The 144,179-nt window shown below is 41.6% G+C and overlaps 4 protein-coding genes across 4 annotated transcripts; 1 reads left to right on the forward strand and 3 right to left on the reverse strand.

Moving 5' to 3' along the window:
* The first annotated feature begins 10,218 nt into the window (after window positions 1–10,218).
* On the forward strand, window positions 10,219–15,260 carry C8H10orf71 (chromosome 8 C10orf71 homolog). Its single transcript, XM_036386207.1, has one exon. The coding sequence runs from the start codon at window positions 10,392–10,394 to the stop codon at window positions 14,991–14,993; it is 4,602 nt and encodes a 1,533-aa protein (XP_036242100.1). The 5' UTR covers window positions 10,219–10,391; the 3' UTR covers window positions 14,994–15,260.
* A 16,082-nt stretch (window positions 15,261–31,342) lies between these two features.
* DRGX (dorsal root ganglia homeobox) lies at window positions 31,343–47,542 on the reverse strand. The gene is made up of 6 exons (XM_036386115.1): window positions 47,509–47,542; window positions 44,804–44,901; window positions 44,437–44,538; window positions 41,764–41,936; window positions 41,341–41,453; window positions 31,343–31,608 (listed from the first exon to the last, which is right to left on the reverse strand). The coding sequence occupies exons 1-6, from the start codon at window positions 47,540–47,542 to the stop codon at window positions 31,343–31,345; spliced, it is 786 nt and encodes a 261-aa protein (XP_036242008.1).
* Window positions 47,543–56,887: 9,345 nt separating this feature from the next.
* On the reverse strand, window positions 56,888–62,086 carry LOC118688215 (bone morphogenetic protein 2-like). Its single transcript, XM_036385648.2, has 5 exons — window positions 61,798–62,086; window positions 61,558–61,697; window positions 60,716–60,832; window positions 59,342–59,543; window positions 56,888–57,728 (listed from the first exon to the last, which is right to left on the reverse strand). The coding sequence occupies exons 1-5, from the start codon at window positions 62,084–62,086 to the stop codon at window positions 57,277–57,279; spliced, it is 1,200 nt and encodes a 399-aa protein (XP_036241541.2). The 3' UTR covers window positions 56,888–57,276.
* Window positions 62,087–67,089: 5,003 nt separating this feature from the next.
* ERCC6 (ERCC excision repair 6, chromatin remodeling factor) lies at window positions 67,090–110,702 on the reverse strand. Its single transcript, XM_036385760.1, is given in 22 exon segments — window positions 67,090–70,002; window positions 70,420–70,498; window positions 70,819–71,020; window positions 71,627–72,008; window positions 72,010–72,323; window positions 72,410–72,555; window positions 74,129–74,223; window positions 75,234–75,353; window positions 75,792–75,902; window positions 76,620–76,838; window positions 78,612–78,707; window positions 80,117–80,233; window positions 81,611–81,787; window positions 82,232–82,402; window positions 87,849–87,984; window positions 91,927–92,085; window positions 95,802–95,927; window positions 102,407–103,133; window positions 104,777–104,885; window positions 106,815–106,935; window positions 109,409–109,842; window positions 110,582–110,702. Coding segments are annotated over 21 exon segments (4,467 nt in total). The 5' UTR covers window positions 109,840–109,842; window positions 110,582–110,702; the 3' UTR covers window positions 67,090–69,573.
* Between the last annotated feature and the right edge of the window lie 33,477 nt (window positions 110,703–144,179).

A 144,179-nucleotide genomic window follows, 5' to 3' on the forward strand; every position in this document is an offset into this window, starting at 1 on the left:
TGCTTGCAAATAATGATATACAAGAAGGCAGTAGCTAGTAATGATTAATCTAAATCATCTGGTAACAGTCAGGCCCATCTTTTTATGAGCCAAGAAGGTCAAATAAGGATGCATCTTTATTTTCAGCCTCTCACATAGCTACATCCCATTAGTTTCAAGGATGCTTCCCTGTTACCTACACATTGTGTCAAAGGCTGTTTTGGGGACTGTGGGAAGGCCATGATAGTCAGGTACATGAAGGCCACCTATTTCATACTTTCCACTTGCAATTTTTTGGAAGAGTCTCTCAAAGAAATGTATGTGGTTAACATTTGGCTACACCTTAAAGTGCAAAGTCAGCAAACAGTAGTCTCTGGCAGTTTGCAGCTCCTGCAGATCCTCAGTCTCAGATGTGCCTCTGTCTATCAACTTTACCTGGGTCAGACATAAGCTGTCATACCTCAAGGCCAGCTTGGCTTGCCTGTCTGCTTCATTATAGATCCATGTACAATTTTGCACTCTTCTGATGGCTTTTGTTTTGTTGAGGTGTATTTCATGTGTCCCAGTCTCTGTCCTTTGCATATATCAAAGCATGGGGCTTCATTGTTCAGAAATTGGGATAAGTGCCCAGGACTGCCCAGGATGCTGGTGCAGAAACAGCATCATACTAGGGGGAACTGACCCCTGCAAGCTGTGTCAGGGTTTGTGCTGGGGCAGCACTCCTTATCATTCTATTATTCACTGAGACTCTTTATTTTGACTGATCTGCTTTGAAGTAGTGATACTGGGACTTGGTCTGTCTCTCCAAAACTGAGACATCAGTCTTTGACGAGGCTTGTGAATTGAATGAAGCCACAGACAAGTAGCTAGAGTTGTCTAGCACATACAAGCATTTGGAATTCTCTTCTCTGTGGTGTGTGGGAGAATTGAGGAGAAGGGGTGGGAAAGGAGAGTTGCTGGTGACAGCACTAGGCTGACTAGGCTGGTGCTGTTGTTTGTCTGCGGGCTTCTTCAGAGGGTCTAGGGGAGCCTCATGCTGACAGCATCACTGCAGCTGCTGAGGGACTGACTCTACCAGGGTCATCAGAGTCTGTCTCTTGAGGAACAAGTGTGGATTCTCCTTAAAACTCTTGATGTTTCCTTTTCTGTCTTTTGCATATATCCTTTACAGAGTGATCACAAGAAACACCATAGCAAGTGCATTAACTGTGAAAGAATGAGGGATTGGCTTGGGGACACACCATTAAATCATAACAATTAATCAATCTCTGAATAGGGAATCTGCAGGGCAAAACCAAAGCATCTCCTGTGCATAATGCAGAAAGAGGCAGCTGGAAGGAACTGTCATCTTCTTTGGGGTGGGATTTTTCCTCTGGCTTTTGCTCCTTGAAAGGAGGAAAGTAGTATGGCCTCCAGAGATACCTGGGGCAAGGGAGAGGGGGCTCTCCCCTGCCCTCCCAGAGGCCTCCCATAGGTGTGTGGCTGTCCCATGCCAAGCTCCAGATAGCAGGCAGAAGCCAAGCCACAGCTTTTGTCCTTCAACTGGCATGGCTCTGTTATAATCACAAATGGTTGAGGCGCAGTTTGTCACTGGAGGAGAGATGTTATGTGAAAGGATGGCTGTGTGCTTGGATCATGTGCTCTGGCATGCATTGAGTATCACCCTCCCTGCCACACTGCGTGCTCAGGAGCAGAGCTCTTTTGGCTGCATTTGAAACCTAGAGCAAGGTGTAAGTGAGAAATAGCTCTGTTCCTGAAACCTGAACCAGAATATTTTGAAAACCAAAGCCTCCACCTTCTCCCCCACCTCTGATACATACATCTTTTTGTCTTTGGTATTTTGGTGTATTGCCTGTCTGTAAATCCTGTGGAATTCAGTGGGTGATAAAAATGCTTAGAAGTTGGGACAATTTTGAACCTAGCACATACAAGCGTTTTGAATTTTCTTCTTAATAGAAAACAGATTCAGCAAAGTCTTTGTCCAAATCTTGAAAATATCCAGAAGTTATAAAGAAAAAGAGCAGATGAAACTACCAGTAAAAGAATAATCCTTTTTTTTCTGCAAGCCTATTATTTCCTGAGATTGTATCCTGTCTGGTGGGTGTGGGTCAGACTCTCCTTGTCAAGAAGCTTAAATGGTTTAAGTGCAAACTTGACAATGCTGATGGTATCAGTGTGTTGGGGCTGATGAGCAGAGGGCAGTGTAAGTGGGGGATGGTTTCAGATTCCCCAGCCTGGAAAGAGAAGTGAGGCAGGGCTTGTTGCTAGCTGCAGATTTCCTCGTGTAGGTCACAGAGGAGAATACACCTGTCTCCCATTTGTGTCTAACATACTTGCTGATATGGTTACAATTTTCCCATGACAGGGACTGGGACTCTGGTGTGCTCTTGATTACAAGGCATCCAAAACATTATATTTGTTTTCTTGACCATATTTTATTATATATATATATATATTATAAAATTATAAATATATCACTATAAAATTATATATTTTTATATATTTTATATATCTTTTCTTATATTTTTATATATTTTATATATCTTTTCTTTCCCTTCCCCCTTTGTCATCTTCCACCTGTAGCCATTGCAATGCTGTGATACTCCACAGCTTTCCCTCTGCTGTGGGAAAATCTCATTTCTCTTATTCAGGAAGGGAAAACTCAGAAGCTTTCACTCTTTCTTGAGAATGGAAAGAGATGAATACCTGTCTCATCTGCCAAAATCCTTCCAGTGCTCAGTGAGGGCGCCGTACCATTGTAATGTCAGCTGTCACTACTGGCTGGTGAGGAAGGCTTGAGTTTTAACAATCTTAGCAAGATTTAGGTATCAAGCACCTGAGATGAAGCAGAGATGTTTGCAGTCGGCCATCTCCAAATCTGGCTGGTTTTCACTATACAATGTAATGCCAAGCTACAGCACCATACTCAGCTGCAAGGAGGCTGGGGTGGGCTCCCAGAGATTAAAGTACCATGAGTTATGAAGGGCAGTGGGAAGGCAAAAGCCTTACCTAAGGTTAAGCTCTTCTTGTGCAATTCAGAAAACACAGATTTGGTTCCCTGCCCTGCCACAAATGCCCTCCTTGATCTTGGGCAGATCAGCCAGTTGAAGGCAAAGTCTAAGGCAAATCAGCCTTAGCTGCTGACCTGTAGATGAGACACAGATCCTGCTCGCAGTGGGAGAGTTTGCAAAGATAAATAGCCATGAGGTGTTCATATACCATATTGCTGGGGAGCTGCATAAATATCTTGGTGTACAGTGACTGACCTAGTTACAGACAGTGGCCTTTTCCAGGCAGACATTTAATGCCAAGAAACGCACTGTTTGGGTTCAGTTGCTTAAATGTCACTTGTCTGTGCTGACTGCAGGTCATAGGAGGAGCACCATCCCTTCTGCCTTGTGTTTCTCATAGACTCGTGCTGTTTGTCAAATGCTGTACCTGCCCTTGGCCTGTGTCAGTCATGTGCTCTGTGCCTTTGACTTCCCCTGTCACGTCTGCATGCTCCTGGCTCTTCAAAGGCAGTGAATCAGGAGATGGAAAGGATGAACAGGAGTTGCAAGAAAGCCTCAGTCCAGATACAACCCTTTCTGAGAGACATCTCCTTCTTCCAGACATAACAGGCCTGTTGGCAGGATGGGGCATTTGGAGGACATTGGGAAAGGCAGTCTGGAGACCGGCTGGAAATAACTGCTGGGTCTTTACCACTGAACCAGAAAGGGAAAGGTAGAGACACTTGCGGTCTCTGTTCCTCCCATTTTTCTTCATGTGAGGTCTTCATCTTCCAGTGTTTGAAGCTTTGTGGTCTGAGCTGGAAAGGTAAGTGTTTCAGCTGGGGCTGCAAGAGGTTCAGCTCCTTTGAGGAAAGGACACAGCAGGATACAGAACACACAGTCATTAACTAGGTGCATTTCTTCCTTGTCTTCATACTTCCACCAGCCTACACTGACCTTCCTTGAACTGATGAGTCCCTGATTCCATCTTGCATTGGAACAAATGAAGTAGCTTCAGTAGAGCTCAGTGGAAGAAAAAGACTTCAGTCCTTTTTCAGAAAAAAAATGAGAAGAGGTTTGATTAAACAAATAAAATCACAATCATATTCATTTTAATGACATTTCCCCTAGAAAGATAATTCAAAATTTATGGGCTTTATAATTTGAAATATTTACTGAGGGAAATTTCAAAACGAGATCACACTCTCTGTTGCAGTACCATCAGAGTATTGTTTGACAGAAAATAAAATGAAAGATTTCAGTTAATGCTAAATAGCATATACCCTCTTTGATTTAAGGACACTAATAACATACTATTATAACTATTATAGTATGTATACATATTATTTCTCACAGGCTTTTTTCACTGAAAATGGTGAAATAATCTAAAATTTTTAAAAGGCTTTAATTCTAAATGAAATTTTTAAATTCCCAATTTAATTTCTCTTCAGAATCTTTATTCCATGTGAAATTTCAAAAACTATCTAAATGAGAACAACCTCCCCTAACACATGCACAAACATATTTCCAAAAGTTGATATTGTCCACATGATGGCAATTCAGTCTGGCAGCCAGCTCTGCTGGTGCAGTCTGGACCTATACCATGCCTACCCCACCACTCTTAGGTCTATGTATTCTAGTGAGTATTGCAGAAAAGAGCAACATTATTTTATCCCAAATGTACTGCTGTTTGCAGTGATGAGCAATACAGGTGAGAAAATCAGAATTGTCCAGAGGGCACAATTTGGTGTCATAACAATTTGGTATTGGTTCTAACCTCTTTCCTTTGCATGTTGGTCTGAATACCTCACGGGAGTGAGGTTTGGCTCTTCTCAGATGAATTTCACTTTACTGTGGTTACAGTTGCATGTGTAGCTTCTGGATAGTGCACAGTGCTGGCTGAGGAAGTAGATGTATTCAGTCACCAATTCTGTTCTCAGTTATTCTACTGACGTCTGTAAAATGACTCTAGATTTATACCAGTGTAACTGAGAACAGAAGCTGGCCCAAAGTCAAGAACAGTCTCTCCTCTTCTCTGGCCCAGAACAAGCCGTTCGAGCCATAATTGCCAGACCAAACCCTCAAGGGGAATGGACCCATTTCCTACACTGGTTTGGTTCAGACACATGGTTTCTTTGCCTTGCTTTCCAGTGCAATGATCAAAGACCTGATGCTAGAATAGCTGAGGTCACCTTGTTCCATGCAAATCATTTCTGCCAGTGTTTGGGATTTTCACCCTAAACTGGAAAGATCCACTTCTTCATCTTCCATCTGCTGTGGTGGGTATTTGTATTTGAGTAAAGTGGTTTCCCTTTCCCCAAGCAAGAGAATTCACTTTGGTTTCCCTTTATGACTACAAAGAATTGGTGAAAGTGATCTTGTTGGATGAGGGAAACAGAGGCTGTGCTAATAGATTTAATTTTATGTCCACCTCAATTTTGAAATTGCCTTTCTTGACAGTTCAGGGAAATGTGACTTGAGCACTACTGCCTCTCTTGGAGGCAGCTCCCCTGCTTGTTGAGGGTGCTGTGATCCTACCCTGGGTCCACAAGTTAACTGCCTGACACCTTTTTGTTTGTTTTCCTAAATGAATCCATCAGTGCTGTGATCACTGAGCAGCAGCAGCTCCATACTCATTCGTGTGCTGATCCCTGCTGCCATGGAGGATTTTCAGCAATATCCAAGGGACCTCACTGAGGCCTCACTCGGGCCAGGGAGGAGCTGCCATGGCTGGGAGTGCTGCCTCAGCTTGATGACACAAAGCTGAAGAGACCTTTTTCCATCCAGAGCTCTCATCTGGTTATGAACTCCTGTGTGTGCCATGAACAAATATGAACCAATGAAACAAAGTCATGAATTAATTAGGGATTCTCCTATTTCCCATGGCAAGGAGCATTAACTATTCATTGTCATTATGAGCCCCTGGAAACTTAAAGAAGTAGCATGTGTGTAAGTAGAGCATGCTGCTGAATAAACATCAGCCAGCAGTCACCACAGGGCTCTGAGTTTTGAGCTGGAGCCATGGATGGATAGAGAGTGCCACATGAAGAAACCAGCTCACAAAGACTAAAAAAAAAATCTTTCCTTCTCTTCTCATTCTCATGGGTAAAGCTGTGCTGCTGACTTCAGACTGCTATGCAACTCCCAGAGGGTGCTGCCAAAATGCCACTGTGATGTCTCATGGCATAACCCTTCAGCCAAATACCAGCCCAAGGGGTGGGGGAACCAACTGGCCCTTTATATATTGCAGCAGCAGTGATGTCATACGCTCCAGCCAAGTTTGCTGGTTTGCCCAGCTCCTGTCTAGTGAAAAAAAAAGCTGACATTCAGTCTGTGCCAAGCCAGGAATAGTATCTGTAATTTAACCTCCTCATCACAACTTGCTGGGCACTTAAGAGAAACACTGAAAAAAGCCACCTATTTAAAAGAGAGAGGAGGTTGATTTCTGGATTAAACTGCTTGAAATCTGTGTTCTTGCAAACTTTTTCAGTAGCTCATACCAGATGATGCCTACCGCTAACACCTCACACATTTCTTAGCATTTCCAAGCGGTTTCAGATGCCCAGGATTGCCTTCCTTTTTCTTTAACATAGACTAAATTCAGACATCCTTAAATGTTTGAACCAGCTGAATCCTGACCTAAGCTCAAATACTGCACCTTGTTTGTTAGCAGCTGTATTTGTCCAAAAAGATAAAGAAATGGGACCTTACCAGGTTATTAAACCAGTCAGGAACAGCTTCTTTACCTAAGAAGTTGATACAAGGAATTTATATAATATATAAGAATAATAAGAAGTTGTACACAAGGAATAACTACATCAGTACAATGCTGCTGTTTCCATCCAGTCCCAGGAATGGTCTGCACCTTGAACACTTGGTGCAGATGCAGCTTTTCCAGCTTGAAACATTAGACTTTACAAGCACTCACATTATGTCCAGACAAGACAAGGATTGTCACAAGGGTTTCAGGGACACTGGCAGTCACTATTCTTTCCTTCATCAGTGGCGCCGAGTTGTTTTTGTAACTGTGACTCTATCTAGGAAAATAATTGCTGAGATTACATCATGATCTCCATGCTTATAGTTACTCTACTCACTTTTCAGCAAAAGTTCTCAGTTTACAGGGGACAATATATTTCTCCAGAACTCTGTCCTTGAGATCTGAAAGCCAAGATTCCTCCTAGTTCAAGCTTCACCACCACTAAGCACTGATAAACATTGTGCTACTGGAAAGTAGTCAGCAGCCCTGTTAATGAGTGAGACAGAACTTAATCACCATCTCCCATGTCTGTGTTGGCTTTGCACTGTTAAGAGTACCACAGAAGCAGTAAAACTGTAATTTAACCTCTGAGCAAAGAGAGAACTGACTGTACATCTCTGGAGTGAGGATACCCTTTTACATCTGGCTGTAACCAGACGTAGCACTGTTTGTTGTTTGCTTGCTTTTCCTTTAGTTTAACTTTTTTTTTACCCACACATCTTACAACAAAAAACTGTAATTGGTGCAGGCTTATCCCTAAACAGAGAACTGCCATTCCTCAGGTGAGGTGCAGGACACAATCTCAGTGGGTGACTGCCACTTTTGCCAGTAGGTTTTGAATATCACAAGTTGACTCAAAAGTTTCCTTTGAGAAGACTGTACTATCTGCATTACCTCGGGGCCAGACAGTTCTCCTTGTAGGAAATTGATATTTTCTTGCAAAGATTAGGCAAACTGGTCTGAACTTTGGGGGTTTCCACAGAAGAATGGCAGCAATTCATGTTCACCATGGCTGAGCTTTCCTTTAGCATCTCCAGCCTCTTGTTCATGCATGGAAGCAAAAAGATATTTTGTTTACTGCCCCTTACCATGTCAGCTGTTCACCTTTCATCTCCTTTACCACAGGGATGGTGAAAACCAAGGACTTTCAAACCTCAGCTGCTTTAGTTCCAAGTTGACCAGATTGACATCTGTATTTGTTGACAGTAGAAATCCATATACAGGTGGAGTGGAGGCATGTATTTTCCTCTCAGTCCCTCTGAAAGGGTGGCACAACAGGGAAGAATTCTTCTTTTTAGCCTGGAGTCGTCATCCAGCCTTTGCGAAGGGCAGAATGCCAGGAAATCATTGCTCACTCAGCTGCCAGTCCCTGCTGGGACTACCAGAGTGTGCTGGAGATTGTGACAGTTGTTTGCTAGGAACCTGACTGTTCTCCACAAAACCCAGCAGGTATTTGGTTATTGTCACTCTGGGATGGACAGCTGTCTCTTTTTGTAAGAAATCCTGTAAATCAGCCCTAAAATGGTTGTAAAATGGAAGTGAATAAATGAACAAAACAATCCTCAGATCATGCAAACAAATACCTTTGTTTTCAAATTGCAGAGTTCACTTAGGATCAAAAAAATGCTGAAGGCCAGAGACATCCTGGGACATTGCTTCTGTGGAATCTACATCACTGGACTATTTCTACCTCCTCACTAAAGATGGTCAGAAAAGAAGCCAAATACAAGTATGAGAGTGAGTTCTAAAAACAAGAAGCAAAATTATAAGGCAGGTATGTACTTTATTTCTAATTTATATAACAGTTAAGAATCAAAACCAGGAGCAGGATGACCTTTCATTTGTCTTCTCTTTTTTCTTGCTGCATTGTACACAAGGATGTATGTCTGTGAGGGGAGTGAAACTCATGTTTGAAAAATCTTTGTACAAAGTAAGATGGAGAAGCTCTGTTAGGCTTATTTTATTTGTGGTGTAAATCTATTGTAGTTATGCATAAGTCATTGGAATTGCATGGCTGGAAGGATAGGATCTAAATTCACTGTGATACTTGGAGTCTAAAAATAGGTTGGCTGAGAGTCTTTTATTTAGAAAAGGAAGGTGAGGAGTGTTTTCATTTGAAGAAACAACTGAGCCAGAGTAATTTAGCTGATTAAACTTAGTTCCTCTTACCTTTCATACTTTGACCAGCACTGGTTCATCATAGAGAAAAACAGGTCCTTTCCAAGAGTTTCACTGAGATGGACCAAGGTGGAATCAGAGATTTGGACACCTGGAGAGGCTGGAATCTAGATCTGAATTTCATTGCTCAGTTCTACAAGCTGAATCAGTGGATTCAAGCCTGAGATGTAGATGTCTTCTACTGTAGACGTGAACTGTGGTGTTTCAGCTCATCACAAGTTCATAATGCCACTGTAAGGAGGAAATGGAGACACAAACCGGACTTGCGTTAAAGTTTTAGCCAGTTCTGGGGTATGCTTTTAAACTGAGTCTCCCTGCAGTTAGTCAAAACTCTGCTCAAGTCCTCAAATGTGAGAATGAACATCTAAAAAATTTACAGAGAAACTGTGAGAAATTTTAGCATAGAGATTTCAAGTACAGCCAAAGGGTCTGTGTTTGTTTTTACTTGTTCAATTAAAAGATTCCCCCATCCTGTGTTCAGACGGGAGATACACAAAAACCTCAGTACTGTGGGCCCTGACTGTGTGTCATAATCAGCCTGTGGTATCTTATAATTGTGTTGAATGGGTTACCTTTATCTCTCAGCAGTGCTGGAGATGAAATCAAATGTTCCCTGTGCTACTGTAGTGGGCCTGCTGCAGTCCCCGGGGCACTCCTGCCTTCTGCTGGCTAAGCTGATGTTGGCAGCCTCTGTGGTCCAACAGACCAACACAACCCAACTGTATCCTGCTATGAATGCCTAAATTGTACCCCTGCACTCTTTGTCTGGAACATGCACAGTAATCCTTTTTACCTGTAGTGCCATTCTGTTTTCTAAGACAAGGGTTGTGTTCATGGCAATTATCATGACAAAGCTGTGACAATTTTAAGTTTTACTGACTTTTCTTTCATTTTGGACTTTGTGTGCAATGATGTACTCAGTGACAAATTTTTTTAAGCAACTTTTGTTGCTAATTCTTCCTGGCCAAAAATGGCTAGCCTCCTTTTCTAAATGGATGCACAGCATTAAGAAGTGTTTATGGTTGGAGGTATGGAAAGGGAAGTACTTGAAATTTGTTTCTTATGACCTTGTTTAAGAGCTCAAAAAACTATATAAGATGAAAGCACTTTTTTTAATGGCTCTTTCCAGAAATTAAACTATCTACCATGAGCAACTTGAATTTATCAAAATAACAGTGATTTTTTTAATGTTTTTCGTTGTGTTGCTACCATCACAAAATTAGTCAGTGACTGATAAATCTGGAAAATGCTCTCTGTCTAATTGTGTTAATATAGAAAAATGGTAATTTGTAATTTTTGGCTTTACAGAGAAGTAAGTTTCCTTCAGCTATTCTGTAAGATGAGTCAATGTGCAGCAGCACCACCTGGAAGAATGGCTTTGTGCTTGTGAATTGCAAACAGCTGGATCTGCCTCACAAAGTCACCTGCCTATTCAACATCTGAAATTAATCCTTTGGATACTTCACCCATGACTCTCATGAACAATGCAGGGAAATAAGAAACATACAGAAGGACACAGTGATTCCTCAAGTATTGGGAGTCTCCTGGATGACACAGACAGAGAAGTGAGCAGCCTCACAGCTCGGGCTTTCAAAAGTTTGTGTGTAGCAGAACTTGAAGACCCTTACAATGAACCAGAACTTTCCATTTCACCTGACTTTGCCCTCCAGTTGTCTGCTAAAATTCACTCAGGGGCGTTAAACCATGACATCAAGAAAAGCAATGTCTGTGACAAGTTAACAGCAAGAAACAATGAACATACAATATGGGCTTCTACATTCCAGCAGTTACCTAGGTGTGCTTCAGAAGAGAAGAGGATTGCTAAAAACAACACCTTTGCCATGGAAAGGAAATTGGGCTTGCCAGTCCCTGGTTCAAGGAACAATAAGCATGTTTCAAAAGTGTCCTCATTGATTAAGACATTTGACAAGACTGCAGACCAAGGGTCAGGAAGTTCTCTGATAACAAATAAGCAGCCCATTAAGAATAGCTTTCAAAAATACAAAATAAATCAGGGCAATGATACTGCTTCCTGGGATGATACAGACATTTTAAGCATCCACAAGGAACTTTCTGAATTTTCTGAGGCTACTCAAAGTAGCCACTGCCTCAGTGGCAAACATGAGCCACAGAGAAGACCTAATAAAATAGACCTGAGTTATGGGGACTCTGATGGTTATTATCCTGTGCTGATTGAGATGTCAAAAGTAGCCAAGTCAAATTTTTCCCATTCTTCTAAGAAGGCTTTAAAAAACAGAAACTTGAAAGTTAGTGAGCCAGCAAAAAAAGGTAGTTTTCTTCACAGTGAGAATAGTGCTTTTGAATCATGGAATGTTCATCATAAAAAAATGACAGAAAAAGAGGAATTTGTTGACATAAAAATGGAAAAGGAAGGTCTTGCATACCTGGAAGAATCACCATTTGTTAAAGGATCCCACACAGGTGAACATAAATTGTCACCTGCCACAACCACTGTTGCTAAGAAGAAAGAGAAAGATTTTCAGATGAAGCCAACTCTACAAGAAGCTTCTTTCTCTCTCCGAGTCGTACCTCAGGGTCCCCACCCTTTAGAAACCAAATTCCCTGTTGTTTTCCCTCCCACCCCTCCCCCTAGGAACCATGTACCCCAGGGTCCCCCTCGGCCACCCCCTGCCCCACCAGCTCCTCCTCTCCCACCCCCCTGCCATCCCCCAGCACCCCCTAGCCCTGAAGCCCCTCCTGTGCCACCACCCCCAGTGCCAGCTCGACTGTCCCCCACTGCCTTGTCCCAAGCCTCTGTGTCACCCCAGTCTGTGTCCTATAGCATGGTTTCACCCTCACTCAGGTTTGAGACACCCAGTCCTCCTCCACCAAAACCCCAGGCCACCTTAGCTGAGGAGGAATCCCAGAGCCCCCAGCTGGGCAATGCCTGCCCACCCTGGAGGAGACAGAGGGCTACAGAAAGGGCAGCAGGGAAGAGACAGGCTCCAAAGGAGAAGGTCACAGACAGCCACAGGACCTCATTGTCTGAAAAGGTGACTGGTGCTGACCCTGGTCTGCATGTGGCTCCTCTGGCTAAGCAGGCAAACTCCCCTGGATCCATCAGCCCCTCTTTCAACATCAGCGAACTCCTAACACCTGTCATACCACCAAAACAGGAGGGGGACACTGCTGAAAGGGAGCTGATCCCACTGACACCTCCTCCCACAGAGAGCACGGCCTCAAGAGACAATGAGGAGAGCACCTTGGATGATTACAGGTCCTGGGATAGTTGCAGGTTGACAGCATCGAGTCTGTTATTTAACTTAAAGGATGTGCGCAAACGTGTTAAAAGCATTTATACCCCTTCTCCCCTGTTAAGGGCCTTGGAGGAGAAAAATAAAACCAGGGAAAATATGCAGGAGAGTACAAAAATGGATGCCTCATTCTCAATTTCACCTGAAAAAAGCGAGAAAAATATTACAGAGAAAGATGAATTGAGTGATATAGCTTATGTATTGTCTAGCAGTGTTCATGAAAATGACAATAAAACCGATTTAACTGGACACTTCACAGGCAATTATCTGACTTTGAGTTCACCCCAGACAACAGAGGCCCTTCCATTTTACCAAACTGGAGACAGCATGAAGCAAGACAATTCAAAACACCAAGATCTGGTTAAAAACATAGAGGATGATGAAAATTTCCCCTCATTCAGACATGAATCAAATGAACTTGACTTAGGAAAACATCAGCAGTATACAGCACAGAGACCATTCAGCAGAGACAGTGTAGATAAGAAAGCTGGGCAGCCCATGCAAAATCACAATGTTCAGGGTGAGGAAAATGAAAGACAAGCTGCTATTCAGAATGAAAATTTTGCCTTCAAAACACTCCTGAACCAACTCCCACCAGTAGAAGATGAGCCTTACAGTGGCACCCGAACCAACATTGTGGTACCTGGCCATGAAGCACGAGGCAAAAGAAGCACTAGTTCCTCAGAGCAATCCTTCGTCTCCACAGTGGAGCAGCCACTTCAGGAAGAGCCATTTCTGCCAGTGCCCCTGATGGAGCAGACGTGCCTCCAAGAAAGCCAGAGGACTGACAGTGAAACGGGTTCAGGAAGTAAGAAAATACACAAGGAGAGAGGGAAAGAGGTTGGGGAAGATGAACTGCAATATTGTGCTTGTATCAGCCCTGGTACTGGTGCAGCAGAGAAGAGGGAGGGAAGTGTTACTGAGAATGAACAGAGGAGCTTGATGAAAGAGAAGCTAGGGAGAGAGAAAAGGGAAGAGGCCGACAGCACAAATTCTGCATCCGACAGTATTAGAGACATGTCCATCCCCAGGTCTGAGGAACCACAAACACCATCGTCTTCAAGCTCAACCAAACCCAGTCTGTTTATGATTAAAGATAACACATTCAGGTCGCCTCAGGTGATAAGGGCTGTCAAGCTGCCCCTACTCCGGTCATTCTCCCTGGATGACTCAGTGAGCAGCAGTTATAGGGAAATGGAACGTAGGTTTATGTCCCCAGCAGTTTACAACAGGCGGCACCGAAACATGTTGCATGCCCAGGAGGTCGGCTGGTGGGCATCGAGACACAGAGGGCAGCAGAATGTGAGAGATGGAGCAACTGACAAAGAAAAAGAAGCCAGTGAGTCTGTATCTACTTCAGTAACAGTGGATCCCAGTCTTCTGGAAAATACAGAGAGCTTTTCATTTGGAAAACTGACAGAAGAAGATGAAAAGATTTATGTGTTGTTAAATAAATTTGGGAAAATGGATGAGGAAAGTGTCTGTAGAAGTGAAAAGAAGCCTACAAAGGCAAGACACAGCTTAGAACAGCCAATTATAGGTCTGGAAAATGACCAAGCACAAAACAACCGCAGCTATCCTGCAGAAAAAAAGAAAAATTACTTCAAGAATCATCATTTATCTAACCGCAAAGGGGGCTCTTGCGCTAAAAAAATAATCACTAGGCAGACAATTTCCCCTGTGACTGGCTCCATGTTAGAGGACCACACATGTTCTTCCGTATCCAATGACACTTTAGAGGATATCCTGCATACAGAAGGTGCACCTTTGTTAGACAATCTTTCATGCCCTGCTGTTAGAAGCCCCAGGTCAGGAAACATGATGCACTCTCTTGCTGCTAGTTCATTGTCAGATAAACCAACTATTTCTGGCCTTAGAGAGACAGGGGATGTTACAAATCCTGCCTTGTTGAACATGGCACTAGAGAGGCAAGCTTATATGCCTGCAGAAGAGATAATCAATTCTGCACAGAGCAATCTACTTTTGGATGTCACAGGGGAAGATGGGAGACTGGAGTCCAGGGGACTTGGTGGGAGACCAGCAGGCAAGCCACCCACTGTGCCACCAAAAACAGAAAAGGCTCTGCGTCGGGCTAAAAAGCTGGCAAACAAGAGGAAAAAGGTGCAAGAGCAGCAGAAAAACCATCAGACTGAACATGCAGATTCTGTAGGGAGAAAGTCTACTCATTCTGGAGAGACAACAGCATCTGCTTCATCCTTAGTATATTCTCCCCTTCATCCTCCCCTTCACTCAACTTTTACTCCCACAGAAACCACTCCTGGGAAATCTAGACTTGCACCAGCAGCAAGCTCTTCACCCTCTTCAACCCAGCGTAAACTCCTCCAGGACCCTGACTCTGGTCAATACTACGTAGTTGATTTACCAGCTGAAGTTAATGTAAAGACATTTTATGACCCAGAAACAGGCAAATATGTTCAAGTCTCAGTCCCTTCCTTGGAACAGAACTTACACCAGTCCATCTCTTCAGAAATGAAGAGTTCTCCCTATGCCTCCTACCCTAGAGTGCTGCCTTTACCAGCCTCATCGGTAGCTGTGCTGAAATCACCTTCTCAACTCTCTGAACCTGCCTGGTCAGTGCCTGCTGCACCAGAACCAGCTGAACTACCTGAAGATGGCCAGCAGGACTACAGATACCCTGAGTCTGTGGATACTGAACCAGCCTCCTACTCCTACCATCAAGATGCTGGAGAAACTCAAGTTCACTTAGGCAAGGATGTGAGCCCAACCCAAAATACTAGCATTGTCACCCTCACCAATTTAGATGATTTTGCTGCTGAAGGAGTATCTTGAAAACTGAAGTGACAAAACATGCCAGCTAGTGTTTTTTAAGAACTGTTTGGACAGACACATGCACACAAAAGCACATGCAGATTTGATATTTGTACAACACTTTATCTGAATCTCATTGTGGTTTGGGTGGGAAAGGAAAAGAAAGCTGTTCATGTTGAAAGATGCAAGAAGAGAAATTGAGTAAGCACCAAATTATCAGTGAGATGAAGGGGCAATGCCAGCTAGACAAATACATTTGACAATGTAAAGCCACTGCTTGCTGCTGCTGCTGCTGCTTTGTCATTAAGAAGGCTGGGATAGCCAAAGCAAGTGTCCTGTTGCCCAGATGTGTTGCATGATACATGACACTAAATAAAATCTTTGAGACCATCCTATGCATCCTATGAGAGCTAGAACTGATGCTGCATCTACTGAACTTTCCTCACTCACTGCCTTTGAACTATATTGACAGGTAGAAAGTCTGTGGCTACAAATATGCCATATATGCAAGATCCATTTTTTGCACACTTTGATTGCCCCGATGTCATTGACAAGAAGATGGTATACTGGATGCACAATATAACAGCCATGTCAAAAAAAACCCTTTTAAACAACCAGAATACAGTTGCAGCTGCTCTAGATTTCCCATATACTTTTGCAGTGCCCACTAATATGCTGCTGAATTCTTTATATTTCTTGATAATATCCAAATAGGTTCCCCCAGAGTCAGGGTTTATTTATAATGCAATTTAAAACTTCAGGTTATCTTGATACTTGGCCTAATATTTTGGTGAGCGGCAAGGTTGAATGAAATCCCACAACAGTATTTAATTGTTCCTTAGGACAAGAAATTCTTAGCTATCGTAAATGAAATGTGTTTTGTTTTCAGGCTCCCACTGAAACATGAAACTAACTTTTAAAACCTGAAAAACGTACCTAAGTTTGATCTTGTGAATCCTGTGATTTAATACAAACAAACAACATATTCAGAACGTCCAAAGTATTAATTTCTAGAAAAGTGCTTCTTTGAATTATCACTTTTCTTTGAAAATATGTATGAAAATATCATTCATCCTTGCATAAGCTCTTTCTTATCATCATAGTTAATGAGGAAACCTACGTGAAAAGATGGAAAAATTGAATGTATTGTGCCTGCTTGTAAATATCTGTATTTGGAGTATTGGCTTAGTTTTTTCTGTCTCATTTTCATACTGTTTTCCCCAGTTATAACTGATGTGCAGAAGCTCTAAGGAAGAATTATGCCAGTGACTTTCAGCCTGATGGACATCTTAGGCAATTTTTACAGGATTTTTTTTTTTAGTGAAGCAGTTCTTGCCTTCCTGAAAAGAAAGGGATGAATCAGGCCTTTTGTTAATGAATACAGTGTGGAGACAGGACACAGGCACTGCTCCACTCTCCCAGTGTTAATATTTATGACAGTTTTCCTTCAGAAAATTTCCCAGGACTGAAGCCTCTCCTGGGACACAGACCCACTTTGTGGTTTTTCTCCTTCCTTAACCTGAATTCAGCTCTCAGCCTTCCTCCATCCCTGACAAGAGCCACGTGTTCATAACCTGTCCTGGTCCCACCAGACAGTTCCTTTCCTCAGTGCCACTTACTGAGACATTTCTCTTAGACAAACACTAAGGGCATCACTTCACTGATTACAGTGGGGTTTGGATTAATGACTTTAATGATTTTCTATGGTTACTTTCACCTGTTACACATTCTGTGATTTGGTAGGTTTGATTGCAGCAGAGGTGTGGGTTGGAAATGAAGAAGCTTGTGTTGGTATGTTTGAGTTTTAAGCATATTCAGCCAAATGCCCATATTTGAATAAACATTTATTGTTCAGTTTTCCACCCAGGAAAGTTTTCAACACCTGACTGAATAAAGCTCTGAACAACCTGGGGTGTCCTCAGAGCTGACCCTCCTTGACCACAAGTTCACCCAGAAATCTCCTGAGATCTTTTGCAGCCTGAATTATCCCGTGATCCCGTTCTGAAAACATTAAAATTTAAATTAACTTTGACTTGGAATTCAGCAAATGCAGTCTCTCCTGAAAAAAGGCTCATTTTGAAAGAAAGTTTTTTAAAAAAACATGAAAATCAAGAGTGTTTCCAGAAGAAGAATTCATTTTCAAGTTGTTAAATTGAGGGAAGTGGCTCTTACTATAAATACTTTTTTTAGTCACCAATATTTTGTAAACTGATGGTGCTATTCATGTTGCACTTCTCTGTTGCTGTCACTCTATACAGCATAATGTCTATCCAGTACAGAGCAGCATCTCGTCCACATGTTAAAATATAGATAAATAAATCCATTAGAGTTTTCCACGGTGCATTTAGACAAAACCTATGAAATCTTAAAGCGTATCAGAGTGCACAAACCCTTTTTTTATTTTTGTGAGTGTGTGTGTGTGTGTGTGTGTGTGTGTGTGTGTGTGTGTGTGTGTGTATGGTAATACGAATTTTAATGCCCTTAAGGGCCACAAGTCAAGAAGTAGGCTCTCAGAGGACAGGATAAAAGCTTCCTTTCCAAGGGAAGACTATGGATATGAAGTATCTGTGCACAGATTAAAAAATGAAAGGTAATTTGATGACAAAAAAGTATACATGTATTCAAAAAGTTCCCTTTTACTTCTTTAACTGTCATTTATTTTGTAGACATGCACACTTCAGAACCCTTTTGTCAAGGGTCTCCTAAAACTCTTATTGTGGAGAATGGGATGCACCATTATACTGCTGCCAGGTATGTGAGGAAAGCAGGGTGTATTTTTCCCTCTGCTGTTAAGGTGAACTGAAACATGGGCATTTAAAGAGGAGACAGTCCCAACTGGATGCCAAACACATTTCAAGTAGGATTTCTTCATTTCCATCAGCCTTTTCTGCCAGCTTCAGGGAGCTGCATTCACAGTGGGCTGTGTCTCTGAACCCCCCCCCCGAGGGAGTTTTGACCTGGAGAATTTGTAAGTAAATTGTTGTGGCAAGGTGAGGGTCTTCTCCAAAGTAACAAGTGACAGCACCTGAGGAAATTACCTGAGAGGTAATTTCCATGGAGGTTTAGATGAGACATTAGGAAACATTTCTTCACTGTAAGGGTGCTCAGTCACTGGAATAAGCTGCCCAGGGAAGCAGTGGAATCACCATCCTTGGAAGTGTTCAAGAGGTGTGAATATTTGGTGCTAAGTTAACTGCTGCTCACAATTATTTTAGAGGCCTTTTCCAACCTTAATGATTCTATGATTCTCTGAAATTAAACAGGGGTTTTGAGAATAGATAACCTAGTGGTTTTTGTCTTGTATCCACAGCTTTCTGCACTTTGCCACAGGGCATGAATGATATTAGAAATGTATTGCTCCAGGTCCCAGCCTGGTATTGAGCAGGAACCCATCAGCAAAGCTGTCTCTGGCCTAGCCCATGCTGCTGGCCAACTTCTTGCAAGGCTGTGGGAGTGTGTGTGAGCAAACACACCCATGCATCCATGTAAACAGCCCTACATATATATATAATATACCTGTAAAACTGCCATTTGCATATCAGTATAAGAAAGCAGTAATGCCTGTGGTGGTGAACACAAAATGTTTGTGTGTTAAAGGAAGACAAATGACACTTTCCAAATAACAAATACTTCCCGTTCCTTGCCCTATTGTGCTCGTGCTTGTTGGGGGGATGCTTCCCCTTGCTGCTGTGGGAAACAGGGCTGAAGAGGTCAGTACCAGGCAGAATGAGAGCTGTAAATTGACCCTTTTTGGGGGGGAGGGGTGCTATGGGAAACGTGCAATAGTCCTGAAAGCAGTTGTAGGAAAGCAGTGTTTTGTGACAGTGACATTAAGTTGTTGGTGAAAGAGGTGTTGAGGCAAACCAAGCCAAGTTCTGCCCTGCCAGCAGGCTGTGGTTAGGACTAAAGAACACAGGTATGCATGGAAGCACAATAGGCTGAAGGGAACATTGCTTTCACTGTTTCCTTCTCCTGCACGTGGCCTTTGTGCATGTTGCATTTCTTGGTGCCCTGATTCTCCTTCACAGTGGTGATTCTTCCTTGGCAGGTGTGACTGAGGCCAAGCCTGACTTAGCTAGTCCTTCATTCTAGGGCCAGAACTGCCTCCCTCTGAATCGCCTTCTCCTTGTGGGGTGACTGCAATGCCAACAGTCCAGCTGTCACATGGCAGACTTGGACTGCCATCCCACAGCCATGGCTCTGTCCCAGGGGCTTGAATTTCCTCATGGAAAATGCTGGATTTGTTTTAGAGAGTTTAGTTTAATTGAAATGGCCTACATGAATGGACTTTTGTCAGCTCCTCCTTGGGAGTTCAGTGCCTTCCTAAGTCATCTGTCCAAGAAGATATATGTTCCATCAATGCAACTGTATTTGCAAATAAGTAATTATTTATTAATTAATAAACAAAATAAACGGGACTTGTTTTATAATACTGGAATGGCTTCTAGCCAGCTTTTTCATTATAATTATGTGTCATTGTAATTCTCTCTCCAGTTATGCTGGCAGAGAAAGGAAGAGTGTGTGTCTGTGTGTGGTACACAATTAAAAGATCTAGGAGATGACTGGATGCAGGGCTTGATCCCCCTTCCTCCCCTTCCTAAAGAGAGGGAGCAGGACACTGGGCAGAAGCACCTTTAGCCCATGACTCCTGCAATCATTCCCACCCTCCCTGTTATGCAAGGGCAGTGGTCTGTCTGGCCAGAGGACCATGGAGATATGTGCCAGCACCCAGTCCAAAAGCACTGGGAGATGATCACCTTCTTGCACCACCCAGAGGACATCAGGGCCTTTGTACTCCCTGTGTCCCTTCCACCTGGGGGAAGTTACCAGGTATGTAACTTGTCTTTTTTCATATTTCTCCTTATTTTCTCCTATTGTATGTTGTGTTATGAAACACAATGGAGACTCTTCTCAGAGTGATTTTGGCTCAGTCCCTGTCCAGACTGGCAATTTTATTTAGGTTTGCTCTGCTTTTATCCCTGAGTAGCCAAGGAGTCCTTGCTGACAGTGAAAGTGCTACTGTAATATGAATATAACAACCATAAAGAGAATAGTTGGCTGGTTATGTTTTTACCAGAAATAGACTGACAGGTTTGCACATCTGTATTTGGGGGATATGCTCTGTTTCATTTCTGTGTAAATAAAAACTCTAAGTTTTATCCCTTCTCTCAGTGAAAAACTGCATCAGAAGCTGGTGATATTGCACATGATGGGTTACATGGGCTCTAGTGAATACATATAAATGTGTAATTTGGAGCAACTGGTGTACATCAGTCATTTTTATTAAAGAAACTCTGCTTCAGAGCCTTATAGGAGATAAAGAACATGGAACATTTGAGTAAATTGGACTTCAATGTGTTTGGGGTTTTTTTGTGAAATCCTCATTATAACAGCAGAGGTCAGAGATTAATTTATTTTGTGTTTAGGATGATTATTCTGGTCTTATGATGATCTCACATTTAACACTGTCCCATGATACAAAATATAATATTGTAATTATGGGGTTTAAATGGATAGGGAATGGCTGAAAATGACCTGTGGTCTTCCCTTGCTTCTTTTTGATATTCTCAAAGTTTTCATGATGTTGATTTCTCACATTAGATAGTCAGATCTTTGGTACTATATGGCCAATTAGAGACTTGCTTCTAATATGCTATTGAACATAGAAAGCAGCATTCCAATAGTGCAGAAGAGAAATCATTTCTGTCCCAATTGACTAAAGCTCTGTGTTTTTATTAAAGCAGATTTAACTCAAGCCTTGGGGGAAGCAGCTTGCAGTGGTAAAAGATAAACACTTTCCTGTGCCCAAGTCCATATTGAATAAATTGAGGCCTGGGGTACTTTGAAAGAAGGAGAGAGGGAAAGACTCTGTGAGAAGCAGGGACAATATTTGAAATCCTTCTAACAAGGGAAAGAAGTGGGACTCTGGCAAAAAGTAGAAAATGTTCAAAGCTGGAGCTGCACTTTGCAAAGCCAAGGCTTGTCAAAGGCAAGGTGCCTGACAGGCTGATTCTGGCTTGGACTCCCTTGCCATGGAGCTCCCCAGTGTGTTCACACTCCTGCTTAAAGCTGGCATGGGGAATGGCAGCATTCAGAGCATACAGAAATGGAATTATTGCTGTGCCAGCATTGTCAGTGATGTCTCCAACATGAAGCATTTCAGGTGAGCTGAGGTGGCCTTCTTCAGGACCATTCTTCCATTGACAGGGCAGAGATGACAGACTGAGATAAACACTGATCTTTCTATTCCTAACACTGATAAGCTGCAGGGGATGAGAACTGGATTTGGTCCAAGAGAAACTCTCTCTGCTTGCCCTGAGATTCCTGAAAGTCTGTTGTAAGAATCAGTTTCTGCTGGTGAACACTGACGGCCTGGAACAGGTGCCCTGAAACTGCATCCCTTCCCAAGGAATGTGGGTGAAAACATTACAGAATTATTCTATGCCAAGATCGTCTGTGATATTTGAAATTTCTAAAAGGAAAAGTTAGAAAAATAATGAAAACAGAATTTCCTAACACTTTACACTAAGACAATGTTATTGTCGATAGTGCACCCATACCTGTGTAGAGATGCATCTAGGAGTGTTTACATGTCTATATAAGCTTATAGGTACAGCCTTCATTTACTTCTGGAGTGTCTGGACATGGTCTAAACAGTGCCCTCAATGTCCTTTCCAGCTCCCACTTGTCTGTGCACATGTCCTGTTACTTGCAGCTCCACCGGGGAGCTCCATTTTCCCCTGGGATTCCCGTGTTCCACTAACCCAGGGAGATGAATGTTTGCTTCTTTCCACATTCGTGCCAGGACTAGGATTGTACCTGGGATGCCCCCACACCTCCATCTCTCTGCTGAAGGGGGGGTGGTCACCCACAGATTGTCCCCTCTTGCTAAAGGTGGTGCAGTTGGGGAGTCTGGGGCCAGGTGGGACTGGAAAGCTGGAGGGAGATGCCTTTTCCTTACTGTGTCCCTTCCTGAACCCCCTGCATTATCAGCCCCAGACACAAACACTCCTCCTGGCAACAGGATCAACCCCAACAGTTCAACCCAGCAGCAGAACTGGCCCTAGCACTGATACTGCTGCCATAAACTCCTTTCCTTAGCAACCAGATGAGCCCTAACATAAAACAAGCAGGATCAAATACCACCTGGAGTACTGGACCAAAAACCTACTGACACAGCCAAGTCACATGATTGCACCTTAGCAGGAATTTTCCAATAAAACAGCTTCATTGCTGAAAAAGACACTGCTTTGACAGCACTGAAATTGCTAGGAAAAAAACTACATATTTGGACTGTTAATTTTTTTTCATCTGCTATCTTCTCGGATGGGAAATTTGCTCCAAAAATTATTGAGAAGTCCTTGTTCGGATGTCCAAGTAACCAGTCCTGGATCTTTTCTTTTGGACTAAAAGTACTTTTTAAAGAAGTCATTAATTTAAAAACATGTATTATGAATTTGATGGTAAAGAAAAGGGTTTCAAATATCACAAAACGGTTTTTGGTTAATTTCTTTGGAGTTTGTCGAGCTGAATATTGATTTGACCTTTTTTCCAGTGTCTGGTTGGTTTGTTTGTTTGTTTTGCTGTTGGTAGTGGTGGTTTAGAGGGGTTTTTTTTGTGCATTTTGGAATGAAGAAGAGATGTTACCGTCACGAAAATGGCTATGTGAGGGGAACAGTCTCTGATGCGGTCACCGACGCGCTCCCAGCGCCGGCTGTCACTTTGAGCCACAGCGCAGCTCCCTCTTGTGCCGGACTGTCCGTGGCTCTGGATGCAGCTGCCGTGTGAGCAGCTCCAGGCTGGCAACCTTCTATCAACACTGCAGGGGCCTGCTCTCGCTGCGGGCTAACTGTGCTTTCCAGGGGTACAGAAAGCTGCTTGTAGATTTATGTCCTTCTGGGCATCCCAGGCATGTTTAATGGTGTAATATCTGCATCCCTGGGGTATGCTAAGAGCTTATCTGATCAGGCTCAGCAGGACACCAGCCACGTGGTTTACACTTGTCAATTTTTATGCTTCTCATCTGAAAATCCCAAACAACAGCCTGGTCCTTGGAAAGCTTCCAGTGGTTGTGAGATGGCACTAAAGTAAGGGCAATGGTATATCCAGACTGCACTTGAAAGGCTCCTTCAGCAGGTAAATACCCTTCATCCTGTAAATAGAGCTGAGCTGGGGGTAAAACAAAGGTTTTATACATGTGACTGCATCTGTACTATGGGCATTTGCTGGAGCAGCACTGTCAGCCATGGTCACATCCAATCGGGCTGAGCAGGAGGAAGCCTGTGATGCTCAGAGACCACAGATAAAACTCCACGATCCCAATTTGTGTGTTCTTTATTATGGCTAATCCTAAATCCAGCCTGAATCAGACTAAACCCTCACTCATTCCTAATTCCCCCAAATTAATGCTCACATTGCTGTGTACATGCTGCTAGCTAACAGAGCACACAGCAGACATCATCCTCCATAACATGCTGGGCTGTTTAGAAGACTTTTTGCTCCTTGCTGCTTATTGCCAACTCTGCCAGCACAAGTATTTCCCAATCTGCCTGTAGCAAGCCCAAAATGTTCCCTCCTGCTGATAGAAATGTGAGGAGCTGAGCTTAGGAAGATAGAGAGTCCCTGAGAGAAGGCAGGGAGAAAGGAGGAGGTGAAAGCAATGTGCTTAAACCATGTCATCATTTACAAAAGTAGCATCTGGGCAATGCAATTCTCCCTTGTGGCAGGTGCTAGGGGCCTTGTAAAATTGTGGGCCAGATATATCCATCTTTACATGCAGGAGCTATTTTGGTTGGGCACATATAAGTCCCAGAGACAGAGAGTATGGAATCAAGGTTAAATGGCCTTCCCATGCAGTGGCAGCAGGAATAAGGTGCTTCCAGTACCCTGGCTCCTACTTTTCTGGCTCAGTAATGTAATCCTAAAATCTAACTAATAGCAAAGACTCTCTTTTATTCCCTCCTCTCCTGCTTCCAAGTGTCTGGCAAACTGTGTATTGAACAACAGAAGAGTACCAGTGTCACTAAATGTTAATATGTATGTGATTCACCAAGCTGGTGAAAAAACATAGCTCTTAACTCAGTGGATTATTTTCTTAAAAGTTTGATGTCATCTGAACTGGCTAGGAATTTGAAGATTTTCAGTTTCCTACAGACAAGAGGCTTCTCAACCTCAACAGCTCTGTAGACACTTGATATTTGTACAGAGCAGCAGACCTATGACATTATAACCAAAAAAACATTAATCCAACCATCCAGCTACTTCAAAAGAGGATTTCAGCCAAGACCTAGTGACCCCTTTGTGTGGGACAAACAGTACCACTTGCATCTTCAGCTGTACTGCTACTCATCTCTGTGGTGATGTGATGCAGACATCCCAGTGTGGCATTGAGAAGCCGGTGACACTGAGGGGTCCCAGATGTCTTGTGAGCTGTCAGTGAAGAGACAAGTCACCTCTCAGGCTGTGGAGACTCATTCAATTACTACAAGAGGGGACCTCTTAACAAGAAATATCTTCCTTCAGAATGTCTGCACGGAGTAATATAGGGCTCAGGTTGGCTTGTCAGTGCAAAGGGTCTGCTAGTGAAAATCTACTGAGCAAGAATTCTCCCCCTTCCCTTCCTTCCAGCTTGGAGCCAGGTTGTGAGCTCCACCCACAGCCTCATAGTGGAGGTGGGGATGAAACCTTGTGCAGTGAGTCCTGGGCTTCACTGGCAGAGAAAGGGCTCTGTGGGGCCCATGAAGCTGACTCACCTAAACGCTGCTCCTGAGCCCAGTGGAGAGGAACTCCACCAAAAGAGAGAGGAAGCTGTGGCTTAAATGTGCATGCTCACACACACACACACACATACACAGGATGTCTGGCTGCTTGTTGTCTGTGTTATTTATCTGAATAAGCAGCAACATCAATCTGGATTGCTCCCAGGTTCAGACCCATTGGAGAAGTATTCAAGTATTTGGCTTTCTGAGAGTGATTTTGAAACTTCCTTTCTGACCCTTGTTGGATGGTGATTGTCAAATCCTCTCCAGAGAACCTCTGGCTCAGTCCCAGCTGGATTTAGCTCTAAAGTAATGGTTCAGAGGAGAAATAGGATCAGCTCTTTTCTCCTGTACATATTCCTTCCCTGCCAGCAGCCAATTTCTTGTGCACTGCTACAGAAATATTTCTAATAAAAAGTAACAACTCCCAGGGATGCTCCTATCCCTTGCTCTGCCAAGGCTGGTGATCACACCAGCATCTTGGTTCTCAAGCATCTGCCAAAACCTGATGGCTTCAGCCAGCACGATGGAGCGAGGGTGAGCCAGCTGGGATATAACAGGCAGAGTTTAGGTTCCTGGGGAGTCTTCTTTGCAGAGATGGGCTTCTTCATTTAATGGGTTTTGGATCTTATTTAACACATTGCCTCATGTACAGTGCGGGTGTAAAGAAGCTGTGTGCACATAATAAAAATCTTGGCCTGTTTGTGCCTAGGGGAGCCCTAATAAATTTGCCACTATAGCAAGTGTTAGTCTCTAGGGCTGATACTGAATGCTGGAGTTTAATAAAAAAGAATTCTGAAACAGAAGAACTGAAAGGTAAACCAGTTTGGCTGACAAAGCAAACAGAGTTTAATTAAAAATGAAGCTTTCTCCTGGCCTTGACCAGTCCCAAGGAACAGTGTCTCAGGCTGGCTGTGTCTGGCCTGCCTTCTGATGGCTGCTTTCAGGGTGCATTTTCCAGCACACCATCAGAGATCTCCCAGACTGGGCTGAAGGCACTTCTCAGAGTGTGTTCAGGCCATTGTTAGGGCAGAAGATGGGTAAGTAAGTCATGAAGGATAACATATTCCAGGTGTTCACCTGTATACAACATTAATGTCACAGTACTCTGGCTTGTGCTGGGACTGAGAAAGCAGGTCAGTAACAGCAGCCCTGCTGTTAGACCAGCCCAGGGGAGTGGATATTTTCCCTGTACAAATAGCTGTCACACTCTCAGATGCTGCAGGACACTGTAGAGTTATTTAGCGGCACTGTCTGAGACCAGAAGCAGCTTCAGTAACTTCCAGGACCATCAGAACAGAGTTCTAGAAGCTGCCTTTTGTTGCTCTCCATGTGAAAACTCTTCTTGGTAAAATGACACAAGAGGTGGTGGTTTTTGCCCTATCTGTTTCATATTATGGATGTTATATTGAAAAAACACTGACTACAGAAGAAGCCATTGAAATTAAATACTAGAAGAATTATGCAAGCCAATATTTCAAATCCTGGTGAGATTTAACTATTACTAGTTTACCACAAGAAATGTCTCACAACTCCAAAATATGATGCTCAGACTTCTGAAACAGCAGATCAGCACCTACTTGTGGCAGAAAACTTAGGGCAGACAATAAAGCCACTGTGGTTGGATTATTAATATATTGTAAACACATCACTTTCAACTAAGGCTAGATGTGCTACAGGCCAATGAAATTCACATTTTCACAAGCCAGGACTGTTAAATGCTTCTTTGGTAGCTATCAGGAAAAGATCTTATTTTGTGGTAATATGGCCACCCAAAGTCAATATTTTACTACATTGCGAAGGAAGTTTTTAAGTGGAAAGAATAAAGCATTGTTTATTATTGTACTCTATTACACTTTTATTTATGGCATTGTGGTGGTGCCACCCCCCGCCCTCGAGCCACACTGTGATCTCAGAGAGGGGTGTCAAACTCTTCAGTGCAGAGTCTGAGTTATGCACTCAAGGCTCGGGTATCAATGCAGGGCATCTCACTTCCCCTGCTTCACACGCTGCTTCCACCGCACCGCCAGCCAAGCACAGCAGGATCCTTATCGAGCACAGCTCTTCTAGAGGGAGAATGTGCCACAGCAGCACACCACAAGCATTTCATCTCCATCCCCTGCTCCCTTGTGGTCCACCCAGCAGCAAATGACTTCCTCCCACACTGTGCTGGCTTCTTTCTGCTGCGGGGAAGCAGAGAGCTTGAGTGCACAGCAGAAGTGCAGACTTACAGAGACACAGCCCTGCCAGCAGGCTTTTATCCCTGGCCATGACCTAGGATGGGGGACTCCTCTGGGACTCCTTTGGGACTCCTCTCCTCTGGAGAGGTCATCCCAAATTCACCAAGGGCAATAGTCTGTGGGGATCAGAGATGAGGGCACTGACTGCAAGAGGGAAGAGTTTAATGGTAAACCAAGATCTGCATGCACATGGCCTTCAGCATTGTTGTAAATAATGCTCCTAATAAAGAGCCAATTAGACCAACAATCTCATTACTATCCAGCATGCAGTGTAGGAAGGACTAGCCTAAAGCATAACTGAGCAAAAGTGAAAACACAGCTCCACATTTCCTGTTACAATGTACACAGGCATAAGGAGACTTAATTATATGTGTAAGAGGTAACAAGCATGGAGAGCTGAGAGAATGGCAGGCAGCCTTATAAAGAAGCCCCACAGTGTGGCACTTTGCTGCAATGCCCATTAACAAAACCCAGCCCAATGTGTTGTAGTCACCCCACACTTGTCCTGAGCACGGACGCCTGGATGGCCCTGCCAAAGCCTCCCCAGTGCCTGCTCCTCCTGGAGCAGCAGGAACTGCAGCATGGTTGTGGCACAGGTGGAGAGTCAGCACCAGGGCTGGAGGCAAGGACCATGGGCTTTCCACAGAGCCATGAATGAGGATGCAGGGAAGGTAGGGGATGAGGAGAAGCCTGGGCATTGTGGCTGTCTGTGATTTCTTGAGAAAGGAGCTCAGGACTGGAGACCCTTTGCCAAACCCAAATGAGAAATGTTGTCACGGTAACTGTCCGTGCTACGCATGCCTCATGCTAGTACAGAAATTCAGAGAAAATTATTTCATAGGATCCAGTGACAATGCAGTGAGCTGTCAAACAAAACATATTTATCTTACATCCATCCCTTAAACCTTTGGCTTCCAATTTTCCTTCACATAACCAAAGAAATACCATGCAGGCTAGTTTTGGAATAGCTCTCATGTAAATCATCCCCTTGGGCTTGGGCCTCTCAGGCTGGGGTTCAGCCTGAGTGACTTTTTATAGCTGAGTTATAAACTTTTAAATGCCAGACTTAATCAGAGCTACTGAAATGGTCATTAGAGTGGTTTAAGTGGCATAGCCCTGATATATGACAGCGCAGAAAGTAGGCAGGTGGCTCATCTGCAGTGGGCAGTCCATCTGGGAGGGAGCAGAGTCTGGTGGCTGGAAACAAGCATGTCTGAGACACAGATCTCTGGAGTTTTGCTCTTGCCCTTGTGCTATTGCTGAGTGACTTCAAGCAAGCTCCCTTGGGATGCGCTGGCCTCAGCAGCCAGGTCTCAGATCAAAGGCTTAGAGGAAGAGATGGCTCACCATGCCCTCGTTGCTCCAATATGCTGAGAACATGAATATTCATCCACCTCCCCTCGGCAAACTGCAAGAATTGTAAGAGTTGGTCTACGGTTTCACACAATGTTGTGTGCACTCAAAACATACAAATCAGCCTCATTTTTGGCTTGGAGCAATCACCCACAAAATCTTACTGAATAATTATAATCACAAACACATCAGACACTGAAGAGCTCGGGCTTAAGGGGGTCTAATGCTGTTTTGCTCCTTAGCAGGAGGGTTTGTAAAGCTTTGAGCCCCCTAATTTTGCAAGTTCTGACACACAGCAGGTTCCAGCTGTGCATGGGAGAGCCTCCCTCACTCTGCAACACTACTGTGGTCTGAGCAGAACTGGGCAGTCATCAATGTGAAAGGTGCTTGCACAGAGAAATTGATCCGAATGAAAACAGCACAGGAGCTTTTCAGGGTCTTCTTTCTAAATTTATTCAAGTATTAAACAAACAGAAACTACAGCATGCATCAGATACTTTCCTTTATTGTACAACAAAACTGTGGACTTGTTTGTATTTGCAGCATTTCCAGCAACATCAGGCAGACTTGTCGATGTTATCCAGTTTTGCACAGTCACTAGAGTGTCGCATCATGAATTATTAAATCAGTGCTTCGTGGTAATACATAATTTCTTATCAATTATTCATGCTAATGTGCGTGTAGTTTACTTAATTGTGTTATTGACGATCAAAAGTAATTTCCTGAAAATCCTCAAGGACAGAAAATTTAATCAGCGTAACTACTTTTCAGATGCAATGCTGTTAAGTATTCTTAATTTGCTCAACAATTCACTTATTTATGTACCTTTCTGGAGGAAATACGAGTTTAATCAAACAATTAGATTGAAGAGTTAGTGTACAGAAGGGCTGAAGTTCAACTGAATGCAAGGTAATTATGTTGAAACAAAGTTGGGCCTGCCTCTTTGGACTGGAATATTTTTTTTAGTCTTTTTTTTAGGAGGGAGAAAAAAAAATTATGATTGGGAATATCACTAAGAAAACAGTGATCCTCTATCCTCCAACCACACCCCACAACAAAGCACACAGTGATCCCTGTTATTGTGGTGGAAGCATTGCTGCTGTTAAGCTCAGCCATAACTTCCACCCCCAGTTCAGCAGAGCAGCTCCTGAAGATGAAGTACAAAAGCAGACCACAGGCTACTGTATGTTCCCCTCCCTGCATTAGGGCAGATAAGAATCCCCAAAAGAAACACACTATGTGGCAGAAGTAAAATAAAATTACTCCATTTGATGCATGTGGGCCCTGCCTGACTTTTTATTGTTCTCTGACTGAAGGACAGACCTGGCAATGCCCTCTCTGCTGGCTCATGCCCAGAAGACACAGACTCCACTCTGGGGGTGCCTGGTACCCTTGGAACATCCACAGTGATGGTGCTGGGTGCTGCCAACTGACCCCAGGAACACCAGGGCTCCCACCCTTTGAGTGGGTGCTGACATCAAACCATGCCTCATGGAAAGGAAGGTGTGCACCAGGTGGTATGACAGGGTCCTGTGAGCCCCAGAGAACTCCCAGGTTCTGTGAAATTCATGAGCTGAAATCACTTAGATGGAGGAGACAAAATTCTGATGCCAACTTTATTCAGGAATGCCTTTCCAAGCACATCCCCAAACCTGGATGCTGTGAACAGCCAAACAAACCCTGTGTAAAGGCATGCGTTAGCACATTTCAGGAGGTCCACAGCAAAATGTGCAGGATCAGGGGTGACAGGAATCCTTCCACTAGCCTCCATGTTACTTGATGAAAATCTCAGAAAAGCGGTTTCAGCCTGTTCTCCAGGGACACCTGTGGACAAACCTAAGGAAGCTGCAAATGGCACCTGGAAAAGTCAAGTTCATGTCCCTAAGTTTAAATCCTCATATGCAGTTCCCATGGAAAAAAAGTGAGATTAAAATGACTGCTCTTTCGATCTAAGTATGCTTTGCTTTGGGGAGGTTTGGGTGAGAGATAAGACTAAATTTAATAAGGCATCAAGTTCTCCTTTGCACTGTTCCCAATCTATAATAATTAGTATCTTTTCATATCTAGATTCATTACAAGAAGTTTTCAGTAAATGGAATAGTGTAAATTTGGATGGCATAAAGGAATATCCTTCTGAGCTTTATTTCCTCCTTATTAAACATAAAACATGGAAAAACATATCTGCAGTCTTGCAATGACGGATTATTTTTGTCTTCCAGTCTCTTTTTCCAAGACAGTGATGTCAAAATACCCCCAGCTTTGTGCAGATCTAGAGACAATTCACTCTCCATTAAATACCAGTATTACTGTTTGAAGCTGTGAGTGCCACTCTGAAGTCGTGTGCTTTTCATGTCAAATGCAGCGAATGGCAAGAGTAATTCACTAATGTTCACACAGAGGCTAGTGCAAGGATTTTAGTCACAAGTAAACTCATCTCAGCAATTTTCCAGTAATCTATGCATGAGAAGTTTCACTTTCAGAGAAAAGAAAAAAGAAGAAAAATTATGAAGATTTTTGTTCTATTTTCTGCTTCTCTTACACCTAGGTTGCCTGGGATAGGTTTGGTTGAAGTCAAATGCCTTCAGAAAATAGCAGGCCAAATTGGGATATACCTGGATATTCCTTCCCCTCTGTTGTGAGCGGTGGAGTAACTGGTGCCTGGGTGCATCTCTTGCCCCCAGAACTCACATCTGGAAGTGATTGCTGCTTCCAACCATCCATTTCACACAGGATGGGAAGTTGAGATGTGCAGGAGCAAGCCAGGATCTTTTCAGTGTCTTTTCAGGATGTATGGGGCAAGGGGGAATAAAAACAGTTTCACCAAAGTTTCCAAACATAGATAGTGCTGATAAATCAGGGAAATGAACCTACAGCGACACAAGAAAAGCAAGGGTGCATGAAAGGCAGCCAAAGAGGCCGCTCAGCTGTGCGGGTCCCTGGTGGCCCCATGGACGTCCCACTGGGCACGGCCACACTGCAGTTCACCCCGCGGCAGGGCACGGGCGGCAGAACTCCGCTCTCATACGCTCTTCTCGCCTCCCATGTGCTCCTTGGCTGCAGGGGGCTGCTTGTCCTGGCTGCCCTCGGGGCCGGGCTTGGCGGGGGGCGTGGGGCTGCTGCTGGCAGCGGGCAGCAGGTTGGCAGACTGCAGCACGGCCTCCGAGTGCTCGCGCGCCTTCATGCGCAGCGCCGCCACGCTGGCCGTGCGGTTGCTCTGGCAGCCGTAGGTGGGCAGGAAGGACAGGCCCATGGGGTCTGGAACACAGCACGAGCACAGAGGGCTCCCTGGGGAGGAAGGAGAGAAGCACAGTCACTGCTGGGGAAGGTCATGGAAAACATCTGTTTCCCTCCATGGTCAGTCTGAAGAGGACAGAGATGGAGTTGATCTTTAGTGGGTACACAGGTGTCCTCTGGATCACTAGGGCTAGAAAACCCATATCCTGTTCTGCTGATCCTTCTGTGAGAAGGATCTTACACTGTGAGTCATTCAGGGTGACAACAGAGTGCAAGAGGGAAGTAGAGACAGAAGTGAGCAGTGAAGTTCAGATCACACATGAGATTTCCTCATAAGCAAGGCTTAGCTCAGTCCCTCCTCTCATATCAAGCTGCTGTTCTGTGGCTGCCATCAGCCCCATGCTGGAGGTGTCTCCTGCCCTCCACCTTCACACTGAGCCTGATCAATGTAGGCAGCAGCATTTGGTGAGTGAGTGTAGGGGTTCTGTCACTCATCTTTGCCTGAAAGATTACAGCAGAGAGAAAGGTGAAAATATTCCATTCATTATGATGACCTTCTCCTATCTCACTGTAAAATGAGACTCTTTCCCTTGGCCAAGCCCCTGCCAACTACTGGCACCATCTACCTGCAAGAGTCCATTCTACCTTTACCCATTCAGTGTCTGTGCTGCTTCACGGAGACACCTCAAAGAGAACGGCCTCAGAAGTGAGCAAAACTACCTAAAGCTGCTGCTGTGATACAGCTTTAGAGTCCCATCAGGAGAGATGGGCCAGAGCATTTCTACCCTGTCATTTGAGACACGTGGCTGTTCCAAGCAGGCAAGAAAGCACTGCAGCACGTATGAAGTGATTACTCTCTCTTGAAGCCAAAACCTTCCTGCAACCCACTGACAGAGGCAGTCCTCACTCCACCAGCTGCTTTCCTGAGGCTCTTCCCCTGGTTTCTCCTTGATAATGCTGGAGCTTGGGCCAGTTCCCAAACAAGCACATCTGGAAGTGTAGGTTGATCACTGGGCAGGACATGCAGTCCATCCAAAAACCCACACTGGTACTCAGCTTAGAGGCATTTATTGAATGTTGGAGAATGTGACAGAGGAGTAGGATGGGGAGGCAGGGTGGGATGGCTGAGCTACTTCTTGTATTTACTCTTTGGTAAAAACCAGACACCATTAGTCACCATGTTTCCAGGGGTCTTAGAGGCCACACCAGCTCTACATCCTCATGTACACCCCTGATAGAAGCCTGTCTTTTGCTGATATGCTACCTTTCAACAAGAAACAGCCCAGCCAACTACTGGCACCCACACATCCTGACACGATGCAGTATCTTCCCCGATCTCTCCAAGCCAAGGACTTGCTTTAATTTCTGCAGTTAATGTTTGAGTTAAATGGCTCATGACTAAGTGATGGAACTAATAACCTCCAGAGTTTTACACTTCTGTTCTTGGTAGCAACGGGTCAGCACCCATCTGCCAGGAATGAAGGCAGACAGTTGTTTGTTTTTAAGATGTTGGCAAGACCTCTCCACAGCAATTGTCAGAGATTTGTGGTTGCCAGCAACATTCGGGAAAAAGTATTCCTTGCATTTCAAAAAAAGGCATCTACAAAAGACAGCTTATTAATATAAATGGAAAGAACCCTTTTCTCTTGTAATACTTCTCTGATAAAGCATATGATCAGCAGACCAACATTTCCATGTGTCCAGGCATTTAAGCACAAGCAAGTTTCAGCACTTGACTAAAATCCTCTGCTTCTTTTGCTTTTAGCTTGAGGAAGCTCAGTCTTGAATTCTGTGGCTGTTTTGAGCGGGTCAGAAGGAGAGTTTATAATAAAATCTACTCAGTAACACAACTTACAGTTTTTGCCACCACCAGCCACACTCATAAAGTAACTTTTTGCCCTGTTGAATCACAGCCACTGTTTTAACAAGAGGGAGGAGAGGCCCTTCAGAGTCCCTGCAGTTTGCAGTAGGTTTTTTGCACCAAGCCCCACTATCTTCAGACTCTGCTCAGAGATGGGGGAGCTGGGAGGCCTGCAGGAGCATCACCTGCCTCTGCACTGCTGCTTTCTAACACAAAGTGAATGAGGCTTTCAAACACAGCTGTTCAGCTCCCAGGCTGAGGGGAGGGCTGGCCTGCAGTGCCTAATGCAGGACTGGGCACAGACATTGCTTAGTGGGAGGTGGGGAGAAGTGGAAAGGAGTCTTCCCCTTTTCAAAAAAGCAGGAATCAGCTCCATTCCCTAAGAATAATTTTCATTCCATTGTTAAGGGAATAAAATATTTATCAGTATTCAGTACCAGCCTAAGATCTTTGCTTAATAATTTGCCCTGATATTACCTAGTGGCTCTGCAACCTGAGGGTGCAGTTACTTGTGGTGGAAACAAAGCTATCTCTAGCAATAATTCACCCATAAACCGTTCCTTTCATTTCCACTGAGGTTAAAATACTTGCAAACAGCTCACACATGAAAAAAAAAAGTAAAGTAAAAAGCATCATTTTCTCCAGGGTCCAGCTGGAATAGAGGAGAAAAGGATTTAGCTCTGCTCCTTTTTAATGTATGTTATAAAGAAGGTTGACTCTACCTTACAATCATCTGAATCTGCAGGTAATAAGTCCAGTGAAATGTAGCGCACATTGCCAGCACAAAGCCAAGGCCAACAATGGGACACCCAGGAGTCCAAGGTCTCCACCTTCCCATCAGTCAACCCACAATCTCCAGAAAAGTGACAGTGGCCAAGACACAGGCATCCATATATAGCAGGCAGCAGTAGTTTGTAAATCTTATTGCAGTAGCCCTGACCCCACAGTGGGAAAGGAAGGAATTGTTCCTACTTATTTCAAATCTTCAGAGGACTTCAGGCATCCAGCTCCCATCAAAATCAGTGAGGGTTCAGCCATCAGCCCTAGATCTTGATGCAGCCCCCACCAACATCTATGGCAATCTGAGATTAGTTTATCATGATTTGTATCAAGTTGCTGCAATATGGACAGGGTACTGTTTGCTTTCTTTCAGGAACTTACTGCCTTCTGTACACAAAATTAAAATACACAATTAGATTTCCATTAACTTACGGCAAATTCTGCTGGATTGATCTGAACCTCCTTCTATTCCTATATGAGATCATACTTTAAATGCCCAGCCTGAACATAAATACTTAATGTAATAAATACAGTCTGAAATATTTGATCCACTTGGCAGTTTAATTGATCTACTACAGAGACTGACAGGAAAAATTAAATTAGTTTTGTCTTGTCTCTGCCAACATCACATTTAAATTGTAACAATATTTGATCTACACTTTTCATTGTGAACTCTTTTGTGCAGTTCTATGGTTCAGTTTAAGGTGGGAAGAGAGTGATAGGAGTGGGGCACATGCTGATACATAAACATCAATATAAATTTTTAAATATGCATTTGGTGTTTCAAGTCAAGGGCTTAAAGAATTTAATAGGTAGTCTTTCCAAAAGGCAAACTCCACATTCCTTTCCTCTTTCATTATTTGTGCATATCAGCATTTGATATGGACAGCTGAATTACAACCTGACATGGAGGGAAGGAGAGAAAAAATCCCATTTAAAATCCTCATATCTCAATGCATGATGTTTAATTTTCAGAGAAAATATTATGTTTGATTTAATTATTGTTATCTTCTCATGGTAGTCACATTCGTTTTCTTCAGCTCTAATCCCTTTCATAAGGATTGGAAGGTCAACAACAATCTCAAGTTTGTAGTGTTGATTACCAGTGGGAGCTGAGTCAATGGGAGCTCCCTCTTGCACTTCCCAGATGACAGCTACATTCTGTCAATTAAAGCCTAAGTCAAAAGTAGGAAACATAAAAGTGGCTTTATCCAAATCTTCTTGAGCTCTGAATCAGGAAGCTCAGAATAAGAAAAGCATGAACTCAGTTCTGAAATGGAGAAGCATCAGATGGTCCCAGTTTAATTTGGGGTAGCCTCAAGGCTGCTGGAATTATACTAGATGGCTTCTCCTTCTGTTGAGAAGCTGGTTAAATGTGAAAGGTATCCTGTGCTGCCCAGAGGCTGGAAGAGCACTTCAGAGGTGACAGCAGAATACAAATGTTATAATTTCACATCTCCTTGGCTGTTACCCCTCTATGCCCAGCAGAAACAACAAAGAGCTGATGATCTGGCTCAGATGTTCCATCATCAGGAGCCTTTTTGTCGAAATAACTCAACACTGGAACTGGAGGATTTCATCCTCCTTTATTTGTGCCAATAGTACTCTCCAAAAAAAAAAAAAAAAAAAAGCTAAAAAGCTGGGAGACAGCACCTATTTCCTACCTCTCTTAGGGCTCCAAGTACCTGTGTATTTCCTACTGAAAAAGACTAAAAGTCTCTACCTGTGAGGTAGGGCAGTGCTAGAGCTGGGGACCTGTGATATGGGAATCAAAATAATTTTCTTAATGTGTGTGCATCTGCAGCAAACTAAAGAAATGTTTTAGAATCTCTGAAGTCAGAGTAGCAGATTAACTAAGAAAAATGCCAAGCAAACCCACTTAATATATTGGCTGTGTTACATCAGAAAAGTCAGTAAATCCATAATCAAGAATGACACTGAAAATAAAAGACTCCAAGAGTTTTATTCTCATTCCCCAGTCTTACAGTAAACAGGGGAGCTTCAGTTCAGCAAACACGAGTTCAAGGGTGAGTTAGGTCCTTGAACATTTCTTTCATAGCCTCGGCAATGGGAATTGCCCAACGGAACTGAGCAAATTCCCTCCATCATTCCATAATAGCAATTGAAATGTAATGGACGGGCAGTTCTAGTTATGTTTTAGGGTTTTTTCCCTGGATACTGCAATTAAGCCTCCCTAATATGAACAGCAACCACAGTAGCAGCAAACCATAAAAGAGCCTAATCAACAGTGGCCTGCAATACCCATTTGGATGTGCATAATACAATTGTGCTTCTCTCTCAGTGGTGTGGGGGTGCCGTGAAAACCAACTGAGCTATAACTTGCACAGAGAAGAGCTGTGGGTGAATTATGAAAGTAATTCCCTGGCAAGTGTAATTATTTCTCTCCTCATACACTTCACTCATCATGGGTCTGGGGAAATTTCAGCGGAACGTAACAGACACACTCTTGGCCTCAGCCACCAGAATGGTAGAACACATCCGCTGAAAAACGGAGATTCTTGTTTACACCCATTAATAACATCTTCTGCATTAATGAATTGCATTCATGCTGTCATCCATTAAGAAGGTACTTTGAGGTCTCTCTCTGCACAGAACACTAGCTTCTCCAGATGACTCTATAGTTATACAGCCCATAAATAAAACAAGTATTTTCCCTTCATCTTTGAGGTCTGCAATTAAATCTACTAAATGGACTGCAGATGCCTGGCTTACAGTAAGTGTTTCATCTTAGAAGATCATGGAACTGTCGAAGTCACCACAGTGAAGTAGCATAGTTGTCAAATCAGGGCAATTTCAGAGAGTAATGAACATCAGAAATTTCATCTCTGCGAGTCAACCTTTTTCCTCATTATGGCCAGTGGTGAGGTACTAAACCCCTGAAGTAGGAAATAGTGTATACCCCAGAAATTATGACATGCTACTTTTTCAAATGAGTAATTGTATTTCCTGACAGAATAGTACAAAGGGAGATGATACAGTGGTTAACAGATGTTTGCTATTGAGTACAGCCTCCAATGTGCTAAACTTCAGAGAGACAGGAGACAGAAAAAGGTCTGTTGTATTATTGAATAGAGAATATTTGACAGAAACAGAGAAAAACTGTCCAGTGACAATATTCTTCTCTGGAAAAAGTCTATATTCTGAATAACAGCTTTCTTTGCATAGTATAGCCATCCCATTTTATTAACAGAACATCTTGTGGTGCCAATATCCTCACTTTTATGGAAAAAAAAAAAAATCTCGGTTTCAGAGACAGCAGAGTTCATGAGGCATAGTCCTTAGGGAAAATAGCTTTCTTCTCATCCATCAGAGCAGACCTGGTCTCATGCTCCAACAGTATCCCCATATCCTAGAAATGGCACATGGGGGGTCCAGAGCCACATGAGGCAAGCCTAATGAGGACTTCACAGTCTTTCCAAAATCAAAGCTGCAGTCTTGGTCTCTGCCCTAGACTCAGCTGTCTTAAGATTTCCTATTTCTTGTAGACCAACTTGACCCTCAGCTATTACATCCTTATATTACAAATTAGATCCCAGAATCCTGTGGCCTAAGCACTTTATGTAGCTCTGGAGACCTGGGTCTGAGCCAAGCAAAGCCAGAGAAAGAGAAAGAGAGGTATTGGGTTTTTATACTAAAGATGAAGAACTCTCAGATGACAGAATGAAAATGGTCCCTGAGAGCATAAAATAATTATTAATTACTTACATCACTATCATCACTGGTTATTCACTGTATTGATTTTGTCTCCTTCTAAAGCATCAGTCAACTATTATTCACCAACACCAGCAAAGTGTTGTCTCACAAGTCCAACAAAAGGCATCTTGTCTCCTCAAAAGAGTAAGAAAACAACCTACACTTCCTAGTAGAACCTGATATGCTGAGAGTGCTCATTTTTTTTTTGCAGGCAGCTCTTATGGCTGTACTGAAGAATGTGACTCCCTTTACTGGCCAGGGTTGTTCTCCAGTGGTGGGAATATATATCTGTTTACAAGATCCACATAGAGGAGCTGCATTTTGTTTGACACTTGCATAGAAGAAAGCAGGACCATGCATCTTTTCATAGTGGAATAATGTTTTCGATTCTGGAGCAAATATTTTGCTTTCAAAAGCACAGAGAATTCTTGGTGGTTTCAAAGCATGGATGCCACAAGACAAATACTGGGAAGACCTCTCAATTATTTCACTCTTCAATAAAACTTGCAAAATTTTGGGAAACCTTTCTACTTGCTGGGTTTTCCCTTATCCAAGCAATCCAAAAAACAAGCAGCTCATAGCTTTATGCCCTGTGCTGAGTTTGATGGGATTTGTGTGACATAAAGTCCTATGCCTCCAGACTGACTGTTACAAGGTTCTGGCATCATTTCTGCAGCAAAATGCAACTAGATTTTCAAGGGAGAGGCTTAGGTCCCTTAATTAAGGTGTATAAGGACATATACAATTGCCCACATGCACACAGCTCCTGTCTCAAATGGAAATCAAAAGAGATTTGAACAAACTGAAGCAAGCATATGACAAAGACAGTCACATTAAGGTTCTGTGAACACTGTGTCTCCCCTGTCCTTTCCTTCCTTCTCACAACCATTATCTTTTCCTTCAGACTGACACGTGAGTTTGGTTGTGCTCTCAAATGCACTGGTTTAGATGAAACATCATTTACCTGCAGTTTCCATAGTAAAGAAAAGCAAACTGTGCATTAGGCCTGTGATACCTTTGGTCCACTCAGAAGATCTAGAGATTGCCCTGGTCACCAGTTAACAGGACCAAAACTCAGTGACTGCTGTGCACAGCTTTACCCCAGCCCAAGGGAATTACTCTTGAAGAAATGGGGAAAGAGGAACTTGTGGAGATGGGCCATGGAAGGAGGACACAATACTCCACATATCAATGCCACAATGTTACAATTATTCTCTGCTTGTAAATATCAGATTTGGTCCCTCATATAATGGTAAGTTCTTCCCCCTTAACCCCAAAGCCAGAATTTGACATTACTAAGACATAGCAGCAGAAGAAGAAGAGCTCCCCTCAAAGCAGCAGCTCAGACTACCAGTCCCTTGCCAGGATAACAATACCCTGACAGGCACACACAGCTCCTGGTAGGTGCATACACAGATGTGCAAATCTGTATCTGCATTTCATAAAATCAAAATATGCTACTTTATCCCTTGCACGTACCTGGAGATTTCTAGTGCCAGGCAAGAAATACAAAGCAGACATTTCAGGAATGAACTGCATGTCTAACTGACAACATTCACCAAGACAATATGCAGGCATCTGATACCTGACCATTCCTATACAAATTGTATAAATAAAAAAATCTCTGTTTACATTTGGGACAGTTTTTTCAGGGACATTGCCTCTTAATCTGGGCAACTGACTATTTAATACCTACAAAAGATTCAGGAATAGAACTTTTTCTGCCCCTAGGCTGTAAATCTTCAATCAAGCAAAAAAGAGCAAATTATTAGTTTCTCAATTTATTGGCTAAGCTGTAAAATCAAAGAAAAGAGTAACAGGAAGTCTTCCAAATAAATAAAACTAAAAATAAACAAACAAAAACAACAACAACAACAACAACAAAAATCCAACCCCAAACCAACAAAAAACCCAACCAGCTAAAAATAGCAACCCCTCACAACAATTTTAAAATGTTTTTTATTTCATTTTGCTTGACTTTGTTCATTTGGGTAATTTAAACATGAAACCAGTGAGAACACATATTGATACATTTAATTTGAAAATGTTTGAATGTAAACTTTAAGGAAAAAGCCCCCTTTACTGTCATCAAAATTATTCAATGAACACAACCCTATTTCCACACTTTTCAACCTGTCTGGGATTACAGTTATTAATGAACAATTTTTTTGCCTGAAAAACTTCATCTTATCTACTCCAGAGAGGCTTCCCAATGGAAAAAGTCAAAATTTGTAGCCCAGACTTCACTGGGCAGAGATCAAGAAGACTCAGACACTCTAAGTAGCTGCTGCCCACCTACAGGTGACAATAAGCCTTTAGGTTTTAGGGCTTATTTAGGACACCTGTGTGTCCTTTCTTGATTCAAAATTCCAGGTCCCACACCTACTAAAAGAGCAGTAACTGTGTGGTGTGTCTGGCTTCAGCTTTTTTTGAAAGACAGGAGGGAAGGGGGTGCAGGGGGCAGGGCACTGGACTTAACACAGAACTCAATAGTTTCAGATATTTTCTCCAGGAATATACCTTGGCAGTGCTGATTTAACTGGAAATACAAAGAGCATGAGGTATGCCAGAGAACACAGTGAGATGTGTTAGAGGACATTTTTCTTTATAGTAGAGTGGGTCTTTACTGAGAAACTTTCCTCACAAGTTCTTGTAGCACATTGGGACACAGAGTAAATGTATGTGCCTCTTTGTGCTTGGCACTGCTATGAGGCTTTGCATCCTATAAATCTATAAATTGAATTCATCCTGCTTACACTCTTAGTCTTATAAATTGTTAGACTAAGAACAGCTAATGGATGAGTAGGTGATTTATTTTTAAAAGTTGCATACTGCTGCTGGAAACCGAAAGTACACAGACACGGGATGTACCCTTCCTGAAGCTGGGGTCCCAGGTAATGGGGAATTACTTTGTATCCTCCCCCGTCCCCAGGAACATGCTTTATTCAAGTTCTCAAAGGGAACCTACTGTCCAAGAAGAGAAAGGTCTGGATTGTGCAGAGATGCACTGCAAAGGAAACCACATGCAAAGAGCGGATGAGGCATCAGTAACGGTGCCAGGTACTACATAATGCAAAAGGATGTATATAACTAATTTATTAGAATAAATTTAAGTCTTAAAAAAAAAAGCATATGCAACAAAAACTCTAAAGGAGCAAACCCTCCCTGTCTTACTCCTTCAGAGAAAACCTGACCTCATAAAAAGTAGCTGTCAGAGTAAAATGAAGGAGTTTTGCCACAAATGATGCTACAACAGGAGACTCACTTTGGTATGTGCAGCACTGGTCAGTGCAAATACTGCCAATCTAAAGAGAAAGAGGGGTCTGCCATTTCCCAAAGGTTTCCTCACAGAGGGCAGTGGGACCATGCCACTTAGCTTGAAAGGGATGCTCTTTGAGCTTACTCCCAAGTAAAGTAAAGTAATTTACCTTTTAGAGAGGCGACATGGGATAAAGCTTGTGCATAGGTGGCTGTGTTGAGAAGAGTCCCCGGCAGGCAGGAAGGGAAGAAAGGTCCTGCAGGACCCACTGCTCGGCTCAGACTGATGGAGAAAAGAAGACAAATTCCTTACAAAACCAGGACCAGCTGATTCCATTTGTGCATGCACTCAAACACATTGGTGTCTCAGCACACAACTAGATGTGACCCAGGCTGGACAACATCAGTCTCCCACAGCCACCAGCTCCTCAGCTTCTCCACAGGGAACAGTGGATTGCACAAGAAACACCTCATTTTCTAAAGATGATACCTCTAGGTCAAGGCATAGCAGCAAATCTGAATGCATGTACACACATAGGAAGCATTCTTGCCCCATATACAGGTAGGCAGATGATATCATGTATTACTCTTACCTCTGCTGGATCTCCAGACCCTCTTTTTTATTCCTGGTTTGGTCTGTTGGAGAAGGGGAATTTAAATTCCTCGCAGGAGGTGCCACCTCAGCCATGGTTTCCTTAGAGCCCTCTTGGTCAGAAGCACCCCTCTCTGTTTTTCTCCATTTAGCCCTTCGATTTTGGAACCACACCTGGAGCAGGAGAGCAATCCTAGGTGAAAACCATGTTTAGCCAAATGTGAAGCAAGGAGATTGTAAATTGTTACTCTAGTGAAATCTGTCATTTACTAGCTTGGCTAAATCTTCCTCTTATTTTGTATCCCCATTGCTATTCTAGTTGAGTCTTAGGATGGCATTTGTATCTGTAATATTTCTGCATCTGGAAAGCAGGCCAGAAATGTCTAAAGACATTCAAAAGTCACAACAAAAATTTAGGGTTAAATACATATCTAAGCACTCCGATGAAAACATATATAAGTCTTTAAATCAGCTGCTGCTAGAATCAGAGAGGTCAGAAGTGAAAAGGTGTGGATCTGGCCATCTTATCCAGCCCATTTTCTGGAGAGGGCTGATACTGGCTGTTCTTCCTCTCATGGCCAGTCTGCTTTCAGAAGACTCAAAAGCAGATAGGTATTAATTTTGGAACATCATCCTGCAGTTTAATAATGTTGTCATGCTACTGCCCCCACCTCAGGCCACATTATGAATTCAGAATAGAACACCAATTTCCAAACCTTTTTCTTTTCCCATATGCAAAACAAGTATTCATATTCTTGATTTTTTTTCTGACTATTAGTCTAAAAACTTTTTTTTTCTATTAACGTAGGAGCTGGTATGCTGAAAGTACTATGTTTGAGGTGGCAAATGCCAAGCCTCTCTGGAGGTCAGGAAATCCACATTTTAATACATGAATTCAAGTATAGGCGAGATTGTTGTTATTATTATTCTTCTCCTTCTCCAATTCCATTTTAGTTAGCTGCCTTTTAATTGCATGTATCAGCAAACATTGAATAATGATTTTATCTATATTCTAAATTTAGAGCAGTTAAATGCAAAGCAAAATGCAGACACTTTCTTGTGTCTTAATTGAATGAAGGTCACAGCTATAACAATATTTAATTGAGCTATTTTTCATTATCATATTTTAATGACTTTGCACTGACAGTTCGCCTGCTTCTGAGGAAAGAGCATGATGAAGTCGTTTATTTCCCTATTTAGTTATTGTTTGACAACATCATCTTCGATTAAGACTCTGCTTTATAGCACATTAATCATATTTGAATGAGCAAGGGGTATAATGTAAACATATCTCCCATCCTCTGTGTTTCCCCATGTCCCTGCATGAAAGCAGGCTAAACAAATGCTTGCATCTATTGTCTGTTTGCATAATAGCCAACAACAAGGCTAAACACCAGTCCTCAGCAATCTAATTGTCACCACCCCTATCTCACCCTTGCACCTTTCAGGAAGAAGTTATGATCTTCCACTTCTGAATGCTCAATAATTGTCCCATTTATCTCAATTTGCAGTTCAGTCTTTAGGCACCAATAGCCAAAATGGCATTTTTTATTATTTTTTTAAGCCAGTACCTACAATGCAGTGGTAAAAGGAGATTTTCATTTCCAAATAATAATCAGTTTAATTTGCCCGCATATGACCAATGATTCATGTTCAGATTTAATAATCAGGATCACATAATCTGATTATAGGAGAAATAATTTGTTTACAATCCCCAATTTACTGTGGTGAATTCCATTATCTCTCTTCAGCCATTGGGTTTTAAGAGATACTAACATGACCCTAGGGAACAAAAGGCAAGCTATTATATTTCCTACAATTAGATCTTTGCATAGTCTTAACCCCAAGCACCTAAATTTAAAAAAAAATAGAACACCGTGCAGAAAAGCCCCATAAATAAAAATGAATGCATAATCGTGTTCAAAAAATGGTTTGCAACTCTGTTGTGGATGCCTGAAGAGTTACAGGGATACATCCCTGACGACTGCAGGACTGCTTGTCTTAGCAGAGCATGTACACATACATATGGACTGGATATGGAAAACCAAACATGGAAAAAAGAAAAGAAAAACTAAGGAAAAAGGTAAGAGAAGGAAGAAAGGAAGGGCTGGAGAAGTGTGGCTGTGGACAGAGTTATCATGGCCAATGGTATTTATTGGATCATATTAAAGGTGTGGGAATTGCTCTGCAGGCTCTTTATCTGCCTAAATTAAGTGTTTAGAAAGAAGGCAAAAGGGAGAAAAGTTGAAGAGGTGCAGAAGCTTTCTTCCTGGCAGCTGGGCTCCCTGCAGTTGACTAACCCCACTGCTCGACAGTGGTCATAGTTGCTTTGGAGAATCACGTCTCAGCTCTTTTCTCTACACCACGCCCCCCCTCCAAAAGCAAGGAAATGGATGTGCATTGATGTAATTTAGTACCTTGGAGACGCAGACAAATTAGTGTAGAACATTATCACTAGTTAATTATGAATGACCGATTAATCAACCTAATCTAATATTCCACATTATGTTGATGTTATTAAAGTGCATCATGAAAATGACAGATCGTCTTCATTTGCGTTCTTTGGCCAAATGTGCACTCTGCAGTCATGATGTCAAATAAAAAAAAAAAAAAAAAATTAAAAAAAGTTTGCCAGTTTGAATATCCGAGTTAAGTAATTCCCCAGGATGCTTACCTGCACCCTGGCCTCCGTGAGGTTGATTTTCAGAGCCAGCTCTTCTCGAGTGAACACATCAGGGTAGTGGGTTTGAGCAAAAACGGCTTCCAGGGCCTCAAGCTGATGGAGGGAAGGAGAGCAGAGATCTATGAGAGGTTCCGTGAGGCTCCGGCCGCCCCACGGGGGTGTGCCAGGCATGGATGAGGAAAACGGGCCCACCGAGGCAGCGGGGCAGGCAGGATGGGCTGGCATGGCACAGGGCATGCGGGAAGGAGGCTGGGAGCGGGCAGGGAGCAGGCAGGGAGCAGGCAGGGAGCCAGTGCGGTGCAGGCAAGCAGGGGGCAGAGGGTGCCGAGGCCGGGGGCAGAGGGAAGCGGGCTCCTACCTGCTGCAAGGTGAAGGTGGTGCGGTTGCGGCGCTGCTTCCTTCGCAGGAACCCGTCGTCGAAGTCGCCGGCGGAGTGACCTCCGAAGGGGGCAGCGCCTGCGGGCCGAGAGCCGCGTTAGGGCCGCAGTGCCCCGGGGACACCGGGCCGGGCACGGAGCCGCTCGGCGGGCAGCGCTGCCCCAGCGCCGCGGGCACCGGAGGGTTCTGCCACCCGGAGCTCACCCCGGCCCGGCAATTAACATTTTTTGGGCCATTTGTATTTAAAAGAATAAAGAGACGAGGCTTTGGCATAGGCGTGTGGACAGCAGCTGGCAAAGGCCCTGCCCGTCTGCCGGGGGAGCCTGCTGAAGCCCCTGCGCGGCTCCTCTTCACGCACCCTCGGGAGCGGCCGGACCGGCCCCGGCTGCTCGCCCTGCCTGCCGGAGGAGAACGTGGGCACGGCGCTCGGGCCAGCCCAGCACTGCAGGCTCGGCCACGGCTGAACGGCCGGGAGTCGGTAGCGGGGCTGGGGAGGCCGCCCTGCCATTCCCCGAGCGGCCTTCGAGGGCCCGACGGAGGCACCGGGGGTTTGCCCCCAGAGCGGGGTTCGGGAGAGGGCAGATGGGCCACCAGGATGTGAATCACGTCCCATGGAGCAGACCCCGGCCCTGTGGTTCCCCCCCGTCACACGTCATCCGTGCAAGCCCATGTTGAAATGTGTCGCTCCCTTTCTGTTCGCTAAAAAACACAAACAAAACAAAACAGACCAAAAAACCATTCAAAACTTAAACCAAAGCAAAAAATAAAACCAAAGAAACTAACTCCAAACCAAAAAAAGAAAACAAAAAGAACTCCAAACCAAAACCCACAGACGAGCAAACAAAACCAAACCAAAATAAACCCTCACAGAACAGAAAAACACCAGAACCCCCAGAAGTGTTGCTGAGTGTCCCTGTGACCCCACTTCAGAGCTGCCCCTGGAGTGCTCTGGGGTACGTGGGCTGGAGGTCACCGCTCATCTTGCAGCATCGTTTGGAAGATAAACACGGCTCCGAGCCCTCTCCTCGCACAGACCTCACACCGTGTGGGCCTGGGAGAGGCTCATCAGAGAACAAAATACTGTCCCGGGGACCTCCAGAAAGCGATCTCTTCCCTGCGGCATCGGGCCTCCCGCTGCCCAAGCGCTGGCCGAACAGAGCTTTTCTGTTCCCCCTTCTTTGGTTTGGTGATGGGTGGATAGGGGGGTTTGGACGGAGGTACATATTTTTTATTTTTTACTTGTGATGCCCAACGCTGTTTTCACTCTTTGGCAGGACAGATCGCCCCTTCTCCCCGCCCCGCTGGTGCCCAAGCCGGGAGAGCGAGGGGCCGGCCCCGGCCAGCGCCGGGAGAGGCGGCAGCCTGCGGGGCCGCTCCCAGCCTCGGGCTGCCAAACACAGGCACCGGCCCCACGCTGCCACGGGAGAAACAAACGTACAGCAAGCAAACAAACAAACAAACAAACAAAAACAAGAACACGTTTCCAAAGCTGTCTGCCAAAAACAAGCAAACAAAGCCGCCTCAGAGTTCGGTGGCTCTGGCGGAGGGACCCTCGCACTGTCCTGCCCAGTCCGCCTCCCCTGTCCCGCCCGGAGAAAACTTTGGGGAGTGAATATTCCAGCCGGGATGCACAGACCGGCTTGGTCCGCTGGCCCTGGGAAGCCGTGCTTAAAGAGGGGCTGACCCTCTCCGAAGTGGGATGAAACCGCTGGACCACATCTTCCTGCCAGCGCGGCCGCAGGGAAAGCCCCTTCCCGCCGGGTGATGCCCGTGCAGGGAGCGGGGTGTCCTGCCCGGGGGATTTTACGGGGCCGGGTCGCTTTCCCCGCCGTGCAGCCGCAGGGAGCCGGCAGCGCTCGGGCACGGCGGGACAGCCCCGCCGGGGGCTGGGGCTGCGCGGCCGCGGCCCCGGGGACGCTCCGCGCACTGCGAGCAGCCGCTGGAGGGAGCGGGGCAGAGGGGCCCGGGCGTCTGCGGGGGTGACACAGGGAAATCTTGAAGGCTGCCAATTTTTAGAAAGGAAATCGACTACAACAACAACAATAATAAAAATTTAAAGTCTCTAACCAATAATACAAAGAAAAATCATCCTCCCAAATATTTATTTTCCCCCGTTCTTTTTCCTTCTGTTGTACCTCATTTTTCCCCATCCTCCCACAGAATGTTTGCAAAATAGCATTAAAGATTTATGCGGTCCCTTTGGCTGGAGGGAGGAGGCGTGACCACGTCCTGAAAGTGTCCCGATTACAGCCATGACACCAACATCTGTGCTGGGAGGGGAGAAAAGCATCTCTCTCTTAGCCTGAGGCTCAACTGCGGGATCGCTATCCACAGAGGGGAGGCAGGTGGCAAAATGACGGGGTGGGGGTGTAAAACCAAGCCCTCTCCAGCAGGAATCAAATTAGGAAAAAAAAAAAAAAAGTCATGCAATCCTTCTTTCCTTCCTGTGACAAGAGGGGAAAGCTAGGAGGGGGGAGGGGGAGAGGGTTGTATTTTCTTAAGGAAAAGGATGCTATTTAGTTGCCTCCCTATCAATTTGCATCTTATCCCAGCACGCATTTGTACGCGACAGTCGCGGCGCAAGTTCGGTCACAGTTTCTCCTTCGGTCCCCAGCGCACCCCCCGCCCACAGACACCTCGAAGTTCGGCTCTTGTACTTACACATCTCTGTGCGACAACACTCACCCTCTAGCTGCGGCGGGCAGTGGAAGTAGAACATGGCCCTGCGGCTGTGCGGGCGCCCGCTGCTCGCAGCTGCGAGCCCGACGGCGGCCGGCACCGGGGCCAGCCCGCGGGGCTCCCGCGCACCCCCCGCACCGACGGACCCGCACCGGCTCCCGCGTCGGGCACCGCGACGCACCGCCGAGGTGCCTCCTGCAGATCTGAACACACAGAGGGAAAGAATAGAATAGGTGAAGAGCCAGAAGAAAACACCTGAAGAGACCCATTGATAACCCTAAAGCCCATCTCAGAGGAAAAAGAGAAAGTAGCGTCTGACCCTGTGCAACGAATTAAAAAAGCCAAAGGCAGAAAACTCCGTGGTAGGCTACAGTAATCAGAATCAGCAAAACTTTGTTGGTTTGGTTTTATTTTCTGCCAGGAATAGCAGACTGTGCCTCTCTTGTTTTTCTATCTATTCATCCATCTCTATATCTATCCATCCATCCATCCACCTCTATATCTATCCATCTATCTATCTATCTATCTATCTATCTATCTATCTATCTATCTATCTATCTCAAATATTCCTTTATGGAGCAAATAGTTACATAAAGAAAAAAAAATGTTTGTAGGTAAGATCTAACTGCTTAAAAGAAAATCTAAATTATTCTGCCAAAATGAAACAGCAATAAAGCCTAAAAGCTGCCTTCTTTTTAAAGCATCCAACACACTGGGAGCCAATGTCCTCAGCAAGGAAAAAAACCCAAGCAATAACTCAAATTTATATGCAGTCATACTTAAAACAGAAAAAAACCAAACAAAAAATCCAGAAGGTACATGAATATAGTAATCCATACCTAAACCGAACAGAAGTAAAAATCACCGGTAAGGTTTGGGGGTGTTTTGCTTTAGAATAAGGCGCTGTGAGTTGTTGGCTGCAGAGACAGAAGGGCTCTGTGGAGTTCTGGAAGTGGCCAGATGTCTTTATATCTGTCTACAGCATGCTCTGCCTCTCAGCACTTGCCTTTATAATCTCACGCATAATTGGCCTTAATCTGATTATTTCCAGCGCTGTCTACAGTGAGTAACTTGGATAGGTCTATTGGGCCCTACAAATGGCCCACGTGGTGTGCAGAGCAGGGGGGGTGGAGAGGATGAAAAGAAAAAAACCGTAATTTCTCAGCAAACGCCAGGAATGTGAACGGCAGCAACACAATCCCATTATTTTCCGAGCGCTGGCGCTCCGGGGCTCGCAGCCCCCTGCGTGTCCCCCCCCGCCCCGGGGTGCCCCGGGGTGCGGGCCGGGGGGGCCCCGCCGCACGGAGCGCTGCCGGTAATTGCCGCCGGATGGGTTTTGGGGGGCCGCTCTGCACACGCCTCGCCTTTCCAAGCGATCGTACCACGGCAAAGTTTGATTTTGTTCGCAGCGAGGGGTCTCTGGATTTATGCTCGCTTCCCGTCTGCAAATGATATGCGGCGGGACCCTTCGCAATTACTTTTAAAATGCATCCGAGACATAGGCTCAGCGGAGAGAGATGGCCCTTGCCTCAGCCCGGGTGAAAATTAGACTTTAAAGTACCCAGATGAAATTTTCAAGTCAGGGACGCGGGATTGGATCAAATCACATAAACTGCAAAAAAAGCAAGTATAATGGCGCATAATTGGTTCTGTAATAGCATTACACAAGGATAATAGCCTGTTATGGCCCCCTGCACATTAAGTGCTTCCCTGGCGTAAAGCCTTTATGATATTAAAGGGGGAATATAATGATATTTTGGTTATTAAATGCGTGTAATTAATTTATGCACCACTGAAAATAAAGTTGGTATTATGACCCACTCAAGATGCATCAGAAGATGTAAGTCAGACAACTGTTGATAAGTTCTGGTGTCTATGTTTCGTCTAGACTGCTGATTTTATTTTGGAACAATTGCTTCTCCGGCAGACTACACAAATTTAATATTTTATAAACATTGTAATGTTCTGTGCAGGAAGGGCGAGCAAATCTACACAGGCTCTCTTAGATCTGATGGGAGTTAAAGACAGCACATTCATACCAGAGCAAAGGAGATGGATACAGGCAATACAGGTGCAGAAATAGTGATATTGAAGAGATGATGTCTTTGGAAAGTTGATTCTGTACATATGATCTCATTAAATAAACACTAATAAGCCTTAGAAATATCACCTGCTCTGTCTTTTACATTAGGCATAGATGTGGAAATTCCCCTAATGTATATTCAAGCTGGAGTTATGTATGCTTCCATCCTGTGAAGCATTAATTTAGCAAAGCAAGGCAAAAATTAATTTTGAGATACAAATCTGATTTGATCTGATCCTATCTTATCCATTCACTTATAATTTTAGCATAGTAGTAACAGATGTAGAAGGCTGTCTTCAGGTGTTTTTTGTATGTTTACATGTCTACACACACACTTTTAGGAATATCTTTGTTTGACAACAGACATTTGCTCACCATCCAGCCAAATCTCTGAGCAGTGAAGTATACTACAAATTGAGATGGCTTTTACAGCACCATGCAAGATCAAAGACCAATGCTCTGAATCTGACTGCACTTGACAAAATAGCAGCACAAGCTTTAGGTCAAGTCGCCTTAAAAAAGAAGGTCATAACCTAGAGGTGCTGCCTGCATCTCTCCTGACAGTCTCCCCCTCTTGAGCTTTAAAATCCACACAGGGCCAGTACTGTAGGATCCCTCTGCACAGAGGCAGCTATTCCTTTTCCTTTTTCTCTGACGTTGGGAAGAGATGAGTGAGATAGTGTTTTATCATAAGAACCCCTAATAAAATAATAATAACTTCATTATGGTGCTCTCAGGCCTTGCTCTAGTCAGGGGGCTGCATTGCTGTTTTGGCTCCAAGACTCACTTTCCCCAGCAGTTTGAAGCCTGCAAGTTCAGCGTATTACAGGAGGGGGAGAAGGCGGAATGGAGCACGGGGAAGTGCTCCAAGTCGCTGCTTTTTAAATAGAAGCAAAAGAACCCTGAGCCGGTCGAGACTCAACTTTCTCCCAAGGACCAGTAGCTGCAAAACAAGGAGATAACTAAGCAATATATAATCCCCCACCCCTCGCCAGCTCGACGTCTGTTTAATTTTAATGCTTGAAACGCGGGGCTGACATAATTAAAAGTTAGCACTGGGGAGTCCTGGGTGCTGCTGTCGGCGGACGGAGCCCCGGGGCGGCGGCGCTTCAGCACCACGGAGAGCGCCCGCAGCTCCGGCCCCGCTCCGCGCCCCGGCCCCGGCCCCGGCCCCGGCCCCGGCCCCGGCCCGGCCCCGGCCCCGGCCCCGGCCCCGGCCCGCCCGGTCCCCCCCGGGGAACGGCTGCGGGCAGAGCTGCTCCGGCCTCCCTCCGTGTCCCCCTGCTGCAGACGCTTTCCTGCCAGTCTGGGACCACAGTGGAGAAAATATGCAGTAAGTTGTTTGGGATCATGACTAGTATTTCTCTGATAGTTGCTCTGATCTAGCTACCAAAGCACTAAAAACAAGAATGAAATAACGTACAGAGCTACAATATTTCAGGGGAAAAAATACCTTTTAATGTAATGTTCTTAAAGTCTTCTTCATAAACTTAATTTTCATTACTATTATTATTAATGTTGTTATTACTGTGACTATTGTGACATCAATATTAGTTACTAGGTCTGCAAGAAAAGTCCAAATAAGTATAATTCAGGATAGACACTTTGCTGATCGTGTCTGTCTTAGCGCAGAACTGTTCCTGTGCTGCACACACAAACACCTTTTCTTATATTTCACCCATGAAAACAAAACCTAGGGCTGAACTGCTGAGCAAAATCACTGAATGGATGTTTTCCTTGGAAACACTGAGCTTTGAGGGGATCATTCGAAAAACTCAAGGAACAACTCAGTTGGATGAAATGGCCCTCTTGCCCCTCCATGTCCAAATGCTTCCTTTCCCGTGATTCTCAATACCTGACCACAGAAAAAGGCTAGCAGCTAAAAGGTTATTTTACCCTAATTCATGTGCAGTAAAATGTATTTTCCAATTAACCAAATTTGCCGATTTGTCCCGCTTGGACACTCTTATAATTTATAATGTAAAAGTGTTCTTTCTTTATCTAAAGACCAAGGTGACTGCTTTTAATTTTCTGTAACCTCTTTACACTTGATGTTCACCAGACTCATAATGTTAATTGGCTTCATATACGGATCATCAGTTTAATGAAGGAATAAATCCTATGTTGCTTTATGTCCCTCTGTTTTAACAATGATTGCTTTAATGAAGAATGTGACGTGTTTGAAATCAAAGCTGCAGGAGACATTAGAGGTTTTTTTTTTTTTTTATGATGACTGAATTGCTTATTTAAAGCTAAAACCATGAGGTTTTCATATTTCAAAAGCTTTTCTTTAAATAATTTTACATGGAAAATACTGACACATTCCTCATCAGAGAACTCTTTCTTTGCAATTACAGGCAGGGACTGAGAATAGCAGAGTCCTGTAATATAAACACCCCAATTAGGTTATGAAATTATCTCTAAGCTTTTATATCACTGCAGTTTTCATTCAGAGTTTAAGTAAAACTCCCATTGAGTTATAAGTAGTCATGCCAACCTAAAAAAGGAGTATTTGGGAGTAACTAATAAACCTCTTTGTCAACCGACTGTATTTCCACTGTTCATGGGTAGATGAAGAAATTTACAGGGGAGAAAGGATTGTCAGTTCATACACAAAAGCTCTAGATTGCTATAGTCTATTTTTCCCCATGGAAATTTTAGGATTTCAGGAGCAAGGGGAAAATGTAATGAAACATGGACTCATAGAGGTAAGGTGACTGCAAATCAGAGCATCAATTAGGTCAAGCTGGAAAGCAGCAATTAGACCCAACTGCATGTGCTAGTTACAGTAGCTACAACAGGTTTAACATGTGCAAAGAAAATGAATTCTGGTAATTGAACTTCTACATTCCTGGTCCCATTTATAGTAAGCTTTCCTTCTCTCTCTTCCTTCTGCCTTTAACGGAGACTTCATATACTGGTATGCATATACTGGTATATATTTTCTTCTAATTTGAGAGCTGTTGTTAACAGAAATTACATGACCGTTAGATAAAGGAACATGCAACATCAGAGAGGAAGGTCTCTGATCAGAACCTAGACAAGGGCTAAGCAATCAATCGAATTGGATAGAAATTTCATGACATGGCAAAGGAAGTGCATGAGACTGAAAGGGATATTAGCTTAAATTACATACCACTGAGAAGTTATTCAGTATGCCAGGCCTGATCCCATGATTTCTTGTCTTGTTTATATCCTGGCAGTGTTATACTCATTCAATCCAGGTCTCAAAACCTTCATGTATGTACACACAGACCTTCATCACTGCCCTCCACATAGTTCTCCTAGTGCTGTATGTTTCCCTTCAGTGCTGGCCAGGACCCTATGAACAGCCCATCATTCACTGTTGCCTTCCCTCTCAATGCAAAACAAGAAGGAACCTTGCGGCACCTCTAGTGGCACACAAGATTAGTCTGCCAGGAGCCTTCCTCAGTATCCACCACTCTCTGCCTGGAGCTGTGCCTTTACCAAACCTGTGAGCACAGGCAGGGTCTATGCCAGGATGAGGCAAAACAACACTGGTTTTCAGGGACATTATCTGAGTTTTTAGTGAAGATATCATACAAAGTGCTTCTTCTCAGATAAAACAAGTCTTCTAACCAAGAGTTGTGAATAAAGACTTCCAAGGGAAAGACTTTCAGTCTATGGCTTTTGAGGACACAGTTGCTTGGCCACAAACACTGACTCAGCACATTTAGCCGAAAATATGATGCAGATGAAGAGTTGATTACAATGTGGATCACAGTAGAAAGTGTACACAGATTTTTAAATACACACACCAGTTTTGTGCTGCCTGACACATGTAACCTGATGATTAATCAAGCAAGGTTTCTGTGAGCAGATCTGAACCACCATACTGGGTTTATGCTGCTTTGTGTCACAAGGCCTGAATTTACAGCATCACCAAATCGTGGTTTCAGTTAAAGCTTAGTGACTTCTCAGTATCAGGTCATTTTCTCAGGGAAAATCTGCAGCTTCTGTTTTCCAGATAAGGCAATCCATTATCTAGCTCTGAGTAAGGACAGTTAGTATATGCAAGAATCTAAAGCTGCACAGATTCTGTAACAACAGAAAGCTAGCAGTTCCCCCTTATTCTGTGAATGGCTTCTAGCAATAAACCCAATAGGAAGAAATAAAACTTTTTACTAGCTGCTTTAATGCACAATTGTCTCATTCACCAAAGGTAAGGCAAATTCACACCTACTAACGATTCTCCTTGGAGGTGAGCAGCACTCCAGGCCAGCACAGAAGTGGCCTAGGTGTGACATACTTTTGCACAAAGCCATTGAAATGCACCCTCTGGCTGTGGCAATGCTCTCACATTAGCCCAAGCACTCCATCTCTCACTCTTTCTGGGAAAGTTGCACCATCCTTGGGGCTGAACCAGGAGCGAAGCTGCCTCTGAACATGTGCACGTGGGGGTACATAAGAATGAACCCACGTGTGTACACGCATTTGCATGTGCAATCCAAAAGGGACTGGGGATTGTTTGGAGGGTTTGGTATCTGTAGGAAAGACCTGGAATTTACCATAGACACCCAGTCACCCCTCTTTCCCGGAGACAAGCTCCAGGACTATGAATAAATACTATCCTTCACGGCTCTTTCAAATAATTGTCCCATTTCCTATACGAAGAACAGGAACCATAGTAATTACCCTTGGCAGTCTGGAAGAAACACCGAGCATTCCTAGAAGATTGCCTCATACCGAACAGCATTTTCAAGCCTGCAGAGTGGATAGAAGAGAGCTTACAGCACCGCTGTGCTCCAGCTTCCTCAGGGCAGGCACATAGAAGTTTTCTTCCCCAGCTAACCCCATCCCTGCGCCCACCCCCCAGAAAAAAGGACCACCTCAGATCAATTTCCCCCAGCCCATCCTTTCTGCCTTACCTGTTCCAGGACACCCCCAGCAGATCCTTTCCCCTGCTTCAGTGTCAAGGAGCACCTGCCCATCATCTAGACCTTGTGAAAGGAGCACCACAGAAATCCCTTAAAACAAACATTTCTACAACCAGGAGACCACTCCTGTAAATTTGTGCTCTTTACCACAACACACTGAGACCCCACTGCCATGTTGGCTTAGTGCTCTCCCCACCTTAAGGAGCAGAGTGTGACTGCACATACCTCACAAGCCTGGACCACTTTAGTTCCAAATTTGGACCAAATGCTTTGTCATGGGGCTGAGTGTAACCCTTCAGCTCTACCATGAGTAGGATTTTCTTCTTATTTTGAAATTTGTAAATGTTTCAGTTAATGAATGAGAAGAAATTCACCTTTATTTTAAAGCAAAACAAAACAAAAAAAGGCAACAAAAAGAAAGAGCCTACTTGTGCTTAATTGTTATTCTAATTACAAGTTGTGGTGTAGTGTAAATTTTTTCCCTTGGCATTATTATGAACCTCATTTCCTTACAAAGTCCAGGATAAACAATTCCAATATATTTTGTTTTAATTATCAGGGTTTAATGGGGCATAATAAGACTAAGTTGAGTGGTGCAGAAAAAAATAATTTAATGTGTGCAAAACTACCTAGTGCTCCTACCTTGCCTGTGCATATTTCACCTATTGTAGGGCAGCACTATGTTAGCTAATATTCAGTGTGCCCATCATTTATTTATTAATCATACCTGCTTTTCAGTAGAAATTTTTTTTTCCTGGCATCTGAAACAAGAAGAAACACATTACGACATCCTAGAAAAACAATGGGAAGTTCTCTGGGTTGAGCAGTGAAGGATGAAGCTGATATACAGCTAATGGTGCTGGAAGCATTTGTCATGCATGGACAGAAGATGCAATGTTGGACACAGATCCTGCCTCTGCCAATCCAGTCCAAATGCTGTCAGTAAAAACTTCTGGCTTCAGTTCTTAGGGCCTCTACCACAAGAAGCAAAAATAAAACATCAGCTGAAGTCACCATTCAGAAACAACCTGGTCCAGACCCTCACTGAAGATGCATCTTTCCCCTCCCAAGGTGTAGTCCCTACAGAGTTAAAACACTGCAGGTACTTCTGCTGGGAAAAGGGAAAGAGCAGCCTGGGAAATAAAACAGTTAAAGGGAGATCCTTTATGGCTCTCTATGCTTCCCAAGGTGCCTTTGGCAATGGCACTGAATCCCATGGCTGGGTGTGGCTGGTGCAGCACTTAGAACCACCCTGCTACCAGATTTACATTCCACTGTGCCAGGGCAACCAAGACCGAAACACTTTCACTTGAGGAATAACTACTGGATCCTCCCTGAAGGGAAACATGTCTATCCTCCTTATCTGTTATACCCTTTGCCACAGAGGACTTGATACAGTACCCACTGAAGGCATTGGGAATGTCCTCTCTTCTGGAAAATTATTTGATTCATGACTCTAGGAAAGGTTCAAATACAACATACAAACCATACCAATGTTACATTACATTTATTTAAAAATTTGCATTTTATATTACAGATTAATTTAATATACCCCAAGTGTTTAGGTTTTAAATTAAATAAATTTATTATACACATCAGTATTTACAGAAAGAAAATCATTACTTTTTTTTTTTTTAAGTCTCATTGGAGTAAAAAAATTCTCCGTGAAGATTCTAGCCATGGGAGATGCCACATTCTTGCCTGAGAGGTCAGCCTCCTTAAAGGGTTAATGGAAACAAGAAACCACCCAGGCTTAAGATACACCTCAATGAATTGACTGAGGAACAGCAATGGGCTGGTTACCTGCAGGAAAATGTAGCAAGACTGAAAGATCTCAAGGGGCCCCATCCAAGCCTGAGCCCTCTATTCCTCAAAGAAGGGAGGGAATCAGCAGGTACACTGTGCATTCTACCAAAGCTCGCCCCAGACACCAGACCAGGCCAGTATCTAGTACATTCTCACGGACTTCCAAAGCTTCATGGTTTTCTTTCCTCTTGCTAAACCACGAGGATTCTGACCCAAGCTTAGGATCCCACAGTACAACAAATACACAGAGGCAGTCTCTAGTGCCACACACCCTGACAGCCATCATAGGGACAGGCACTGCCTCACCTTACAGAGTTGCAGCCCTGAGTTAGAAGCCAAGTATGATTCCCAGACAAATACTGATCCATGGGCTCCTTCAGACTGGCTAGCAAGTCCCATGGGGACTTATGAGGAGTTCTCTGCATTTGGTAGAGCTGCATAAAGCTCAGGGGAAGAAGTTAATTTCCTGCTAATGCATGATCTGCAACTGGTAGAAACCTCTGAAATTAGCTCTGGGCAAATACTTACCCTGAAAGCTCAAAAAGTAGGACTGCACACCCCCACTGGATTGTGCATCCAAAACTGATTAGGGCTGTGCTACTGACACCTGCATCCCATCCTGGATGGAGGCAGGATGCCATGTCTGTTAAATCACTAGAAATTCTGAGCCTTGGTATACAGAACAAGACCTTAATTTGAACAGTCAACTTAATGTGCTTCCACTCCTTCACATAGCAAGTTCCTGATTTTAATGCTTTCCTTGGTGAACAGGCACTCAAAGAACTCTCCATGGAGGTCTTGAAGTCCACAGCTCTTCACAAGCCAGCCACCTTTCCACAGCCATGGTGAAAGGAGAAGGATTGAAGCACAGACCAGTTTCTGTCTCTCCTGCCCTGTAAACTGAAATGCCATCTCCTTTAGTATCTTCAGTGGCAAATGGGGAACTGAATCCAGGTGCACACAAATGCAGAGAAAAAAGAAGTCTTGCTAATGACAACCACACCTTGTTGCCACCATGTCTTTATAATTTTTAAGGACGACATTCTGTTTGTCATCAAAGTAGAGAAGATTGAGGGACTTCAATTCATCTGGCACACAGCAGGGCATGCTGACATCTTGAGACAATTTCAGTGTATAAACAATGGACTGAACTGTAGCATGGTTTGTTGCATTTAGACTTTCCCCCAAAGGGAAGATGCAGGATCCTCTGCAATAAAATGCATTGTATCCACTTGGGTGAATAATCCATCCTGACCAGCCAATAGCATGGAAGTCCACATAGAGCTCCCTTCTGTGACATGCTGCCAATGGGCTCCTGGCAGCAGGGGCTGCAGCAGCTCGGGGTCTCCTGCTCATGCTGGCACTGCTGCTTTCCATTACAGCAGTGTCACGAGAAACCCGTGGAGCATCAGATTTGGCAGGGTGGTTTGTTTCTGATTCTGAAAGGAAGCTGTATGTTAATATTTCACAAAGAAAGTTCATTTACAAAGTACAGTATTCTGTGTGAAAGTCTATTAATTAAATCTACATCGAAGTCTTCAGAGCAGATTTTAAAACAGCACCTAACCTGTGAATGCACCAGAAGGGGTGTGTATTCAATTGCCACTTCAGCCATACTTCCTAATCTGTCAAATCTTGTGTCTTGGAAAAGCCCCAATTCAGCAGAAATAGAAAAAAACTCACAATGATCTACCAAATATTCTGAACTCCACAGTTCCTCTTCAGGGCTGAATCTAGTCAGAATGGTATTAACTGTCTTCATACAGCCACTCCTACAACACACATTATTCTGGGCAGTGCTAACAGAGGGTGGAGATCACAGCCTTTTTCTCTCCAGTATCCTCCCAGGAACTATACCCATACACTTGTAAAGCAGAATGTGCAGAAACCTGGTAATGTGCAAAGTAACATTGTAAAAAAAATACATTTTTCAAATTTTTGATCCTAAAAAAAACCCACCAGCAGCTTTACAGAACACTAAGGAATTAATTGTACTGACAATAGGATGCTTTCTTAAAGAACCTTCTGAGAAGCCCTGGGATCCATGGAGATCCATGTACACAAACTGGAACTCACTGATATGCAGAACAACCTGTGTGATCAATGACAGCTAACAACGGGCAGGTCTAGAGAGTTTCTTCGTTAAGGAATCTCTCAATCCTGACACAGTGCAGAGCTTGATGCTCATTAAACTAGATCTAGGATTTCACTATTAATTTTTATTTGGAAAACAAAAATAAACAGACCAGCCTAATTTTTAATTTTTATATTTTATTTCTAAATAATTTCACCACCTACTTCTTAATACTGTCCTACCTAGCTTCTAATACGCAAATACAGCCGTTTACCAGAAAAGCCTGGAAAGCCAAAACAGCATGATTTTTGCCCCTCCTTCAAGCTCTTTGCATTTATCAGGCCCTAAAATCCAGTCTTAGCTGATTTTGCACTAAGGCCAGTGGGAGAGGTAAGACACTGTTTTGTATTTTAAGGGACTAGGGCGTTGTCTTTGATGAAAGCAGCTTTTAGTCACAATGCTAATTAGTCGCTGAAGTTAAAAAGGTGCTTAAAAACCAAGGACAGAGAAGTTCAAATTGCTTGTTTTACAACCTCTTTCACTCTTAAAATCACACTTAATGACTCTACTTACAGATACTTTACCAGAATTTTGACAAAGTATTCCAGGTCACTGAGGTTTTTTTCAGTATAAACCTAACATACAATTTTCATGCAAATTTCACCACCACAAAAATAATATAAGCAGTACTTAAAAAATAGAACCCCCACCCCTTTACAAACTAAATAAACCCGATTCTCCTTAGGATTAATGAATATTTCTGGCACACACAGTTTTTTGTGAGGGGAGGGGCAATTTAGGATGCTGGTGACCTACTAGAAAGGACTATCAAATCAAATTTCTATCAGTGACAAAGCAAAACTTCAAACCTGTTCAATACTGCAATAAAGTAAATAAATAACTGAGGTTAGGTCTACATGAGGTAGCAGGAGGTGACAGAAGATGAACAGGCAATTCATACTCTAAAAGTGCACTTACTTGTAGCAGAGGGTACAAAGCTGTGAGACCTCCGTTTGTTGCTGTTCGTGAAGAGAACAAGGAGAGCATTTCTGCTCTCCTGCAAAGCGCTCTGGCTCTTGGCAAATGTAACCACGTCGTGTTTCATTCCATTGCTGGAAACATGTGTCGCAGTTATCCAAAAGCCATGGTTGGAGCTGCTGTTTCCAACCCACTTGGAAACCTGGTGAAGATCGGGAAAAGAAAAAATATTGTTTCAATATTCTAATTACAGCATTATAATTAAGCAATGTTTATAATAAGTTTATATTAGGAAAAGAGAATAGGCAACAAGCTATGAGAGCATAAGGACATATATTATAATAGAAGTGAGATAACTGTATAGCTGAGACTCCATTGACTTGAATATTTAAACAAGTAATTCAACACTTAAAATACAAAATAGCATACGCATTCCCCAAAGCTACATTTACATAAAGATAATTAATTTCAGAGAATTTACCAGTGAACACTTGAGTGTACACTCAACACTTTTTAATATTAAAATAAGCTCTCTCTGACTTTCAGCAGGAATTTATTTTTCATAGCAATCTGAACATAGTAATATGAACTCCCCAGACTTTTCATACCGTTAAGACTTATGTGAACCAAAAAAACATGACATTTGAAGAAATTCACAATCAAGCAAATTTACTTATCAAATTGTTATAATTGCACATTGATCGATTAGACCAGGTCATTCTCTAGCAGGAATATCATGCCTTAAGATGGAACTCAACCAATCATCCAAGCACGCTGCTCAGCCTGATCATAAAGCTAAGGCAATGAAAAACACTGTCCCAGAGTACAGCTTTAATCCACGTGTGGGTTCTTTTGCTATGGAAAGGCATTCACCTACTGTTACAATTTATGGATAGCTACAAAGCAGATCTTGAAGCTCACAGATACAGAAGTCTATGGGGGAAGTTGAATGACAGGCAATCCAACCATGACAAACTCCGGAAATACAATGTTGAAGCAATACTGCCCTACAGAAATGCCGCCAGAATAAAACGGAGAAATTAAAACCTACTCTTAGAAGGCAACCAATGCCAGTTGCTTTGGCAGTCTAAAGACTAGCACAAGGTTTTAATCAGTACTTGGCCTGACGTCCCTTAATCGGCTAGGTTTGGGTTACTCAGTTCTCACCATGCTTGTGCTCCAAGCAGCTCATAAACACTTCTTTATTTCAGGTAGCACTGGGTGTACTTTTAAGGGTAGAGAGAAAGTTTCTCCCCCTGTTGCTGTCCTTCTGTTTGAACTGACCTCAAAACCCAGCTTAATGGCAATGCTGGAGTTATAAGATATCATTTCAAGAGTTTAAGAAAAAAAAATAAGTCAGACTTCTCTGCTTACTGTCTGTGTGACGTTGAAGACTTCCCAGCCTTCTGTGTAGAGGGACAATAATCTCGATGCAATGAGATGCTTTTTCTGTGGCTTATTTTCACTCTCCAAGAGCTCATACACTTCCACCTAAATAACAGCAATATACAAAAAGAACAAGAAGAAATTAATTTGATTGTTCTTAAAGCAAACTAGGAGGATGAAGATTATGCAAGTTCCTGCTACATCACAGCTGTAAAACTGTACCGTCATTCTAAAAGAGGCAAAAAGTAGATTTGGGACCGTTTAACAGAAAACCAGTTATCTCTACATACATCTACTTCTAAATGTGTTCAGAGGCAGGATACCAGATATAGATACTATAGAAAATTATCCTAACCATCCCTATCCTGTTTTGAACACCTGACACCGTCAAAGTCTTCTGTTCCTCCTCATACTTGTCTTCAGGTCTGCAAAAAGTCCAATCCTGCCCTTTGCCAGAGGAATAGATACACTCAATTTCCTTACCCCCCTTGTTTTCCCATGAATCCCTGTCTGTTATTACTATTTTTCGGAGCAGCTCCAGCAGATAAATTTCAATTCGAATTTCGAAATATCTCAAATCCCAGAAAAGTAATTTGGGATAGGTCTGACATTGGTATCTTTAAGGAAAGCTCACTGCCATACCACACAGGTCAGCATAAAGGCAAAGTCAAAACTTTACATTACTTCTTTGCATGCTGGAAGCAAAGGAACAGTGAGGATGACAAGAATAACAACAAAGCAGGTTTGTGTGACACGTAGATGCACTCCTTATTTTTCGGTATTAATAATAATGATAGCAGAATTAGGTGTTTAAATATTTCCCCACTTACTTTGCAGAAGTGTTGCGTGTCGGACCTTCTGGACCGATGTGCTCTCTTAAGCTTGAAGACCCTGAACTCGGCTTTCAGCATCTGCTCGCTCTTCTCCATCGCGCTGATGTCGAAGTAGAAGTGGTGGTGGTCCACGTGAACTGGAAAAGACCCTTCTTTAGGAACACTGCCAGACCCCTCGGGCCTGCCCCCGCCCGCCGCGGGGATTCACCGGGGCTCGGCCCCGCCGCCCGGGCCCACCTCGGTCCTCGAAGCTGCGCACCACGTCCCCCTGCAGCAGCCCCGGGGCGCGGGTGATGCCGTTGGCGTCGGCCACCTTGTTGAAGAGATCCACCATGAACTGGGGCGGCTTCTTGCGGGGCAGCACGTCGGGCGGCAGCTCCTCGATGTCGAAGACCTCCCGCAGGCGCTGCAAGGCCGCGGCCAGCACGGCGTCCCGCGGGTCGGGGCGCAGGGGCAGGGCTCCGGCCGCCCGCAGGCTCAGCAGCCCGGCCAGGCACAGCCACAGGCACGGCGGGCGGGTCGCCATGGACGGCGGCGCGGGCTCGGCCGGGCCGCCCCGCGGCCGTGACCGCGCTGCGTGAGGGGGCAGCGGCCCTGCGGCGGGCCCGGCCCGGCCCGGCTGGGCGCGGCCAGGCGGGGGAGCCGAGCGCCGCTCAGGGCACGCAGCCCCGAGGGCCAAAGGCCCCGGGCAGGGGCGGCCGCTCCGCGCCCGGGCCATCAGCGGCGCTTAAGGGTTCAATGGGGCAGCGCCGTGCGCTCGATGGCATCGGAGCGGCCGCCCCGGGGACAGGGCCAGGTGTCAGCGAAGAACAGAAGAACACCGCACTTGCGAAACCCCTAGCCTTTCAATCGACCGTCTTTTTTTTTTTTTTTTTTTTTTTTTCCAGCTGAAAAAGGCTATGATTTGGAGATTGCTGAGCCCAGGTGATGTTTCCTGTCGTTGCTGTGGCAATAAAAAGTATACTGGGAGCTAGGCGTGAGCTTCTGTACTTCCCTGCCTCCGGAATGCCCGGGATCCCCGGCCCCTTCCCGTCCCGCAGCCTCCGGAATGCCCGGGATCCCCGGCCCCTTCCCGTCCCGCAGCCTGCGGAATGCCCGGGATCCCCGGCCCCTTCCCGTCCCACAGCCTGCGGAATGCCCGGGATCCCCGGCCCCTTCCCGTCCCGCAGCCTGCGGAATGCCCGGGATCCCCGGCTCCTTCCCGTCCCGCAGCCTGCGGAATGCCCGGGATCCCCGGCCCCTTCCCGTCCCGCAGCCTGCGGAATGCCCGGGATCCCCGGCTCCTTCCCGTCCCGCAGCCTGCGGAATCGCCGCTGGTGCGGCCCTGGTGCCTTGGCCGGGCTGCGGGACGGAGGCTGCAGCTCCCCAGGCGCAAACTCCGGCCCTACAGCTGCCCCGGGGGAGGAGGTTTTAAGGACAGAGTCCGGGGTTCTGCTAGTGCAGTGCAGCAAGAACAGCCAGGCTTCGAAGTATTCAGGGACAGGGAATACACACACATTCTCACGAGCTATTTTAAGGCTAAACTATTTCCCAGAGTCAACTGGCTTTCAGTAATTTGCCTTTTTTCCCACCCATTGGTTGATGAAAGGGATTCCACACCTCCAGAGAAATATTAAAACGGAAAACCAGCCCAAAGGAACGAACCCCAGCCCTAAGGATCCTGAATAGTCGTCCTTTTCAAGGCACTCTGACAACTTACAGAGGGGCAAATAGTCCTTCCCGTTGGTTCGTGCAGCAGTGTCTGTTCTTCTTGTGCCACATTGCGCTGTGTTCTCTTTCCAGGCAGGAAAGTATTGGGAGGTATTTTGTGGGGCAGATAAAAATGTCTAGTGCCTCCTCTGCTTAGCCACACAATGTTAAGACAGGAGTATTTGCATTGAGCAACCAGATGGACCTACAGGAGAACAAGGTGGGGACAAAGAGGCCACAGCTCCACACAATCCCGAATTTTTGCCCCATGAAGTGCAAAAGATGAATGGAGGAAAATGAGAAGCAGTGATGGGTTAATCAGACCAGTGTAAAGAGCACTGTTGCTGCACATAAAGCTTCAGCCAACTTTGATCCTCAAAATTCTCCAGTTACCTTGAAAGGGCTGCAGGTATCTCAGCTCATGCCTAGCAACAGTGCTGGATAAAATACGACCCATTCAGCTACCTGCCTGAGAGCTTGGAAAAAGACTGGTAAGACAGGAGAAACCATAATTACACTGTTTTTCAGTCAACCTAAAAAGCTTTGCTTCCATTTCACGGCTTCTTCACATTCTTATTCACACAAACTCTACCCTGCCCTTGGGTCTCTTCATTTACTCCCAGTATCCTCTCTAGGCATATACCTTCATTTTTACTCTCACGGTGCTGCTTCCAGACATTAATGTCTGGGAACACATAGCTAGGGTTCCCTAAGAACCTTAACTCTGCCCCAGAGGCAAAGATTTATGAAAAAAATCCTCTCTGTTTAATATAAGCTGGGACTACAAACAACGAAATGCCTCTATCCTAGTGCAACTGCAGAAATTTCAGCCTACAGTTAGCCAAACGTAACCCACTGAGTGCTGTGTTCTTTTATTTTTATATTTCTGATTAGGCAAACAACATAATGAAAGCCTCTCTCCCAATTCTTTTGTAAGACTGCATGACTCACCACTTATGTAAGCCTTATGCAGGAGTTGGTCATAGCTCCTCTGATGATTCTACGTCCTGGTTTGCAATTAGTGCAAAGCTTCTACCTCCCTGTTCTGTACAATAAAAATAGGTTCTCTCAACTTAGGTGTTGTGAGCAGAGTGGCTTTGGGAGCCCAGGAAAAGCTGTGAATCTGTAGGGAACTATGATGGGTAGTTAACTTAAAATTTTATGTGGATTCTCTTGAGTTCAGCATTGGCATTGCTTTCCCTTCTCTCTCAAATGACTGGACAAACAGCTTGTTGGGTCTGAAGACTTCACAATCACCTGGCTCTCAGGTATAGTGTATGGGTAACAATGGGGGTATTGATTATATGGCCTGCCACATCATCTTTGATGCCATTGTGGTGAATATAGCATAACAATATTGAAAAAGCATGGTTATTGCATGGGTAGAACAGGCTGGAAGCTGCTTCTTAGCACAGCTGCCTGACACTTGCTATGTTTTCTGTGCTGGTTCTGTAGTTCCTAATTAAATGACTCACAACAGGTCTATTCTTTCTGGGGAAAAGAAGATTACGTTTCTGCTCTGTGAATGAAACAATGATCCTCTGCAGTCTCCCCTGTGTTTTTCAGGCAGGGAGCAAGAACATGAGGTGTTTCACTCAGTTCCACAGCAGCCTAGGCCCATTTAAAAAAAGAAAAAAGGAATGGCCCTTGCATGAAAGATATCAGACTCCTCTTTACTTTTAGTGGTAGGAGAGGCAGCAAAACCATGCCCACCAGAACAAGTTAACAATTACTAAGGAAAGCTTCATCTACTAAGTTTCAGCTGAAGGCACAGGACTGTACCACATCAGCAATACTGTGTGAAGTAGGAGAGGTGACATCACCCCAGAGCCCAGAATAGCAATCCCGTGAGGCCTGGGAAGATGGAGAGAGCCCCTGAGTTAGTAAGCATTTAGTATATTCAGCATTTAGTCTCAATGTTGGAACATGGACATTATAAATGGCCCTAAGTAGCAGATTGTTTTTACCATGTATCTAAGAGATAAATAAATATCTCTCCCAGAGGAGATAAACTCCCAAGTGCAGACTCGCCAGCACATCCTGACTCTTAGACATGTGCTCTATGCAAGCCCTCCAAAAACTGCACTCTCAGCAATTTTCTGTGATAGTTTTGTGTAACTTAGAGTTGCTGGATTAATGATCTAGACAATAAAATACCATATTACCTGTTTTTCCAACCAGGGCTTCTTTCTACTGTGCTAACATTTCTTGAAGCATTTTTGAAGGACCTGAAAGATGTATTGTTTCCCTCTAAAGACTGCATCCATCAGATGGAGAAACCAATGCAGGAATTAGAGTACCCAGAGGTTTACAGCAGAAATTCCAGACATTCCTGTTCCTAAAAGACCAAGCAGGTAGATTGATTTAAAATGTGGAGTAATCTCACTGACTATGTTACCAAATGTAAAACATGAGGAAAAATTAGGAAGAAATTTAGTAATTTCTTAGCCTGTACATTGGATATATGCCAAATTTGGATAAAATCACTATAGGGTCTCTTAATATTTTAATTTTTTACCATCTTTATATATCTTTTGAGAAGGCACAGCCACCAGCAGCACAAGAGGCATTGCATCATTTTCCTCGGTGAATCACTGATATACAGCTGTTTTACTGTTCCTTAACACCTCCTCCCTTCAAGAGGGACAACTGCTTAAACTGTAATGACTGGGTTTTACATATGAATCACAGCAGTATGCAAAAGGAATTCAAGTTAGATATTATCCCACCAGTTTTAATTATTCCTCTACCCAGTTCCTTATTTTAAAACTAAAATTATTTTGGAATAGAAGAAAAGGAAAATAACAATCAAGTTTGTCCCTTCTGTTGTAGCCTATTGAAAGGCAGAGGATTACAGCAGCAGCAGACAGCAGCATTTAGCCAAGTTTAGCAATCTTGGAATCAGAAGCAAAGATGACTTTATGACTTGAGTACAACTGTCTATAGGTGACTGCCACCTGAAGCCAAAACTTGCAGATGTAAAACCCCACTTCTTTATAGCTTTATTTGGGAGGATGACATTTATTATCTGCAACAGCCTCAATTCTCCACATGGTGCAGCCCTTTCAGAATAGGCTGAGCCAGAGACAGAAGTTAGGCATTAAAAATATCATTTTTAATCACCATTTCTAATCAGTCTATCCATTCAGCAACTTACATTTCTTTTGTGGTGGATCATTATAGTCCAGAAAAGTCAAAGGCCTACAACCTTTAGCTAAGTCTTTTTTTCTCTATGTCAAAATTTAGTTCTATACCAGAGACGTGTTGGTTGGCTATACATTTCAGAAAAAGAGTGAACACAGGAGAGTAAGCACCTGGAATAAGGTAAAAGGAGGATGAGATGGGAGGAGAAGGGAAAACATCTTCATAAGCAAGAAGGTTTTTCTACCTCCTCCTTTACAAATATGGTTTGAAACCAGAAGGAACAATTATGATGTTTTAACTTCTGCTGTTAAAGTATCATTTCAGCATGTTTTACCTAAGCAGTGTACACAGTTCCCACAACTGCTTACTGAGAAATCAAAGTTTCTGCTATTTAACTTTCTAGATTTTATTCAACTGTATTTGTCTGCTCAGCTGTGTGGATGGTAGGTCACATCCCACAGTAGTGTGGTGCTCAGCTTTTAGCATCTTTCCTGTAAAGATATTTTCAGTAGTTCCTCGTGGTATGCTTTTTTTAATTTAAAGTTTATAATCACTGTTCCATGCTGACATGTCTTTTATTAGTAAGATTCAATGGTTTTTTTCCCAGTTTTATTCCTAAATTAACATCTGTATTTTGATTTTTTGTTATCCCCTTTTTTTACTGAGGTAAGAAAACAAAATATAAGAACACACACATTACACATAAGTGGAATATTTTTGGAATCATGCACAAATAAAGTAGCAACTACCAACTACAGCACTGAGTACTTGGAAACTGAGACAGCTAAAATACAACATTTATTTGACTATGCAACGCTGTTAGTGAGGAACTGCTTCAGGTATTCTGTGAAGATGTGAAAAGAATTCACTTTACACAGGTAAAGCTAAACAAACAAAAATCGGATGTTTTATGGACTGAAAGTAGAATTTTTCTGAAATATCTCTAACTACATTAAAATGTATAGTAGCTATATTATATTCTAGGAAAACTTTTACCTATAAATCAGTAAATCTTTAATCACATATGCTTTTGAGATCAACTACTTCCAAATATTTTTTGAGTATTATATTAGTACTTCTTCAGTCCTTAAAGATTTTCAACAAATGCAAGTACTGGAAAAAAGCTAGTTAGGATGCATAATTTGAAATTGTATGGATAATGGAAATATAATTAAAGATAATATGAATCATTTGGTCAGTGCACAGCATACAGGAGAAGATACCTCCCAGCCCACTCTTCCCAGTGCCCAATGACTTCTAGAACACACTTTTGTTTTTCCTTTTTTAATAAGTCCATAAAAGCCAAGAATTTATAAAAAGTACATGCAAGTCTATTTACATTAACAGACCAAGAAGCTGCAAACTCTCCTTAGTATACAGGAACGATGTCTTTAAAATTGGGAGTTTAAATGAAACAGGACACCAAAACTAACAGCTAAGGTGACAACAGCAGCTTGGCTGACTGCTGAATTCCTGGTTTGCTGCTGGGATAAGAGATGGGGATATGACACCCAAACCAATTCACAGTCTGCATAGATTTGAAGAAAACAGAAAATTGGTTTTTTTTACTCTTTTTCTGATCCATTTCAAGTCATATCAACAGCAGTTGCAGCCCAAGTTCTTTGTTTCACCTGTTTTTAAAAGAGGGAATGTAAGTGAATATAAATGGGATCAGAGAAAGAGATGTTAGGAGAAGTCCCATCTTCAAATGCTGTTAGGAAAATAAACATTCTTGAATTGTCTGCCCTGCCCTGCCTAATTCCAGCCTCTGAAAAGTCAAGAAGGATCACTTCTTGCAAATCTCTACACACCGTTTATCACTGAGCAAAAACAAAGGAAAAGCCATTGGAAGTCTCTAAAAGGTTTTTTTTTTTTACAAAAAGAAAGTTTGTATTCTTGTTTCACCATTCATCTTTGAGTATTTATACTTCTACTTAAAGTAAACAAGATAATTTCATAGTGAACAAAAAAGCTAAAACTAGCTCAGCTTTCCATAGCATAGGGATAGGAAGGACATTAGGCATATGTAACTATTCCTAGTTTAAGCCATACAGTAATTCAATGTTGCTGCAACAATGCGGTTTTCTTCTCAAAATCTGTCCACATTTTCCACCTTAAAACTTCCTTGTGTAGCACACAAGTGCCTTGAAGACAGACGCAGTGTTGTACCTGGATTTGCTACAAATAATTGGTATTAAAAGTTTCTTGACAGTTGGCTAAGTTCAAGTTTTCCCTACCCATAGAAGATGAATGACATGTAACTCTGATATATGCTCCAACTATGCCCAAAAATGAGTACGGTGAGTAAAACACAGTGACACCCTTCCCCCTCTGACCAGCTAACACCGCAGTCTATATCAAGGTATAAAATTTGAAGTGGTAAGAGGTAACTGGCCATAAATCACAGTGAAACATATGAACATTTAGTAAGTCCACAACCTGTGACAAACATAAAGTTACTGTCACCTCAGTTTTAAAAAATACTGTAGAGCAAGCACTTGCCAGTGGTGTATGGGATTGTAACTGGATTGCTGCTTATGGTGTTAATGGGTGCTCTGGAATTTAGTAGGTTTTCCATAATTGTCAATTGTCAGTTTCAATTTTTTGTGATTAAACCTTCATGGCATTAGAATTATTTCCCAAGTTAGTTAAACATTACAATGAAATTCTCACTACTGATGCAAGTTACAGAAAATTATTCTGATGCACTTGTCAGTACAAGTGAATCTCTCATGCTAACTAAAATCATCTCCCCTCTGCCTTTTTTTTTTTTTTCATGGCACATTGTGTGCCCTATGGCCATTCAAGTAATAAACAGGAAATCAAGGAAGTAGTTTTCCAGAATTTCACAGAAATCAAAGTCTTACAATCCATGGCAACATCCATGGATCTTATTGTAATAAAAGGTCAGTATATGTTCTTCATCCCATTTATATTAAGATTTCTTTTGAAGAAAAGGTGCTGATAGTTTGTATTGTTTCATCCATGAGGTAGATGGCACTTTTATATAAATAGTATAAATCAGAAATTAAGTTAGCTTTAAGCCTGCAACAAGTCCTGCACCACTGACTGTATTCAGGAATACAAAACACTTCAAAATTTTCAAAGTCACACAGTGTTCCTCCTTGGAGAGGAGAATGGTGGTCAGCTGGACAGAGAGGTGCCTTCACTGATCAAGGGTCACCGGAATTCTGGCTTCAGCCTCCAGACCCCTTCCCCATTTGGGCTCCTATGGAAGGTGCAGATATTGCGGAGCAGCTCTCTGAAGACACAGGAGTGCTCTGCAGGCAGTTTGGACTCAAACTCCTGCAGCAGCTCCCGAGTGCTGGCCTCGCCATCCACGCGGGCCTGGAACGCCAGGAAGTTCCGCAGATCCACGAGCAGCTCATCGTATTCTGTGGAACCCGGGACTGGGGCGGGTGCTGGCTGATGATTCTCATTGCCCTCATCCCTTGTCTGCTGTGGTAAAACAAGGTGGTTTCTTGCCCTCATGCGAGCTAATAAAGATGAAGAGTCCAGGGCACTGGATGATGATTCTCCAGATTTTCCATTGAAGTGCTCACTGGAACTACACTTCCTTATATTTTGTTTCTTTATTGTATCTCCATCCTGTAAATAAACACACAGACTATGGGGAAAATTGCATTTTGAGACCCACAGAATTTATTAAACAAAATCTGCCTGTTGTTTAGACTTAAATAACGAACACCACCACTCAGAACTTGGTCATCTGAAATATACCATAAAGAGGTAACGTATTCAGGTCTCAACTTTAGAACTTAAGAAGCAAAAAAAAGCTTTGCTGGTTTTGAGACAGATAAGCAAACCATGGTGCAATTTGTGACTGCTGTATCTAACTAGACTTCATCAAAACAAAAAATCAGTCATAGGTAACTAAAAATTCTAGAATTCTACATAATCATACAACAAATGTGTGTGACACATCTAAGTCGGATTTATCGCATAAATCATAACAATTCACATATATCAGCTATTAAAACAGAAATGTTAGCTTCTGCTTCTTACCTTCTGCTTCTTTGCAGGTGATGCACAAGTGGAATGTGAAGAAAGCAGCATGGAGTTTCTTTTTTGGCCAAACCGACTCCTAAAAACCCACGAAACAATTAACTCTATGAAACATCCTTCTCAAAATGACTACGATAGTTTCTCAAAGACAGACTGGGTTTGTGTTTTAGGGCTCTCAAGAGCCCTCTACTAAGCTCTCTCTTCTACTGTGCAACAATAATGCTTTCTTTGTACTTCAGAATGGATTACCTATGCTTGTAATATGCTTTCATGTCTATATTACATATAAAACACGCACTGATACATGTTACTGCAAATACTAAGACCAAAAAATGTATATCTTTAACATTCTAAGCAACTCCTCTGTTTTTGGGAAAGCACAGTGAGAACTGAACTCACTTTATTCCTGATGGTGCACCTGAAAGACCACTCGTGCCTGTCCAGGTTGGCACACCAGAAGCAGCTCCTAAACACTGCTGACGAGACAGTCTCAGGGCTCTCAAAGCGTCCTGGGCCACTCTGCTCGCTTCTGCTTCCTCCAGCACATGATCTGCATTGGAGGCATCCATAATGGCATCATGCTTCATAACACTGTGTACCCCTAAAACCAGAGGATAAAAAAGGGGAAGGAGGACATTTCTTAATTTAAGTGAAAATCAAATACTCACTTTTTAGGTGAATGCCACAATTACATTTTTCCTTCTTCAGGCTGATTATATTAAGTACATCAGTATAGTAATTTCTAATGAAAGAACCCCCTTCTTTATCAGTTAAGCAATCAATCTGACAGCAAATCACTTCTGGTGTGCTGATGAGGTCATTATTCACAACAGACCTGGCAATTATGTGGGCAAATTGATAATTTCCATTGTTATGGACAGCACAGACAGGAGTGAAACGCTTGTGTAAATGAAGGTTGATTACATCCTGGAAATATCCAGGAGAAACACTGCATATACTTCTATATCCAGAAATGTGGATCTCTCTGAACAGTTTGTGCAAAGGTAACTAGCAAATTTGAATTAAAGTCAACTGGAATTAAATTTAAATTAAATTTAAACAATGAAGATTTGATGTTTCATTAAAGTAGCAAAACAAACGTTTTTTATTGCAGCTCTAACCATCAGAGTAGCAGATCTGCTCTTTCCCTCATTTGCATAGGTTTTATATACATCTGTTTAGTCAGCAGCCAAACAACAACTGTTACCTGATTTTTTGAAAAGTTTCTGCAAGACATAGTCATCATTTTTCTTTGAGTCTTGCTCTTCACTGTTGTCCCTTCTGTATTGCTTTTGTTTCACGAGATGAGGAATGCGCTTTCCTTCGAATTTGGCATCTTTGTGATGTTTCCTCTTCGACTTGTCTCTGTGGCTCTCATGTGACAGCACATCCACCTTGTGCTTTGTTTTTGAGATACACTTAAAATGATTATTATCAATTTGCCCATCTTCAGTTTTAGCATCCTGCTTTTCCCAAGAGCCAGCTGCATCACAAGTGAGGCTGAGATCTGTCCTGGCATCTGCATTATCTGCTCCACGTCCCTCACCAGCCACCACGGCAGCCAGACCTTCTGCATTCTCTGCAGACCCTTGCACTGCATGGCACTGACTGGGACGTGCATTTCTCATCACTTTCCAAGCATTCTTCCTTGCTTTCATTGAATGAATTTGTATCAGCAGCAGCTTGTGCATTATCTTTTGTGTAGCTATTTTGGTCAAAGGCTTCCAAGGTTCCCTTGGTTTCCTCACTTGTCTCTACTGCTTTAGAAGAAGAATCTTTCATGTGTGTGGTGGAATAGGAATTGGAGGACTTCTTCTTGTGTGAGCTGCTTTCTGCAAGATGGACGTCACATTTAGAAGTGCCATTAGCAGGTGGCTTTGGGACTTGAACATCTGAACCAGTACCTGAGGGATGAATAAAATTAGTATCCATTTAACAAACAATTAAGACATTTTTTCTTCCACACAAACAGAAAAAAACTCCCATGTACCTGCAAAAATTGCACTTGTTTCTGTCCCCTGAGACACATCTGGGCTGTTCAGAGTAAATAGTTCATACAGGTCATTGGATTTGAAGAAGCGATTCTGCTTAGGGTCTTTCAGCACTCTGTTTGTTAAAAACTGTTTGAAGATTTGTCTAAAAAAGAAAACAAATATTTGGTGCATGAAACAATGCCTAGCTATGTTTAAGTACTGAGTACAGTACTTAAACAGAAAACTATAAGCACAAACATTACCCTGCAGAACAATTAAGCAGTGGGAAGACAATGTTAGTTTCCAAAAGACCATCTTGAGTTAGTAACTTCCAAACAACCAAGTAAATTGTTAAACACAAGGATTTATTATTTTTTTAAACAACCCCATAACACAACAGGTAACCACTATCCTGAGATGTCCTATGAGGCATCCCTTAACTAAGCAATAAATAACTTCACAGCTAGAACTTTTTTGTTCATTAAAATTGAAAAGCTTGCATATGTAACAATAGAACAAACAGAAAGCTCCTGATAGAAAAAACTACAGCTTGTTAAAATGACAACATTTTATGGGTTCAATTGATTGGAGGAAACAAAAGCAGCAGAGTAGCTCAGTCTGATGGTGATGACTGCATGACAGACACTGAAAAGGGGAATCAGACTTGTGGCTGAGAAGAAAAGAGCCCACCTACAGAGGACCAAAAGGAAAAAATCTGTACAAAGCTGCAAGAATCTTCTAGTATTGGTAAAACTGCTTCTGTGCCATGTCTGTAGTACATAGTGCCTAGAGCAAAAGCTGTTTTATTCTGTACAAAAAGTACATCCTTAAATGGAATTGGAAATAGTTCTCTTGAACAGTTTTATCACACTTTTGGTTCTGCTGAGATTAAGCTGGGAAAATATTTTTAAATTCAGTGGTCAAAAAACTAAGTTTTCATTTACAGGCAAGAAAACATAGGAAAACAGTAAACATGGGCATTTCATTATTTAGAGCTTTTTGTTCTTCTGAATTTTCCAAGAGGGTGTTTCAGTTCTGAAGAATGAAGTCCAGACACAGGATTCCCATGTACATTCATCTGGAATTCATGTGAGTGAAGCTAACTACTGAGAAAGCTGAATGGGAAAGCAAACCAAAAAGATTTCATTGATTTTGAAATACAAGCACTTCAAAGGCTTTAGCTACACTTTGGAATAAATAACATGAATATGACTGGTAGTTATTGGGATTTAATTCTTTCACTTTGGAATGAATTGGGAATAAAATCAAATTGGGTTTTCAGAGTAGTAAATAAATCTATGTAGCACATACATCTTGATACATCCCAAGGAGAATATAAAGAACTTGATGATTTCAATTTGCATTTCAGACTAGTTGAGTCTCATGTTTTGAATAAGGTGCTCACTGTTTCCTGTCTATGTCTCATACTATGTTTTACAGGGAATTCTGGATGTGCTGGACACAGCTGCTGGAACAGACTGATTAGGTACATTTAACACATGTATCCTCCTGCTAGGGATGGAGCAGTACAGCTGGGAGTCTAGTATGAGAAAAAGGTTCTCCATTTCTCAGTAGAAATTTTTTAAAATTTTCCATGATGTGCCCACCACGACCGAGGTGGGAGATTAGAAGCAATGTGTGGACATGCACAGTTATGTCACCGTTACACCACCTTGGATTTGCTAAAAGCATTTTCCTGAGCATGCAGCTGTATCCAAGAAATCCTTCTGACTGACCTGTGGTATATCTTCTCCTCAATAGTCCCTGCAGTGAGCAGCCTATACACAGTCACCTCTTTCTTCTGGCCTATCCTCCAAGCACGTTCCCGAGCCTGGAACACAAAGGTTTGGTTACCAGATATGAGCCTCTCCAACGTGTCTGACAGAGAGCTAATGATAACACTCTTTCAAACTTAGCTTGGACATTAACAAATACTTCAAGAAGTGGAATTTCTAGAGCATAGGATAATTAACTCAGCAGGACAGGAAAAAGATCTAGAAAGTCTCCAATTGTACCAATCTATGCAAAAATTGCCAATACATAGATTATGTTAAAATCAGAGTTTTACCTAGAATATGTACTTTACATAGACTTATTCCAGAAGGAAATTTCCCAATAGAGTGTTAACACACACCTTTCCTTTGAATTTTTCTTCTTTAACTTAACTGAAATCTTTCCTACAAACATCTTGAACCAACCACTAATACAGAGCACTGTAAGTCAGACACTTGCAGAACTCAGAGCTACACAGGATTGCTATAAAAAAGCTTTTTCCTCTCAAACTTGTAAGCACCATATAACTGCTACATGATTTGATAAAACAGAGTCTTACCACACTGTGAGATAAGATGAGATAATGAACAACTTTTAAAAGCTTAGAGCAGCTCTCTAAGGTCACAGCTACATATAATCTAGTGAGAAAGCCAGTGTGAGCAGCATCTGCTCTCCTCTTCTCACCCTGCATTATCACCACCAACAGTCCTGCCTGTTCAAGAGCTTACACAGCTGTACTTTCCCTTCAGAAACATCTGGTTTTTATTTTAAAAACACAGGTCATTTGAACTGTTGTTTGACTGCACTGTAACTGACTACATGAATCAACAATATTGAAGAGTGGTAAGGTATAACAGCATATACCTTATGCTGGTGGGAGCCACTTAAATTGGCTTTGCCACAAGAGTAATCATAATGTGGCGCTGCACCCTAAGTGACCATTGCTGGGAACAGCAACTTAGGAAAGAGCAACATAGTGCTTTACACTCTTTGAGGAGATAAATGTCATTTCAGCTTCAGTTTTATTTCAACTCAGCTGGTAAATGGAATGTAATAAATCAAACTCACCTGTGTGTCTACACTGGGATTCCAGTCAGGATCATAAATAATAACCCGGTCAGCACCAACCAAGTTAACTCCAATGCCACCAACACGAGTTGTTAGAAGAAAAAGGAATATGGATTTATCCTGCGATACAAGAGAGAATTTACTAAAGCAAGAATTAGCAAAATGTAACATTAAAAAAATAATCCTTTCCTGGATTATTTTATCAACATTATAGGCAAAGATGCAAAGGAAGCCAAGAGAAGGAACGCATTTTCCTTGCTCATCTAGTATTTCTTTTGACAAATAAAAGTAGTCTGATCTAAATTTCATTTACTGTTATCCAATAAAATTGCTTTTCCCCCTTCTCAAATGTGTTTCTTTCCTTAGCAGAAAACCCAACTTTATGTATGAAATGAGAGATTACTTTTTTCCCCTCTCTTACAAATACAGCAGTTTCTCTGAACTCCTCAGGTTTGTGTCTCCAACCTGAAGTAGTATATTTAAAAACAGAAAAAAAGGAATGGAAGAATTCAGTCATACTCATTAATATGTATTCACGTGTGGGAAGGAACATCTCACCTCATTGTATTTTGTTACAAGAGGCTGTCTAGAAGCTACTGCTGTGGTGCCATCCATCCTGAGGTAGGAATAGTTTCTGTATCTCACAAAGACTTCAAGTATCTGCATCATCTGTGGTGATGAAAAGATTTAACGAAATCCAGATGTGAAGACTGAGCACCTGTGTGATGAACCTGTAAGAATTTCTAGCACTAACTGCAGTGTCAATCAAACAAACAACAACAATGAAAAACCTGAAACACTTAAATGACAGAAAAACAACTTATGTAAATGAGGCAAAAAAATTTCACAGCTGAATGCAGTGGAATATTTGAGCTTGATTTGGAAGTTCAGGGCCATAGCTCCAAGACAATTAAGCAGGCTGGTGTGCAGCATCCCAAGGAAATCCACAGAAGGAAGACAAAACTGTGAGTACACAGGGAAAACAAACAAAGGTCACTGCCTGTGCCACTGTCCTGAAGGGAGCGATTCTGAGGATCAGAGGTGCACAGACACCACACAGAGCATGAAAAGTGATACCAACTGTGTCCTGGAACTACACAGCAGGGACAGCCTGGGACCATGTGGGCACAACTAATACAGCTTTGACCCAGTGTATTGAAACTGGGCCACTGCCACAATGCTCACAATGCTGTGCCATTTCAGTAAAGCTTACTGAGTTTGGGAACTGGTCTCTGATTATTCCAAAGAGATCAGTCATTTCAGTAAGATATTGATTTTATGAGAAAGACACTACAAAAGGTGGTTCTACTTACAGGTTTTTTGGAACTCTCACACACGTTTGAAGTAATAGTAATAGCTAAAACTAAAAACAATAGCTCATCTTACCTGTCTTGACTGAGTAAAGAACAGCACTCTGTGACCTTGCTTGTGCCATATTTTCAGCAAGGATTCTACCACTATCATTTTTCCAGAACGTTTCCAATATCCAAATTGATTTGGATCCTCCGCTTCAGCATCTGGCACACTCTTCAGAAGTCTGGGACTATCAGCAACAAAGTCAGGGTGATTGCAAATCTTTCTCAAAGTTGATAGTCCTAAGAGAATCTAAAGAATACAAGAGAAAAATATTTCTTTTTTCATGACAAATACTTGTCCTTATGGCTTGTGGAAAAAAAAAATAAACAGCAATAGATTAATCCACTCACCATTAATGTTTATTTTTAATAATGTTTTCATGCTAATACTTGCTTAAGGGAAAGTTTTAGGAAAAATCAGTACAAAAGAAAGTGATTGAAATTTTATGTACTTGTGAGCCTATTCTGGTGACAATGTTAAGGGAATTCTGCAACAATATCCACACTAGTAAAACCAGTCCCTCCCTAGCTGTTAGGCCATGTTTTTCTCACTCAAAAGGAAAAATGCCACCAATTTCTTTCTTGAAATCATGAAATTATCATGTCTTTCCTTCCAGTTCCTATCATATTAGCAGGTAACTTAAGACAGACCTTGAGGATAGTCAGTATGCCCACCAGAATGCATGATAACAAAGAATAAATGAATTAACATATTTGAACAAACATACAAAACTGAAATTACCACTTTTGATGCCATGTTAGGAGAATTCTATTCAGTTATTCATTCAATAATATTACAAGTGTTATTTATACTTCTGAATATTCTGAAAAATGAACTAGCTTGAAACAATGAATCCCTCTATCTTTTAGCACTGCAAGCTGGATGAGCCTGCCCATAATTTATGGTTTGTTTTTTACAATGCTGTTTTACAGCTGGGATTCACTGTTGTCATCACAGAATATCTAATAAAAGCATTGACATTTACTGTTCAAAATTTTCGGATCCCTAGTAAATATGAGAGCCCATTTTGTAACATCTTAGGTAAATTTCTGCAGAGTCTTGTACAAGCCATCTCTAAAAGAACAAGCTCCTTAAAGAAAATTTCACTGGGATAATTAAAATGGCTATGCACTTGAAAAAATTTGCCCACTATACCTTTTTGAGATCTGGAAAATTAAAAAAAGTCAAAACAGTAATAAGGTCAACATGTTCTGTGTACAGGACTGCAATATATATGGCCATGCTGAGCATACCACTGACTGGAGCCACTGGGTATGCAGCAAGAATGGATTTCACAGCTCACAAGACAAGAAAATATGGTGAATTACACATTATAGCCAACACATAATACCTGTCCTCCTACTAACAAGGACTAAAATGGAAGGGAGACACATCCGTTGCATGCATAAAAATGTCAAACAAACCAGATGTGTGCAACATAGGAGCCACAGGGTATAGCAGATTCTACACAGGCAGCAGCAGCCAGCAACTGAAAATGTACCCCAATTATGCCTTTCACTTGGCCACAGCAATTACAACACTTTCATTATGAGATGGAGGCAGAAGATGTTGAGAAGTGACTAGTAAGACAGTAACAAGGATGTTTGCTTATTTGCTCTGCTTTCTGTTAATACTGTGAAATCATAACAAAGTTATCACACCTGAATTGTACTCCCAGGAGTAACTATGCTTTTCCTTTGCTTCACTTGGGCAATTGGTTAAAAGCATGAATACAGTTACCTACAACAGGTCATCCAAAAAGCAGAATTTGTTCCCAAGATCACAAACATACTGTGAAGTTCATTCCATTCCTACTTTTATCTGGTCATGTCGGTACATACGGATCCCTAACTCAAATATATCTCATCTAACATTTCTGAGAAAAAAAATGGACAACAAAACTGAATAGAGATCAGTGTGTTTGCTTCCCCTACTGCTCAGAATTCAGCTAGAAGAGTGCAAGGGCCAATCCATGATTTTATCCATCAAACCATACCTGTCACTATCCTTATTAATGCCCACCTGCATGTCTCCATTGAGAATCTGGTAAACTTCCTTAGAGTTGATGTAATTTTGATAGATTTGACGCTGCTCCTCTGTCAAACGGCAAAACAGGACCTACAAAACAAACCAACCACTCAAGCCCAACCTGTGGGAATTTTAGAATTTTACCATGTGCTACAGTGAAAGTTCAAAGATGTGTGACATACAGAAATACTAAGTCAAAGGATACTGCATAGAAATCACTAGAAATAAAAAAAAAAAAAAGAGAATTCAAGAGAATGAACATGATCATCAAGATGTGTTTCATGAGTTTTATGTGCTCTTTCCCTGTAGTTAGATCTTCCCCTCAAATCGCTTTAGTTTTGGAAGTGCTGCCATTTTCTAGTTTTAATGAGGTAACTGGCAATGTTAGCATTCTCTCAAAGCTGTTTATAGTAAACTCTTTCCATTGTGCATCTGTCACCTCCCTTACAACTTGCAAATTCTTAGAAGTTTAGCAGATGTGGTCTGTCCTGTCTTTAGACCTTAAGCATGAAATATAATGATTTCTCAGGTGTTCTGACGAGCTAAAATTGAACAAAATCACTTCCTTGCATCCTGCAAGGCACCCAATATTATGCTCTATATCAAACTGATGTAGTGCCCTGTGACTGGCAAGAGCAAAAATCAAATTTATTTAAAGTGTCTATGATCACATTCTTTAGATTAAGGAGCCCAGACTCTTTAATATCTAGACATTAACAAGTTGGTTAAAAATAGTATATAGAAATTAAAAAGTTGGTTAAAACAAGATCATTAGGCTGCATATACACAGTATGGCCTATTTATTTATTATGTACCTTTCAGCACTGTCTTACAAAGACTAACATGTCTACTCCTCTTTTAAAGTGAGAAGACAGGAAAGGAGTCAGAACAGAACATAAATGCCTGAAGCACTGAAACCTGAAGAAGCAGCTAATAATTACAAGTATTTGTAGGAATTTCAGTTAACCAATACTTTCAACCTCCTCTACTTTGAATGAAAATGTTTCCTAAAGAAACATGCCACCTTGTAGTAAAGCAAACAAGTTTCACACCACAAGGCTAGTATTTTGAAAATTTATAGGCCAGCTAGCTTGCAATATGAACAACTGCCAGCAAGTATTTCTGTATTATTTGCTGCCCAAATTAATCTTTCTAGGACAGGAAACAATGCTGAATTGTTTCCTGCTGTACAAAAGGAAACAGACAGACAACTCATTTCAATGCACTTGAGACCCAAGGGGACAGCATTAAGTAGCCCTGACTCCACTTCATCTACCCTTTACTTTTTAGATAAGTGAACTCATACAGACCCTGCAAGACAGCAGTAATTTGATACTCAGTACAATGGTGAAAGAATATGAATCTTGAAAGCTCTGCACCTTATCTTTAGTTAAACCACCATTTTATCTGCTACTAGCACAAATTATTTCCAAATTTTCATGAAAGACTGAGTTTTGGGGAGAGTGAGGACTCAGATCTAGTAGTGAAAATAAGCAAACCTGTTCATTTTTATCTGGAAGTGAAAGGCTCATTTTTACATCAGCCTTCATTCTTCGCAGTAGGTAGGGGTTTATGGTGTCCCGTAACACACATGCACATTTGTATGCAGTTTTTACCTGAAAAAAGGAAGAATTGGCACAAGTTGTATTTTGGTTCTTGATATTAATTCCAGCAACTAGCAAAATTATAAAGTCAGCAATAGGAAAATCCTACTAAAATTGGATAATAAAAAAATTTAAAAATTTTAAAAAATAAAATAAAAAGAAATAATATCTATAGTTTCTGTTCAACACAACATGAATTGCAATAAAATTTATGTTAGCAACAATAAAACTGAGTAAGGAAGGCTTCCTCAGATACCTCAGATTACTCTTTAAAAGAGACCAGAATAAGATATTTAATTTAGAAACCAAAGAAAGAAGTGAATATAAATCTGTACAAAACCAAGATCCTCATGAAAAAGCACTAATACATATACTGAAGATCAAAAAAGAAGCCTGCAGCAATGGTGGTTACCAGACAATAAGTGAAGATTAGTGAACACTTGAGACCTCTAAAAAAACATCAGAACAAGAAAATCCCCATGATCACAGAAACTAAAGGTCAGTCTGGCCCTAAATGGGGTATGCAGTTCTATAAGGGGTAATGGATGTGTGAGATAGGTATTAACTGTAATAATGGCTAAAAATACCTTAATTTGTCTTAAAACAAGGCAAACAATATAATAAATTATTGATATATAAAAACAATTGAAAGACCAACTTAGTACATTACTAATACTTATACAAGAGAAGTACTTAAACTTGAAAATAAAACCTCAGCAATGCATGCATGGAAAAACATTAAAAACAGTAGTTAAAAGGATACAAATTTAATAGCATTTATATGAAACTTAGTCTGCAGATTATGATGCAGACAATTTATTTACTATCTAGTTAAAAACAGAAAACTATTTAAGCTGTCCTCAATATTGAGAAACACAACTACAAAGATTAATAGACACTTATTGAAAATAATTTCCCAAGTAATTTTTTGCTTTCAAAATTACTTTATCTACTTCCAGACTTCCAACACCTAATTTAGCTTTTTAAAATAAAAACTGTTTCTAGACAGGATTTCAGGATTCCACTTACTGCATAATCTGCCAAAGCTCGATAGCAAACAGGAAAGTTCTATTTAAATACATTAAAATGTGAGATCAGTCATCTTCCATTCCAATCTGTTTATCTTCATATCAAAGAATACTTCTAATGACCTAAACTTTAGGGCTTTTGACAAGAAAACCTTGTATATAAGGTGCATTCCTGTATAAATGAAATGGTCTCAGCTGAATGATTTTTTTACACAAGCAGCAGTAATGCATACACACAGCTCTTTTTTTGGTTAGTGTCTAGAACATACAGCTTTAAGTACATTTAGAAGTTGATTTAGAAACAACAGTAATGGCTGGAACAGTTTTCCTTCAAGCAAAATGATATTTTGGATGCATTTACCTGGACAGGAGAGGCATTGCAATATCCTCCCATGGTTATTGGGACAGAAAACTGCTCCATGAACACAGGGAGGGTTCCCAATTTTCCTGGGAATATAAAGTCAAAGAGGGACCAGAGCTCCTTTAGGTTATTTTGCATAGGGGAGCCAGACAAGATGATTCGATGGGGTGTGCGGAACTATTAATAAAAACCACAAAACCAAAAGAAAGTTATTTTCATGGTTCCTGGTGTATCCTGCCTCCTACCTCAGAGGATATTCACCTCCACAATCAATAAATTCTCATGCCAAAATATGTGGCCTCACACTCATGAAAAAAACTAGATTTTTGCAATACACTGTTCACAAACTGTTAGCAGAAAATTCACACCAGCAATCTGACATTTATCAGTACTGATAAATTACTATGCAACTTAAAATTTTTAATTTTTTTCCTCTAGAATACTTTGTAAATTTACCCATGTAAATTCATTAAAAATGTTAAGTAAGTTAAATAGTCAAATACAGACCATTTTGATGTATGCTTTTATTATTTTTTAATGATCAAACATATATTTTTATGATAGGCTACTAGACATTGGAACCTCCTCCAGAGCACTTTAAATTTATTTTTTATAAAGTACCTGCTTGCATGCAAGTGTGACTGCAGCATTTGGATTTCGGATTTTGTGACCCTCATCCAGAATGACATAGTGCCAATCATACGTGTGGATGTTGTCTTGCATCAGACGAATGTACGAGTAAGATGTAATTAAAATCCCATGGCATGAAGCAATTTCATGAATTAATTTCACCTAAAAACAAAAGGTGAACGTTGTCAGTGGGACAGAACCCTCAGGGCTACACACACAGAGATTTGCTACCCAAGGTACGTTTATAAGTAATATAAAAGCAGATCTATAATTTGCTTTGCAAAGAAAATAAGTATATGCAAGATTTTGATTATATTATTCTTAGCTCCTCTGTGAACGATATGAAGCACTTGACTACTGTGTTATAGCAATTGAGAATTTACAAAAAAGCCTGGTCAGAAGGAAACAGTGGTTTTTATTTTAAACTTTTCAAAGGTAATGTCTGAAAAACCAAACATTGTATTTGATTAAGGTAATGGGTTTCTTCAAGTTCTCCTATATTCTCTTCACAAACTCAGCTTTGTGTACTGCAAGCAAGAATGTTAGAGGAAAATTAAACAAGTGAAATACCGAAAAACAAATACAAAAATCTATTTATTTAATCCTAAATTCTGTCTAACCTTTCTCATTATAAGATTAACAGAGTTGCTACCAATCTTCAAATTTTTGCTTCTCTTGTAAGCTTTAACCTTTCCCCAAGTTTTTACTAGCCTTTATAGCTGCAAGTTATGTAGGGCAGGGACAGTCTATATAATTTTTGACAGTGTTCAGGACTCATCTTTATTGCAGTTATCCTCCATGTATGAATCTAGAAGACTTAAACAGCAGATGATGAGAAGGGAAAAACAGAAAGTACAACCACCACTAAATTTGCTGAAGTAAAGACAAAACCATTATTACTAGAAGTGCCTTTTAATTAAAACACAACCCACAAAAAACAATTAAAAACCAAACAAAAGGGAAAAACCTATGTCAAAAACTCAGATGGTGTCAATATCCATGACCTTTTACTGTAAAATTACTTACTCACACCCACTCCAAGATTCAAAAAACTCTTTTAACTGTTCAGGAATATCTGCTTTCTGATTATCATCTCATGATAAAACCACAACACATTATTTTATGTTGGTATCACAAGTCTCAAGAGAATATGTAATCTTTAGAATAATTTGTATTACAGACAGAGTAGGATTTCTCTGCAGGTGTGGACATCCAAAGCTTAATTCTACCTGGTACATTATCCATAGTCTGCAACTTTTCTCAAGTCTCAGCAATGGTCTGTCATAGAATATTGTAGACATCACTACCCAAACACTTAAGACAAATCATCTCGGGTGATTTAAAATTAAAAGCTTGTAAAATATGTAACCTCTCCTAATTTTTGCAATTAATAGGGTATGTCTGCAATTAGCCTGACTTACAGAATGCTATACTCTTGTCATTAAAAGATGTTTTGTGAAAGTGCTGCTGTTATTATGGAGGCTCAAGAGACCAATCCCTCCTAGAGGGCAAACAGTGGACTCGTAGAAAACAACAGCCATAAATCACGCTGTCAGGTAGCAGAGAGAACAGAAGTGAAACACAGGCACATGAAGGCCATTCATTGTAAACACACCAAGGCAGAATCCTAGTCAGGATTTACTGAACCTGTAATTAATTAAAGTTTCCTTCAAGCTAAATTTTTAATAAACAAGGATTTGTGCTGACAATGAAGAAACAGAACAACACAATTTTATCAACTCACACTACAGCACTTACTAAGTCTCATTTTACTGCATTGGGTACCTTTTCAAGGTTGCCTTCACTTTAAGTGCAGTTCTTGGAATAATTCTAAATATTTTAAAACATGCTAATGGATCTAATATTGGGTACAAACTCTTGAGGGTGTGGCATTTTATAATTTAGTATATTTTACAATATTTTGTATATAAAATATATTAAAAATATATAATACATATATAATATATATTTATGTATATATTTTATTTCTTCAATCCACAGTTTTCTTGTTTAGTTAGATTAAGGCATGTCTAAATTTTATTTTTTCTTTGGAAATACCCTTCAATGAAATATTTCATCTGTAAAGTCATCTTGAAATAGATGGTTTAACAGCTGCAAGTATCATGAACTTGATAATTATTTTCTAGGGCTGCATTGTGTGTCCTGCATTTGACCAGAATAAGAAAATGCAAAGTTACACATTTATAAACAGTATGTGACTAACATCAGAAGGAATTGTTAACCTCAGTGATACCCGTTCTAAAGATTAGGAAATTAAAAGTTCAGCCTTGAACTTAAAAAATACAGCCTCCTTCCATATGTGATATGTTAAACATGATAACCAAAGTTCATGCTGCCTCTTACATTCTATGATTTACAAATGCTCATGTGCATGTGCATTTTTAAAACAGAAGTTTTAAAACAACAGGACAAACCATAGTAGGAACTTAATAGCATAAGACAGCACTTCAGGACATTTAGCCACAAATGCTATACCTTGTTCAAACTGAAAGCTGACTTCACAGGGGAAGACTATTACTTAAATCTGGTTCCACCTACTGCTCCAACTTAAGCACATTTATCATCCTAGAAAAGCTAAATAATCTTCTGTAATCACACATAATATTAATTTAAAAAAGAGCAAGTTTTGCATTTCATCTGAATGCCTTAAACAAGCTCAAAAGTCTTGGAAATCCCTCCAACTTGCTACAGTGTCTTCCTTCAATCATCTAAAATACCAATCTGTCTCCCTTTATAGATAGCTGAAGACCTTTAGTTATAGTCCAAGGGGCAAAATGGGAAATTTATATTTCCCTCCTTTACTGTCAAAATTTTCTACCATTGTTATTTTAGAAAAAGATTAATGAGTGTCTCTATTGAAGCTTTGCATATGCTAAAAACTCCACAAATATTATAGTAGTGAGATGTCTCAATGACTGAGCTGAAACAGGCTGACAAGATTTGCAGCCAATCTGGCAATCACAATTCAGGCTGCTATTTCATACTATTACTGTGAAAATCCTAAAACTGCTTGCAAAGAAAATCAAAACAGACTGGTAAAAAAGGTAAAAATCAGAGAGCCTTTCACTTACCACGCTGCTCAAAGTCCATTTGTAACACTAAAGAAGTGTCACTAACTGAACAGCTGTGGAAGTATTGCCTAGAATCAATTTATGATGAAGCAATCAGAACAGATGTCTTCCCTACTCTTCACTGTCAAGTGAAATACTTCTGTGGGCACCTTTGAAGAGCTGGGAGACAGGCTCTTGCATCAATGCTTGTGCATCTTAGAAGATACACCAGAAAATGCCTATTCATAAAACCAAATGATTTAACCAATGTTGAAAGATTTAGTATTTGCAAAGATTTCAGGATTCCTGACAATGTTATGGGAAAAATTACATCCATCCATCTCACCTAAAATATCAACTTAAATTTTATCAAATGAAACTTCAGCTGTTGTGTGTTTCTGCTATGAAATACTGTCCTGCCTTATGGGACACTTGTCATTGCTTAACCCTTTTTCTCCGAAATTCTTATCCAATAGTGTTACAACTAATCTTTGTCCTTAGAATCACCTATGCCTCTTTCATAGACTTGTAGAGAACAAACTGCAATACTGGGTTTTACCACAACCTGCTGGCCAACCACTACAGGATAAGGCAGTCCTCAAAATCTATTAAGATCTTCACTGATGATCCATTTAGTCTGGAGGACAAAAGTGTTCCTCCACTGGTTCAGAAAATTGTAGCCCCCTCAGAGGCTGAAATGACCTTTCTCACTCCAAAGCTGATAACAAAGTTCAGTTCCCCAGTCCTCTCCTGGAGCTGTCCAACATGAAACTCTTCTCATTTACTTTATGATAAACTAGGATACACAAATAGAACAGGTGAATCCTGGAATTGTCTGTTAATTCCAAACAAGCCTGTGCCACACTGAGACTACAGGTGAACAGGGAGTTGGCTGTTGGCTAAGTAAAATTAATCTCAAAGAACTTATGCAGTTTAACCACTCTTCTAATATTTAACTTAACTTATTCTTTTATGTCTTATGCCAGAGCTTAATGGCAGAATGGTCCCTGGATGAGCATTACAAAGTTAAGATGTGCAAAAGTGGTCTTCTGCAATGCCACAGATTATCAGCAGATGGAATTGCTGTAAGATCAGAACTAAAGTATTCATAATGTATTTTGAAAAGAAATCCTAGGCAGGAGTAAATCACCTGTCCTGTATTTTATGTGATATATTTTCAGTGTACAAGTGTACTAGTGTTAATTTATTAGTAGCAAATTTTTACTGCAGGTATAGGGGAAATAAAACAGGAAAGTTGTTTTTTTTCCTTACTTTCACTTGCTCTTCTCTGATTAAGAGGCATCTAGGAAAAAAACGTGCATGTGGTTAAGACCTTATCAGTGACACCTGTTTAAAGCACTGTTACACTCTTAGAAGATGAAGCATTAGGTTCAGTTCTCTAAATCTGCTCAAAAGTGCTTACATCTTCAATTTTAAGTTGTTGAATATGTATTTGAAGGATGACAGTGGGAAGGTGAAATCTTGAAAACCTTACTATTCCTGCAGATGGAAAAATTTGAGTCAGTCTGTCAAGTCCATTAATTAAGAAACAGCCCAAAATAAGCACACATGATTTAATTTAGGAAGACATGCAACCGTGTTATTGAGGTCAACAGACTTTTAGGGCTTGAAAACACACCAAGTTAATTGAACAACAGGAAGCTATTAGCACATTAGAGTGTGCTACTCCTTTTTTGCTAGGTACTGTAACTGCATCAATTACTTCAGAATACGTTTAATCAAGTGCAATTAAGCACCACATAATCTTAATGTTATTACAAGAAATTCAATAAATATTTAAAGAGAAATTTAAAAATGCTTTGCTGAATCCTGAAAACTCATTTAAACATCTGAAATATGATGGGGAAAAGAAAAATCTAAGTTTTCCTTGCTTTGTTCCTGCAAGGTACCAAAGTTTCAAACTTCAGACAAGTCAGGCTTTCCAACTTAAGCAAGACTAAGAACATGTATATGAAGAGACTGTCAAAGACAAGGGAAAGACAGACAAGGCACTGCTGGAAACAATGTAACCTAACAAAGTTACTCTGTCATTAAAGAAAATGAGACTGAGTGATACCAACTGGCAGCAACCAACTGAAGAGAAATTATCCACGCATGCAAAACACATTAGGTATCAGATCAATGAGATAGTGATGCAAAGAAATGCAAGAAGAGGATTCACAAGTGCTACAAGCATTTATCTGGTGTACAAGCAGTCTAGTCAAACTCCTAGAATGGACTACAGCACAAGGAAAACTCAAGCAAGAAACCTGTTACTATGTTTAATTTGTTCAGGCAATACAAGTCTTCACCATAATAAACATAATAAACATTCTATGTCAACCCTCTTTTAGTCCAGTTTACTATGAAATCTATACAAGACAATCAACTTTTCGTTCTTTTAATACATTCAGAAAAAGGGCACAGGAAGCCCTTTTCTACACAGAAGCATTGAGCAATTAAACAACAGGGGATTTTTTTTTTGCTAGTGACAAAAAAAAGGCCTCAAGAATTACAAAATGAACATCAATCATTACCTTACTCTTTGTATAAGAACCAGTTTCATGGAGCACAGCAACTCTAAATGGAGGCCACCAAGTGTGGAATTCTTTTACCCACTGATGCAACACAGTAGCTGGACAGACAATCACTGTTGGACCCAATCCCTGGTACCTAAAATAGAGTATTCAAGGAAAAAAAACCTTGATGTGAAATAAATAATTTGTATTAAGTGGCTCATTAAAATACACACATTAAAATGACATATTTTACGGTTTAAGTGGAATATGAGAGCTATGGAAATTAATTGGCAATTTGTTTTCCTGGAAGTCTGTTTTTTAAAGGAAGATGAAGAGGGTACTGCTAAAAGAATCCACTCATTGAACAGTTAATGGATGCATCTATCAAGCTAAACAGGAATAGAAAAGCTCCAAACAATAAGGCATAAGGGAACTTCCTCCTGTGATATTACAAATCAGGTTTTAGTGACTGCTGTTTCTATAAGTGAAATCATTAACAAGCAATTATTTTATTACTTCTATTATACAGAATGTGTAGCTAGAGTCTCACAAATGAACTTACACACAGGTGTTCTGCTTCATGTTGATAATATACTGTAATCTCATCATCATAGTTTATTGATAAGACAAGGACTCTAAAGTGCAGACTATATCATCCATGGATGTTGAGATCTGAGCTTGGCTCAAACTGTCTCATAAGTTTCTTATTCGTATTTTTATTTCTGTTTCTGAGAATTACTAAAGAGGTCTGAAACAAAGCCTTTCTGTATATGAAGTTCAGAGCTGCTCTTAAGAAGGGAAAAATCCCTTGCACACCAGCCAAATAAAAAATACTACTGCCACAAATAAATACCAACAATCCTGTAAGAAATATATGAAGTGGTGGTTACTAGCAGTTATTTTTCAAATATATTTGCTCTTTAAAAAATGAAAAAAATAACTCTGCAAACAAAGGCAATAGCTTCAGTTATCATACACTGATCTGTGTCTATGTACTATCCAAGTGACACTAAATAAACAACCCAAAAAATCACAGCAGACATTCAAGATCACACACTGATAGCAATAAAGGATTTATCAGACAACAGTAACACTCTGCTTAAAAAAAGCCCAAACCCCTTAACATCTTCAGAAACTGCTGACATGAAGAAATAATATTCTTTATCAAAAGCTTATACATATACAGAGAAACAACCTGGACATTGCTTATTATGAACAAATACTATAACATAACCTTACATGGTCTAATTAAAAAACTCCCTGCAATCCAAAGGGAAGAAACAACTTGGAGACATGAAAAATAACTTCAACTACGCTATGAATCCAAATAATCACTGCTCCTACTCTTAAAAATACCTAAAGCAAAAAAGCCAACTTTCCCAGAACATACTAGTTTCTTACTCTTCATGGGTAGTAACAAAATACATCTGTTTATTCCCCTGGTCTGTTTTCACACAAGCTCACATGTAAGGTTTATCCAGATTTCCCCCCCCCTCAGCTTACACAAAGAGTTCACACCTCCTTGGATCAATTTTCAGAAACTCCACTCCCTCTCTGCTTGGCTGTGTGAAAACTCTTCTCTGTCTAGTCTGACTCTACCCACTTTCCACTAGCTAACATTTTATTATTCTCCTGAGAGCTTTTATTTATTTATATAAAAGAGTCATCTAGCTTCTTCCAGTCTGAGCTGTTCCACAAACAAACAAAACAAATCATATACTTCTGCTTGCTACACTTGGGAGGCAGCTTTCACTCTCCTAATCACTGCAACACTGCAAGATCTGCTCTGCTGCCTATCCAATTTATATTTGTTTTCCTTGAACAAAGGTGACACTTAAAACACTCAAAACCAAAGTCTTACTAGTGCCTTGTACCAAGATAATAATACTGCCCTGTTCCTACTCCAAATATATTGCCATATTGTATTCTGTCCCTTTTTCACAGCTGCATTGTACTAATAGCTTATGGTCAATGTCATATTTGGTCAATATATCCAAGTATCTTTCTTCTTCTGTTGCTTATAGTTCTGTTCTTCTGGTTTATAAAGCCCAAATTCAGAAGAATCCTTTATTTGTTGCTATTTAATTGGATGCAATTGGAATTGCATGTAAGTTCAAATTCCTGCAACTTACTACCAAGAAAAAGCAAACTGTACTCATGCTATATTTATAATCTTTAAACACTCAAAAAGTTTGCACAGGAAAACATGTTTCATTATAACGTAAAGTTGCCAAGGACTGGCAAATCATGTTTTCAAGCTGAAACAATAACTAACCCTAGTGAAAATAAGAAAACAGGGCAGCAAGAGCAACACACTTTTTCTGGGGCAATGGATTTTTATTTACCTAAGCACCATGGAAATTAATCTATGCCACTCAAAGTAGAGATTGAGCTGTTTATGTTTATGTCTCAGTATCCTGAAGAGCACAGACGGGTAAATAATCAGTGTATAAACTTTCTGTCAGTTTCCCATCTGAGGTTTCAAATAAATGAAGGCAAGTCTGTAGCGGAAGGTTTTTGTTACACACCAAGGTAAGGAAACCCAAGCTAGGCTGGAAGACACTGACAGTGCTGAGCACACAGCTTTGTCCCCTCTTAGTGCTGGCCTTGCAGAGGCAGCCCAGGAAGTCTCCTGCCTATCAGACTACACTCATCCAGTAGAAACAAGTTAACCAGTACTACTGGTAACCAGTATTACTGCCTTCTCAGCCCAGGGCAGGAAAACACTTGACTATGAAAGATGAAGTTGCTTAGACTGTCTGCCTTACAGCATCACACACACAAAATCAGAGCAAGCTTCACCAATATATTAAACCTTGTTTCCCTCCATGGAATTACTGTCATGATGGACTTAATGACATGCATCAGCCAAAACATGAAACTCAACACATTATCTTGCATGCAGAAAGAGCACTGCAACTTAGGTGGGCAAATTGCAGTTTGCAAAAGGCAAATTGATTTTGACCTTTTCAAACTTTTACCGTAGTTTTGCACTATTTAACAGTGTCAAGAGATGTCCCTGAAGGATTTCTATCAACTCAGTAGTCTCCCAAGTGGGGTAGGGAATATAAAATAATCTGTACAATACATCCTTAACCAGGCAGCCATATTAAAGTAAACCAGCTGACCTGAGTGAGGGACCTATGGAATTTATTTTTATATTAAGACTATAGTAGGAAGCAACTAGAGAGAAAACAGGAATATTTTCTCTTTAAAGCATTATTTTACAATTCATGTACAAGCTAAACGCAATTTAAACATACCTCTACATTAAGGTAATTATTTGTTTAGTACAGTACTATGATAGTTGCTAAATTTCATGTAGCTATTTACATCAGGTAAACAGGCCAACAGAAGTAGAAAAATCAACTACTATTCAGGTGCGCGTTTGCAAATCTGAGGATACAAACAAGTAATTCCACCTATGAAGAAGAAATTTTAAAGCATTGTTCAGTAACAAAAAACATAAAATACCTTGTAAGAAAGGCCAGTCACACCAGCATATGTTTTGAAAAGCAGCAACAACAAAAAAACAAAAGCAGATGGAAATTCCTCTGCATAAGTTACTGGTTTTACTCTTACTAATAATTTTTGGCATGGATAATTCCCTGCCCATCAAAAACTCCAACTTTCATTGCAAATCAGCTTGCTACTTCCTGTAAAACATTTACCTGGTGGCTTGCCAGAACAAATATTTTAATGTAAAATTTAATAAATGGAACTGAAGGTATTACATCTAATTTAAAATTCCATATTGTGTAAACTATTGATATTAATGTAATTGAGTTTGTAAACAATCCATTTGTGGAAGGTAACCTTAGACACTGTATTGACCCAAAATATCTAGCGTGGCTCATCTGCAAAATGAAGCATCAATGCCTGGAATTCATTAAAAGTGTTACATGTTTAATTTTTCCTGCCCTACAGCTCCATTGTCTCGTAAAATTTTTCCTTTGATGTCCCCCACTAAAAGAATTAAAGGAATATTGTAATTGAAATGTCATTAATAATTCACAGGACCCTCCTCCACCAGTAATACATCTGATGAAATATTAATTGAGCTCCACAGACTGACAGTCTGCAGAGAAGCACTTGCCTGTAATTTGAACCACGAGTCCTCATATTGCTGTAGCTCAGACCTGCCAAGAAGGCAATTATCTGAATGGTCTTGCCCAATCCCATCTCATCTCCCAGAATTCCTCCTGCCTGCTGGCAGTGCAATTCCCAAAGCCACCTAACACCTGTCTGCTGGTACCTAAAACAAGGAAAAAGAAGATGGCAAATGTTTGATAATACAGATCATAACAGAAAGTACTCATGAATTAATCATTTGGCAAGGTTCTCATACCAGTTACTGTAACATGCTGGATGTGTGTTTTACATGAGTGCTGTATTTACTAGGTCATACATTTTTGATGCACTCAGACATTACATGTGACTTTTGTTCTTTATGCAACACTAAAACATTTCTAATTAAACCAACAGTCATTGTAATTAGAGGGTATTTTGTTTCATATATATTTTAAGTGCTAAAAGCAACTTTGAAAGTTACTCTTATGAAGCATTAGCTTTTCAGAAAAGACAAGATGCAAGGGTCTAGTAAATAATATTATTTGGAACATACTCCTTGAAGGGAAGGAAAAGGTTGACTTGTAAGGGGTACAGACTTCATACTCTAGTACAAAAACTGATCACGTCTGCCAAATCATGCTTTTTTAAAACATAAATTTATTTAATAACATTTAGTCTCTTTCAATGAAGAAAAAAACCAAGACTAAGCGATAGAAACTATTGCAGTGCAGGGGATACAGCAGAGCATTATGTGAGAGCATCAGGGCAGTTTCTACTCCCAGTCCTTCACTGGAAATAGTACAAGCAACAATGCAAAATACATTCCACTTAAAAGAAGCAGACTAGAAAGCAAGATTTATGACAGCAAGCTAAAAAGGTGAAGACAAGATGCTGGGCTGAGAATCACTTTAGGACATACCTTTTTATAACATGAAATAGTGAGACCAGTAGGAATAACATACCATGTGTGGGGTTAAATTGAAAACAAAAGAAATAAATGAAAAACTATACCTTTAAATCACATTTAAAAAATCAAACAAACACCTCAGTGCCTTGTAACTTACAGGAAAAAAAAGGTTACTAATAATTTTCTTGATGGCATGCATTTCTGGCGTGCAGAGCACAGCAAAGAACAAAACACTTTTTAAATAGGGGTCATTCATTTTAGGTGATTTCTTCTGTGCATTTCAAAATCCTGTTTCTATCCTTGAACAAATAATATTTAGGACTACTGACAGCTAATGACACTAGTGTCTACAAAGTACTATTAAAAATCAATTTGTGATGAGTTTGGTATGGATTTAGAGAATGCTAAATGGAGACAAACAAATGGCTTGAGTAGTTAAAAAAAGATGATCAAAGAACACATCTAATGGTTCAGACATCACACTATCTGCTGGTGTCTCAAAAGCATTATGCCACGAAGCCCTTAAGAAACCCTTTTATTAGAAATTAATTCACCTTAAAATGCAGCAATCTATAAAACAACTATGAAATGGATTGCAGGATTAGCTATAATTGGATTAAGAGGCTATCATTACTACATTTTATGAAGACAAAACATCTTCTGAAAAGCATTAAAGAATTGAAAATAACCCTAATTCCAGTCAGAAGGTGCTCCCCCAGACAAATGTTCAGCATGTCTCTTCAGAAGACAACTATTCAATAACTTCCGAATACAAACTGTATGTAATCCTAAAAAATAATACAAGAGCTTTAAAATTAGATGAATTTATAAACATATTTCTCCCTCTCTTCCTTCTTCTGAGAAAGTTTCACAGTAGATAATTAAGCTTGTGAAAAATTCTGCTGCATGGTTATATAAAAACATGAAAGATGCAGGTGCTGTTTTTGTATGATCATATAAACATGCAATGTAACTATCCAAAAGTTAAAGGAACTCCATTTTTGTGGTTATATGAAAGATAATGAATTCTTTTCAACCTTACACTTTTATTGCACCAATTTTATGAGGTTTTTTGGTTTGGTTTTTTTTTTTTTTTAATTCCAAAAATATTCTGGAAGTAAATAAAAGTGCTGCTGGCCCTCCAAAATAGTTACATTGTATTGTATTGCACACGAGCAATCATGCCGTGATGCATCAAAATTCACCACAGCAGAAACCAGAGTTCAGCTGCATTGTTGCAGAGACAAAATTGTGTTCCAGATTTATCAGGGAAATCACACACTGGAAGCAAACAGTGATGAAGGCTGTTTTCTTTTTCATAGAGAGAGCGTTCTTGCAGGCTCATGCAGATGGAAAAAGGCAATGTTTGCAGGTCTGCTCAGTTTTGTTCCACAGCAGCATCCATGTTATTCCTGATCAATATTTAGCAAAGCAGACAAGTGTGCATGGAAGAAACAGACTGTCCACTTTAACAGGCTTTCCAAAAAACAAACCTGAGGGTCTCCTATTTCCAGCATGCGCTAACTTCTTTGGAATTTAACTATGCAGGATGATCACTTTAAGTACATGCTATACACGTCCTTGGGCCAATATACTTCCCTGTTTTGTACTAAACTTGCTCAGAACTCCACAGTTTAATGCCTATTGACTATGGGCTTTCCTACACTGGAGATTTCAGCATTTAAGTTACAAGTCAGACAAATCATTCATCGCAATTGATCTTTCTAACCACTTAAGAAGTTTTGCCAACTGACTCATGCTTGCAGGGATACCCTTCATTAGTGAGGCTTGCATCTTCAAGATTAATTTTTAGTGACTGCTCTATTTCATTTCCCTTTGGGTTGCTCAGACCACACATCCGTCCTCAAGATGAATACTTGTGCAGTACCTTCACATAAACAAATGGAGACCACATATTGGCTCTGGATGGTCCCAGCAACCAAGGCATTAATTCAACCCCATTTCAGAGCTAGTGCTTTCCTTCTGAGGACTACAGGACAACAGTAATAATTTCTCTGAGGTCAAGACTAAGTGGTTCTCTTGGAAGGGTTACCACACACACCCATTATAAACCAGGGCTTTCTACTACATAAGATTTTAACAGACTTTGCTTTCAAGAGAAGAGAAGATTTTCCTGCTGTGTGAAATGTTGCCAACAAAACTGAATTCAAGCCCATTATGCATGAAATTTAAGGAGAGATTATGGATAAAATTAAGTGGTTAGCTGCTAACTTGTAGTTGCGTTGGGTTTTTTTTTTTGAGATGAACTTGAAAGCATCACAAGGCACTATGTTTTAAAAAACTGAAACAGAAAACACCTATGTTGAAATCTGTAATTAAGCATTAAATAACTAAAGAATGAGTTGTAGAGTGTTTTCCATCTACCAGAGGAATTAAGAATTTACTCTCTATATTTTAAAATTTTACCTGGCAAAATGTTCAAGATTATTTTATAATATGAATTACTAACAGTTACTTTGAAAAGACTTTCAGTAGTTACTTAAAGAAAAAGTTCTCCATATTTTCTACTGGCAGAAAATTTCACTCCACTCAATCAGAGAAACACCATATTTCTTGTTTTCTTTTATCACATCTTACCATCATCTTATATTTCAAAGTAAAATTATTCTACCACTCCACACCTGAATTAGGAACAAGCATATATCAATAAAAGAATTCATTTATACAAATAGACAAAGAGCGCTTCTCAATTCATAGTTTAGCTAACACACATTTACAATATTCACATCAGCCAGTTATCACCGTCACATAATTGCATTTTGTGGTCACAATAAGTTTATTTCTTTGAAGTTTGATCCTGAAATCTTTTTAAAAGAAAGAATCCTATTGAAACAATTGAAGCAAAGTTGAGGCATCATTCACTGAAGCAAAAGTTACAGCAAAGGTTATCTGGAACTCACTATGACTATTACTACTAATACTATTAACAGTATACAGCGGCATTATACTGAAATAAAGTACACAATACATACTTAAAAAGCTTTTTGAAGAGAAATCCTGGTACTTTGAAACCCTCTTCAAACTCAACATCACTTTCTTCAGAAAGTTCCTCAGCAGTTTGATGTTCTTTATCCTTCAAACGTTCTTTTTGCCACTTCCTGGAATAACACAAGGAATCAACATTCAGTTATAGCATGGAAAAGATTCTGCATGAAAATGACACTGAATTTTGATCAAGTAAAAAACCCAAAAAACCCCACATAATCTGATGTTATGATTTAAAATAGTGATCCTTTGGAGGAGAGAATTACACAAGTAAAGGCTTGAGATGTCTGGTATATTAGAAAAGGAACATGTTCTATAGCTAGTTACATTTTTTTAATTTTCTATAGACAAAATTGCTAACATAATGAAATCAACAGCTAATAGCACCAAAAAGCCTTTAAACTCCTAAATCTCACTCCCCTTAAACTCCCCCTCCACCAAAGTATTGATAAAGTTTAGGTGGTCTGAAGCTATTTTATTAATTTACTTGAACACTTAAATTTAAGTTCCTTCTGTAGAGAAAAGTGAAGTGTATAATCTTATACAGAAGACTCAGTTGGAAACATCACCATATTCAGGGTGACATGCTCTAAATCTGTAACACATTCATTATTAAGATAATGAGTTTTATGAGGTTTTGGAATTACAGTGTGATTTGTGGTTTGCAGCCTCAACTTATTTGGACTTCAGGCAGCTTAGAGAATTACCTTCCTGTCCCATCATTCCCCCACTGCTGAGAAAGTACCGAAGGATCTTCAACGTTCCAACAAAATGATGAACCTGTGTTTCAGTGACCCAAACCCATCTGCCTCTAAAGGTAAAGTGTACTCTAGCTGGCTATGTACTACTCGACCAACAGCGCTTCACTGACAATCTGGTGCTTGCTGGAGTTCTCTCCTGGAAGTGCCATTTACTGCAGGCACACTGAATGTGGTGGATAAACGGATAAAATCCCTACAGAAACTGGCAAGGCACACCACAGATTAAAAACATCCATAAGCTACTGTTCTGAATGCAGTGCAAAAGCAAACTTCCACTTAACAGTCTCTGCATACCTGGCAAATTTAAGAACGCTTGTGTTAGGAACAAGAGAGCAGGGAAGAAGTTCAACACTTCACATCCAAGCAATACAATCATACACTCTTTCTCATGAAAGAAAGCTGACTGTGTGAGGTTTCTATATGGACTTTTCAGTAGTACCTTTTGAGAAAATACTTCAAGTCTGCCTTTATGGAACTAGTCACAAACTTGCTATTGTTCTATCAACTCAAAATAAACACCACCATCTCCAAATACACACAAGCTCCAATCACTGCCAAGAATGAAAGCACTGAAAAACTAAGACCACACAATGCTGGTCAGGTTTCGAGAGCCAGTTTCACTGAAGCATATTTTGATCTCTTAAGTCAAGATGCCTTCAGAAGCAAAAATAATGATGGGGGAAAAAAGAGCATATCCAGGGAAAAAAACTAGATGAACAAAGACAGCCATCAGTTTGCTGTTTAGAACTGATGATTTGCTAATGTTTATACAGGATTCTTCTTATTTCATTACATGAAATCATGAATCCAGCTAAGTTGTATAAAAGAACTTACTAAAAACACATGAAATGTCAGTGTTCTCCTCTTTTATAAACCTTTCCTAACAGGAACGGAAATCTCTATCTTAGAGTAGCAGTCTGCTAAATTACAAAATTACACTCGTGGTCTGCAGTCTAGCAGGCTGGTATGATACCTTCTAGAATCATAGCATAAGAATGCATTTATGTTTCTTTCAGTACTACAACGTTATGCTATCAGGCACAGAGGGTCTTACTTTTTTGAGCTCCAGAAAAAGAAATTCGAGTTGAAAAATGCTGATAATCATTGCTTCAGACTGCATCATTACTGTAACTGTGACATGCCACAACTTGATTATTTCATCTGACTGGGTTATGACAGGACTCAAACCAAGGAAGGAAACTCCTACTTACCATACTAAAATCAAAACAGCTACAGATTACAAAGCTTCTAAAGAGACATGTAGGTAAACAATTCATACTAAATCCAACCAGGGCAATAATTTGTACAAGAATTTGCTATTAATTTTATACTCCAACTTGAATCACCACCAGCCAGCACAGGAGCAGCAGCCTCCCCTGGGAAGGAGCAGATTGCCCTCTAGTGTGCATTGGGAAAAGTGATCCAGAAACAACCAAGAGGAAACTACAAGGTAAACTCGAAGCTGTCCAGGAATTTAGGTACTTCACTAGTACATTTTCTCCAAGAAGTGTGACCGACATTGGGATTTCTCCTGAAATTATACATGGAAAATATATAGAATTTGAATTTGAACTAATAAACCCTGTACTTAATTTTCCTGAAAAATATTTCCTTTTTACATGCTCTGTTACTTCACTGAGCTACTACATCTCTTCCAAATATCTACAGGTTTTTAGCCATCAATTACCAGTTTAAAGAAATAGCAGCAACTTGTTATCACAAACAACTTTCAAAGTTTGAAGAAGCTATTCAGTTTCTGAAAGGCTGCGAGCTTAATGTAACACACACCATTAAGAGATTCTACACTGAAACGTCATTATTTTATAAAGAAAAGTGTAAATATCCAAATGGCTGAAGCCATGGGAGGACAAACACTATTTCCAAGACCAGATCAGTCTATTGGCTAATCTGGTCTTGTACCTTTTCCCTGGAAGTCAGACTTTGGAGGGAGAAATAGTGGTCATCATCTTTGACTTAAATACACAGTAACTTACTGCTCATTTGGTCAGTATATTCCTTACACACATCAGTTAAAATTACCAAAGTCTCTTTAAAACAGAAGCATGACCTTTAAGAAATCTATCTTATATTGTCCATTGTCACTGACATAAATGTTATTTTATCCCTGAAAGTGAAGTATGAAAGCCATATATCATACAATTAAATTTCTTCTTAATATAGGAATGTATTCAGATACTAAGCCCATTTCACACTTATTGCAATACCCTAGAAAGAAATTCTGCACCCAAAACAGTAATGAGCACAATTTAAGTTTGTTTGGTTTTTTTTTTTTTAAATGCAGTCAGGAACCAAGCTGAGTATTTAATATAGTTTGCATTTGTGAAGCACAATATGTTTTATATTTTATACATCTAAGAATCCCTTACAGATTATTCTAATTTGCTAAATTGACGCATTCAGTATTGCTTTTTTGATCTAACTTTTTATGGTCTATATGGGTGGATTTAATTGGTATGTCCTAACAGATGAAATACATGCAGTTAGTACCACAAGCCTCCCTAAGTAAGTTTAGACTGATGTAGACAATTACACACTTGAGTTTAGAACGAAAGGTGTACTCAGTGAGTGAGAGAAAATATATCTTCATTTGTGTCCTGGCTTTGTCACTTTAAAGAGCAGTAAGAATGCTTTAAGAAAGTATCTTTCAGGAAAGGTAATATTTAATCCTTTTTTAACTTAGAACTTTGAAACACAGAGAGATTCAATAACTCAGATACATCAAAGAAAGCTAGCACATGAAAGCTGATCTGTGAAAACCAATTTAATTTAACACAATTTTTTTCTTTATGAATCAACTGCTTTGTGTGTACTGACAGTCAAAACTTCCTGCTACTCAGCTGCCTGGATATCACTGGAGAGACAAGAAAAGAAGCAGCTTCCCAGCCTTGCCTCTGTGCACTTGACAGCAATAGAAGTCAAACAACTGTACATAACAACCAATACAGAATACACAAGAAAACACAGACACAGCACTTATCTCCCACAATATGACTTGTAATTCTTCCTTGAAGCAGCAGGCAGATACATACTGACATCTGGCATGGGAAGAATGTACTTCAGACTGCTAAGGTTTATTATGACTCCAAGCTATTACCTTATACTGACACCATCCTGATTGAATAATGTAATGCATTAATTACATATAAGCAGGAAAAAATTACTTTATACTTATGCTTGGCATTTTAATAAATGTAAAGGAAAACTTTAAATAATATAAACAAAATCTTGATACTTTGTGGTTTCCATATCTGCATAGCTTGAGAATAATACAAAAAAAATTTGCAGTTTTCTTGTTGAGAAAAAAAAAACAAAAAAGTTTTATTTCCTACTCATTTAATAGGCATTCAAGGTTACTATTGTTTTGTGCTTCTTGGTAAAAGAAGTTATAAAACAGGTTCATTTTCATTCTTTCCATAGTCTTCAAATAAACTGACTGACTGCCCTGGTGGGGGAGTGAGTGAGTGGCTGTGTGGGGCTTGGCTGCTGGCTGGGGTTAAACCACGACATCAGAGCATTCCACTGGGCAGGAGGGAACAGGTTTTGATCTCTCAATATACCTGATGATGGAGCTCAAGTCTCTGAGACATTCCAGTACCATCCTAGAGACTGACTACCTAAGCATCTGTGTTCAGCTGGTAATAGCCAATATGGATAGCTGGGAACAACAACACACTAATTTTCAGTGAATATTTGAATTACCAATAGGTGCATGACAGCATCCTATTTACCTTACTCTCATAACCCTGATGTTCCCTGGTACTGTTCACTATTCTAGCAAGCTATGAATTCACCTTAGGCACAGACCTTTCAGAAGAGAAGATTTTGTTCATCTGCATGTCTACACAGAAACATGGCTCCAGTAACACTAACTAGTGAAAGGCAAGACCCACACAAGGGAAAAAACCTGAAATTCCTGATAGCCTAAGCTGATTCTGCATAGCTAAATTTTACTTTTTCATGTTCCATTGCTCATACCTTGCTTTGAGTGACTAGGCCAACCTCTGGAAGCAGTCTTTAGAAGGACAGGCTGCTCTCCTGCCTGACATTTCCTACAGACAACAGCTCCCATTCTGACAACAGTCTCTTGTTCTAGAGATGCTCTGCAGTCATGCAGTTAGCTAATTATCCTGCTTTAACAACATCAATGTAGTTTCCCCTTGACACAGACCAATCTCTTCAAGTCCCATCTCTGAAAAGTTTTAATGTTAAGGAAACTCATTTTCAGTCTCTAAGAGTGTAGGACTGAATTCATTGCCAAGCACAAGACTAGATGTTCAGAAGAATAAAGTAATCCTGAAGGACTTTCTTCTGCCTCTCTCACGGGTAAAATATACCATAATCTCACTCATTCGTTTGCATTCAAAAGTAAAACTGACATGAAACAAGATATAAATGTAAGCAAATGACAGCATTTCTATAGCATTCTTAATATGTTTCTTAATTCACTACATTTTATTTTCTCATGGCATTTCCCATAATGAAGATTACCTGGGGGTGTCAGCATAAAAACATCAATGTGGACAGCTGCAGCTTAACAGCCACAATAACTGTAGCTATGAAATTTTTAAGAGATGTAGTGTTTTGGTAGCAATTACAGTTATTGATATTTCTAAAATTCATTTAGGCTTTTATTGTAACTTCAGTAACCAAAAGAAATGTAGTCTATGATATGACTTTGCTAAGGATAAATTGTCACAATCTTAACGTTATTAAAAAACGTTTTTGAATGAATTTAAACTGTGAGTCATATTAAAACTTTCAATCAAAATAAATTACTCTTGATGAAAACACTGAATTAAAAATGATTTAATATTGGTCTACTTTAAATGTGAAGAATACAGTTTTATTCAATAAACCAGTAAATATTTTACCGATTAAGAACAATTGTTAATGCATCCCATAGAAAATATATTTTTTTGACCCTTTGGACATTGTTCAGATTAACCTCTTGCCAAAATTTCTATTCAAGAGCAATAAACTGTGCCTTCCTTTGAAAAGCAACATCCTGGGTTTGCAAATGTATTGCCTTATATCAGTTCCTAATCTGCCTTTGTAACCTGGGATGTAAAGTGAAGTCGGGCTCTTCCTACATGAGATTTTCTCCAACTGAGAGCACTTCTGCTACCAGAAGATACCTCTTCCTCCAGAGCAACTCAGGCTCTCACCACAGGGGAGATGGTGCTTATACCTCTACTTCTTGATATTCTCTGACACAGCACCATTTAAATCCATAAGATTTTATATTTCCACAGAAGTGTAAAATTTGAGCTTCCCAAGCATTAATCAAGTTCCTATGCTAGGCTTTATCACTACATCAATCCCCCTTCACTGACTGCCCTAATACATGTTCTTCCTCTCACTCTAAAGAAGCTGTTTTCAAGTTCCATGACTTTCTAGAGGACTATGTAACTACCTGAAGGATATTCAGTAAAGGTACTTAATTAAAAGTACACATGCCATCAACAAGCTAAAGTTTATTATATGAAGCTCAACCCTTATACTAGAAAAGAGACAACATGCCTGTGATCACCAACACATAGGTTATCCAAGTTCATAAATCACAGATTAGCACAGGTGATCCACAAATAAGACCTATAACAACAAGAAAAGTTCAACAGCAAAGCTGTTTTAATTAATCTCCATGTTTGAGTCCTTCTGGAAGGCTATCTATGATTCTTCTGACTACCTCATTTCCCTTACTTTAACATACTCCCTAGCAGTCTATTGTAGCTATTGTCCTTTGCATGTTCAACATACTAATTTATTATTATATTATTACTACTACTACTATTATTATGTCTAGGACTAACCTTAGTCTCTGTTTATAATACTCCACGTCTCCATCATCTCTCCATCGTCTCACTTTGTGCTTCCCTGGTGTACGCTCCTCTTCCTCAGAGCTTGGAACACAGTCAGCATCATTTTCAGCTTCTTTAGAACCCTTCCTCACCAAATGTTTTCTTTTTCTTGATAAACTCTTAAGTTCATAATCAGAATCACTCTCAGCAAGAGAAGATGCCTGCTCTTCTTCCTCTTCTGCTGCTTCTGGATCAAAGAGCTCCTCATCAGGTACATACTCAGACTCCCCACTATCATCCTCTTGTTCATGCCTGCACTTCTTGGCCTCTGGGTATTTCTGCTCCTTTGGAATCCTGGCCTTGGAATGAATCTGAAGGGCGTGCTTCTGAAGCTCTCGCAAGTGTTTTTTTAAACGCTTATCTGTTTTTGAGAGGGCTTTACCACTTTTCTCCTTTGTGGCAGCTGCAGGAGCCACACGCTGAACATTTTTGGCTTGTGCTTTCTTCTTTGCTCCTTTGTGACGGGATAACTTCTTTCTTTCAGATGACAATTTAGCCTGGTCTGCTAAGTACTTCTCAAAATCAGATGTTTCATTTAGCCTTAACTGTCGTGCCTTCCTCTCTGGCTTCTGAGGTATTTTAGTTCCAAATGGAGTCATCTGACCAGTTCGGATGAGCTCTGCCCACTCTGTTTCCTGAGCAGGCATAAGCATACTGCCAAGGGATGATGGACCAGGTTCTGCAACAAAAGTCAGAACAAAGAGCATGCCTTGAACACCTTCTCTGTAGCTAAAACACAGGAACAAGGGTGTTATATGTACTATCAAAATGCAAATATTTCTGAAACAACACACAGCAGCAATAACTACCATAAAATTACAATTCCCAATGATACATGAACTCTAATGTACCACCTGTGTTGTCAACTGTCAATATATCACCATGTTCAGAACACGAAACCACTGTGTTCCCATCTGCACCAACACTGCCCATTTCAATTTTATTATTGATTTTTCAGTCCTTCTCAAAAGCTTGAAATTTGACACTTTGATTACCACAACAGACAAAAATGTCACAAAACACAGACTGTCCTACCATATGCTTCAAAAAAAACCCAATGAGAAAATAACAAACAATAAAACAAAACCAAAAAACCCAAAATCTGTCTTCCTAGCCTACAGTACTAACATGAAGATGATGACTTTTGAAGTCAGATTGGCTGCACAGCACTCTGCCATAAAAGAGCACTTTTAGGTGCACTTATTATACACAAACTGTAACTGCTGTTTGAAACCAAAGAAAAAGAAAAGCTCTCGAATTCAGGAAGCTGAAGGGGAATTCTGCCCTGAAATCTATTACTAGGACCCAGAATTTCAAAATAAGTCTATAAGGACTGCCAGCACAGCTTTAAATGTCACATTTTAAAGCACTGTATCTATCATATGTTTAATGAGTAACGACAGTGCACCAGGCATGAAAACCCCTCCATCTCCACCCCTTCCTACTGGAACTACTCCATTTCTTCTGTTGGGCTCTACTCACTTCTTAGTTACATTTCAACACACTGGGTGCCTGAGTTTTGCTGCATGAGCCCTCCAAAGAAAATAGGATTTAATATGCTTTTCTACTGAGCAAAGTTAACTGAGGCTTTGACTCCTTTAAGTGTTGCTGAATCAGGAGAGAAGCATGAGCTGTACAAGATGGGAATCTACTCCAGCCACATGTGCAAGGGTCAAACAGCACAAAGAGTTTTTTCACCTCTCCAAATAATATAACCCACAGGTGATGCACAGACACAAATGGGACCCAAACTTGCCCTGCAGAATAGTGCAGCTTATTGACTGTGGCCAAGCTTAGCTTGCAGAGAGCAGGGAGGAAGAACACCTAGCAAAACACTGAGGCAACATATATTCTGGAAGAAAACTTTTAATTTTAAAAATCGCACTGCAGCCTGAGAAGAAGAGCACCTCCCTCTTCCATTTCTAGTGATACTTCCCAACAGAAAGAAAAACCAATTTTGTTAATGCTGATTGATAGCATCCAGCATATAAAATGTAATTCAATCATGATGTTAGTCATCTTTATCAAATTAGCTGTGAAAAAAAATGTTAGGATTTCCAATTTATTAAGCCCAATACTCTAATGTGCCTCAGCCATCCCTACACGGCTGAACACAGATTAACATCCATTTTTTAAAACTTCCCACATGAATATACCAAGATTTGCAAATCTGCAGGTGTACAGAATAAGTGTTCTTAACTCTCTTTGAATGCCAACCACTGAAATTTATTTCCTTACTGGCAAAAACCTTACAAAATAGCTTCAAACAGAAAAAAGGCATTACAAAGTAGAACAGAACTTTCAGCCTTTTCCTACACATACCTTCATCTTCCTCATATTCAACCTCATTTGCTTCATCAGCAAACTCTGTTAAACCAAGTATTCCTTGAAGACGTTTTTGTTTTGCTTTTATCTTCTTCAGCTGTTGCTCCTTCAACAAGAATGATGTAATTTAATTTTTAGTTTGCTTTATAAATTTGCTAACCTTTTAAACAACACTTAAATCAAGATATTTGCAGCAGTTTCAAGCAGAATCTCATATTCAAATATTTACAGTATCACATGTGAGAAAAAAAGTGCAAAAAAAGCGTCACCATAATACCACAGGGCTCCAACCCACAGGAGACACAATTTTGATTATCTTTCCATATGTGTACAGTAAGATCAGGCTATTTACACACACAAAATTCATGTACACACACATTTCTTAAGGCTATTTTATGTGTTGATTCTAGTGAAGGAAGCCCATCAAAGCAGATTGCTGAGATGCAGAGAGCACCAAGAGATTGGCGTATGATTGCAAGACTGAGTTCACAACTACCAAGCCACAGATAAGAGCTGTAAGATTTACTAAGATTTATTCATCATCCCAAAAGTTTTGGAATGTTTTGTTACAAAAGAACTGAAATTGTAAATCAGTCCAACATCCTGATAGGTGTTTGTACATGGTTAGTTCAGGAGTGGTCACGGTTAATTTAAGAGCAAAAAATAAAAAGTGAAATGACTTCAAAAGATCAATGTTACAGATTATGTAAGAAATATAGTTTATTACTGCTACAAAAATAATTCTTAGCTAATAATGCTTCGTTATACCTGTTTTCTGACTGTAATATCTTGAACAGTGTATCTAGTTGTGATGGTATGACTCCTTGATGTTGCTAGCTTTCCTTTGTGAAACAAAACATTCCAACCCATAAAACAAAGAGGCAGGCAACGTAACCTTCACATTTATAACTCCATGGCACATACTTCAGTAAAAATCACATCCATTGCAAAATTCAGGTTATTAGGACCGCTTTTATGGCTTAGGATTTTCAAAAGATTTTTTTCTTTCACTTCAAAGATGGTTAACAACAAACTTGGAAGGAGGTCTGAACTTCCCCTGCAACTAACACGTGTGCAAATATCTTCAAGCAGTATGAAAACATGCAGAATAGTGACCATTCTTTAACAGTAAGTCTGGTTTAACGCATTTCTTCCTACTATTTCCAGCTACTTTTTTCTAGTCCTTTGCCTGCTTTTTCTAGTCCTTTACACTGGTCTGTACTAGCCCATCACTTTCTTAATTGGCTAAATTATAAGCACTGTATTATCCAGGTTTCTGAAATTATCAAGGTTAAAAAACTGCAAGTGAATAAGTCAGTGGCAAATGACCTAAGACTGGCCTTCTGAGGGCAAAGGACAGTAAGTTTCACAGTCAGGTTTATCATTAGAGAAAGTAATAGGGTGAACTTCCAGCAGACAATGAGCTGATCAAGGTGCTATATTCCTGAGTAGTAGAAGTTTCTTTTTTTTCAGATCTCTTTTCTATTCACATCTGTAAAGGTCTATTGCCTACAATACCCTGATGCCAGCTGGATTGCTTTACAACTCTCTTAACTCTCTGCTCTGCCAGAAAAAAGCTGCAGCAGTTTCTGACAAAGCAATGAGTTAAAGGGGCTCACAGAGAGAAACCATGTGTACTGACAAGATACAGATAATGAAAGAGGGTTAAGGAAAAGAACACAGGGAAGGAATAACCACGAGACCTGAGATTTAGTTAAACTACTGAATCATGCCCTAACAAGGCTCGGTCAATTCTCCAAATATTACTATGAGGGTTTTAATTAAATTAATGCAAATCAATCTTCTGAACTGGAAGACTGGAACTTCAGTTTTATATCTTGTTCCAAAACTCAGATTAAAAAAAAATTCAGCACTTTACATTCTTTAAATTAGTATGAAACCATCTCAAAGGAAAGGAACAGCAATTCTAGATTGACTCTGAACTATATAATTAAGAATTATATAACAAAAGCCAAACCTTAAGACAAAGTACAAACTCAGTATTGTTAACAGGAAATTACTGTAATCCAATTACCTTGTTATATTTTTGCCGTTTCACAGAATCTAGTTTTCTGTTAATATTTTTGTTGTCAGCAGCTTGAGGTGAAAGTTCCTCAATAATTTTATTTATATGTCTCAGAGATGTTGAACATGATCTGAAAAAAATAATAAGATTGCAATCAATTCGTAAATTTCAGAAAGAAAAAAAGCACACTCTCAATTCTGACAATTTAAGAATTTCAGGAGATTTCACATAAGACTTAAAAAGGTCTAAAGGCAAGGTTCTGAATAAGCATAATATATTTAAACAACACTGGAAAGACTAACACTTAAAGTTGTACATAATAAAATATTTTTAAACTAAATTTTGGTAATAGTAAAATTGCAGAAGAATGTGAACTGATAACCACTGTAGTATTTAGTACTCAAAAGTTACAAGTGTGATGATGAGAAGCAAGAGTGGTTATTTTCATTATTCAAGGTAAACAAAACAACCCAAAAATTGAAATGCTTTTAACGGTTTGATACCATTATATAAGGAAACCCATATTTTTTACCTTTCATGCAAAAAGTAGATTACAAGACAAACATGCAATTCCATGAGAAGACTAGTTCAAAGAATTAAGAGGACATCAACATTAAACTTCTCCTACCCACACACTCTCATTTTTCATGTTTCCATATAAAATATGGAAGTTTTTTAAACTTCTCATACCCACACACTCTCATTTTTCATGTTTCCATATAAAATATGAAATTCAAGTAGAACTACATGCTACAACCTAATATGTTTCTGCTGTTGAATTCATTTGCAAGGAAGAAGGAAGTGTCCCACCATCAAAAGCAAGAAACCTAGGTTTGTTAATTCATATATCAGAATACTTTGTAAGGATACACAAATGAGAATCTCCAGGCATTATGAAAAAAGTCAAAGACAACTGATGACAAGACGTGCAAAGCAGCCATTATTCCACCTGTATGCAAAGATAAGCAGTAAGGAACTCTCCTCTGTTGCCAGGGAGGAAATTTTTGGGCCACGTTTACTTCCAGCTTTAGTCTGAATTCTACCACTGTTATCCTTCCTAGGAGATATAGTCTACCAGCAATTACTGCCATCCTCAATTTTCCATTCTCTTTTAACATTTTTGAACCATCCCCTTTATTTCTCACTCTCCAGTTGTGCTGCTTGCAGTACGCCATCCTCCTGCACATCTCCTAATTTTGGCTCTTGCTTCCCTGACCCTGGAGTCTCTTGACACTCTCTTATTCCACAAAACTTTAATTAACAGGACTTGGTAATTTACACAGGATTTAACTTCAAACATTTTTAGTCTCATTTTTCTGCTTAAATTTGTGTGTATATTATAGAATAATGCAGCTTCTACCATGAACTTTGTGCAAACTACTCAAAAAAACTTCTTGCTTGATTTTTTTCTCTAGTCATGCATTCACTGTGCTACAGGATTTTAAGCAATTATATTACCCTTTACTCATGTCTGTTTTGTTAGTCCCTCTGCTCAAAGTCAGCTACACCTGTTAATTTTATCAAAATTCAACTTTCAGATTCTCACATTACATTTTATGCAGACAAGATTCTGCAAATCTGCATAAACCATTTGCATTCCCTCATGTAAACCTTGTTTTACGACTTGGAGGGAAAGGTGAAAATAGAGGGATAAGAAAAATCATAGGATGCTTCTGAAAGAAAACCAGGAAAACAAAAACTAATTAACAGTGCTGTGCATCACTCTTCAATAACCACATACTCTAATTGTAATGGTCATGCTGCTCCATTCTTACTCTCAGTAACACCTTACTCATGGTCTTCTGCTCCACAACACTTGAAATTAAATTTCAGTGCTGCAAACTCATTTAACTTCACATCTCCACACCCAAGATAGAAAATTAATGAAGTACATATAATTGAGACCTACAGCACTCTTGAGCACTAAAAAAAAAAACCATTAATGCAATACAGTGAAACATTCAGAGGTAGAATAATTCACCTGCAATAGTTCACATGGTAACTCTACAATGAGATAGGAAACAGAAAGGGAGATCAAAATTTGAAAGATTACTGGGTCCTATTCCTCAAAGTCTTCTGCTATCAATAGTATCAATGTTACTTAAACATTTGGTTCCTTTAAGGTATCATTAAGCACTTCTTACAAACACTTGTGATAAGGTTGTTTTGGCTCTAGGACATTCATGAGATGGAGTCATCAAAGTTACAGAAGGAATGTAACTTAAAGCAGGTGACCCCACAAAACATACAGAATTGAGGAAGTGACACTTCTTCTGACTGTAACTTTGAATAAGAGAGTATAATGCCATTCTCCACTGCCCAGAAAACAGATGCATCTTGGTGAGGTAGGAGACAAAGCAGAAAAAGGAGGTGGACTCTACCCTGCTGTCTTGATGCATGACTAGATTAGTCAAATAAGAGCAATGAAGCATTGTCTCATGTGAAAAATATTTTCTTCATTTTTAAAAGGTGACTCCAAAGAGTATGTGTGATCAAGCACATCCAAAACATCTTTTCCTCTTTAAGATTTTAAAAACAGGAGACACCAAGTCTCATTAGATTGTCAGTAGCAGAAAAAAACAGTAAGAAAAAATACAATTTACCTCAAATCCTCCAGTACTGACTCATACTCTTTTGATGCGTTAGCTATTTTTGCTGCTTTAGTCGCTTCATTAATTGCATTATCTACTTGCTGAAGAACTCCTTGCTCCAACACATCCTGGTCATAGACATCAACTCCTAAATCTTTGAGCTCAGCAGCATGTGCACTACATGAGACAGACTGAATCTGCTGCCTGTTGATCTGTAAAAGGGGATGTCCTCTTCTGGGCACCTCCAAAGGAGCAGCCATGGAAGTGGAAGCTTGGCAGTCAGAGTTGGGAACTCCAGTACCGTTACCCACACCATTGTCACAAATGCCATTTTCCTGTTCAGCTCCCAAGTCCTCATCAATATGCAGGCAATCATTGCTTGAAGTAGTGGCAGACTCTGGTTCTTGGATACTGTCTGGGGGGTGACTCTTGTGCGTTGGCATCCTCTGGCAACAAAGAAGAAGGACATTGTCATAAGAACACATAAAAAGCTCCTCATGAAGACTGTGCCCCCCGCCAAAGGGTAAGCAAATCAATAAACATGTTTATAAGAAATTCTTGTTTCAAAACACCTGGTAGTCTACTTCTCCATCACTCCTTCCTGCAGAGGCATCTCCACACCAACTTTCACAATCAAAAGAGTGACCTGAACCTCTCAGAGACAACCCCCCTGGAAGACACTGATATGAAGACAAATAAGACAATGTGTAAAAATTACTACTTTAGAGAGTGAACTCAGTCTTGTATGTAAATGGTCATGCTCCAGAAGGCTGTGACATAACAAAAACATGTACAACTTAATATACACAAAACCAAAAAATACAACTTTTGGAAACAGGTTAAGGCTTGCTATTGAAAGCACCAGTGAGGGTAGTAGGCCATAAGCTTTAGTTCGACAATTCAAACTTTTAAGTGGAGCATACAGCACCTAATTTCTCAGGAAATCAATGCTAGACTGACTTACTAAGGCAAGCCTGGAGCTGGTATGGTTCAGCACCCTCTCCTAGCACGGCAGCCCATGGATCTCAGTCCCACGGTTTCCTGCGACCCGCGGGGAACACGCCCGCACAGGCCTTGGTCCTGCATTCAGGGAGCAGGTACCACACCACGCCCGGCCCGCGGGGCCCCGGGGCTCTGCCCCGCCTGCACCAAGCGGGGCTGGGGCAGACGCGGTGCTTCACCCACCTCTGTGTGCGAGCGAGCGCTGGACAAAGCGCGGCCGGGACGGTCAGGCGCGGGGCTCCGGCTGCCGGCGGGCTGTGCCCGAGCCGCGCCCCGCAGAGCAGCGGGAGCGGCAGCGCCGGGCCGGGCCGGGCCGGGCCGGGCCGCACTGCTCCACCGGCACGGCTCCGGCTCCGGTTCCGGTTCCGGCACCGCGCCTGCGCCTGGGCGGCACTGAGCCGCGCCGCGCGTCACTTCCGCAGCGGCGGGGACAGCGCGGGGACAGCGCCAGGGTTGCGCGGGCGGTCCCGGTCCCGGTCCCTGTCCCGGTCGGGCCTCCGGAGCTGAGCTGGTGACGGGAGCAGAAATGAATTCTGTCCCGCGGGTCCCGCCGCTTCCTCTGCCTGTTTACCCCTTCTTCTGCCTCCTCATTTAACCTCGTGAAACTCCCGCATCCAGCTCCCCCTCCTTCGGGCAGCAGAACTGAGTTTACTGCTGGCAGCCTTGGTCCAGCTGTGAGAGGGTAAATGTTTAGCAGAACACTTGTGTTAATAAATACTTCCCAAACATGTTGATGGCTTTTTTCTGGCTTTATTCTGAACTACAGTTTCAGGTCCTTGACGTTCCTTCTTTTCCATTAATTTATTACTGCCTTGTAATGTCTATGAGTCTCAGGAAAACATAGAATGGGTTTTCTAATACCTTTAAGACCTGGACCTGAAAGGTCTTCATGCAAATAAAGCAGTGCTACATTGATAAAGTCTTCTTTGTTTCCTTTGCTCTGAAATACACTGTTACTGCAAATATCCTTTAGTATTTGGTGACTACAATGAGGAAACTTCTAAATCTTCATTGCCATGTTCTAAACAGAAGGAATGATGCTCTGTAACTGCTGAAACAATTTAAAATGTGAAGTGCAAAGTCTGAGACAGGCAGCAACCAGGGACATGTAAGGACAAAGCAATGTCAAGCTGCTGTCAAAACTAAACTATGGCATGGAGGGGTAGGCTCAGTTTTCCAGAAACTGATTACTGATGGTCAAAAGATAAGTTTTCCTGGAAGCAGAAAAAAGGGCTTTGTATTATTAGCTAGGAGAGAAGTTTTCAAATGACAGGCTGCTTTTTTCCTAAAGGAGGAAATGGAAGGTTTTCCTACATGTTAGCAGACTTCTATGGGTTAAGAGATCACTAATGTCAGAGATGGTCACTACTAAGATGGGAAGAAGGGCTATAATCCAACATTAAATATTATTGCATCAAAGCAGGTGCTTGCAAAACAAATCAGTTATATGCTGTATCCTGACTCCAAGATCCCAGGCAGAGCTTGCTGATAAAGATCCCTATTGTCCTCTGGTTATAAGGGCATATATGGGACTGAAAATGGTCTTCCTGGGAGTGTTCTGAAACCATGATGTAAAAATGTGGGAATTCCTTTCGGGAGCTCATCAATGACATCTGTCCATGAAGCACCACAGACTCTGGGAATAAACTCTGTCAGTAAAAAGCAAATTTTACAACGAGTCTGGGCAAACTGGGTCAGGCTCACAGGCTGTGTGCATGGAGGCTGTTTGGCTGGAGTCTGCTGAACCAGATCCTCCAGCAGCTGAAAATCTCTGTGGCTCCATTAAAGTCAGCGCAGGGAGAGATCCCACAGGCCTTTAAAGCTTGCTCCGTGGTGGTCCATCCGTGGTGCATTTGCAACACTGTGCCTATCTTTAACTTTTCAACCTCAACAGTTTTACCCAAGCAGAGGAGATCTGTCCTTTCCCTCTGTTTTCAGCTTCACCTATTGCGTGAGAACGGTCTATTATAAAGGCTGTATAATAGAACGGTCTATAATAAAGGCTGTAAAAGTACAAAATCTGGATTATATACAGAATGTCTTTGAAGTTATATTTTCCGTGCAGTCATTTTCACATAGAAAATTAATTTCTAATGAACCAAAAGTTCAGTTCTGGTTTTGGCTACATATTTTCACATGTATGCGTACACGTTTATCTTTTGCTGAAGTATTTAATTGCATTTATGTTCATTTTGTTTTCCTTTTTTTTATTTTTCTATGTATAAATAACTGCTTGCCACAGTGCAGCTGCTCTGCTAAACCATTGGCAGTGTGGTTTCATGGGCAGGACAAGTTCTGCTTGTTTGATTAGTTTTTTAAATGTTGTAACATAGACACAGTCTTCACCCCCCCTGTATGCAAGCATTAGTGATGACAACTGTTGCTGGAGCTGGTTTTGGCAAGTTTTGATATGCAGATATTAGGCTCTTTTACTTGAACTAGCAAGACTGGGAAGTTAAACTGTGTCTTCCCTTACTATCAGCCTTGTGGGGTTTCTGGGAAGGATCCTGGCAGACCATGTGAAACAGCAGCTCAGAGCTCAGCTGTTGGATCTGGAGGGATGTGGAAAAACTCAGACCCCAAGGAAGCTCAAATAGAATAACAACTTGGAAAGGAAGCAGTTTGTTTCTGTGACTCTGAATTGGGTAATGAAAAATTAGGTTCTCTAAATTATGGTCAGTGATTAGAGGGGAAGGCGCAGTGATTTAATTTTTAGTCTGTGATTTTTTCAATTTCCTGCTCTGAAGTTATCCCTGTAACTATGATAAACACATCCCAGGGATGCACCCAGTATAACCAGTAACAGCCTACTGTGTCTAGGTGCTGGTTCTTAGCAGGAGATGATCCTCTCAAGCCCTTTGTGCTGGACAGCCTGGTTGTGCTGTTAAGGGTGTGACCTGCTGCCAGTTGGCCAAATCTTCATCTTGCTTTTCAAGTAGGCCTTTCCTCCACAGAATTTGGTATGTATTTTGCCAAACTGGAGGCTAAGGAAGGACTTTGTGATAGAATACATATATGGATTTTGTTCTGAGGAAATGATGTATGTGGGCTATGACTGATCACAATGGAGTGAGCACACAGAAAAGCTTGGATTGACCAAGCTAAGAAACAGCTAATCCAAACCAGTACATTTTCAGAGTTAAGTGACCGTGGCATCTGAGCATCCTTGAGCTCTCATCACACCAGAGTTTACATTCATTAAGGTGACCTGAGATGGCTGAGCCTCAGGCATGTGACTGCCACTTTTCTTTGTGGAGCAGTCCCAGTGGATGCAGTGCTTTGCTAAATATTTAAAGATGTTCCTTTGTCCCAAAGTGCTTAGGCCTAAGATTTTCATTTATTCATAGAGCTTAAGCCCAGACAGGACCATTAGATCATTCTTTCTGACCTCCTGTGTGACACTAAAAATACTCAGTACCTTCTACATCAGGCCTGAGTATTGGAGACAAGGTGGCACAGATGGCTTGCCAGGATATCACATTTTGATTTAAATTCACTGAACAGTAGGAAATCCACTACATGACTTGGTAGATTGTTCCAGGGCTGATCCTTCTAGCTATCTTTCATGCAGCCCGAAACACACTAGCTTTAAAAATAAAAGGTCATGTGCTTAAAAGAGAGCCTGGTCTGTTTAACACAGAGGAAGGAAAGACTTCAATGTAATTTTAGAATAAGCCACAACTTTGTAAAATCTTGAGGTTGAATTTCAGAAAAATAAACTTTCCCTTACCTGCTTAGACTTCTGAAATGGCATGGACACCAGAGGTTTCACCTAAAACTTCCCTAAGCAATTATGTGTTTCCCTGTGCTATAGCTGTTCCTAGAAATACTGCTTTTGTGGCTGAACTGATCAGCTGGCTACGCTTGCCCTGCCTGAGGCCAACTTAGAAGCCAAAAATCCCAGCACTATTTGGGAGGGGTCAGTTAGTCAGGTATGGAGTGTCCTAGTGCCCACAGGCAGCACTGTTCTGCTGAAGAAACAGATGGCAGTACCAGATTTTAATGCATATCAGTTTAGCTTCTCTGTTTTCAGTCTTTTCCTGATGAAGCATCAGCTGTGGGTCTGAGCCAACACCCTAGGAGATTTCTGTGCTGGTGGTGAAAATGCTATACACTGAGGCACACTGATACTTTTAAAACAAAATGCTAAAACTGTGAAGTTGTGATGAAAATAGATAATAAATGATTTAAAGGCTGCATTGCTTCTCAGGAGGGCACAGAATTGCCAGCAGCATTGGCAGAAATGGGAATTCCATCCACAGTAGTAAAGCATCTGTATCTCTTTGTACCAACGAGTTCAGTGGCAAGTATGTCTCAGAGCCATGGCAGTGTAATAAAGCTAATATATCAACCTAAGAGAGATGCTAAGCTCTTTGAAAATAATTGTGTAGTTGGCAAGCAATAACTGCTACTCTTTATATTGCAGAGAAATAATTCTTTTTTTTTCTTCCCTCACTCTCCCTGCTGTGGTGCATTTAAGAAATTAAATGCAGAAATCTACTCCTAATGCACTACTAGGTTGGAAAACTAATGACTGCAAATGGGAACAAATTCCAGAAGTGAAGGTTTCTCCCACTGCTTTTCTGTGGTTAGATTGCTCACCTTTTTTATTTCCAACAAATAATGCCAGACAACAGCTCACATATAAGGAAGTTCTTGATAGTACTAATCTTTTAGGAAAGCTCCCTGTTTGTGGTTATTTGGGCTGTATTTTTCTCCAAAGGAATTAGAAAGTGACTTTCTAGGTGAAGGCCTTTTTCTGAGCTTGCAGCCAGATCATTGCTTCTCGTGTGTCTTTGCTACATATCTTTTATAGGTGTGTGTGCACAATGTTTTTTAAGGCCCTGTATAAAAACGAGCAATAAATTATAGAAGTTTTAAGAACTGAGTAAAGCAGGTAATAGGCTGTTGGCATCAATCTTCTGCAGGCAAAGAAGGAAGACAAACCTGGATGTTTATTGTCTTTTCAAACCAGCCTTTCACATATTGCATACTTTGTAGTTGTTCACTGAAAAGCTTAGGACACGGCTCTGGCTCTTGCACCCCAGAACCAGGATCTTCTACTGCAGCCAAGGGCTGCTGCTTTCCACCTGCTGTCCTCTTGTGTAGGTCTCCTTGCAATCACTACTAACACCTGTGATGCTCCCCAGAGCTCCCTGGCAGTCCTGCACAACCTGTGTTTGAACTGTCGATGGTGCCAGGAATAGAAGCATAATAAATATTTGAGTACTTGAAAATCTTTCACCTCCTCAAAAGCTGGGCTGTCAGAGACCCGGTGGTGGCCACCTGCTGGCTTTAACACTAGAGGGAGGCATCGCCTAAAAGAAATCGCAAAATCTTCCAAAACAGCACAATTTAGAACGATTTGTATGTCTTGGAAGGGAACAAAACACTGATTTCTTTTTAAAGCCTCTGTTTTTATTGGAATACATTATGGGAGGCCCCATTTGTTGCTGAGAACGCTCTTAGCCAGAGTGAAACCCAACCCTCCTGATGAGGTGGGCAGATCCAGCCTGCACTGCTGTGCTTTGTCTTAGCCGGGCTCTCCTGGGACAGCACTTTGCTCCAGGCCTGGAGGTACTGCAGCCTCTATAAATAGCCCATCGCTGAATTGTTGTGTGAGCAATTTCAAAGGGTAAAGAATTGTGCCAAAGGATAAAGAATTGTGTTGTTTTAGTTCAGATTGACACACTCAAACTGATTTTGCTGTCTGGTCTCAGTTTGTACTCAGGGCAGAGGTCAGGAAGATGAAATGTTGGTGCTTCACTCTGTATTCATTTCTCCCCTAATTTCAAGCCTATAAGCAAAATAATAGGGATTGACTTAATTATCGTGGCTATGTAGGAATGGTTGCTGTCCCTGAAGAGGTTTTTCCTCTCCCTCTTTACTCTATTAGCTTGTCCTGTTGCAGCATGGATCCTGTGCCACAGAAATGGGAGGTAGTGCACAGCTCCCTGATTCATGATAGACTTCAGTGCCTGTAAACTGCATTTTTCTACGTTGCACAAAAAGACCACAGAAGAATGGGAATAGCTCTTTGTGGGCTCCACAGCAGTTGGCAGCGACTCAGAGTTGTATAAAGCATATATTATACTGAGCAGAGAGCTAAGAAGGAAAGTAAAAGAAAGGGCCCAGGAGCTCTGTGTATCCTCCCCAAATCTTTCAGTGAGTCCTGTTCAGTGGAGATGCTTTTGTATTCTCCTAGAATTTTGTCTGCCTTGACTCAGTTGGTGAGCACAACTACACCTAACAGGCAAAGGTGGAAAAAGTGGTCTGAAGCAGTCTTTTCCAGCAGGTGGGAGGGAGTGAAACACTGCTGAAGGAGCAAGAGAGGCAGAGCTGAGATGAGCAGGTGGGGACAGAAACAAATGTGAAAAGGAGATGTGTAGATGGGGACCAGAGAGGAAGCAACAGATATGAAGGGTGAGGGAAGGCCTGTTTTGAAATCTGGGGACCAGAATTAATTGCTGAGCAGGACACTTCACTGAGATATCTGGGTGGCTGCTTTGAATGAACTTAAATCTTTGCATTTTTAGGTGTAGCACACATGCTGAGGAGTTCAGATGGTCAAAGATCACTGAGATGGAGGTCTTGAGAGACAGATCTATTGTCAGAAGGTGCTCAGAAGACACTTCAGTGGCTGACAGGAATTTAAAAGAATAATAAAATGTGTAAATCATGAATTTATCCTTTCACAAGTTCCAGGCAGTGCCTCTTGTCCTTTTTTGGCAACACTGAAAGTGTCCTGAGTCTCTGCTGGAGTAGGACTTGGTACTCTATTCCTGTTGCATCATGCTGCTCCATCTCAGCCCGAGACTGCTTCTAATAAAGGAACATTCACAATGTCTGTCTGCAGTTTCATTCTGTGGAATCCCTTGGATACCTCATCATCTGTGTTCCTCACCAAAGGCCTTGAGATATGGTTTGTTAAACAGCTAAAAGAAAATTGCATTGCGAAAGCTGCTGATGTAGTTCCCTTTGCCTTTCAGAATATAATCCAGCAGATTTGTACTTATTATAGCAGATCCCTGTTTAGAGCAAGGAAGATTTCTCAAGGTGCTGTTTAAAACTTCCTGCTTTGTGCTGCAAATTGTTAATCAGTCCATGACAGCATAAATAAAATTAGAGGGTTTAATTAAAACTAATGAATGAGTGAATGGAGAATACACAGCATGTTTCACTTGTAGTGCACTGGTGCTGTGAATAATTAAAATGTCACAGAGTAGGAGATGTCTTAGTAAAATTGTTGGAGCTGCAAAAATAGAGGCGCCCAGACCTTGGTAGTTCGGGAATGTTTTGCTCTTTAAATTGCTGAAATACATTTATATAAGTTAGGGGAAAACAAAAATATATATGCAATTCTGGTTTTTATTAGGATGGAGTCAAAGTTGGAAGCTTGGTGCCAAACAAACCCTACTGCCTTTTGGATAGGTTTGCATGTCTCCAAAGATCTAACTGTGTTCATACCATATTAATCCTACCACCATATCACCCAGGGGATTAGTTTCCTCTTTTGACTCATCTGTGGCTCTATTCTTGCAAAGTAAACTTATTATTATAGGCTATTATATTGTTGTTACTTGTTAATGTTCCATCTACTCAAATCACAAACATTCTTTTGATTTAAACGCAAACCTGAACCACAGGCTGAGCTGGATTTGCCTCTGGCTCAGGTTTGGTTTATATGACATGGTCTGATACTAGGCCAAGAAAATAATTTTAACTGGACTGTTTTAAATAGATCCAGGGGGCACGAGGTGAGAATTAGAAAGGTTGAATCAGAAGAAGCTGATCAGACCATCATAAAGCTTGGGATTACATACTAGACCCTGAGTATAAATTCTCAGAATAGTATGAAAAAATCTTTCATCTTTCTGCTGTCCAGTGGCTTGCTGTTGCCCATGGTATGATGTGCTTTACCACCTCTCTGTGACTTATTCTGAGGTTGGTGCTCTCCTTCACATTCTGGACTTTTCCCCAGATCTATTCTGCTGACCCTATGACATCTTCTGAGGCAAGGAGCCTGTTGGAGCATGAAATAGGATCTGGATAAATGTTCTGGCTGCTGACATTGCTGATGAAATAGTAATGCCCTTGCAGCCTGCTTTCTGTGTCAAAATGACCCAAGGTGAGCATCAGTGAGGGACCTTACTCAGTGTAGGGGTTTCACTGTGTGTGTTGGGAGGTTTAAAAAGTACCATGCTTCCATCAAATGCCTCTAGAGGCTGTGATCTAGTGGTAGGCAGTACTAGATGCAAGCTAGACTGGGGGGAAAAGATAAAAATAATCCATGAGGTATCTATTCTGTTGTATGATCCTAGCTCTGTATCATGAAATGTCTTATGATGGCTAAATAAATATAGAGAATTTCCATCAATTAAACCTGGTAGGTCAAGATGATAAGAACAGTGCAAGCTTCCAAGTGGCACTATGGAAGTGTCTTCCATGTCTGGACTGGGTATGCAAAGCCTCACCACTAACAATATACACAATATATTCCCTCTCAATGCTTGGCTGCAGAAGATCAGACCAGATTATGACAATGGTTCCCCTGAGCCTTAAACATTTATAAAGGAAGAAGTAGACTTTGCTAGGAACTCAAATGATTTCCTAATGTTATATGAAGTATCATTTAAAAGTATGGCATGACTCTAACCTGTTCACCATTGCCTTAATGCTTTGGCATTGGGAGTCATATGGAAAAAGGAGTCTTAAAAATCAGAAGAAAAGATTTTGAAGAATATGGTGGGTTTTTTCCTTAAAAGTTTTCTTTTCCCATATATGTTTTGGGCTATTTTGGTCTAAAATTCAAATATTCTGGAAGCAGAGCATTGAGTGACTAAGAAAGAACATAATTCTCCCTGCATATCACTTTGTGTTTGAGTTGAGGGAAATTGCACTAAAGAAAATGTGGGCCTTTCAATTATGCTCTAAATCCCAAATATCTGTACATTGTCAAAGCAGACTAGAATTTATTTTATGGCTCAGGCTATAGCATTAAGAGCCTTGGTTACTTGGTTTAAAAAAATAAAAATTAATAACCAACAATTTGAGTTAATTAGGTATGCTCAATTCCTCTCATAAATTATACTGATTTATATGAGTTCTTCAACTTTAATGGTTACATTAATAACTCACTACAAATTAACAATAATCACAAGTGCAATTGAGAAAATATCTTCCCACTGGTTACTTTAAGATTCAGTTTCAATTAAAGTGTTTGGTACTCTTTTTCAATCAACCAGAGCTTGGATCCTGCTCCTCGTGACATCACTGTAAATCTGGGGTGAGGTTTTTATAAAGTTAATGGCATTACTCCAGATTTACATAGATCTTGCCAAAAGCAAAATAGAGTCCATCAACTAAAGCATTCCCTTATCTTCAAAGGGAATTGGTTTCATCTGTAATAAAATATCTCAGGGCAGCCTAGGCTAAGCCTTGTTATTTGGCTTCACTGAGCTGCTTTGTGTGAATGGACCTTTTTATATTTGAGTGTAAAAGGTTGAAATCCATAAGCAACCTTACCTAGACTACACCAAAGCAGATCCAGGCTCTGCAGAGCCTCTACTAAGATGCTTTTCATTATGACAATATGAAGTTAGGGTTGCAAAATTTGTTGGGCTGTTCAGAGGAACACACGTAAAAACTTGTATTTCCTAAATTCCAGAGGCTGACAAATATGATCAGAATGTAGCTAGAAACAGGCAGACATGAGTTGTTTAGGACCCTGTCCGTGCTGGTCTGTTTTTTGCAAGGGATGGTTCTAATTAGCTATATTCTCTTGCTGGTTATATCAAACAATTTTTTCTTCAAATATAGATCAATCAGTTACCTTATTGGTTTATTTTCTTAGTTTTCAAGTGCTCAAAAGGCAGAACTTTAGATCAAGATTCCTCAATGAATAGTCCTCTGTTTTTAACTTAGGGTTGTTGAGTTTAATGCTTGCTATGGTGTAGGGTGTACAGTGTATGCTTTTGGAAAGTAGGAGCTCTGGCTTGTATTTTTCCACATGGCTGGGCAGCAATACCCTTGTTTAAGTATCTACAAAAGGTATTGCTATGCTTTCCTTCAGGACACAGTAGGAACTGTAAGCCAATAAGTTCTGCATGAAAATATATGTCCTTGTTAGATCTATTCAGTATGTTGGAACACTTCTTCCCCATTCCCATATCTTGCTGCAAGAATAAGACAAAAGTAGATCAAGAATTGGTTCACTCCAAGTTTTTTTTTCTAGTAGAAGCTTTGCATCCTTTCCATGTATGGGAATGTTGGCATGGCGCAGCTTTTCACTCACAGTCAGGTAGGATGTGTGACACTCCTGGAAATGTCAGTCTTGCTGTGTATCAGTGTTGGTGTAGGGAACATGATCCTCCCAGAACTGCTGGGTGAGGGTAGATGCTGCACCATGCAGTGCACTGTCAGGCTGGAGAAAAGATGCTGGGAGTAGGCTGCTGGCACAATACAAACTTGTCAGTGTTCAGTATGCCTTCCAGATGAGCAGGCTGAGTGAGCAGATCTAGGAACTCATAGCTCCTGCATCAGAAGGAAACTTGCAAGGATTTTTTTCAAGATATACATGAGCAACCATGGAATGAACAGGAGAGAGTTCCTTTGGTTGTGTAGGATCCACCTATCACTGTTAGGGAAACCTTGGTGTTCTCTGAATATTTTGGTTAAAGATGTGCTGGTTTACAGTCCTTCTCTCTGTAAAGTTGCTGGGAACAACATTCATTTATAACTGGAAATATTATGACAATGTCAAACCCCAAGATTTAGACTAAATATCAAAGAACTTAATGACAGCTAAATTTATTACAGTTAAGTCAGCTAAAGAAACATCAAAAGGCCTGTAACATGGGTTACATACAACCATGATTGCCCAAACCTGAGAGAATAATATGTGAGGAATAATCTTAGATTCTTGTTTAAAGAAAAAGATAAGCAGATAAAAGATAAAGAACAGTAAGGAAAGTGAAACACTGGGGCAGAGGTCCATAGGAGTTCAGATATCTCCATCCTTAGTATGTAATTGGAATTGCCCTTGTTGCACCTCGTATGTTGCTGCTCATAGTATTAATCTGATTTTAGACTGGTTATGCCAGCAGGCTGTGGAGTCATGCAGCTGTGAATCAACTCCAATAACTAGAGTAGGATCGATACCTAATTCTATAAAGAAATCCTCTTAAAAAGGGCATGAGACCAAAGCTGGAATTAATAGAGTCTTTCAGTGTACACCTCCAATTGCACATGAGAGAGTTGTCAGTATCCCTGATACAATTTACACTGCCTCAAAAACACAAACCTCAGCAAGTACAGAAAGTGAAAGCACTTTTGGAATGATCTGTGCTAGAGTGATTCCCTCCACAATAGGCCTAAGCTAACCCAAACTGATGTTTTTTATACAAATGATTATAAATAGAAGCCAAAATTTTGTCAGACCAATAGTGCAAACTTAACATATTGGCCCCTTGGTGTCATTTGAAGAAAATTAATGCAGGGGGCCAAAGAGACAGAGTCTGCAATATGTAATGCTCCAGAGACAAAGCTGAGATTTTGTTCCTGGTGTAGCAGAAATAAATGCTCTTGGCAAGTCATAGGGGAGGAATAAGACATGCATAAGTAAGATTAATCAGTAAAGCCAGCATCTATCTCATGAGTCACATCTGACATCAAAAGGGCCAAGGTTGTTGCATGTAAATTTGTGCTACTACAGGAAAGGAAAATAACAAAGAATCTCTTGTGCAAATTGTGCTGTAGATTTGGATAGATGGGAAGCACTAGAGAGAATGGGGGCAGGGGAAGGAGTGGGGGCTTCTCTTTCCTCTTTCAGTAGAAAACTAAGTGTGAAATCATGGCCAAATAAAATCACTGGCAGTGCTGCTGTGGCTTTTACAGGGTCAGGTCCTGCACATGGTTTGTATGTACTGGGTTACAGTGGAAGGGCAGAATTTATCAGCCCTTTCTTAGGTAAACTCTCAGAAGGAATGACAACAGGCCAAAGAGCCTCTCTCTGCTGAAAATGCTAGATCTGTTAAATCAGAGGCAAGAGAATTTTTCCTCAGTGAAGGTCAAATAGACTTTTGTGAGCCACTATTGTGTGACTGAATAATGAGAGGCTGGGGAGAAAGAAGCAGAGTGTGGCTGAGTGTGCAGTTGTGGCCCCCAGGCTGCAGATTCCCAGCTCACCCTCCCTTCCCCTACTATGTGCAGAAGTGACCTGATGCAGAAGTGCCTCTTTTTGTGTGCTCTGTGAGCAGTTTGTGCTGCTTTGCCTCCCCTTGCAGCAAACCACCCTGCTAGCTGTCTGCCCTTTCTGCAAGGACAGGGAGGTGTGAGGGACAGAAAAGGGTTTCTGCAGTATTGTTCTCTGTTTCACTCCTAGATTTCCTGGCAGTCAAACTTTGTGATGGACTAGATGTGTTTGTGTCCTGCATCAGGGACAACTCTCAACCAGGTCCAGAAGAAATCACAGCAGAACCAAAAGGCATTCTTTCAGCACATGAGACAGAGATGCCTAGTCTTGCTTTTCTTAAAGATTCTCTTGAATGGGACAGATACAAGGTCTTCATCTGTTTACTGCTTTTTTTCCTACTGGTTCCTTCACTTTCAGTTTACTGGGTCTTACTTTCAGAGCTTGGGGAAATTGTCACAAGCCACACTCAATTAGACACAAGCCACCCTCACTGGTAATAAGAAAAGAGGGCAATGCTTTCAGCATAGAGATGACTGTCAGTCGATGGAAGGACTGCGCTTCCTCCTGGAGAATCACATTTTGAGCTTCTGCCCAGATCATGCAGCTCAGTGGTGCTCCCACATGGGCCCAAGCCTTCAAGGCACAATCTGGCTCAATTGGTTTTGTGACAGTGGTTGTCTAGCCAGATTCCCCCAGGATTGAAATGAGAGACCTCCTGTGCTGAAAACACTCGGGTCTGTCCAGATTGAGCTAGAGTGGGCTCTGCCATTAAGGTTTGTAATGGCATACATCCTTGGGGAAATGACTGCAGGGTTCAGGACATGGGTGAACAAAGGCTGGCCAAGCAGTTGAAGTGGCCACATGGGCATTAAGTGTTGGGAATGCTGGGCACCAGGGCAGCAGGGTGGGTGGATAGGGATCCCTATTTCATTTATATGATATGTAAAGCACTTTGGAAGAACATTTGTTGCTGCAATATCAAAATCAAGCTGTTAAGATAGACTTTTGTCTTGCTTTCTGTGATTATAATGCTGATCTGTTCCTCTCTGGCAGAGGGAAGTCTTAACACTTCAGGATATTTTCCCTTTTTGTTCAAATACATTTTTCACTTGCCAGTTTCCCCAGAACAGGAAAACAAAATGGTACCCTAATACAGTTTAGAGATCTACAACTGCACAGGCAAAATAGGATTCAGAGGAATAAAATCAGAAGGGGAAAGCTTGCACCATAAACTCATCATGTGAAACATTTCAAAAGGGTTTTGGATGCTGGTGCCAGCAAGGAAGAAACCATCACCCACATGGTCCTACAAGATGGGGAAGAGCTGGAAGTGCAGCAGGGCTGGCAGACGAGGCAGTGGCAGTGCCAGCAGGCTGAGCAGCCCCAGCCAGCTGGCCAGCCTGAGCCTGGGGCCTGCTCATGTTTTGGCTGTGGCAGAGTGCCAGGCTTGCTCCCTGCATGTGCATTTACAAGGAACCAGTGCCCAGTTTACTTGGATACAAGGGGATGCTTTGTGAGCCTGCACCCAAACTGGCATGAGATAGAGAGCTTTATAAAAGCAGCAAGCCTTGAGGCGAGCTCTTGTGTGTGTGGGAGCTGTTGGTGTAGGAATGTGCTAGCTGTCTGCTGCTTACTCATTCATATTAAGTATTTTAAATAGAAAAAGCAGACAAGAGGGACTGGCTGCCAAATGCATTGCTAGATAAAAGATGTAAAGATGGAGTTAAAGGTGAGGTTATTTATTATCAGTCATTTAAAGGTTAAAATCACGCTGTAATTGGCCATGCAGTTCCAGGAACTTCTGAATACACGTTATATTGGCAAGACAGCCTGTCATGTTAAGAACATGCAGTTACAGCTTTTTTGTCTTCTAGTAATGAGGATGAAAACATGATAAATCTGGTAGGTCTGGATTGAAAAATCACCATCACCCAGCCCTGCCCTGCCAAGTTGTGAGAAGAAAGTCCCACTCCTATGGTTAACACATGGATTTGTGCGGTGAAGGGACCTGTTAGATACCCTGAAGTTTATTTCTTAGTCTTTGTAGAGCCACTCTGTGCTGCATGGAGGAACAAATGGATGAGTGTGAGTGCTGATAAACTTTCCTGCTCCTGGAGTCCCTGCCCAGTGCAAATGCCTTGGGATGGAGTACTTGCCCTGGGTTAGAAAGTTCGGTGACTTTTGCCTCCCTGTTTTCTGGTCCAGCTTTGTGTTGTCTCATAGCAGAGACATCCTCTGCTCTGCAGCTGTCATAACACTTGCAAACCACCCACTCTTCACAGGAGCAATTACATGTAACCCAACCCCTTGCTGTGTGTGCAAGCTGATCTCTCCCACTGCCCTAGCTCCAGAATCCCTTTGTTTTGCAGCTCTGTCACCTCTGTAGCAATCACAGCCGACCAGCTTCATTATTTTCCAATTTGTGCTCTGAGCTCTGAGACCTCAGACCTGCTGGCCTTCTCCCAGTGGAATTCCACTTAGGCAGCTTAGACAGGGTGCTTTTTGCTGGACATTCCCTTGCCTGCCTCTTTTGGAGTAACTTACAGGCTGATTTATCTTTCTCCTAATTGTGTCATGTTATTTGCAGCCATAACTTTTGCTTCTGATTTGCCTCCTCTCTACCCCATAGCAGAAATTTGCCATAGAGTTTACCTTATTTGTGCTGATTTATTTTAACACTTGTTGCAATTTACCATGGTTTGTTTTTCCATTCCTGCACTGCCACATCCCCTACTGTGTTCTGTGCCAGTTTGAATGGGGATCATAGGAAGAGCCCTGACAAAAGATGACCTCTCTCTCCTATGAAATCCAGTTTTGTATTGTTTCCTGTGCTTTTAAATTAGGAAATTTGCTAGGGTGGGCAGGCCTTTGGGGCTGCAGTTGTTGCCACTGTCAGATTTACTTTCTCATCCAGTGTTTGATTTGAGCTGAGATGTTCTGATTGGTTGGTTTTTGGTTGCTCTGAAGTTTGACATTTGTACCCACTCCAAACTTAGCACCCCTCCTGAAAAAAAAAATTAAAAAACTCCAAACACAACTATTGACAGATTTTTTTTTTCTAGAAAAAAATATATACTAAATATTTATGATTGACCAAAACAACTTTTCTGTTTCTCTGGAAAATTCCATTTTAGCTCAAACCAAAACACAGTCTGTACTGGTTATTTAATTTCTTGATATCACAGATCGTTAATTAACAATTATGGCTGATAAGTTATATTTTTCCGACTTTGTGCAGCTTCTACAAAAAAGTCTTTGGAAAATTACTGGAGCTGGAAATGCTCCAGGGACCACATGTGATAGAAGTGGTTCTCCTGTGACTCAGAGGAGAAGCTGCTCGGGCAGTTCAGAGCCTTTCTCATGTCCAGTCAGGACCTGAATCACTGGCTTTGCTCTGGGAAACTGATCTTGGTTACCTGCAGCAGTGCCTTTGCTGTGGGCTGTGTGCCTCTCTGGTGTTTGTACCACAGCCAGGCCCCTCTGACTTTGTGGAGGTGGACACTGAGCAAGACCTTTCAACCTATTTGAGTTCTAATGAGCTTTTCCAGGAGAGCCCCAGTGCCATGGAGTTTGGTGGTGGCCTGGGTCAGCCTCCCTGGGCAAAAGGACAGCATTAATTTAATTTTTATGCGTTCATGGTGTTTCTAATAAACACAACTGGTCATTAGACAAAAGGTAGTGAAAAGGTACTTAAGATTTCTTTCCTGTTTGTGTGGCCAAAAATGTTAGCCAGCTCTAATGAAAGTGTTCCCCAGGGAGATGTGTTTTGCACTTAAAATTAGGATTCATAGGCCAGTCCTTGAAATCTAAACAGAGATAGCCTGAAGATAAGACCAGCTTGGAGTAGGAATCCTCAGAAACATAATTCTGCAGTCAAAAATACTTTCTGGATACTTTCAGTCCTCTGCAGGGGCTGCTGGCAGTGTCACAGAAATAAGGCACAGATGTAAGCTAACCCTCTCCTGTCCCTTCTGTGCACTGACACCCAGGACAGGGCTGCTGTGTGCAGGGGGAGAAAGAGGCTGAAGGGCTGATGAATTTACTCCGTGCCATGTGCAGACAACCACCAGGGGCCAGTTTACCACTGGTTTCAGCAGTGTGGATGCTACTCATTTGTGGGATGGACCTTTGGGCGGGGGTCAGTGGTTGTCTAAAGTCAGAATCAGAAAATGCTGGTAGCTTAGCTGTGCCATGAAATCACCAGACCAAGAGGGGAGGAAAATGGCATTGAAATAAAGAACTGGGACTGTTGTACTGTCCTCATCTCAGCAGCTGGCCCTTGGTCACATTCGTTCAAGCCAGAATTTCTGTCGGGCACGTGGAAGAGCTGTCCCTGGGCGGGTCTCTGGGTGGAGTGTACCTCTCCCTGCAGGGCTGCGGTGCAGAGCCGGGAGCTGCCTTTGGTTTGATTGTAAAAAGCGAAAGCTTGGCAATCCAGCCATTCTTCTGGCCAATAGATGGTGCTCTCCAGCTGATTTTCTGTCTTGACTTGGAGTTTGGCAGCAGTTTCAAGCAAATCCTTTCTTATTGTTAACTCCAGTAAATCTTTTCTGGGCTGGGTTGAACTTCCCAATTATGAAACTCAGAGCAGGCTTTTGGAAACTCTTCAGAACAGGCCTGATTGACTAGGCAGATTTTTTTCCATTTGCAATTAAGATTTGATATAAACTTAAACAAAGGCGAAACAACAAAACGCATCGTGCTGTGTGTACAGTGTGCTGCTGGCAGCCTGACAGCTTGTGACTCCTAAATTATACAGTGATGACCCAGTGCCAAATAGGAACAGAGCATGTTCATAAACATGCTATCAACTAGCAACACAGCATGCTTTGAAACTCCCTGAAGCCTTGAATAATTGTATTGTGACAAACTAATACAGCCAGGTGGTGGTAGATCAGAGCAGGATAGCTCCCTCCTGGCACTTGGGACCCTTGTATTGGAGACAGAGTTTCCCAGCTGATTGAAGCTACCTGGCAGCTGTGCTGTGGGTGAACAGGGTGCTGTTGTGCACTCCTCTGCTGCTGAGTGTTTGCAGTTGTTATGCAACTGCTTCTCAGTTTAACCTTATTTTTTAAAGTTTTCTTTGACAGTATTTTGTTTAACACACTTTTGTTAAGAATTGTGTTTCTCTTGCTCTTGATGCTGGTTGTGTCATCCCCTCTGGTTACTTCTGCTAAATCTAGTGTTTGTTGGGTCCATCTGTGTCCTGATTCAGTTCACTAATGTTGGTTAAAATTATCAGTGGAGAGTGTCAGCAGCATCCTTTCACTCTTTCAGCAACAATAAGCCTGGGAATCAGTTTAGCTTGCTGAGGGAACTGCTGTCAGAACCTTCAGGAATGATGTTCACACTGAGGTTGACAGCAGAATTCCACCTGACAGTGGAGCAGTCCACCTGCCAGTAGGAGCACTCCCTGGATTCCAGTTTTGCACATGGTTGTGTGACACAGCCCAGGTGTAGGTTTTATGCCTCCTTGCTGTTAAGCATACCAATATGTGCTTCAAACAGCTAACTGTTGTCTGTGTATGTCATCCTTATGAATACACATAGGAATATTTTAAAGGACTCACAGCTGCTTATGGGAGGGCAGAATATCACAAGGGAGTGATGCATTGCTTCAAAGACAATGCTCTGCAAATGCTACATCTGAGATTAACTTCCCAGCTGTCTCTTGATTTACTTATAATCAAGGCATGTGAGCTGCCACTTCCTTCCTTTGCTCTTCCTTGTCAGAAGGACCCATTTAATGCAAAGCTAGGAAGTATGACAGGACATTTCTTTATGCATTGCTGGTGGTTTACGTGGACAGCACCCACCTGAGTCACTCTCTTGGAGGTGTGGAGCATATCCTCCTGTGGTAGCTCAAGAGAAAGTATCCAATGTGTTCAATCTGGCAGGAGTTTCGTATTAACTCCCCTTCCCCCAAAAGTGTTATCACAACCATCTAATGCGATTTTATGGATATAAAATCTTCCCCTGATTACTGAGCTGAAGGGAACACGACAGCAATTTGTTCTGGTTAATAACCAGGAGGCTTAACTTGAAATAAGTTGGAATGAAAGCAAGAATAAACCAGATGCAGAGAGAACAGAGTTGCAAATTATTGAAGAAGTGCTTGAGGTTTCTTGTGCAGATTTTTCTCAAAAACTAATGTATGTTGAGAGTGCTCTTCAAATCCATGGTGCTTTCTTCTTCCACTGTGAAAGCACAGTTATGCACTGCTGAGAACAGGGAAAAGCATTGCTTTGAACAGCACGCGTGGGAGCACATGGTGGTGGTTGGATTGCACCATTATATTTCTAGAATGAACCTTTCAGTGGCTGTTATAAACACACTGAATAAACACACCAGATAAACACACACTGCTGCTTTCTGCCTCCCTCCCCAACTACAGAGTCAATAAGGAATAGTCAATCTTGGGTTTTGCAAGATGGTTTCTGGTTCTTGTAGCTTGTGTTAAATTATGAACTCAGGTGAAGCACATATTTTTAGCTTAGTTTCCATATGTTTGCAAAAGTAATAGATCACAAGGAAGTCCAATAGTAATTATTGATTTTTTTCCTCCAGGATGTTGTCTACTTGTTTTCATGGCCAAAACCTGATTACTTGGTGATATCTTAGAAGTAATTTGAATGATTCAAGGACCAAGAATATGAGTTTACTGAGATGAAGAGGGAAAATTTTCAACACTCTCAAGTCTTGCTTGTGTTATGGTTTCCATGTTAGGGAGCATCAGTAGCACATCCTGGAAGAATCTAAAGCATGGATCCTCGCTAATGGCAAAGCCTGCTCTTGGTGCAATTGCACATTAGAGTTTCCATTGACTGCAGCTGTGCATTGGCCTGAGGCACGAGGCTGGTCACTACCTAGAATCAAGAGAATCTGCGGAGGCTCAGATCATCTGTTCAGAGGCAGATGTTAACAAGCCAGAGGGTGTTGACAGCTGACTTGGGGTTGCATCTAACAGCAGAATTTTTCTAAAGTATTGGATCGATGCCAGAAAGGGAACCCCAGCTCTGGTTGTCCTAGCAGCACGTGAGACCAGTGCTTAGCTCTGTGTATATTTGCTGTTAACTCACAAGTTCATTGGTGCTGCTGTTCTGTGTCAGAATGTTTAATACATCCCAGAGCACCCCATCAGTGTCTGGGTACTGGAGGCTGTGTGTCCACTTTGCAATGTTTATTTCTGTGAAGCTGAGTGGGTGGTAGCCATAAGAAAGAGGCTTCACTGAAATCAGGGTGGTTTTCTGTTTTTCTGACATGCTTCTTTCTCATGTCTAATTCAACAGTCTAAAAGCTCCTCTCACTGGAATATGGTTGGGGAGGCATGGGGGCACATCCATCTTCTCATGAACCTCAGTCTTGACAGAAATTCACATGATGGCTGACACAGACTGGCCAAGAAGGCTACAGAACTCCGCCTTCCAGAAAGCTGTGTATAAGTATTAGCAGCAGATAATTTAAATCCAGCAATTTTATTTTCTGCCACTGCATCTCCATTGAGGGTAATGTAGCTGCTTGTTTTGCCAGCCCAAACACAATTTGTCCTGGTGGGATCGAGCCAGCATAGAGCATTCCTGGTCTCCATGGATTCTGCTAGCTCAGATCCTGTCTCAGCTCACAAGGTTTTATTGCTATCAACAGATTCAGACATTTTGTGTAATCATCAATTTTTTTTGCTTGACAGGTGGGAATGGCCAGGATTACTTGGCTGCTATGGATCTTCCATTTGCCAATTATTTGGATGAATTATAGATATTAGTAGGCCTGCAAAAACAATTTCTTTCTTCCAGCTCATTAAACCATTTAGCATTGCATTACTCTCCAGTTCACATCATATATATAATAATATGACCATCTCTATTTGTCAAGAGTTAAACTTTTACTGAAACACAAACCAACCATGGCTTATTCACCATTAGCAGTATGGGCTATTGTATTTATTTAACAGGAGGAACATAAATCCAGGTGGAAGAGCTTTAGGAATGCTGTGGGAAAAGAACTTTTACAGTAAGGCCACCTCCTACTGTACATTTGAAGTGGTAGCTCAAGAAATAGGTATCAAACAAAAGGAATTCTACTGGCATTGTTTTCCAACAGAAAATCTAAAGTTCAAGAAAACTACATTTTCCAACAATAGCATAATGATTGCATTTTCCTATAGCATACTGATTAGGTGCCACAGTGGCCCATCTGCCTCTGCAACTTGACCCAAAAACTAGAGTCAGAGTTTACAGTATCACTGTAAAGTTTTTGGCTTTAGATCAACTTTTCTCTTCCTTTTCTAAAAGGTGAACAGGCCTCGTTGTTGTTCAGGAGACAGCAACTAAGTCACCAGCCTTGTCTTTTTACAATCATCCAGCATCCATGGAAAGCATTGCCTGACCCAGCTCCGTGGTGGCTGAGAAAATACAGAGGCTTTTTTAAATACAGAATGTGGTGTCTCATATGTTTCAAGCTGCAGTTTTTCAGTACAACAGAAAGACTCTGTGGGGACAAGTAAGCTGTATAATTTTTAAGTAAGATTAATCAATGTCCTTTGCTCCTACTCACTGAGCCATTCTTCACCTTCAGAAACACCATGCAGTCGCAATCTGCTCCTCAATCCATCCTGTGGCTGGTTCATGACAAGTCTCCAAACCTGCAGTACATCACTAGCTCTGGCAGAGTGTGGGTAAACATCCTCTGACAAACTAAAGCATGGGGCTGAAGGAAATGCCCCAAGTTTTTGTTGCTGGGGGAACCAGAGAGCTGTTTAATCTTCCATTTCCTCCATGGAGAAGTGGTCAGCTGTGACCCAATGCTACTGTCATCTGGAAGATTTGAAACTGTTTGCTAAGTCTGGTGTCTGAACTGGAAGTTCAGAAAGGGATACGATGCAAACTGGACCTTTGGCTTTAGCAAGAGCAGAATTAGGACAGCTGAACTGGAGATCCTAGATCAGAGAATGCCAGATGGGAATGTAGCTCTTCTCTGCAGATGCCTTCATGGGATCTACAGCCTGACCTCTGGGAGAGGACCTTGGCTAATATGTACAAGGTGTCTGTGAATTCAAAAGAGTATCAGAAAGGCCAGGCAGGCCTGGCTGAAGTGTTGGTAGTAGGGTGGCTTCTGTCTCAATCACTTGGAGAGGTGTCCTGCATGATTTAACTTCACAATGTGATGTTCAGAAATAAGATATAGTTTTGAGTGAGAGCTGAACATGCTTTGGACCTAGGTTTATGGGATCAGTAATTGTTTCTATTGCCATGTGTTTGCACCTGCCTGGCATGGAGTAACCACTCAAGACTTGCTAGAGGTTGCAGAGGTCAGAAGCTGCTGGGAAGGCTCTGAGCTGCCCTGGGTGGTGCTTTGGGAGCCAGGCATGCATGTGCTCACGCACACACGCTGGCCAGCATGCAGCAGAGGTTCCCAAAGGGCTGAGCAAAAAATAACCTGAAAAAGGAAACGGTGTTGTTGAGAATATTTTCAGAATGCAAAATAAACTCTGATCCAAGAGAAGGTATTGCTTTGGAAGGAAGCCAGAAAGCAAATACAGCCATGACCTGCAATGACCAGAGCTTCTCTCTTCTGATCCTGCCTGCCTTCTGGCCTTCTCAGGGAGTGCAGTACCGATTAAAGAGAAGCCCAGCCTGTTCTCTTCTTATTTATCCCTGCAATGAGAAGATCAGATGGTCAGGATACTGGGGCTGAGCAGTGTCTTGGCTTGGTGAATAAAAAGCCTGGCAAAAAAAAAAAAAAATCCCACCCTGCACTTAAAAGCTTCCTCTTGTGGGGAGGGAGAAGGAATGCTGCAGAAAAATGTGCTCAGTGAACAAGAGCAAAGTATGTAAGATCTGTCACTTCTCCAAATACAAATTCACTGTACTCATTCAAGGATATGCTTATTTTAGTAAGAAAGAGCCATTTTTATTAAATTACAATGAAAATTATTTTTAAGAAGTTATCCTTAAGAATTGCAGAAAAGGGGAAGTGTTACAGGACTCATTCAGGATTTTGTCCTAGGAGTAAACCAGTCTGTAAATATTATGTAAACAACTTCAATCTGCTGATGCTGCTGCACTCAAGGCAATGATGTGTCCTTGTAAACAGACTGATGCACCATTCTTTGTGGTCAATGGGATTCTCCCTCGTGATTGAACAAGGCTTAGACCATATCTTAGCTCCTTTCATTAAGAGTGCAGGGGAAAAAAGGCAAGATGAAAACACCTCATTGGAAGCAATTAACTTGGTGGAGAACTACAACACTGTAGTAGCACTTCTCAGCCCCTTGAATTGCTTGAAGAGACTCCATCTGAAGTCATAAACAGTGTTCTTTCTGAAGCAGCAATATTCCAGGTGCCTGTTCTGTCTGTCTGAGCCACTCTTCTACTGCTTTTCTGAAGGGTGGCCTTCACTGGAGAACATCCACCTTCCACAAAAGTTAATACTCCTTGGCCTTCAGTTGTGCCCAGTAGTGGGTGCTTCATTTTCCAAAGCTTTTAGAGTTGTCTCTCCAGTTCTCCATCACTGGAAGAAATGGGAGGTGACTTTTCAGAAAGCCTGGTCTTAGGCTTGCATATTTCAGCTTTGCCTGGCCTTTGCACCTCCAGACAGATCTCAGGAGCAGAACAGGGCTGTACCTGGTGGTCAGAGAGGGAGTTACTTCTACTTCTTGTAGTAGAGTTACTTGAGTTACTCCTACTACTTCCTCGTAGTTAAGAAGGGTGGTGGAAGTACTTCTAGTGAGTATATGAAACAGTTGTTTTGATAAGACACCTTGAAAAAAATAATCTCAACATGAGCAGCTCTGTCTTGATGACAGCACAGGTAGGTCAGGCAGAGTGTTCTGTTTTCTGTGTTCTGGGAGTTAATGGAGTTAATGACTTCAGGGCCCTGACAAACAGCACACACCCAATTTTATTGGAACTAATTATCCACCAATGCAGCAGTGTGTTCAAAATTATGTATTCCTCTCACTCAAAGAGCTGCCCTTGTTTCACATCTGCGTCTGATTATGCCTCTTGAAATCTAAGGCAGCTGTCTTACAGGTTCATTTTCTGTAGGAACTCAGGAAATTACCCAGGAAAGCCACTGACACTACCTACCACTTACTGCCAGATCTCTTTCACTCCTCATGTGAAGAAGCCTATTACTGGAACTGCTGGCACACAGCGTGGGCCACGGCAGCCTGGCAATTAGAGTGGAATTTGTAAAGAGTGATTGCAAGAGCCTCTCAGTGTTACCAATTGATGTGTATTCTTCTGGCTTATGGAGGAGTCCCTGAAGACTCTGGCCCTTCCCTCTCACTGACAAATAACAAGGGATTCTACAAATCACATTGAGATCACAATGGGATTGATTAGGTGTAAGGGAGATAATATATGAAGGAGGATGTAAAGTGATACTTGCCTGCAGATCATTAGTATAGTGAGGGACTTGATAGCTGGAATATTGACTCAAAATGTTGGCATTGGTTTTTCTGCGTGAAGCAGCCTTTGAAATACTGCAAAAATGACCACTTCTCTTTTTATTCCATTTTAATATAGGAAAAGATAAGTGACTTGGAACAACTGAAACCTGAAACTCATTCCTTGTCTGGTTATTTTCCTGATAAAATTGAAGGACAAAAAGTGATTTCTTAAGTGCTTTGCAAGAAATATACAGTAATTTCTTCCAAAGGGCATGTAGCCCACCAGAGTTGACTTGAATGAGAATTTAGGGCTTCTGATGGTGTTGGTTAACTCATCCCTTTAATTCTCAGTATAATGCTTTGGGCTATGATTTCATATGATTTCAATGCTAAGCAAGAGTCAATCGTGCCAAAACTTGTATGGGAAGCAGACAAGAACAGGTGTTTCTTGAAATGGTGTTGGTTTATTGAGATATTTTATTCATTAAATCAATGCCACAGCAAAGTTCTACAGTCACTGTGCTACTGAAGTTGCTTGGTGGTGGTTTAAACACCAAAGTCTTGTTTTTCTGGTTAAAGGAAACAATTTTTTTTAAAGCATAGAATTGTTTGTTTGTACATCTTTAGTGTAATACAACACTTGCCAAATAAGCTTTGGTAACTTTTCTCATGTGTTTTCTTCTTGATTTTGGCACGCTGTAGCTATGACAATGCTCTGTGATTCAGAAGAGAAACAGCACTCTGGCAGTGTAACCCTCCAGGCTGAGAAGGTGTCTGGAGACATGTCATTTCTTACTGCAGTGTGTGATGTTTAGTGCAGAGATTCGTACGTGTGTCAGAATAGGATCTGCTTTTCTGGCTCCTTCTACCTCTTTGACTTCCATTCCCTTTTGGCACATTGGAGTGCATATCTCTGTGTTAAAATTGCTGCTGTCTCAGGGTGGAAAGAGATGAGTTAGGGCTGTACCCTCAGGGGCAGCAGAGGAAAGCTGATGTTTGCATGGCTGGCTTTGCAGATTGTCCTTAGCATGACCAGAACTGGGGAGATGTCAGAGCGTGGGGCAATGACCCACACACACCTCTGCAAAGGAGGAGGTGAAGCTTTCCAGGCTATGAATTCAAGCAAGAAAAGAAAGAGATGTGTCCTTGGAAGTGTCTGATGACTTGCCTGATCAGAGGCTGTGCAGACCAGAGGAAGGCAAGCCCAAGTGCCCGAAGAAGTGGTCCAGAAGAAAGCAGTGTTGTTAGTTGACCTGCGTGTAACAGATGCTGAAAGGAATAATGCCTCAACTCTTTGGGTTGAAAGTGTGAGTTTAAATCCTTCTCTTACTTCTTTAGTGGTGCAGGGGCTCTGCCAGGAATAGCTCCTGCTGCCCTACCTATGGAGCCCTGTGTACCACACCTTGGCTCTGTGTGTGGTTGTGGTCACTTTCTACAGAGATGGGGGACTCCTGCCTCCCTGTCTGATGTGCTGAGCCCTACTGGGGTCAAGTAGAGGGAGAAACATAGCAAAAAAGATTTTGTGGATCCAGTAACAGTTATCTGGCTTTTAAAGCTTTCCAAGATTTCCTGGAAGCTAGAGAGCTATAATCAACCAAGTCTGAGCACTGGACAAATGCACTGCAGTGTTTGGGTTGGTTTCTTTTTTCTCCCTCTCTTTTAATTTAAAAATTATTTGTTGGAGGAACAGACTAAATTAAATCAAATTGCCAAAAGACCACAGGGGAGCTCTGCAAGGCCTTTCTTAAACTGAGTACATAAACTTTAGCTCCCATTGGTTGGGCAGCTTTGGAGTCTTTAATCTTTGTTGCTGTTTATTTTCCATAGCTGTCACTCTCTGTAATTCTAATTATTGGTTTTGTTAGTGGAGTCATGGAGTGTCCTGCTGGCTCAGAGGCTGATGCATGGGAACCTTAAATTGACTGACTGAGTCGTGACAAGTGCATATCACTCCAGTCTCCACAAACTCCTCTGCAGGAATTGAAACAGCCTTAACAATTATTTGGCCAGCTGAAAAGGAGACAGTACCAAAATTAATAAAATGTGTTTCTGTAAAGCAATTTCCTTTGCCTTTCCCTGTCCTACTTCCCTACTTTATTTCACCTTTTGTCCCCTGAGAAGTTAATTTTAAAATTAAAGAATGCACGCTACATGATACAACTTTGGGTTTTTAAGTGAGCCTCGAGCCGAAATCAGAGAGGCAGTGGGAATTCAGTTTGACCTCAGCAAGGCACTGAGCAAGCACACAGACACTGCACAGTCACCCAGGTGAGCTGAAGAGGCAGAGTGACATTGCAGATGGCCAAAGGTTGCTGGGTGGACGTGGATCTACCAGCTCAGTAATATGTGATGTGCCCTCCTCTGCAGGCTGTGCACCTTGCAGTGCACACCAAGAGTGTGCAGAGGGTGCCACTTTTCTTGTAGTTTTTTAAGCTACATGTAAATAAAAATATTTCAGACTCCTTTCAGAGTTCCCTTCAGAGAAACAATCTTACCTAAAACACTCTTGTACATTTCCTTGCAGACTTGCAAGGGGAGGTTGAAGACGAAGTGTGGTGCAAGGAGAGTGGGAGTTACATGGCATCTTCTTGGGCTGACAGCCTTTATTGCTGACCAAATACCCAGCAGAGAGGATGAAGACAGGATGGTGTTGACTTCACGTGTGAGGGTTCAGCAAAACTGCCTTGGATGATGGTGACAAAGGGTAAGGGGGTTTGCAGCTTAGAGGATCACTGGATCACAGCTTCACAGTGACCTTGACATTGGTTCCAGCACTCAGTGTGGACATGCTGTTGACTTAGGAGCCCAGCCTGCGCTCTCAGCTGTGGTAGGGGTTGGTACATGCCTACATGTTCTCTTTTGCAAATGCTAACAAATCCCATAGTCTTACAGTGTGCTGCTTGTGCTGATGGTGTGCTGCCAAATTTAGGATGCTCCTACTAGTCCAGGAATTAGTACTGGTGTGACAGACACTTAATTATCACATGGAACTGCTGTGACTGTAAGCAGGCAGAGGCAGAGGTGTAAATCTGAATGAGTATCTCATCCATGGGCAATTATTTGCCTCATGTATCAATGTGACACATCAAATGCTTTTAAATTCTCAATGTACTGATGTGTCTGGATGCAAATGAGTTACTGCCTGTCTGTACTTCACCTCTTGGCCACAGCATGAAGATATTTGCTGGGCTCAGTCCATCACACTAAAATTGCCTGGGTTGTCCTGGCTGTGTCTCCAGGTGCAGCTGTTCACCCCCATGTGGGTAACTGCAGCCTGCCATATTTGCACTTCACTGCAAGCTTAGCCACTGGCTCCAACCAGCTATCACCCATTCCTGGTACAGCACAGTTTAGCAAAGAGGACTTCACAGCAGCTAAAGTCTGCATCCCAGTCACAGTCCTGTGTCAGGACAAGCAAGATCCCACATTTACTCCTGCTCTAGTGGCTGTAGGAAGTTGGCTTGTTAGTTATTTTTCCACACTACTAAAGCATTTAGGGATTCTTAAGGACTCTGAGGGTCAACCAACAGAATACTGGATATCTGCAAAGAACTTTTACCTGAGATTAGTTATTTTTCTTACTTATGTGTTGAACATGAATAGCCCTGGGCAAGCTGTGATGAAGGGCAGGCTGGACAAACAACTAATGCTGCTAATATGGACCCAGAGCTCCATTTAGCTTTGCAACCCCCTTTAAAAGGAAGCAATCAAAAGAAATCACTGTGAGATCCTGAAGGCTGCTTGTTTGTTTTTTCACAGGCTGCTCAGCTTGGGAGGTGAAAATACCCGTCAGTTTGATTTCCTCTTTCTCAGACATTGGTCAGAGATGTCTTGATTCTTGATGGCTTTGCATTTTCAGTGTTGGAAGAGCAATGTTGGAATACACCTCTAAGTGGTCCTGAAAAACATTTTGGTTGAAGAAAGTTTGAGACACTTTTTAAAGGTTTTTTTAAATTATGTTTTAAAAAAAATTTCCAGGTCACACTGCTGAGCTTTGTTTTAAGATTTTTTTTTTTAATAACTGGGCTATTCCTACATGTGATTATCACTCATCACCTCTGTGATGCACAGATTGTCTAGCAGGTAATTTTCCTGAAAAAAAATCTGAAATCTACTAAGTGGACTTTGGAAAGCTTTTGCAGCACGGTGGTGTTTTCTAGACAATGGTATATAAATGCCATTTCCAAGTGTGACTGCTGTTATTATTCCCAGATGTTCCAGCCCTTTAGTTGCCTAAATATAGCTGTTGGTGAGGAGTTTTAGGCTTTCAGGGCAGAAGGTCAGCTTGAAAGGGACTCAGGGTTGTAAAGTAAGCAATTTCTGGATTTTCAGCCTTATCAGCTCTCACTTTGAGTGTGATGGGAAAGCCTTTAAGCTGCCTTTGTCAAGCTTGGGAGATAAAACTGGCATTTCTGGGGTCTATCTCATAGAAAAAATGCTAAGGTGTGTGTCAGTTTGGGTCACAAGTTCCATTGGTGTAAATTTGTCCCATTGTAGGGCTAGTGTGATTTCCTCTGTGTACTCCTGGCAGCATCAGTAGAAGAATTTTAACTTTAAATGGGAAATGTCAGAAATACAGTCACGTCCCTATCTTGCCTTGTAGGGAAGGGGCAAGTGAAGAGATAATGCCTTCTTTGGAGCCATAGTGTTGACATCCTTCATTTGAAGAAACAAGCCTAGGCTGACAGGGGGTCAGCAGCACAACTTTGGATTTCAGTGAGTCTGAGGGAAAGCTACACTCAGTCTGATGAGCTACGGCTTGGTCTTGTGTCACACTTCAATATTTATGTGCTGAAGGCTCTTTGTTTAATGGCAAATATTGTTCTGTTCCCATCATGACTGTCATGTAGCCATCTGTGTTAGCTGGGCTTGCACCTTTTATTTGTCATAAAAAACATGCATATTGTAGTTTGATATGCTGGAGCATAATAGAAAGGTATGTGCAGTGAACAAAACTGTAGGAAAAACGAGCTGTGGTCTTGTCAGTAGAGAAGGCAGTGGAAAAGGCCCCAGTCTTGGCCAAAGACCTCATTCTGACTCGTACATTAGAAGAGCACTGACTTTATCCTTCTAATGTGCATTATTAAATCTGAATCTATGCTTTTATTTTACCCTTTCTTGTCTCATCTGCTTTTCAAGATTCCTTTTTCTTTCTCATTTAGTAGTCATTCTTTAGTTTATTTTAAAATCTATTTTTGTAGAACTGTAACTGGACACTTCCTACCTGACCCGACCTCTTGCATCTCCCTGTGAAATAAGGCAACTTTTCACCCATAAACCAAGAAGAGTTAACCAGGAGCATCTGGCATAATCACATACTTTTCAGTTAAAAGGTTATGACAAACTCTCTATTTTCTACAGAAAGTACACATTTTTCATATGTTCTAAAAACTTCACTACTCAAGGACCTGACTTCCGTCTAGAAAAAATTCTGACAATTTTTTTCAACCATCGCTAATTTTTCTTCATCAAGAATTTTCAGCCAGTCCTTATTTTTCTTCATAAGGATTTTATTTTCTACTCCACCATTTCTCTTCCTACAGCCTCTTGAGCAAAATAAAATCCCTATAAAGCTTTGAGCACTATATGAACTTTCCAACCTATGGTATTTGAGTGGATTAAAAATAAGGTGAAATAAGTTTGCTGGTGCCCTATTTTTGACAACTCTGGCCTAGACGCTTCCTTTATAGGTCAGTAAAAGCCTTGTTATATGTTTGTGGAGTCAGCAGAAAAAGCTGGCTTTCCTCATAGCCTGAACCAGTGCAATCATGAAGCTTTCTGAAGTCACTGAGATAAAGACCAGGCCCTGAGAGAGAGCACGAAAAATACACTTATCAAGGCACAGTTCTGGCCCTTGGATATATCAAAATATTTTTAACAAAGTGGTAGAGGGAAAAAAGATAGAATCCTGCACCTCCATCCGTCCCACACCAGGCAGCTCAGCATTGCTCTTGGCTGTAAATGCTGCTGCCAGGGATGAGTTCTGGTGTGTCCCCATCACAGCAGAACATGCAGCACCCTGGTCTGAAGCCCAGCCAGTGAGGCACCTGAGAAGTGTGCCAGGCTGGGAATGAGGAAAGACTGTACAGCTCTTTCTCCACAACAGAGGGCAAGGTTCCTCCACTCCTTCTCTACCTGTGAGCAGTCAAAAAGTACCTATATATGTGAATATTTTTAGGTCAGTAGCTTCCTTCTAGCTGGTATCTAAGAGCCACAGGTTTGATCATGGTGTGGGATATGCCTGTAATACTTGCAGGGTATTGTGTAGTTTTCAGTCTGTCTCTCTTTATCTTGCTTGAACAGCTTAATCTAGGTTCACCACGTTTCTTTTTCCAGCCTGGGCTTTTTCTTGTTTGCAGGGTATTGTTGCTCAGGAGGGCTGGTAGGAGAATAAAACCCAAGCTGGAGAAATGTGTATAGTCTATTCTAAATAGACTTACTCCCTGGGAGAAAATCAGTCCCTAGTCAGTAAAGACAGTTTCTAGTGTACATAAGATGAAAAGAATTTCTCTGTGAGAAGATTTCTGGTAATTTAATTACTACTAACTACCATTGAGCACTGCCAGCGGAAATGGTTGTAGTTTTCAACTGACTTGCTGTAAAGATTGAATCAGGCATGATGGTAAATTTAATATATTCTGCCTTAGTGATTAGCATTTGTGTTCAACTTTGCAGCCTTTAATGGGAGCTCTGTGGCTGTGTGTGCTCTGGTAGCACTGGTTTCCATGACAGCTTCTGTGTCAACTATTTTTCACACATGCTTTATGACTCATTGTACAGCACGTGTTGTTTAGTTTCAAGGCCTGTGCTACAGTTTTCAGGAAACCTGTGACTCTTTAACATCTACAGTGCAAGAAGCAATTGCCAGTCATGAGGAGTGAGAGAACAATGAGCAATCCATATAGGAAAGGTGGAGAAAGCACGCTGGTATGTTAAAAATTTGGATTTGTCACACCAGAATACAGCTGGCAGAAGTGACAGGCTCAGGAGGATATGTGAGGCCTTGGACTGGAAGGAGCTGATTGTTAGTGATGGTTTGCTGCTGCTTTGCAAGTCTCCAGCGTGAGATTTTGAATTTCTGTCACATTCTCTGAACCCCTTGTCTAGCACTGCCTGAGGCTCTCTCTTGTGCATGCCTTCTTTGTTTCCCATGCCCTGTGTGTCCTCTGTGAAAAGCTTCTCACTCGTGCCAGAGGGACATTTCTAAAATTACCAAGGAGGAATTGTGCCAGGCGGGTACTTTATGCACGCATGTGAGCCTCGCTGGGTGAGTCCTGCTACCCCAGATGAGTTCTCACCATGTCCATGCTGGGAAACCTCTCCTGGGAGCAGGAAGGTGCCCAGCCATGTTCCTATTCTCCCCAGCACACTGGCAGCTTGGGAAGGACAGTGGCTGCAGCTTTTTCTGGGGGTTTCCCTGCTGAGGGCCTCCCCCTGAGCCATGGCGGGTGGGGCTGGGGGGGACATGTGGCTGCATCTCTGGCAGAGGCTGCCTTGCACACTGTCAGGGTCTGAGCAGGGCCCAGGCTGTGCTGTGCCATCACAGCTGAGCACATCACCTGCTCTCCAAGGTACCAGAAGATGGAGGTCAATGAGAATTTGCCTCAACAGAATCTGAGGGAAGTGAAAAGGCAAGCCTGCAATGAGGCAGTGAGCCCGGGGTGGGTGTACGTGCTCTGCCTGAAATAGAGCAACCAGAATTGGAAACTGTCCTTTGGCCAAGTCCCTCAGAAAGGAGCTCTCCAGAGCAGTGTGATGTGCTGTGGCCCTTGCTGGGTTGGAAGGGAAAGCCTGCCTCTGACTGCTGCCTCCCTCAAGCAGAGCCCAACAATTAATTCTGCAGCAGGAAATAGGTGGGAGATTAACAAAGGGTTTGCTGCTGAGCGGATTGTGTGGCCCCATCAAAAGGAGCTGCAATTCCCACCCAGCCTGATTATTTTTGCCATGGACTAGCCCTGTTACTTGCTTCCCCTTTCAAGTAAGGTTAACACCTTCAAAAATTCGGAACTTGCTAGAGACTTGGAGTCTGCTGGAGAGAGTGGTTTCCGCCTCTCCTGGGGATTTCTGCACAGTGTTAGGAGTTGGCAGGGTTCAAAGTTGGAAGGGATCCTGGTCTTTAGACTGAGAGGGGGACAAAGACAACTGACAAAGAGCAGCATTCCAGCCAGGGATGGGCTCATTTGTCATCTGCCAGGTTCCTATTAGATCTTGCAGTCCCTGGGAGAAAATTTGTTAAAAAATGAAAAGCTTTCTGGTGTCTGAAGATCAGTGGAGCCTGGTGCAGAGATTTTGCCTGACCAACTTCAGATAAGTTAAAAATGTGGAAGTTGCAACATAAATCACTTAAAGCCCAAGAGCCAGTCAGGAGCTGTTTTGCACCCAAAACTTGTCCTATTCCCTGGCAGCCACAAAGCCTTGGTTTTGTGTCCCCCAGCTCCCATGCTTCCAGACTTGTGGCTCTCCTCCACCAGAGGAGAGGTGAAAATTCTGTGACAACTGTTTGTAACTAAACATGGTCATTGAGATGTCCTGGGTCTTCCACTGAGCCTGCAGCCTGTGCTGTCTCTGGCTCCATGAGAAATCCATGCTCTCCTCTTAAGCTTTTGTCCCTGGTTTGGAGAGCTTGAGGGTAAAATGAGTCCCATAGGCACTGGAATGCACATACCTTATGCCAAATCTTCTTAAAATGTTGGAGAGCCCTTCTCCTTGTGCTTCCTTTCACTGTGTCTTATCCACCTGGCAGCTGGCATTGCAGTCACAAACTGTATGTGGCAGACCCTCCTGGGCAGATGGACCGGGAAACTCTATTCACCATTCCAGCACTCAGTTAGGAGCCCAAAATCATGCATGGCTGCAGTTCCACCCAGACAGAGCTGGTTTTTTTTGAAGCAGCTGGGACATACTGTGAGAGAGGTGGCTAAAATTCAGCTGGGATTATTTTTAATACCCTGTGTCTAGGGGGTAATTCAGAGTTCCATTTGATTAGAGCTGCTTTTTTCATTCCAAATGTGTTTGCTTATATTGCATGAAGTCCTGCCATTTTCTGTACCTTCCCATCCACTTCCACTCTCCTCTTTTGGCTTCCCCTCAAAATGCTCAGTTTGGGGCCAGGACCTTTGTGGCAGGTGATGCAATGTGCCTGCTCAGCAGGAGGACCCAGCCCTGCTCTGCTCCATGCTCCTGTGAGCTATCTTTATGCCTTGTTCCCCATCTGCCATGCAGGATGAAATCTGCCTTCTAGCAGGTAATTCATCATTGTACTTGGTGACAACACAAAGCTCTCCTGTTGAGGCATCTGAGTGTGTCCTCTGGCTGAGACACCTCTTTACACAAAGTTTGGGGAATTAAGCTGTGTTACAGTACTTATACTGGGCTGTAGCTTTGCTCTGAACACTGCCAGGCTCCAGAGTCAGTAAGTGTAGAGTCAGCAAGCAGGCTGTGCTGAGTGGTGGATGGTGAGGACTTAAATTTGCCTCTGGCCTGCCCACGATTTGGGTTGGTTCACTTTGGCTACCCTTGGCCTTTGGTTCTCCAGCTGTAGAGTGAGACTGACAACACTCCCTGCCTCTTAGGGATGCTGAGCAGATAAAGGCATTAATGCTGGCATTGCTTACTATTACTTTCTATACTTACTATTAAGGAAAGCCAAGTAAATAGTAGCTGGGAGTTGATGGACAGCCAGATTTTCTCTTCACTCACACCTCCACCTTCTGAAACCTCTGGGATGTCACCACAACCTGACACTTGTAAGCCCTAGTGTGTGTGTGCATGTGTGTGCGTGTGTGTGACACCACAGCATCTCTCTTGCTGGATTCAAACCAGATGTTGAGATGACAATTTGATCCCCTCCTGCTCTGGCTGAGATGAGTGGGTGGAATCTGGGCTGTAGCTCATAGCAGAGTGTCCAGCCAAGAATCTCCAGGCCTTTCTCTGACATAACAGGACCCCCTGGAAGTTTGGGAAATGTCACTGTATCAATGTGCAGCTGGAGAAGCCAAAGCCCCTGGAGCAGAGCAGGCATGCTCAGAACTGGACAAGCTGGGGCATGGTCTGTAAGCCTCTCTTCCCTGGCAGGCCACCAGATGGAGACATCCCTCCCAGAGCTGTGAAAAATGAAAATACATTTCACGCTGGTTTCTCAAAGACCTGCCAGTGGAAGTGCAGACATTCTTCCCAGTGGTTTCACAACAAGTCAG

This window comes from Molothrus ater, chromosome 8 (assembly GCF_012460135.2).
Source record: "Molothrus ater isolate BHLD 08-10-18 breed brown headed cowbird chromosome 8, BPBGC_Mater_1.1, whole genome shotgun sequence".
Lineage (NCBI taxonomy): Eukaryota > Metazoa > Chordata > Aves > Passeriformes > Icteridae > Molothrus > Molothrus ater.

Coding starts and splice junctions, on each gene's coding strand:
- DRGX (XM_036386115.1), bottom strand. CDS start 47,542: ATGTTCTACTTCCACTGCCCGCCGCAGCTAGAGG. Junction 44,902..47,508: donor CTGCCCGCCGCAGCTAGAGG/GTGAGTGTTGTC, acceptor CTCGGCCCGCAG/GCGCTGCCCCCTTCGGAGGT. Junction 41,937..44,436: donor TCACGGAGGCCAGGGTGCAG/GTAAGCATCCTG, acceptor CTCCTGCTCCAG/GTGTGGTTCCAAAATCGAAG.
- LOC118688215 (XM_036385648.2), bottom strand. CDS start 62,086: ATGGCGACCCGCCCGCCGTGCCTGTGGCTGTGCCTGGCCGGGCTGCTG. Junction 61,698..61,797: donor GCGCAGCTTCGAGGACCGAG/GTGGGCCCGGGC, acceptor GGTCTTTTCCAG/TTCACGTGGACCACCACCAC. Junction 60,833..61,557: donor ACACGCAACACTTCTGCAAA/GTAAGTGGGGAA, acceptor GCTGTTATTTAG/GTGGAAGTGTATGAGCTCTT.
- C8H10orf71 (XM_036386207.1), top strand. CDS start 10,392: ATGCAGGGAAATAAGAAACATACAGAAGGACACAGTGATTCCTCAAGT.